The 142,037-nt window shown below is 50.3% G+C and overlaps 2 protein-coding genes across 4 annotated transcripts in view; both read right to left on the bottom strand.

Moving 5' to 3' along the window:
• Positions 1 to 12,721, bottom strand: part of SEMA3B (semaphorin 3B) — a 21,026-nt gene extending 8,305 nt beyond the window's left edge. Inside the window, exons 1-8 of one of the 2 annotated variants that reach the window (XM_036739457.1) lie at positions 12,317 to 12,721; positions 5,869 to 6,083; positions 4,311 to 4,468; positions 3,161 to 3,223; positions 2,596 to 2,715; positions 2,334 to 2,427; positions 1,834 to 1,953; positions 411 to 556 (exon numbers count right to left, since the gene is read on the bottom strand). In XM_036739457.1, the coding sequence (XP_036595352.1) occupies positions 411 to 556; positions 1,834 to 1,953; positions 2,334 to 2,427; positions 2,596 to 2,715; positions 3,161 to 3,223; positions 4,311 to 4,468; positions 5,869 to 5,962 (795 nt within the window). In that variant the 5' untranslated portion in view covers positions 5,963 to 6,083; positions 12,317 to 12,721. The remainder of the gene's footprint in view (positions 1 to 410; positions 557 to 1,833; positions 1,954 to 2,333; positions 2,428 to 2,595; positions 2,716 to 3,160; positions 3,224 to 4,310; positions 4,469 to 5,868; positions 6,084 to 12,316) is intronic. The other variant, XM_036739458.1, reaches the window with a different exon arrangement.
• Positions 12,722 to 36,983: 24,262 nt separating this feature from the next.
• GNAI2 (G protein subunit alpha i2) lies at positions 36,984 to 136,144 on the bottom strand. Of its 2 annotated transcripts, none has more exons than XM_036738408.1 (9): positions 135,913 to 136,144; positions 66,000 to 66,042; positions 64,301 to 64,442; positions 62,582 to 62,742; positions 49,743 to 49,871; positions 45,174 to 45,303; positions 44,120 to 44,273; positions 39,236 to 39,430; positions 36,984 to 38,397 (listed from the first exon to the last, which is right to left on the bottom strand). In XM_036738408.1, exons 1-8 carry the CDS (start codon positions 136,028 to 136,030, stop codon positions 39,240 to 39,242), a joined length of 1,068 nt encoding a protein of 355 aa, XP_036594303.1. In that variant the 5' UTR covers positions 136,031 to 136,144; the 3' UTR covers positions 36,984 to 38,397; positions 39,236 to 39,239. The 2 variants fall into 2 exon arrangements, with proteins under 2 accessions (XP_036594303.1, XP_036594302.1); XM_036738407.1 differs by having other exon boundaries at positions 39,211 to 39,430; positions 135,913 to 136,143.
• Positions 136,145 to 142,037: the final 5,893 nt, after the last annotated feature.

Genomic DNA, 142,037 nt, shown 5'->3' with positions numbered 1-142,037 from the left:
AATTTATGTGTTAGAGACAGCCAGGTGGCTCAGTGGGTAAAGCACTGGGCATGGATTCAGGACTAGCGGTGTGGCCCTGGGCAAGTCACTTAACCTCCGTTTGACTCAATTTCTTCTTCTACAAAATGGACAATTTAATTATGGCACCTACTTTCTGAGATTATTGTAAGGATCATATGAGATAACATTTGTAAAGCACTTTGCAAACCTTAAAACACTATCTATCTATCTATTTGCTAGCTGTCATTATTATCATGTGTGTAAGTATATATGGATGTGTGTTTCTTTGTGTGAGGGTGAATGGGGTGCATGCGTCTCTGAGAGTGACAGTGTGTCTCTTAGTGAGTGTGACTATGGGGTGTGTGTGTGTGCATGCGTGCGCGCACGGGCACACAGATAAAGGGACTCACTCTGCAGATCTGGCCAATGCGGGACACCGACACCCTGCCCAGGCCTGGGCTCCCCTCCACGGCCACCTCCCGGAAGAAGAAGTAGATTTTGTCATCGTCAGGATTCTCGCTCTCCGGGATCCAGAAAACCTTCACAAATTTGGGCTCTGGGCCCCAGGGAGGGGTCTGGTCAGTATCCTGGAGACTCCTCCCTCTCTTCTTCCCAGGGGATCCCCACCCCCCTACCCCCATCCCAGCCATCTCTACCCCCACTCCATGCTTTCTCCTTCCAACAGAGGAGGCTGTAAAGCAAGGATTGGACACTGGGGGGCAGCACTAGCCCAAGGCTCAGTCTGGCTCACTGATCCCCCGGCAGCCCAGACTACCAGTTCTCTTTCCAGTTTGGCTTCCCTCACCCCACACAAACCCTCTCCCTTCCTCCTTTCCTGAACGGGGATGTGTGTGTGTGCATGCATGTATTGGGAGCACACAGCTACATGCGTGCCTCTGTATATGCGTGTCCATTAACACTCGTGCTCATGTAGATGTAACCCTTTACAATTTAAGCAGCACTTCATTACAACACCTCTGAGAGGCGGAGTGAGGGGGGTGGGCTAGACAAGCTCTCAGGCCCCTTCCGGTTCTGACATTCGCTTCTGCGTTCTAAAGTCCGTTCCAGCTTGGACATCCTGCGCCTTAGCATTCCTCGCTCTATGGTCCCTCGGTCCCTCCCTCTGGGCTCTGACATTCTGCGTTCTGAGTCTGAAGGTCCCTCCCAGAGTCTTTGAGGGAGGCACAGTAGGGATCAGTGTTGTCCTTTTATAGTTGAGGGAAGGGAAGGGACTTGGCCAGGGTGACGCGGCTATAAAAAAAGGGCCAAACTGGCACTGGACCTCTGGTTTCCTGACTCCCACTGTAATAATAATAACTGATAATACCTAATATAACTGATAATATAATGATAAGAACTCCCATTTCCATAGCATTTTAAGGTTTGTAACCCTCTACGTTCACAGCCAATCTGTAAGGCAGGTCCTGCACCCATTTCTCAGACGAGGAAACTAAGGCCCAGGAGAAGGGGAGTGATCTGCCTAATACCAGATGGCTACTTAGTGGTAGGGCTATGATTTGAACATGGGCCTCGTGACTCTTGGTCTTCCGGGGCCCTTTCCACTCACTCTGCCTTTTAGAGCCCTCTCATGCTGGTTGCTCAAGACCCTTGCCATTGATTTTTTTTTCTTTTGGCCTGTTTCTTCTTTCACCACATGACTCATATGGAAATAGGTTTTACATTTGTGCACACCTCTAACCTCTATCAAATTGCTTACCATCTTAGAGAGAGGAAAGGGAGGGAGAAAATTTGGAACTCAATTTTTTTTAATGAATGTTAAAAATTGTCTTTACTTGTAATTGAAAAAAAAATAGAATTTAAAAAAACCCTTACCATTGAGCCATCGAGAATCATGTTGCTCTGTTCGGAGGTTGGGGCGCCGGCCAAGGCTTCGGAAGATCGTGAAGTCCCGGCCCATGAGGTCTGTGGCTACTCCGGAGTAAAGTTCCTGCCCTGGGTGTGGGAGAGTGGACAAGGGAAGATAATAGAGGGGACTCCATTGTTTGGGGGAGTTTGGAGAGGACCTGGGGCAATCTAGGACATCTACAGAAGCTTGGGGAGTGGCGCACAGGGGATGAGAGAAGCCTGGAAGTTTTAAGGGTCTGTGGGAGCCAGGCAGGGTCTCTGGGAGGTTATGGGGAATGAGCAGGGATGAAGGCTGCCACAAGGCCCAGGGAGTGTGTGTGGGATGACCTCAAGGGCTCCCAGGACAATTCAGGGGATAGCAGCCCAGCTTCATTCCTCCCTGGGCCCTTCTCCCTCCCCTAGCCAGTGTGAGGCAGGTGAGAGTGCTCCGTGGGGATTCTGGGAGACCTCAGGAGCTCAAGCCTTACCCACAAGTACAGAGGCTGCCCGGTGCTTGGGATCATAGGGGCTCTTCCCTTTTCCATCCTCGAGGCTGTTTAGATCCAGTTTCAGCATTGGCTCCTGGGAGTGGGCAGGGGGGAGATGGTTCAGAAGTGTCTCCTGACCTCTCCCCACTTTGGGAACATGTCCAAGGTGAGGGGTGAAGGAAAGCAGCCGCACCCTCAGACCAGAGTGTTCTCCAGCTTGTCCACCCCCTCTATCCCAACCCTTCCCAAACCTGATCCTCACCTCCATCCGGTACCCAACTTCCAGGAAGCCACAGACAGGATGGAAAGCCCCTGTCCCACAGACGTACAAGTGAGTTCGGTTGTAAGGTTGAAGCAGTTTCACGAAATTCACACACTCAGCCTGGATAGGAGGGGAAGACAGAAAGGATGTTGGGCCCGAGGTCTTCCTCTCCTCCAGCCTGCAGTCTCAAGGTGCACAAGTCTGAGTTCAGCCTCTCCCTGCCCCGCCACCCCCACTCCAGCTCATCAGTCACACTTCTAGACGGCCTTAATGTTTGGGATGAGCCCTCCCCCTCAGGACACCCCTGCCCTCTGAGACAGACAGGGTCATATAAAGAGTAGGTGACTTGAAATCACGTCTTCCAAAGGCAGGTTTTGGGTTTGCCCACACCTCTCCCCATGACTCCTCCAAGGGATGAGGGCGTCTGGGCAGACAGACCAGGGCATCCCCCTCCCGTGCCCGCCAGCTCAGTCTCCCTCTCTGGGCATCCCAGAAGACACTGAGACCCTTCTCTTCCTCGCCCCTCCTTATCTCCCCAAAGGGCCCGGGCCAACTGGGCACTCACACTGATGTCTTTGCCAGCCCAGTTACATTCCTCTCGCCACTCCACAGGCGCCGGCCAGGCCAGCTGAGCAGGGATGGGGGAGGGAGGGAAGAGAAACAGAGGGAGTCATCAGACGGGCTGGAGAAGGGTACCCTCTGTCTTCGAGCTGGAGCTTGGGGTGGAGTAGAACCTGTGGGAGAGTGTTCCTCCCTGGGTAGTGGTGGTATCTCTGAAGGGAGGGGATGTGTCTCCCAGAATATGAGACACTCTTTTCTTGGGGGGAGGAATCTGTTTTTCAGTAGTAGGTTAATATCTCTGCAGAGAATGTTTCTTCTGGGGGAGTGTCAATTGAGAGGGAGGGAGTTTCTCTGGAAGGGGGTACATCAGAGGGGCTGTGTCTGTGTTTGGGTAAGTTATCTTTGGAGGGGGATATCGTTGAAGAAATTGTATCTAGCTTGGGGGGGGGCATAGAAATCACTCACTGAGAGCAGAGAATGTGTGTCCTGAGGGGATACATCTTTGAGGGAAGTATCTCTGAGGAGAATGTCTCCCGAGTTTTTTGTGTGTGTTGGTGGGAGGGAGGGTTTCTTTGGGAGGAAGGAGGAAATGTCTCTCCTGTGGAGAAGTCTCTGTAGAGAACGTTCTTCCAGGGGCTTATCTTTGGAAGGGATATCTATAGGTGGAAAGAGAGACTGTCTCTCCCTGGAGGTATATCTGGGGTGGGGGGATGCTTTTTAGGAAGGACATCTATGGCAGGAAGGCAGGAATATCTCTCCTGGAAGATGTTTCTGAGGGAGAGGGTTGGCTTCTGAAAAAATATGACTTTAGGGAACCCTTTCCTCTGAATGTGGAGAAGCTCTCTGCTGTAGGGCAGGGTGGGGCAGGATCCTGAATCTATTGGGGTGATCCTAACTCGGTGATCCTATGCTCTTTCCCAGGGGATAGGTCTGGGGAAAATGTCTCTGCTATGGGGCTGTATCTCTTGGTGAGAGATGCCAACAGGAGGAAGGAGAAAATGTCTCTCTCAGGATATCTCTGGGAAAAATGTCTTTCTAGGGGAAAGTCTGTTGCGGGATCCTTGTCTCTAGGGGCAGAGAATGAGGCTGCCAGTGGTAGGGATGCATCTCCAGAGACAGACACTTCTCTGGAACATGACAATGTCTCTGGGTACCTTCTTGTCCTGTTTGCTGATGTTATCCAGGCTGAGGGAGGCCACATAGTTCTGGGCACCCACAAATAGCCTGCCACGCTCCTCGTCCAGCATTAGAGCCTCATAGCAGCAGGTACGGGGCAGGGAGAAGGTGCGAAGGCCATGCCGGGCCCTGAGCTCTGCCAGGGAACATGAGGGAGAATTTGAGGATAAAGGGAGAAGGTGACACACAGAGCAAGCATCGGGCCTATGGTGTCTGATGGTCCTACAAGGCCAGATTTCCTTTTTCCTGATAGCTCTGGAGCCTGGAAACTTGGACACCTGGGTTTTGAATCTAGCTTGGATGGCGGGAGCACCTTGCTTTTTGGATGGCCTCAGTTCCCATTCACTTAAGCCTCAGTCTCTCCTCACCCACTTGTCTTCCAGGCCTTTCTGTACCAAGGATCACAGATTCTGGGGTGGGGGTGGCATTAGGCAGAACCCCGCACATACATACACAACTATAGAGTCATGGGGGAAATGGCCTGTAATTGACTGCCAGGCCTTTGGTGGACAACAACTACCTCAGAAATAGCCTGGGGGGGGGGTGGCAGTTTGGGGCTGGCCTGAGGAACACTGAATCCATCCTTCTTCCAAGGAGATGGCCAGGAGTGTATTTCCTACCCCTTCCCTCTTCCCAAGGATGTATGTGTGGGGTGGTGTTGGGGGCCTCAGATCCCTGACCAGCTCATCCCTAGCACAGCTCACAGGCTGGGGTGCTGAGGCCTCCAGGGAAACTAGCCGCCAGACACTGCTGCCTAGCAACCTGTGGCCCGACCCCTGCTCAGGACTGGCTGCCTCATGAGTTCTCAGGGCCCTAGGAAATCCTGGGAAGAATAGAACACCCCTTCAGTCATCTGAAAGAGAGACACGGCCTTGCTGCTCCCATTTCTGTCCCTGAAATGGCCAGGGTGGGGGTTCAGAGTCAGGGCAGAGGCCAGCAAGAGTTAATGTGAGACCCCACAACAAAAGAGGGCCCCAGGGAGGGTCTCTCTTAGTGTAGACTCAAAGGGGGCTCTCAGTCCTACCCAGAGACACCCCCAAGCTGGGCAGAGGACCCTGCATCCCCCTCCCCCAGAAGCAGCTCTCTCTCACTATAGGCACTGGGAAGCCTCCCACTGAAGGACCCTCTATCAAAGGTCAAGGACTCTCTATCCCTCTTCCCCTTCCCCTGCTACACCTCCAGGTACACACACTCAAATATACAGATATGTGAACGCCAAGGCACCAACCCTGGCACACACAGTCTGTGAAACACACACATACACACACATACACATATACACACAGCTTTACAAGCAGTTACACCCATGCACGTGCACTTCCCTTCACACACGTATATACAATTATATATTCCCAGAACTTAGTTAGATGCAAGGTTGTATTTGCACACACAAAGAGAAAGTTACACAGTTATATTCACATTTTGCAATGCGCTTATACAGACATGCACTCACAGCCACGAACACAAGCAGTTACACATTGACACAGAAACACATCCTGGCCCAGACTTGCAATCCTCCTGTCAGGTGCACCCTACCTTGGAAGGAGAGTCGGAGGCGAGGGGGGCTGTTGGCTGGGCCCCCTTTGGCCCCCAGCACCAGGGCCCAGAACAGGGCCAGGGCCGGGAGCATGGTGATAGAGACTAGGCAGGTCTTGGCCCCTTGGGGTCCCAGGGAGGCAGAAACGGCAACCAACTCGGTGGGGGAGAAGCAGAAGCTCCCGGGGCTGAGCCTTGGACTCTGACCTCTGGATCTAGAAAAGAAGGAGAGAGTCAAGGAGGGAGGGAGGGAAGGAGGGTAAGAAAAAGGGAGGAACCAAAGGAGAGAGAAGACAGGGTGAGAGGGAGAAGGAGAATAAAGGGAGAAGAGAGGGAGAGAGACTGAGTGTGTGAGTCCCAGGGGATCAGATTACAGCCGGTTTGGGCGCTGGGGCAAATACAGCCACATTCCAGTTGGCTTAGCCCCTTCCTCTGAAGGACACACACACACACACACACACACACACACACACACACACACACACACACACACACAGAAACGGGCACACATGCCCCCACCAATATACTCCCATATACATATACAGGTAAGTAGATGTGCGTGCACTCACAGAGATGCATGTGTGTGAACCCACCCATATACTTGGGCTAGCTGGGAGCTCTGAGGAGCCAGGAGGCTCCTGGGATTGACCCCCAGACATTCTTTAGAGGTCATCCTAGTTTGGGGGGGCTACATCACACCCATTCAGCTACCTGGCTCCTTCATCCCTTCTGCCACAAATGGTACTTAACGCCAAGGAGAGAACGATGTGTCTTTCCACGTATGTTCATGTATGTGTCTTTCCACATATGTTCACGTGTGTGCGTAGGGGTTAGGGGAATGGCAGCCAGGGTGATGATGGGCCTGGACTCCCTTGATTACCACATGAAGACTAGGAAAGGAAGTGGGGGTGTCCACCTGGACAAAGGAAGACTTAGGGCGGAAGGACATGATAGCTGTCTCCAAATATTTGAAGAGGGATTAGATTTGCTCTGGTTAGTCCCCGGGGCTACAGCAAAGAGAAGTGGAAGCTGCCCAGGCAAATTTAGGCAACGATGTCAGGAAGCATCTTAAACTGAACAAAAGGGAGGTGGGTCACTGAGAGGAAGTGAGCTCCCCATCTCCAGAGGTTTTCCGGCACAGGCTGGATGGCCCTGTGTTGGGGAGGTTGTAGTGGGGACTGGGTTGGGTTAAATGGCCCCAAGGGTGCCAAAGTAAAAAATTCTGTGATTCTATGTGCCTTTAAGGGTATGTCTACGGACGAATAGAGGGGTGTGTGTGTGTGTGTGTGCGCGCGCGCGCGCGCGCGTGTGTGTACATGTGTTAGGGTACAGCTCTATATGGGCATATGTGTCTGAAGAGCCAGAGAAGGGGTGAGAGGGGGCCTACCCAGGAATCTCTGAGGAGCCCCATCTTCAAAGGGAGGTTGGGAACCTGGGATACGGGAGGTCTTTACCAAACCCATTTTCCAGAAAGAAAAACTAAGGCCTGCCAGGAACTGGAATAGAATGTCAGTGTCCAGGCTTTCAGGTTGGGCAGCGGAATTAGTCACTTTGCCTTCTGTTGGCCCCAAGTCTCCTGATTTCCCCCCTCCCCACCCCAGTCCATGACCCTGGCTGAGTCTTCCCTCCCTCTATCTCCAGTACTGCCCTATTCTCTCTAAAGGGGGCAGGGGAGGGGGGAGGTCAGTGTGTAGTCTCAAATAGTGTCTCTCTTATGTCACCAACCAGGTTCATAAGGGATTGGGACATTAAGTGGGGGGCAGTAGGAGTGTGTGTGTGTGTGTGTGTGTGTGTGTGTGTGTGTGTGTGTGAGATCATACAGACTCAGCACAGGGTTCTCACGTCCACAGTATGGGGGGCATGGGGGTTACTGAGCTATCCCCCTCATTGAGTCACCATCCCTTCAATGAGCTGTGCCCTTACCCTCACTGAACCTCATTCTTTTCCCTGTGACCATCCTCCCCCCACGCCAACACACTGAGTCCGTCATCCCTTCCCTCGTGCCCACCCCACAAAGCCTCTACTGCCCTCTCTGATCCCCATCAATGAGACACGAGAAACCAGAAATGTCTCAACAATTCCTTTGAAGCAAGAACTGCTCCCCCTCAGAGGCCCCCCACCCCTACCCTGCCAAGCTTAGTGGGGTAGGAAAAACCCAGGCTGGGAATCTGGATACCCGAGTCTAGGCCGGGCTTTTTCATGAACCATCTTGTGAGCCTTGGGTCTTCCCTTTCTCTGGGTCATAGCATCTACAGCTACAAGGACTCAGGGGAACCACCTGGTCCAGTCCCTTTCCCTTTTAGCATTGCCATTATTTAGATCCGGGTCTTCAGACCATCAGCCTGTTTCCCTTCCACACTAGGCACCCCCCAAACTTTATCCCTTGTATCACCAATGGGGTATGACTCCCACCCGTGAATAGGAATCTTCCCCATGGCAGAAGCACCTGTTTCTCCCCCAAACTTCCCTCCTACCCTCCCAGTATTTTCTGGGGGGGGAGTCACAGAACCAATGTGTACCTCAGCTCCCTGGCCTAACAAGAAGGTAGTGCCCCAGAAACACTGAGGCCTCTTCCTTCGGAGCCCTGGCCTTGGCCTGCCTTGCTTGGCAGCAAGCACCAAAACGAGGAGTAAATGCCAAGCTAGATAGGGGCCGGGGGAAGACGTGCGCTAGGCCCAAGGATGGTCCCTTCCTGGGCACACAGAGAAAGCTGTACGTGGCTTCCTCCTATCCCCCAAGAGCCTGTGTTTGTGGATGGCTTCACCAGCTTCCCAGTCATCCGGCTGGAAGCCCTGGCACCATCTTTGACCCTTTCATCCCCCTCACTCCTTGGAGTCAATCAGTCACAAGTTCTGCCATTTTTACTTTTGCAAAAGCTCCCCCCTTACTCTCTGCTTGGCCTTGGGGCTCTCAGTTCTTAAACTAAATAAACAGCTCACCACACTCCTCTCTGCAAGAACATTGAAGTAGCTCCCCATTGCCAAAGCAAAGCAAAAGTCCTGAGCCTGGCATTCAAGGCCCCACCTTTCCTGCTTTAGCTTGCACTACCTTCTTTCCCCTCCCCTTTATTGCCAGTTGTTCCCCAATCTTGTCCTGCTCTCCGACCTCACTCCCCAAGTTTGGAATGTTCCTAGGAACATGGATCTAGAACTGGGAGGGAGTTCTGAGGTCATTGAGTCCACCCCACCCATTTTACAGGCAAGGAAACTGAGGCCCAAAGAGGCTAAGTAAACACCGGAAGGTAGTAAAGGTACCTGTGACTCCCAGGTCAGTACCCTTTGCACTGTACCCTCATTCTGACATCAGTGACAAGGAAAACCTTTCTCCGCCTTCAGGGGAGGAATCTTGCTCCTATAGAGTGAGCCTGCCATGACCTCCCCTTCTCCACCCTGCTCCAGTCTCATAGCACTTTGCCCGATGTGCTATCAGGCAGGCACTTACCACCACCTCCCTCTTATCTTGTTCAGTTTTTTTGTTCTCTCCCTCATTAGACTGTAAGCTCCTTGAGAGCGGGGCCTGGGTCCAATCCCCCAAACTGCTTAATAGGTGTTTTTTTTAATCTAATTGAATCTCCACCCACTTCGCCAATGGGTATGACCCCCTCGAGAGGCTCCCCTCCCTGGGGGTGGGGTGCTGTGCCTGGCCTTAGATGCTCTTGCTAGGGGTATGGGGAGGAGTGATGAAGCAGCCTGGCCTAGTCTGAGCTCCGGAACACTGGGCACCTCCTGGGGACAGAACTGGCTGACAGAGTGAATGCCTCTTGCTAGGGCCCAGACTTCCATCTCTGCCTGCCTAGCTGGCCTGGGAAAGGGCTGGGGGGCGGGAGAAGAAGGGGAAGGGAACAGCCATTTCTAAAGCACCTCCTTTGTGCCAGGCACTGTGCTGAGTAAGCACTTTGTAAGAATATTTTCTCCTTTCTTCTTCACTACGACCGTTCGAGGTAGGCCGGCGATTGATCTACTCAGGGCCCCAGAGATGCTGCCCCTCCACCCCCTTCTCTAGCTTTCTCTGTCCTCCTCAGGAGAGAATATCATCTGGGAAGAACAGAATGTAAGTGCTAGAAGCACTACCTCCCACTTTACAGATGAGGAAACTGAGGCCCAAAGAGAAGTGGTAGAGTCTGGATTCAAATCCATACCTACGGAATGTTTTGACTCTAAGTCCTGAGTGGTTTCCATGTTCTCACTCCTAGGGCACTGAGGTCAACCAGGTGGTGCAGTGGACAGAGCACTGGGCCTGGAGTCCAGAAGACTCGAGTTCACATCTGGCCTCAGACTTACTAGCTGTGTGACCCTGGGCAAGTCACTTAACCCTGTTTGCCTCAGTTTCCTCATCTGTAAAATGAGCTGGAGAAGGAAATGGCAAACCACTCTAGTATCTTTGCCAAGAAAACCCCAAATGAGGTCATGAAGAGTCAGACTGAAAAGTGACAACACACACACACACACACACACACACACAGAGCATGACCTCCATGGTCAGAGAGGGTGATTGCCTTGCCTGTGGTCACACAGCTAGCAATTCAATTCCATTCAATAAACCCCTATTAAGGGCCTGCTACAGGCAAGGCCGGTGGATAAAAATACCAAAGAGGTGTTGGAGGCTGGAAGCCAGGTTTCTCCTGGTCTTTTCCCTGCAGCTGGGTCAAGGGTACAAGTGGATTAACTGAGCTGTGGTAGAGCCCATGGGACTGGGCTAATTCTTTTAAACCTAATCTATGGCTGTTTGGGGCTCTTAGCTTCCAGGCCCCCACCTCCACCCCACCCTGGGCCCCCTCAAGGCTCCAGGCTCCCTCAGAGATCAGGACATTTTAAGCTCTTTCCTAAGACTACTTTTACTCAGCTGCCTCCTCCAGGATTGGGGCCCCTATCCTGATGGGAGGCCAATCCCTCCCCTATTGCCACCCCCCAAAACAGCAGGGAGGGCTTCTTGTCTAGGGGAGGCAGGGGGGTTGAAGGACTCAAAGCTGTGGATGGCCCTAGGCCAAGCCTGTCCCCTTGAGACCTCAGTGCCTCCAGGGGGTCTGGAGGGACTGGACAGGGTGGGCTTGGGGAGCCAGGGCTACCGAAGGACAACAAGTTACATAGTGAAGTTTCCTGGGTGGGTGGATCTGGTGACAGGCAGGCTGCTGGGAGCTGACTGGGGAGGGCGGTCCTGGGCTTGGGAGGGAAGCTGGGTCACCCGACAGTCACCCTGGTGACGGGCGGGGCTGTGGCCTGGGCACTTCTCTGGAACATGGGTATGGATGCAGGGCACCCAGGGCAGGACAGGGCAGGGCAGCTCTGCCAGGGGGGCCTGACTCCAGGGAGGCAGGGACCCAAAGTTACAGCTCTGTGAGCTAAACCCCACCTCAATTTCCCCCCTCCCAAAAGCTAGCAGTATCTCCATTTTCATCTCAAACTACCACCCTCCACTCCTGCCAGCCTCCCCATTATGGAAGGAAAAGAGCCAATGATTTGGAGACAGAGGCCTGAGTTCAAATCTTACCCTGCTACTTATTACCTACTTGGCCTCAGTTTCTTCTTTTGAAATGAGATAGTTAGACTCAACTTCTAGGGTCCCTTCCAGCTCCCAGTCTAGGTTCCTATGACTCCCCTATTCAGCCTTCTGGCTTCTAATGCTCAGAATCCAGGGAGGCACAGACCCAGCCACTGCTTCTTCCCTCTCTGTTACAATCTTTCACAACTTTCTGCTTCCTTAACCCTTTCGTCCTCTATGCCCCTTCCCCTGGTTTACAGCCCCCTCCCCTTATACTTTTTCTCCTTGTTTTTCTTCTCCCTACAGCCCCCTTCTCCCATGGCTCCTTCTCTCCCTCCCAAACGTTTCACAAGCCCCTCTCCAACGCAAGGCCCCAATATTGTCCTCCCAGCCTTTACCTCCCCACAGCCCCCTCCTCCATCCATCACTCTTACAGCCTTCTTCCTTCATTTGAACCCCCTCCTCTCTCTGCATATGACCCTTCCCCTGGGTCACAGCCTTTACAATGCCATTACCCCTTTACAACCACATCTCCTCTTCCCACCTCCCCCTCTTCCCGCAATTCCGTGCTGGGGTAAGGATGTCCCAGGATGGTTGGCTTTGGGGTGGAGTGGGGGGAAGGGAAGGCCCAAGGTTGTGTGCTTGTGAGCTCCGGGTCACTGAGCCCAGCAGACGTAAATAAGGCTCCGGTGCACCTCCACCCCACCCCACTCCTGGCCTCTCCCATCCCTTTGGGCTCCCCTCCCCTCTGGCTCAACCAAGTTGGCCCTGCTGTCCTAGGGAGGACCCCGGAGGGACTGGGTACCAAGCCGGCCACCTGACGCCCCCCGCCCATCTCGGGACCCGCACGGGATAGGCACGGACTCGAGATAAGCAGGCGATGGGCACTGCCAGTCTCGGGGGTCCGGATTGCACTTTGGAATGAGGGGTTTCGAGAAGCCCTGCTCCCCCGGCTCCCGTTCCTCCTCACCTGCCAGCGCTCTTCTTGAAGCCCCCGATGGGGAGGGGCGGGGTCCACACCTCTGGCCCTGGCCCCAGCCCTTGCCCTGCTCGGACTCCGGCTCGGACTCTGACTCCGACTCCGGCTCCGACTCCAGCGCCTGTGGCGCCTCGGTAGGTAGGTCGCTTGGTGGCGGTGACAGGGCAGCCCAGAGGAGGCGGCCGGAGGCGGGGAGCAGGGAGGGGAGAGAGGGGTAGGGGAGTGGAGGAGGAGGAGAGGGGAGGGCGGGACCTCGAGCCCAGCTCTGGGGCGGGGGAGCGGGGGGGGGGGGGAGGTGCTCCCGGCAAACTCCGGCCAGGGCCAGAGCCACGAGGCCAGGGAACCGGGAAGGCGGCCCGTGCCGGAGGAGTGCGGCCGTGGGGAGGACACGCGCGCACACACACACACACACGCACACGCACACGTATGCAGCCAGCTACTCAGCCACTGACAGGCACAGGCCGATACACAAATCGACCTGAATCCTTGGACCCAAGCAGGGCGGGACGGGCGGACACAAGCACACACAATTAGAGCAACACACACAAGCGGGCTGTAGAGGACGGTACCCCGCATTGGGGAAATGTGGATCTGGGCTGGAACCCCAACTCGGCTGTTGACTGACTGCCTCACTACCTGCTGTGTGATCTCTAGAAAGCCCTTCCTCTCCCGGATTTGGAATCTCCCCTGCCGAGACTCTGACAGGTCCCTACCAGCTCTGAATCTTAAGGCATAACTACCCACGGACCTACAGATATCCACAGACACACAACCACACAACCACAAATGCACAACACTACACACAACCACAGGCCATGACTCCCACAAAACAACCTCACAAAACCTGCACCTGTGTCGAACTCTATAGTAGACATCGAAGCACAGTCCAGGCACATGCAGAGATGCACAAGGCGCCCAGCCATGCCCAAGGAGGCTCAGTGTATGCATGCACATATACAAAGCCTGTGCTGCCCACATCTAGATCTGTTGGAGGCCCTGATTCCACATATCTCATGCGCCCATAGACACTGAGCCTTCCCCAGAAGAAATCTGAAGACTATGGGCAGAGAACTGGGTAGAGGTGGGGAGGAAGGTCCCTTCCCAGGAGGAGCCCTTTGTCCTGGGCTACATTGGTAAACCGTTGTTTTTTTTTTTTTTAAACAACTGGCTCTCTGGGGGAGGGCCCAGACTAACATAAAACACGTTAAAGTTTTTGTTGTTGTTCAGTCATTTTAATCGAGTCCAACTCTTCCTGACCCCTTTTGGGGCTTTCTTGGCAAAAGATACCGGAGTGGTTTGCCATTTTCTTCTCCAGCTCATTTTACAGATTAGGAAACAGACAAACAGGGTTAAGTGACTTCCCCATGGTCATACAGCTAGAAAGTATCTTAAACTTTTTAGTTTAATCTGCTTTAATTAACATTTTCTCCATTATTTCTTAAGACTAGACAATCAACAGAACAGTAAATTAAGCCTTGATTTGTAGAGTCTGCTGATTTCTGAAGTGTAAATGCTCGCCCTGAAAATTTGACAATGGCCTTCAGGAGCTGGTCAGAGCTGGCTGCAGCACACTTTTGCCTGTGTCCCAAAAGCAAACCAAGAGGTTGATGCCATCTCCCATGCTGACTGGCCTTCATCGGCCTGCTCCCTCTAGCCTAGCCTAACGGCCTAGAGAGATTTGCTAACCCACTTGCACATGTGCAGACAATCCCCACAGCTTGGTGTGGTTGGGCTCTCCCAGACTGTCTCTTTCAGTGGCCCTCTGGGTGGCCATTTCCCCAGGGGGATCTTGTGTATGTGCCTTGGTCTTCGTTCTTAGCAAACTGCTAGACTCTCCCCAGGAAGGAGAGGAAGCTTGCGGATGGGGACCAGAGCAAGCTGGCGCTGGAAGAGAGGGCAGATAGGCCTGTGGCACTGGCCACATGCTCGTGCACACACAGGCCTGGGCAGGTATCTCCGTGCCTCAGGGGAGGTGAGGTGAGTGCTGACAGCATCATTCAGAGCGTGGGTAATGAAGGCCCTAGATCCCCCCCACAGGGAAGCGAGGAAGCCAGGATCGACTTCCCATGGACTCCTCCCTGCCCCAACACACACACACACACACACACACACACACACACACACACACACACCTCACATCAGGATTCTGACCTCACCCAACACCCCCAGGCCACCCACCATCCCTCCCATCCCTCTCCCCCCATTCTAGCCCCACCCTGGGCACTGGATGAGGAAGGAGGAAATGAGAAATTTGCTTCTGACTTCCTTGGTGCGTGTTGGGGATGGTCAACCTGAATGTGTGTACGTGTGTTTGTGAATTTGTGGGTAATGTGTGTGTATGTATGTCTGTGGAGGGGTACATAGTCATGCATCCAACATCAATAAGCCCTGGAAAAATCCTTCCCCCTCTCTGAGACTCAGTTTCCTCATCTACAAAGTGGAGCCAATACTTGAACTCCCTGGGCTGTTGTGGGGCGCTCCCTCTCCCAGTGGTGCTTAGGTGCTTAGCATAGCCCATCTAGGCTAGTATGAGAGGCAGAATCAAACTGGCATCTTGTGGGTACAGAGAGGAGAATAGATTTGGTGCTGAAAGGAACCTCAAGGGCCCTCTGGTCCCGTTTGAGGCCCAGAGAGATGAGATGATAATAGCTAACATTTAGATAGTACTTGGGCACCTAGGCGGTACAGTGGGTTGAGCACCGGGTCTGGAGTCAGGAAAACTCCTCTTCCTGAGTTCAAATCCTGCCTCAGGCACTCACTAGCTGTGTGACCCTGGGCAAGTCACTTCACCCTGTCTGCCTCAGTTTCCTCATCTATAAAATGAGCTGGAGAAGGAAATGGCAAACCACTCCAGTATCTTCACCAAGAAAACCCCAAACGGGATCATGAAGAGTCAGACACGACTGAAATGACTGAACAACAGAAATCCAGCACTTACTGCGTGTCAGACCCCTCGCTGAGCACTTTATAATTATTACCTCGGTTTGTCCTCACAGCGACCCCGGGAGGGAGCTGCTATTATTTGACAAATAAGGCAACTGAGGCAGACAGGTTAAGTGACTTGCCCCAGATCACCCGGTGGGCTAGTAAATGTCTGAGACTGGATTTGAACTCAGGTCTTCTGACTCCAGTCCCGGCACTCTATTCGCTACATACGCCACCTTGCCCAAGATTATACTGGTAGTAAATATGGGAGCTGGGATTCGAACCCAGGTTCTCTAACAGTGAAGCCAGCGCCCTCTCCGCTGCCCTGCTCTGTCTCCTTTCTTCCTGTTATTACTCTGCTATGGTTACGTCAGCGTCGGGATTCTTTTCATCAATTCCGTCGTCGACCCCTTAGCGAGGGGCACCTCTTCACGAGCTCCGTGTGGCCGGAGAAAGACCCCCAACGGCGGTCTGGGTTTTAGCCTCTGGCGGTGTCAGTATGATTGTTATTAGTAGTAATAGTAATAAAAATTGTAGTGCTAGTAGTAGTAACAGCAGTAGTGATAGTAGCAGTTGTGATAGTAGTAGTAGTAGTAGTGGCGGTGGTAGTAGTAGCTGCAGTACAGCAGCAATAGAAGAGGAGCCCTAGACTAGCCGTTGTTGAGGAAACAAAAGTAAAAGCTGAGTTCTCAGGCCGGCACAGTACAATACAATTTAAACAATGTGGATGAGCGTGCCAGCGTTAGTACAACGCACTATTGCATCAGAGGTGGGAGAGAGCACTCAGGTGGAGAAATCAGGGGAGGCTCCTTGGAGAAGGAGAGCATATGGATGTGGGCACACCCAGCGGTGTATTTGTCTGCACACACACAGTGGCCAGACATCATCTAACCACAATCTTCCCTCTTCTTGAGCTCTGTGATTCTTTCAGTTCCCATCCTGTGGGGTCTGAAGGGAAGAAGGAAAACCTGGGTTGGGACGCAGTGCTGGGGAGAATTGTTGCTAGGGGACTTTTCTTATAGGGGAGGGGAAAAGGCAAGGTTTGGCCCTCTTGGAGATGAATAGCCAGCTCTGGGCAGAGGATGCCTAGTAATTCCCAAGGGACACAGGAGGAGGGATATTCCATGGTTTTAGGAGCCAGTTTTCCTGGGAAGAAGCGTTAGAAGAATGGAATGGGGAAGGATGATAAGTGGCCTTTCCAGGGGACCATGCATTGGTGCTGAGCCAGAGGAGCAGAAAATGGCCTCAATTGTTCCAGGGAGAGGAGTTCAGCCATAGGGAACAGATAGCTCCTAGGACCCCAAAATGTAGGCCGTGCTGGCACCATAACATGTGTGTGCATATGTGGGCACTGTGTGTGCTCTGGAAGTGGGGAGGTCTATGAGTGCCATAGGCTGGGCTCTTAGCCGTTTCTAGTTCACCCTCCAGCTCTTGGTCTGGGTCCATCCTCATCGCTCATGGCTTCAGTTATTACCTCTACTCAGACGACACCCACATCCTAAATTGCTCTTCCCTGAACCCAGGACTCCCCCCTGCCCCATCACCTTTTGTCTGTTGAATATCTCTACCTGGATGTTCCACAGACATCTCAAACTCAACATATCCTAAAGAGAACAGATTAATATTCCCCCCACCCCAAACCTACCTCTCTTCCAAGTTCCCTTATGACAGTTGAGACCACTGCCCATTCTTCCAATGGTCCAGGTTTGCCCTGAGCCCATCTCCCTTCCTTGAGTCCATCCTCTGGCCCATGCCAGTATGCATGGCAGTCAGTTGCCAAGGCCTCTCTAATCCCACCTGCCCAGCATCTCTTTAATCTCTCCCTCAGCACCACCCAGTGTCAGACCCCTTTCACCTCTTGCCCTGACTATTGCAGTGACTAACCTCCTAATTGATTTCTCTGTTTCCAGTCTCCTCCCCTCTCCAATCCATCCTCCACACAGCTGCCTCCTGTCAGCAGAGGGCTGACCGTGGGACCCCCCTGCCTTGTTGCCCATAGAATAAAATGCAAATCAGCCTGATTTAAACTCCTTTATAGTCTGGCTCCCACTTAACTTTCCAGACATTTCATTTTAGTCTTCTTCACATTGTGGCCAAACTGGCAGACTTGCTTTTCCCCGGAACTCAATATCTCATCTCCCACCTCCAAACCTTTGTATAAACTGTCCCTTATGTCTAGAATGATGGTGTCAAACTCATACAGAAAGGGGGAGGGTCATTAATCTGTACATAAGGATCCTTGCAGATTGCATATTGACTTAGTTTTAAAATGTAATCTTATCTATGTTTTATTGTATCTTTATTTATTTGGTTAAATATTTCCCAATTACATTTTAATCTTGTTCAGCCCCACTTGGGAATGTTGTGGGAACCTGCCAGTGGCCTGTCTGACACGTCCATCTAGGATACGCTTCCCTCTTTCCCTTTTCCCTCTTAGAATGCTTGGCTTACTTCAAGGCCCAACTCTAACGACACTTGAACCGTCCCCAGAGCTGTTAGTGCCCTCCCGCTCCTCAAATTATCTCATATTTCCTTATCAGTTTATATGTTGTCAACCATGCTAGAATGTAAAGTCCTTGAGGGCAGGCACTGTTTTTTTTTAATTTTTATTTACATTCCCAGTAGGTGCTTAATGCACTTTAGTTGAATTGATTGAATTATTGAATCAGGTTGGGGGAGCCTCTGAGGGGAGGTCAGCTCTGAGTCCCATGTCCCAGGTGGGGGGGGGTGGCGGTGTAGACCACTGCAGTGATGGTGTTCCTGCTTCTCCCTTCTCTCAGCTGTCCTGCAGCTGCTGGCTCTGCCCAGCCCCAGGCAAACAGAATTCTTTGGCTGTTTCCAATTTTCCAGCATAGGCTGCCAAGATCAGCAAGTGCTTGTCCATCCACCCCTCCTTACTCAGGTTCCTGGCCCGTGCCTCAGGTCCCATGGGCAGCAGCACCAGCTGTGGGCCAGTCCCCAGGGGAGCAGGATCTGAGCCCGGGATCCAGAAGCTTAGGCTCTGGTTACTCTGACTCCCTACCTTCCCCCACTCCCTAGCACAGGGTCCCTGGGACACAAGATCTTGCGTCTGATTCTCCTATCCAGGGAGATAGGGCACGTCACTAAGGCCCTGATCCCATCCTGCCCTGGGCTCCCACCCTCAGGCCTTGTCTCTCAAATAGGACCCCCAAACTAGCCTGGGCCTGATCAATCTGTTGGGTTGAGGAGCTGGATAGGAAGGATTTTTATTTTGGGGTGGGTGACCTTGGGTAAGTCCCTCCTCCCTCTCCCGTAAAGTGAGGGAGCTGTGCTAAACAGTCCAGAAGTCTTTCCAGTTTTAAAAGTGTGATCCTGTAATCTTGTGAGATGAGGCCTCTTTAGGCGGTGTCTCTGGCTGGAGGTCTCCACCCTGCTCCCCCCCCCCCCCCCCAGTCACCAAGGCCAGGCCAGGCCAAGCCAGGCCGGGCTAGATTAGCAGGGCTGCAGATTTTCTTAGAAATGAGGGGGATGGGAGAGGAAGAAGGGAAAGGAAGTGGAGGAGAGACTTTCTAGCTGAAACCTGAAGTGGGGTCCCCAGCCCACCTACAACCTGGCCCAGCTGGCATTCAGCCTAGCACCCATCTATACACTGAGGTTAGGGCTATCCCCTGCCACCCCTCCAACTCTCCTAGATTCACAGATCCTTATGTATACACACAAAGACACATACAAATTCATCCACATGCACAGACAGACATGAACACATACCTTATCTACCCCATTATCCTGGGAGCACCATGGGGACAGAAGGAATATAATTTCTCCACCTTTTGGCTAAGATCAAGTGAATGCGCTATATCCTCGGTGCTGCCTCTGAGATAGGGAGTTCAAGTCCCATTAAACCCATTTCATCGATGAAGAAGTTGAGGTTTAGAGGTCACCAGGGTGACGGGAGGTCACAGAACGCTGTCATTTATCAAGTTCCGAGTGCTGGGGATCTGAAGAAAGGCCCTGTTTTCAAGGAGCCTCTAATGAATGGATTTTTTAAGATTTACAAATCACTTTACCTACAGCACCCCATTTGATCCTCATAATCGTCATGAGAGGTGGGTATCATCATTATTATTATTAATTACCCATTTTACAGATGAAGAAATTGAGAAGTTAAGTGACCGACCCAAGGTCATTCATTCTGAGTCTGGATTCTAACACTTTCTTCACTGTTCTACCTGGACCCTCCTATCTATACCTATAGATAGAGCCTACTCCCCGCCCCCCATCTAGTAGCATGGAGATGATGCTAAGCTTCTCCTGTCCCCTCCTCCACCCCAGCCTTTCCTAGGAATGGGTGTGGTGAGTCCCTGGGGTCCTGTATTTCTTCCCCCCCCACCCTTCCCAGAAGCTTTGAAGGCCAGAGTCCTTGAACTCCCCACTCCTAATCTTTCAAGCCCGATCAGGGGCACTGACTTGGTAAATGAACCATCTTCCCTCCCCATCTCTTAAACTGCCCGTGGATACAATGTATCTCTTCAATTGTTTCTCCTCTAGCTGCTAGTCACAGCCAGTGCCAAGGCCACTTCTGGAAAGGGGCCATCAGCCAAAAGGATTGGCGGGGTGAGGGACTGAGAGAATAGGAAGAGTTTGGGAGAGTCCAGAAAGAGAAAATAGTGTCTGTCTCCTACCTGTGCTCTCTAGTGTCTCCCACCAGCGGGAGAGCCCGTGGAGAAAAACACTGGAGCATGCCATCCCATGTCCTCGGCAGGGAAAGGGGAGAAGAGTCCTTCCCCCCAGTCTCTTAGGGACATTATTAGCCCCTCCCCCAATGTTAGGACTATCATATGTCCAGCAATTTCTGAGCCCTCCAACAAATTCTGAGATAGGACATGATGGCCTGCTGAAAGCTGGGACCCCTGGTTTCTTTTTCCAGCTTATCCCTTCTCAGCCTGGGTTTGTCAGCATTGGGCCTTTGCTTCACTTTCTGCAAAAAGGGAGCCAGCTGCTCTTGGGCCCTGAGCCTGGTCCCTGGGCACCGTGGCCTGGGAGGACCCTTGTTTGGGAAGCAGATTTTTTGAGGACCCCTGCTTTGCTCCCTAATGCCCAAGCTGGGCACAAGGCATAATTGTCACTATCCACTCTTACAATCTGTGCTGGGAGGCTGGGCTGGGTGTTGGCCGGTGCCTGTGCCCTTCCTCCCCCTTCTCCCCCGTAGGAATTCACTCTTAGCTCCTGCCCACACCTGCTTTAGCCATTAAGGTCAGAGACTCACAACACACCCCTCCCTGACCATATGGGAGGGAACACTGAAGAAAGGTGGCCATGGGCACCAGGCCTGGGGGATGGGGAAGATAGTTCTAGGACTCAGGAGAATGGGGAGGGGGAAGTTTACGGTTGAGGGGAGACAGAGGGGGTTAGTTAGGGGTAGAGGCACTGATAGAGGCCACAGGATATGTGGACACTCCCCTCCTTTTCCTCCCAGGTCCATTACTGAGGGCCTCCTTCCTCACAAATTCTGCTTGGAGGCAGCCTTGGAAGGTGACGGAGCCCCCACAAGGCCCCCAGACCTCAAGACCACTATTCCTTCTTGGCCTAAAATTGCTCCTCCCTCCCCTAGCACATATACACACTGGGTGCCGGGCTGTGGGCAAAGGTGACTGGCCCCTCAGAGACCTTCCAGATGCAGAAAGGAGGAGGGGGGAGTGGGGACAGCCCATCCCAGGTTTGCCCCTCCCCTGCCCATCCCTGGGCCTGCTTGGGCCCTCAGTCTAGGTCTCCGTGGTGATAGGATAGGGGAAGCAGGTTAGGAGGTCACAAAGCTGTGGGGGTGGGGGGAACTGTCCCTGCGGGGCCCCTTCACTCTCTCCTCCCCTGAGAAAGAGCAGCCCCGCCCCCTCAGTGTGGGCTCTCAGGGCTTTGGGGGGGTGGGGGGGAGCCTGACGTGACAGCCTTTCCCCGGAGGCCCCAGCGCAGCCACCACCCCCTGGCAGCCTCCTCCTGCACATTCCTCCCTGGGTGAGGTCAGCCCGCCCCCCTCCCTTGGAGGAGAGGGGAGGGAGCCCCGGGCCAGCCACATCACAACTTTCTCCCTGCTCCTGCTTTCTCCATCGGCCCAAGGCAGAGAAGAAGCCTGCCTGGGAGGAGGAGAAGCAAAGGGGGTGGGGGAGTGGGGGAGACCAGGGATGTGCTCTCAATCTCCACAGCAGGGAGCAGGAGATTAGAGGCCCAGACCCCTCCCCCTAAACATTAGGGGCATACGGGAAGCCCCAGAAACCCAGGACTCCCAGAGTTCCTCTATTGTAGAAATACTATGTTAATCTGCATACATTTGCATACATTTACATAAAGCTATGAAAACAATCTCTTAGAAACAGGATTTCTCTAAAAGGTGAGGGTGCGGGCAGCAACCCCCAAACTGGGGACATGTACCATATTGGGGGGCTTGAGCCCCTGGACTGGACCTCTCTGGGCCTGGTTCAGGAGAGGGTAAGAGATTGTGCTCGGCACCTGCCTCTTCCCACTGTGAAATTTCCCCCAGGAGTCAGAGGTTAAGAAGAAGGTCCTTTGCGTTCTGATTCTCAGCAGGCTACCAGCCTCCACCTCCACATATCTATTCTGTGGCCTGAGATGGAAGGGAGTGGGGGAGGGGAAGGCAGAAAGGAGACCCTAAGGATCTGGGGACATATGAGCCAATCCCCTGCATCTTCAGTGTGTGTGTGTGTGTGTGTGTGTGTGTGTGTGTGTGTGTCTGTCTGTCTGTCTGTCTGTGTGTCTGTGTGTCTGTCTGTAAGTAAAAGTAAGGTAGATGCTCAGTTCAGGCTCCTTTCCAATTTACAACCCAATGGGCCCTCAAAACTGTTCAGAAGAGAAAGCTTCTCCTGGTACTACCAGTCCCACCTTCTCCCCAACTCTCTGAACGTGGAGGGGGCAGCTCCAGAGTCTTTCCAAAACACTTGCCTTTACACTTCTTGTCCTTTAAGGGGAAACAGATAGTTGGCTCCTCTAGACCTCAGAGGGAACTGGATTTAGCACGTAGCCCCCCAACAAACACACTGTCCTCTATGACACCCCCTAACTCTCACCTCCAGTTAATCAGACCCATGAGATACAGCACCAGTCAGGACAGGACCTGATACCCCACCAAGATATCAGGAGTTCCCCGAAACAGCCTGGGGAAGGGTCCTGCCTGTTCCCTTCTTGATCCCCAAGGTTAGTGATACAAGCTGAGTGAGCTTCTGGGATATGAGTATACAAACGTATGACTGTACAGGCTTGCTGGTTGGAAGGACACGCCTTCATCACCTTTCACCTGGTCTAGGGCAGGAGACTCCTAATGGGTCGGTCCCAGTTCATTTCCTACAATTTCCAAATTGAAATTCCCAAAGGAATTCCTCAGCGTCTGGCCCTTTCCTCTGCCTCTCCAGAATCTTCAGCTGCTCCTTGTTACCTCTAGGGTAAGTCACAATATGCCTCCAGCCTCCTTTTCCACACATATTTCACATTACTCCTCTTCATATGCTCTATTCCAAATAAATTAGCTGGCCCCAAACTTCACACCTCATTTGCTGCCTCCAAATCTCTGCACAGGCTCTTCTGGAATGTTCTCTCCCTTAAAGTACTTTGCTTCTTTCAAGACAGCTCCCACTTGCTGATTTCCTTGATTCTTCAGCACTTTCTCTTTTCAATAGATCAATCAGCAAGCATCTATTAATTGCCTACTATATGCCAGGCCCGTTGCTAGGCAAGGGAGATGCAAACAGAAAGAATGAACCAACCATGCTCAAGGATCTTGCCTGCAATGTCTAGAATTCTCTCGTATTGGCATATTTACTTATCTGTATTTATGTATCCGTCCATGGCCTGGTTCTGTTTGAGTCTCTACAGTAGAGGGACTTTTTCTTTCTTTTTCTCTTTGTATCTTCAGACCCAGCAGTGCCTGGCACCTGGTAGGTGTTTAATTAATACATGCTTGTTGAAGTGAATGAGATCGTCTCTAACTGCCCGTCTGCCAGACTCTGACTGGGTCTGTGCCTGTATGTGCGTGATTGTAAATGGGGCTGTCTAGGCCTGGGTCTGTGTGACCATGACTCTGGATGTGATCTAGGGTGAGGCAGCCTTAGTGGGACAAGGGATTATCGCAAGGGAGAAGAGGAGGAGGGAGTGGGGTGAGTGGTGAAATCTGTGCCAGGGGCCAGGGATGGGGGCAGGGTTGGAGGGGTGGGCACTAGGAGTCTCCCTGGGGGTTTGGGGTTCTGAGCTCACACCCATTCCCCCACCTTGGTTCCCCGGGAGGGGGGAGGGATTAGGGTCAGGTGCCTTCTGGGCTAGGCTCCCAGTGCCCCATAATCCTAGGAACAGAGAGGAATAAGGGGGGGATGAAGAGTCCAACACCCCCTCCCAGATCTGACACTCATCCTTACTAATAATCTGCTCCTGAGGGTGGACAGAGAACCTCCCCCCTCCACCACTACCACCACCACACACACACCTGGGGCAATGCCAGGACCCAGTTCAGCTCCTCTCCCCATCTCCCTCCCCTTCATAAACCAATTCTGAGGCTTCATCCCAGGCCTGAAATGCTGCCATGGCTGGGGTGTGGCACTTCGGGGTCAAACAGAGGCTGGGTCCAACAAGGACAAACAGTGTACTATAGTAGGCTGAGGAATGGATTTGGGGTCCGGGGATGTGGGTATGAATCCTGGTCCTACTTTTTACTCTCTTTTTGGAAAATGAGGGTCTAGGACCAGATGACCTAAACCCTATGAAAATGCTACCTAATGGTGGGTGGGGAATTTTAACTCCTAGCCTCCTGCCTACCCAAATTTCTATGGCCCTTCCCTCATCTGTTATATTTATTAGAGGCAAAAGGCCTGAGGCTGCTTGGGTTCAAAGTGCTTGTCCCAAGACAGGCCAAGGGAACCCAAGTGTCTATGCTTCTAGCCTAAAGTTGTTAGATAGATCTGTGCCTCTGTTTCCCCAGTTCAAAAACCAAGTTAGTCTGTTGAAGTTGGGGTGCTAGGGTTTCAGGGGGTGTGTCGGAGCATGCCTGGAAGCCTCCTGGCTGTCCTGGAGCTCATAGGAGAGGGGATGGGTCAGGCCTAGAAATCATTAGGTTTACAAATCTAAAGGTAATCTAGTCCTGCTGTGAGATGTTTTTTACACATGAGGAAACTGAGCTCACAGAAGTTTCTGTGACCTTCCTCAAGGTCACATAGCTAGTCAATGACAGATATGGGATTTGAACTCTGGACCTCTGACTCCAGAGGTTCAAGCACAAACCTGGAGGGGACCAAGATATCCAAGAAATGGGTTACAGTGGTGGTATTGCTTGGGAGTGGGGCATGTCAACATGGGGATCTGATGACAGGGCCATTGGGTGCATCTGTTCTCCCCTATCATCACTGCTAAACCTGGGAAGGTTAGAACATGGGTCTTGAATTGCCCATCTAGTCTAAGCTCTGCCACTAACCTGGTACATGAACCTGGGCCTCAGTTTCTCCATTTGTATTCTTGGTTGGTAGTTGCCTCACCCAGAACCTACTTGTAAAATGATTAGACCCCCTCCTTTCTAGGCTGCTCCCCGTTGGGACATCTCTGTGGCTCTATATTTCATATATAGAATGAATCTTGAATGAATGAAGATATGAATCATATAATGAATGACTGCTTGTCTCCCCTTTGAAAAAGACCTTTAGTCTGATCTCCCCCACTCCTCCCCGCGACAATGTGAATTTCGTTGCCTGGGTCTGTCAGTTTCTTCCTCCTCAGTTCCGTTATCTGAGCTTAGGGTCTGGTGGGCCCTTTTGTGGGCTCCCAAGTCCCTGGACACTGTTAGTGCTCCGCCCTCCTGGGGATGTACAGCTGGTGGCTGCTTCAGGGAACCCTCTGTCTCCCATGGAAGGACATGGAAGAGAAGATGCTGGTGAGGAAAGAAGAAGCCTCATTTCATCTTCCCTCTCTCTGTCTCTCTCCAGCAGCTCCCCCCCCTCCCCTAAACAGGTTATAAATAACACAGAACTCCACTCCCACCACATCAGGGCTTTCTGGACTATTTTGGGGTCGGGTGGGGCTTCTGGGCACTGCTCCTGCCACACAGGGGGCAGGGAGGCCCAGCTCCCCACCCAGAGGCCCAGGCATCAAAGTAAGTTCTCCCTCAGAGAGGGAGCTCCGGGGTGCAGCAGATGGAACGCTGGGCCTGGAGGGAGACTCATCTTCCTGAGTTCAAATCCGGCCTCAGACATTTGCTAACTGTGTGACCGTGGGCAAGTCACTGAACCCTATTTGCCTCAGTTTTCTCATCTATAAAATGAGCTGGAGAAGGAAATGGCAAACCACTGCAGTATCTCTGCCAAGAAAACCCCAGATGGAGTCACAACAGAGCAGCAATTGACTTCTTACCCCTAGCCCGTGACTGCAGCCGCCATGGCTGCCACCCTTAGTAAGGGGGACTCTGAGTAGTCCGCAGGCCTGGTTCCTCTTTAGCTAAGGATAAGACCAAGACTTCTAAACCCTTCCATCCTGGTCCTGGCCACATCCCTCTCTTCTCCCTTCCCATAATTGACTCTCTGCACTCTCCCACAGTCTGTCTCCAAACCAGCAGTTTCTCCATCCTCTCAAACCTGGGTTCACTCCCTAGATGAAGATGGGGGGGAGGGGGAGTTAACCCCATGGACTCTTTGGGGAGGGGCCCGAATGACTTAATCTATGCCTGGAAAGTCATGAGACCCTTGCTGACCTCTCTTTGCAGCTGAGGCTCCCCCCCCACCCCCATTCCTAGAGCACCCTCTTCTTTGCCCCCACAATGGCTGGGAATTTCCCCTAGCCCCCAAGGAGGTAGATAAGGCCTTATTGAGTCAGCCCCCGCCTGCCCACTCGGGACAATGAAGGCCTTGTCTCCTAGAGTTCAGCGATGCTGAGATGGGGAGCTGACAGAGCCTGCCCCCCCCTCCTTATTTATGTCCTGATCCTGTGTTGGGGAGGGGGGAAGAGAGAAGGATGGGTGAATAACGAACAAAGCCTCAGCCTGGGTGGGTGGGGGGGAGCATTCAGCCTTACCACTTTGGCCCCTGTGGTGGGGCCTTTTTTGCCTAGAGGTGTGGGTTCATGGGCTTGGGATGGGGGGATGTGGGGGGTTGCCTTAAGGAATCACTTGTGTATCAGAGTTAGGACTCCATAGGTTCTGGAGAGCTGGCGAATCACATCAGACCCCAGGCACTCCTTCCTCCATCTCCCAGAAAGACCAGATACAGGGAGGTGGAGAATAAGGGATGTGGGGGGACAAAAGTCTGGAGATAGGGCATTGAGGGACAGAAGAAAAGAAGGCTGGAGGAAAAAGGAAGGAGATGGAAGACATAAGGATGCTGACCTGAGGTCAGAGGGATAAGAAATAGAAGGACAGGAAGACAGAGCCTGGAGCTTCAGGGACAGGAGAACAGAAACATGGGATGGGGGCAGAGGGATGAGAGACAGTATATAGGAAGGGCTGAAGGAGGAGGACCAGGTGTTCAGAGGGCAGAAATATTGAGGACAGAGGTATTGGGGGCAGGATAGGAGACAGTGGTGAGATAGGGACGGGGAGATGGGATGGGGGATGTGGGGGAAGAATTCCTCACTTTGGATCTCTCCTCGTTGAGCTGTCTGGGGGTGGGTGAGGGTGGGATGGGAGAGGGACAAGCTAACTCGGGGTTTGTCCCCTCTCTCCAGGAGCCCCACCTGGACTGGTCCTGCTTCTCACCCAGAGGAGGGTGTGGTGGGTTCAGGGTTGTCCAGGCCGTCATTGGCAGTGAAGCCAGCTAACTCAAAGAGGTCTCTATGTGCCGTTCCCCGGCAGCTCTGTCCCCGGAATAGCCCCTGGACAGAGGACAGAGGACACAAGGCCTTCCTGGATAGCCTCCCTGGCACAGATGCTTCCGTCTTCTGTGTTCTGTTCAGCTGGGACAGTGGACACAGGGAGAGGGCATTAAAAGGGCAGCTTCCCCACCCCACTCCAACTCTATTCAAAGAGAACCCTCTTGTCTCTCACTTACCAGTTCAGACAATGGAGAGGGAGACTTCCATGTCATCACTGGTCCATGTTCCAGGGGGAAGATGGGGAGAGGGAACCAGGTAGGGAGGGGGCCACAGATGCCCCCTCCCGAACTAGTGAGGAGGTAGCTGGGAGGCAAGACTCTGAAGTATCCCTAGGCTGGCAGCTGAGCATTGGGGAAACCCCATCTGCAGGAAAAGCCTCAGGAAGGGGGAGGGGGACCAGGGGTGTGTCTGCTTCCTTCCGAAGGGGGGAGGGGGCTCTCATCTCATGCCAACATCCTAGCCACAGAGGAGATGCCTGGGGGGCATGGAAATTGGAAGGAGAAAGAAGAGAGAGAAAGTAGAGGGGGTGTTAGAGGCATAGAGGCAGGGTAGGCCAGGGAGAGAGTGGCACAGGAGATTGGAGGGGGATGGGGAATGGGAAGCAGAGGGACGTGGGAACAGAGTGACAGGCCTGGGGAAAGGGACATAGGCTGAAGGAATGGTGGACAAGGGACACTAAGATGGAAAGATGAGGGGAGAGATAGAAGGACAAAAGGATGAGGGGTAGAGGAATCAAGGTAAAAGCTGGGTCGTACCTGTTTCCAGTCTCTTCTGACCATACTCCATCCTGCACTCGTGGCCACCTGGGCTGTTTTCATCACTGCCTACCTTTTCATCCTAATTTCATACTATTCCCTTTCAGGCATTCTGCATTCCAGCCAAACTAGACTTCTCCCCATCCTCCATTCTCATCCTGCTGTCTCCAGCCTCTGCGCATTTGCCCAAGCCGTGCCCCAAGCCTAGAGTGCACTCCTTCCTCCACCATCTTCTCCTTTTGAATGTCTTCTATTCTCTTAGACACAGCTCAGGTGCCACCTTCTCCAGGAAGCCTTCATTTGGACAGTAGTCTCTCCCAAAGCACTTTACTTGGGTCTTTGCCTCCATCCCATTCTGCCTTGTAGCATATGAGCTGGGGTATCTCATTCTCTTTCCTCCTTTCTCCTCCCCCATTAGAATACAAACTTCTAGGGGCAGCTAGGTGGTGGAGTGATAGAGCACCAGCCAGGAGGACCTGAGTTCAAATCCAGCCTCAGATACTTGACACACTTACTAGCTGTGTGACCTTAGGCAAGTCACTTAACCCCAATTGCCCTGCCTTCCTCCCTCCAAAAAAAAAAAAAAGAAAGAGAATATAAACTTCTCAAGAGCAGGGAATGTGACCTCTTCATTTGTAGATCCCTGGCAGGAGTATAGGACATTAGATTCTTAATATATGTTGAACTGAATTGAATTTCCTGGATCTCTCCTCACAGACCTAGCTGTGCCCTTCCTAAGACTCTCCATAACTGGGTCTGATGTAAGGGAAGCGTGAGGTAGGGGTCTTTTAGGGACCTATGGGAAAGGATGGGTTCAAGACTACTCATCCCACTTTCCCAAGAAGATGGGTGGATGGGGGAAGGAGCAGCAGGCTTGAGTCCCTCCCCCACCCCCACCACTTGGGTCATTGCCCAGTTCTGTCCTGGGCAGTAGGGATGAGACATGAGCCAGGAGCTCCAGCTCTTAGATAGCCTGTGTGCCGGGGCCAGTTATCAGGCCCTACTCCTCTCTATACCTCGGTTTCCTTCGCTGTACAATGAAGGGGTTTGGTCTTTAAAATTTCTTTTTATTTTGGCATTCTGTATTTTGACATTCTAGGTTCTGGGCTCCTTTCTAGTCCTCATATGCCGTGATCTCTATTCTTCACCTCTGTCATGCTTTCTTCTAAGGCCCCTTCTGGTTCCGACATTCTGTGTTCTAGGTCCTAGGTCCCTCTTCCAGACTCAGCATTCTCCACGGTCTAAGAGTGCCCTTGGTGGCTCTGGTTGTCCTGTGAATCTCTGATGGCCCCTGTCCCTGGGCTCACAAGGACATCTTCTATTTCCCTGCCTTACCGCAGGTATAAGGGGAGTATCCCTGAGGGCCCTCCAGGTGGAAGGGGGCACTTTGGAACTAGCAGCAAGCACTCTCATAGGTCTCCTTTGTCGGGTGACTTTGGGAAAGGGAGTGTCCTCAGCCTCAGCCTGACCCCAGCTGACCCCGGTCTGCCCTCCAACTGAGGCCAGACAATGACAGCCATTGTACCTTGGGCCCAGGGCCCTGGTCTGGGGGCAGCAGCGACTGAGCCCAGGGTGACGTCAGCCTCCCAAACCCTGTTCCCTCATTTAATGTCCACTCTGCTTATTCCGGGAAGATGGAGCCCAAAGTGGGGGGGGAGGGGCGGAGAGGAGGGAAGTTAAGTTGGGGGAGGGGGAGGAAGCTACCCCCCAGGCCTCAGTCATTGGGGGAGGGGGAAGGATCGATGGGGTAGAAAGGAGGAGGCAGGCAAGTTGTCCCAAGGCTGGCCAGGATAAGGTCACTCGGAGCCTGGGCAGCTGGGCCGAGCCTGCCCCCTTGTGGGGAAAGGCGTTCGGGCCGACTCAGAGCCCTTGCTGGGGAAGCTTGATTCCCAGATGGGAGCCCAGGGGAAGGGAGGAAAGGCCGAGGACGACCTTCCTTTCTCGGCAGGGCCCAGCCCTGTGTGCTTTATGGAAGGACTTTATGGAAGGCAATCTCTGCGGACATCTAGTAGCCTTGTGACCGTGGGTAAATTGATTCCTTCTCAGTACCTCGGTGCCCTTGTCTGTAAAATGGGACTGTTACACTAAGGATCTTACAAGATTGCTGGGAGGAAGGTGCTTACCTAAGCCTTAAAGTCCTTTGAAAGTGGGTTCTCATTAATACATAATAACCACAACGTAGAGGGATGATCTCAGAGAACCCAGAAGGGACATACAGAAGGGAGACATCAAGACGCCCTATGTATGCAGCCTGGAAAATGCATCGAGTTCTGAACTGAGAGTTGTGAGGTCTGGGTTCTAATCCTGCCTCAGCCATGGGCTCATCGAAGCATCTGGTGGGCTCGGTGGATAGAACCCTTGGACCTAGAGTCAGGAAGATATGAGTTCAAACCTGACCCCAGACACTAGCTACGTGACCACGAGCAAATCACTTAACTTCTGTCTGCCTCAGTTTCCTCACCTGTAAAGTGGGGATAAGAATAGCATCTACCTTTGCAGGGTTGTTTTGAGGATCAAATGAAGGCACCCTATGAATGCTTATTCCTAGTTTGTTAATTTGGGAGAGTCAGCCCGGGGTTTCCTTGTCTATCAAACAAGGGCCTTGACTTTAAACCATTGGAACCCGTCGCTTCTGGGCCTACGTTGTACCTTTGAAATCACCTTCCCTCTCTGGGCCTCAGTTTCCTCATCTGTAAAATCGGCGAGGGCTTTGGCCTGGCTGGCTGCGGTTCTGGCTCAAAAGCCGGGGAGTCGGGAAGTTCGTTGCTCTCCTGGCTGGGCTCCAGGCAAGGAAGGCTTTTTTTTCCTTTTCTACTTCCTGCCCTCCAGCTCAGCAGGTATAATCCTCCTCCCACACCTTGAAACAAGGAGCCTGCCCACAGCTCCCCTTTACCCACCACGCCCCTAACGAACTTTCCAGGCCCCCGATACTTCCTTCACGGGTGAGCCTGGCCAAGCCGCTTCTTCCCCTGAGACTTGATCTTCTCATTTGAAAAAAGTGAAGGACACTTATGGAATTTGGGGAGTGGGCCCCTTAGGGAACTTTGTGGGGGCAGGGAGAGAGACCAGGGATCCCCCGGAGCCTTGGGCCTGGAAGCTGAGCAGTGAGAGGTGGGTTATTGGGTAGGAAGCATTCTTGCTAAGGCAGCCCTCACCCCTTTCTCTTCCCAAGGGCTGCTGCTCTGGTCCTCAACCTGCTGTATAGCTCTGCAGGCCTCAGCAAGGGTTTAGGGTCCATCCAATTGCAACCCAGCAGCCTGGGGCTGAATGCCCATGAAAGAATATTGGTCTTGGAGTCAGGTGCTCAGGGTTTGAACCTTGACTCCAATGCCGTATGACTCAGGACAAGTCACTCAGTGTTCTTATCTGTGTGATGGGCATCCACGAAACCTGTAATATGTCACAGGGCCTCTGTGAGAAAAATGCTTTGTAGAGCCAAAATTCTAAAAAAAAAGGAATTGGGCAGATGAGGGCAGAAGAGAAGAGGAGAGGCTGAACCTAATTTGGGAACAGAAGTTGTTAGATGGCTGCCTCCCCAAACAGCCTAAAGGCAAGGGGCTCAGGGGTCTGAGGGGGGTTTCCATGGTTCAGTCTCTCCCCTTGGAGGGGAGATGTAAGGTCAAATGCTTCTGAGTCTAGAATTCTAGTATCCTATAACAGTTCCATGAAAGGAAGGCCTCTTAGGAGCCAGGGGACATTTCCAGCTGCTCATTTCTTGCCCACACCCTGCTGCTATGTCTCCATCATACTCTTTCCAGCCTGGTTCCAAGAGTGCCAAGTGCTCTGGGCTAGGGAAGACTTGGTGGGGCTACCGAAGCTGCACTCACACCCAGCTTGCTCCCCTGTTTTCTACTAACTGTAGGAAATCAGGCTGAGATTGAAATATATGTGTACGTATGTAGATATATGTGGACACACAAATACAAAACAGTTTGGCCACCTTGGCTGTATGAGAGAGGGTATTTAGTGTGCTGACCTGAGCTTTTCCAAAGGGCACTAATATCCCTTCCCACTTCCTGAGCTGTGGGCAGGTGTGGTGGCCTTAGGTTACAACCTGGAATTTGCTTTAAAAATAGTAATAAATGAACAAAACAGGAAAACCTCTGATCTCTGCTCTGAGCCCTGTCCGCACTTAGAGAAAACCCCTTCGACTGAGGAACCTCATTCACAGAGACAATTGACTTTGTATTGGCTTGATGGTTTTTTGAAGCATAGTAAGCTAACGGCAAATTAACCACAAATTCCCATATGATCCTTCTACCTTCCACCCTTTTTCTACCTAGAACATAAGCAGGAGGTGCAGGGAAGGAATTGCTGGTTCAGAATTTGCTGAGAGTGACCCAGCAAGCAAACAGTCCGACAAACCAAGGGATGGGAGGGTGGGGTGGGGGAGGGGAGCACCAGGGATGGGTGCTGCCTCTCACTGGTCCCATATTGGTTAGGAGGTGAGGATTTTCCAGGCCAGTTTGGTCTCTTCCCATGCTTCATCCCATTTTAATGGCCTCATACCACTCCAGGTCCCTGCCTTTGGACATCACCCATGGTCTCCAGAGTCCTTCAGAATCTGTTCCTACTCTTGTTTTGTTTCACCATGCTCAGGCTTCAGTGGCAGGGCCTGTGGGGTACATATGGGGTCAGGGCTGAAGGCACAAGTCTGCCTTGACCTACTGGGGATATCAGTCTCTGAGAAGCCTCTCCTACACTCCTGGTGAATGGAATTGCAGACTAGGACATCTAGTCTCTCTGTTCCAGCTATATAAAAGGACTAGGGAAAGGACTGGAACTCTTTCTCTAGGTGAAGGCCTAAAAACACCTAGAGGTTTAGGTCTGAACTTCACACCTGCATGTAAAAATCTAATCTTTCCTGTTACTGTATCTCAGTCTGATACCCCAGGTGATCCTTATAAACCCTGCCACCCAGGATAACCTCTTGGGCTCCACCCAATTTTGCACTGCCTGCCTTAATCCTACAGATAATTTTATAATCTGGGCCAAGTCATCAGCCGATAAGGAGCCACCACCCCAGGGTCCCACTGAAGCTTCATACCCTATCTGCCAGCAGGAGCACCCCCTACAGCAGAGTTGTAAGCATAGGCCTCATTATTCTCCCAAGTCTGACTTATATAAGACTTGACTGCATAGCCAATAATATTGTAGTTTTTTTTAATTTACATCTGAATTTTTGTTTCATTCATAAAAGATTACTTTAGGGCTGGCCTTGTGGAGTTATTAAAAGGGGGTGAAGTGCTTCTCTCCATAGTAGTGCTCGCTTTACAGTGGCACTCAGGGGCAAAGTCAGTGCTGGAACAGGGAGCAATCTCTGTAAACCTTTAAGGGTCCCCTGAGTTTTATGGCTCTTCTAGGCAGGTGCCAGAGGCACCTAGCTGCTCCGAATCTCTTTCAGTTTCTTTGTACCTGAGCAGATCATTTAGGCTAGTCTGGTCTAAAAGATGTCGATGTATCCCCAATAATAGTCTATAGCCTGTTCGGCTCATGCTTGCCCCCGTTCTGCTGAGATCCTAATTCTCTTTCCCAACTTCACATCACCTAAAAGTATTGTCCACTCACACGTAGAGTGGAATGTATTTTCTCACATGTACTTATCTTACTGAAATAAAAAAATGATTAAAAGTCCCAAAGGACAGTCTGAAATCTCCACTCCTCTCAGACTCCCTCTATTTTTTCTTTAAAAATACATTTAAAAATCCTTTTGTCTTTACATCACTGTTATTTCAATCTCGTTCTAAACTGAACCCTCCTTTGAAACAAAGGAAAACAAGCAAAAATCCAGTGCCAGTGAGTACTTTTGAATGTAGATAATATTCCCTTTTGGCACTAGGTGGCGCCATAGTGCATAGAGCCCTGGTCCTGGAGTCAAGAAGACTCTTCCAGTTCAAATCATCTGGACTCTTCCAGTTCAAATCATCTGGACTCTTCCAGTTCAAATCTGGACTCTTCCAGTTCAAATCTGGCCTCAGACACTTACTAGCTGTGTGACCCTGAGCAAGTCACTTCACCCTGTTTGCCTCAGTTTCCTCATCTGTAAAATGAGCTGGAGAAAGAATTTCGAATCATTCCAGACAGATGACAGAGATGAGAGAGGATGCAGGAGTGCGTGCGCGCGCGCGCACACACACACACATATGCACACATGAGAAGGGCTTTTGCAGAGAGTCATTAAACTAGCTGTATGACTAGACAAATCACTTCACCACCTCCCACTATCCCAGGACATATTTTTTTTTGGAGGGAGGAAGGCAGGGCAATTGGGGTTAAGTGACTTGCCCAAGGTCACACAGCTAGTAAGTGTGTCAAGTGTCTGAGGCCACATTTGAACTCGGGTCCTCTGGCCTCCAGGGCCGGTGCTCTACTCACTGTGCCACCTAGCTGCCCCCCAGGACATTCTTTAAGACTGCAACTTGGTATAGAAGAATGGCTTCTAGTAGCTCTCCATATCTCTGCTGTGAAGGAGGTAGCACATTTCATGATGTGTTCTCCAATATCTTTCTTAGTGGGAAGGGAGTTTCTGTATTGGAAGTTCCTTGCACTGATGAAATTTTCAAGTTTGGACCAATGATGAGGTGCATCTTCAGACCAGTATGGTGGTTCTTATGCTGAGGAGAACAGAGAACTGTGGTGGAGCGGGAAGCCCCCTGGATTTGGAGCTCCTAGAGGAAGAGGCAGAGCAGGTTAACGATAGAGCACTGGGCTTGGCATCTGAAGGATCAGAGTTCAAATCCTGTCTCATATACTATTAGCTATGTGACCCTAGAAAAGTCATTAAAACTTTTGGTGCCTTAGTTTCCTCATATGTAAAATATGGGAGTTGGATCCAGTGACCTCTGAGGTCCCTGTTCTAAATCTATGATCCTCTGGTCTGGATTTGAATCGGAGCCCTGTAACTAACTTGCTGCATGACCTTAGGGAGGCTTCCTCCCTCCCTCCCCGAGGCCTTAGCTCTTATAGGATGAGGAGTTGGGCTGGATTATCTCTAAAGTCCTTTTCACTTTAAATCCCTTTATTCTACTTTGCAAATACTTATATTTCCCGGATCTGAGATCTCATTAATGTGGATGATTCCTACAAAGGTCACACCTCCTTAGCCTGGGCATTCTTGTAAAGGGTGGGGAGGCATCAACTCAACCACAGTTCCAAAGAAGCATGAAGGCTACTCATCTGTTATAATAATAGTATACAGTCGGTAATCAACATTTATGAAGTGCCTACTATATGCCAGGCACTGTGCTAAGAGCTGGGGATACAAAAAGAGGCAAAAGACAGTCCCCGCCCTCAGGGAGTTTACAATCTAATGGGGGGAACAACAAGCAAAAAAAGGCCTGGATTCAAGTCTTGCTCTCCTCTCGTACCAGTTGTGTGACCCTGTGGCACTTCTTGGTGCCCTAAACAACTTTAAGTGGAAGACAGAAATTTTCTGCTCTGGGAATTCCTTATGCCAAGGACATCATAGTTCCAGCCCCTCTCTGTATGGATTTCGTATTGCTTAGCTATGTACCCGTTGCTAAGGTTACACAATGTCTTGCACATGGTGGGGCACTTGATAAATTGCTTGTACCCTCCCCTTCCTCACCTCCCCACCTCTCCCTTGTTCTCCCCTTCCCTTCCCAGCTGAACTTGATAAATGGTCGTCCGAATGAACTGGACATATGTAAGGGGCTTTGTAAACCTTAAAACACTACAGACACACCAGCGATTATTATTCAGTTGTAATCTTCCACGATCCCCAAGTTGAGCTAAAGCTCAGTGATTGGAGGCTGGTAAAGACCAAACCTCATTTCCAAAGAATTCACGATGAAATCGGTGACCCACCTCAGGACAAAGAGTGATGGATTGAGGGCGCATGGAGACATGGGAATTAGTTTTGCTTGTCTATACATGTTTGTAACAGGCTTTTGTTTTTCTTTCTCAATTGGGGGAGGGAGGAGCTGGGAGAAAGAAGGCAGATTTCTTTTTTTTTTGTTTGAAAACATTTTAATTAAAAAATAAGGGGTAAAAAAGAAAGGTAACTACAAAAAATAAAGCTATGTTGGCAATGGAAGGGGAGGTGGGAGGAATAAAAGGCAGGTTTTCATTGATTGAAGCAAAATTTCATTTTAAAAAGCTATTTTTCATTAACGAGAAAGACCAAAAGGAGAATAGGATCACTTCTTCGAGGTAGATGGGATGATAAGTGGCCATGGAGAAGGGAAAGAACTACTTGACTCTCTTTTACTTTGCTCTTTCTCATCTCTCTCTTCCCATTAAGGAGACGTGTTTGGACTGGAGAGGCCTAAACGTGTGGCTAAAAACGGAATTGATACTCAAGAGAAGTAGGGAGATTCTGAGCCCTTGATGGGTTCAAGTCAGAGGCTCAGAAAACGACATCCTTGGATCCTAAAAGAACTGGTGGATATGGTTGCCAAGCCCCTCAGCACCAGTGACTTCTGAGAGATCACGGAACAGCTGAGGTGTTCATTGGATTGCAGAACTGGAGCTGGAAGGCACCTCACTGTCTGAAAATGAAACAGGCTGCTTTGGGAGGGAGTGAACTCTACTATGTACTTATTATACTGAAAAATGAGCCAGAGAAGTGGCCACCAAACCCCAGTTTGGGCTTTGTGCCCAGGCAACTCCCTAATACTCTCCTCCCTTCTAAGTTCCTTACCAGATGATGGGACAGGGTGAGACCAAGAGCCAAGTGGTGGCATTGTGTGTTGCTTCAATATAGGTGATGAGAACAAAGTGAGACCAATAGCCAAGTTGGTGGCATTGTGTGTTGCTTCAATATAGGGACCTTTCTGTGCTGGCTACCTGTCACCTGATTCAGGCACAATGCTTTTGCGGATTCCCTCCCTGCTCCATTGTCCCTCACCCCCTAACTGTGAGTTTAATGTTCTGTCTTCTGAGAAGGGAGAATTGTTGTAGGGAAGCATGTGCTAATGCACTGGGAGGAGTATGATCGGGAAGGCCCAGCCCAGAGGCCAACTAGCCACCATACACCACCAGTGCTTGTCCAGATGTGGGAGCACCAGCACCCCTCACTGTACCAGGACAGGATGCCCTCCCAACCCTCCAGGCCAGTGCAGGAGAGTCCTGGGAACTTAAGCCAGAGGCTGGAGCCTGGAGAGACCCCTCAGCCACATCAGAGAAGACAAAAGAGTCAGACTCAGAACAGGTAGATTTTTTTCTTTCTACATTTTATTATTTCAAACCAGGTGAACAATTTGATAAAATGTGTGAAAAAAGCAAGGAGGCATCCGATGCTGTTGACTCTGGGGCCTGGGGCAGGGTTCAGGGGCTGACGATGAGGGATGAAGATGGGAGCCCTCATGGCAGTGGCCTTTCCTATCGTTAGAGCTAAGGAGCTACAGTTAATGGAGCTGATGGGAGAGCTGCCGAAATGGGACGGAGGCAGGGGTGAAGGGGAATGAGGCAGGGCTGGTGGGAGTGGGAGATGAGGAGAAGCCCCCGGTGACATTGGCAGTTGACCCAAGACTTAGCCCTTTGGAAACCTTTGTTTGGGGGGGGGTGGAGTTGGAATGGAGAATTCTTGGGGGGTGGGGAGGGATGGAGTTGGAATGAATTCTTGGAAGGGGTTGGAATGGAGAAGAAAAGGAAGAGGGGGAAGGAGATGAGGCTTCGGGTGGCTGGAGAGGCTGCTATCCCATCATCGGTGGGTATAGAATACAGGCAAAGCCCCCACAACAGCCCCCAGGGCCAGAGCAAGCAATGAGAGAGACAGATGTAAACAGACAGACAGCCAAGGCACGGGCTCCCCTGGAGGAGGTGATCCAGCACAGATCAGGACGACTCAGCCATTTAGTACACGACAGTTTTAAATAGTCTTCTCTAAAAAGGTCCCTAAAGTTCTGTTTTATATTTAAAAAAAACACACACACAAAAGGCCCAAGAAAAACAGAGAGGAGCTTTGGGACTTCTGGGCTAAGGAATGTTGTCATCAGTGTCACCGTCCTGCTCAGGGTAGGTTTGTGCTTTATCCTGGAAGGGCTCCCCAAGGCCCTGAGGGGGCTGGGCCAGCCTGGGAGGGAACAGGCACAGCTGTCCAGGGGCTTCCTGCGAATGCAGGGACCAGGGGGCCGTAAACATGGACCAGGGGCTGGGCTCGGGGGATGTCCTGGCAAGGCAGAGGTGCCAACAGTATTAGCCAGAGAAGTACAGGGTTTCCTTTACCACAAACCCAAGTTTCAGAAAGACTGACACCCCCCTCCCCCCAACACAGAATAAAATAGAAGAGAAACCAGGATGCGGCCCAGGGTGGAGCTGATGAAGGGACTGCTGGGGTGGGAGGGCTGGGGAGGGGGCAGGCTTAGGGGAGGCAGGAGGTCCCTCACAGCTGCTGGGCTAGGCTGGGCTGGGCCAAGAAGGCTCAGATCCAAACCTCAGGGGCCTCTGCCTTCCACTCTTCACCAAAGTCTCTTTGTTAGGTGGGGGAGAAACCAAAACATGGAAACAGAGGGAGAGGGGAGGAGACTGGGGAGAGAAGTTGAAGTCGCTATGATGGTGCATTCTTCCTTCCTTGGTCCTGTCTGCATCTTCCTCCTGCTCAAAGACTGAGCAGCTCAAGTGGTCCTGATGGGGGGAGAGAGAGAGAAGATCACTGGAGCCCTGGGGGGCAGGGCAGAGAGATCACTGGAGCCCTGGTGGGGGGAGACGGGGCAGGGTCACACAACCACAGTCCAGGAGGCTCTGCATTGTTCTCGGCCTTCAGGCTGGGTCACTGGTTCCCGGCTGCTCCATGCCACCTCCCTGCCTCCCACCAGGACGTTCCCACTGCAGTGTCTCTCTCAGCATCTCCTTCCCTCTGGCCTACCCAGCCCTCAGAACAATGACCCTGCCCATTCATCAAGGCCCTGGCTGCAGGCTTAGAAACTAGTCTGCAGTTGCCTGGTTACCAGGTTTTCTAAGGGCCAGGGGGTGGTGAGAAAGATGCTAGCAGCCCCTCCTCTAGCTGTGTCTACAGCCAACCCCCTGTTGCTAGGACCCCCCGGTGGAGGGAGAGCCCTGTCTGGACTTCAATTCCAGTCAGTGTTCCTGCATTACTCAGAGAACCTTGCACTTTTAAAATTGCCTTCAAACTGTATGTGTGTGTGTGTGTGTATGCGCATGTGTGTGTGTGTATGCGTGTGTGTGTGTGTGTGTGTGTGTGTGTGTTCGTGCGCGTGCTCGCAGGCGCATGCACGCTGATCTCTTCCTCAGACCAGGGGCTCCCTAAGAAGTTTACAGCCCTTGCCCCTGGCTTGTCCTCCCACCCGCTCTTTAGACAGAAGACTTCCTGAGGTCAGGGCTGTGCCTCCCCCAGAATGCTCAGCCCCAGCTATCCCTGCACTTCGAGGTCCTTGCCTCTCCACTCCCCCCTTCTGCCCCATCCTCCCTGGTTCTCACCTCCCGCCCGCAGGCCCTCGGCCACCTGCTCAGAAGAGGCCGCAGTCCTTCAGGTTGTTTTTAATGATGACGTCGGTGACGGCATCAAACACGAACTGCACGTTCTTGGTATCGGTGGCACATGTGAAGTGCGTGTAAATTTCCTTGGTGTCCTTCCTCTTGTTCAGGTCCTCGAATTTGCTCTGGATGTAGCTGGCAGCCTCATCATACTTGTTTGCCCCTGGGGAGAGATGGGGATATTGCAGTATGTGGTGAAGAAAAGTGCTGCAGCGGTGGGTAGTGGCTACCCCCTGCTACTAGCTCTGTGACTCCCAGGCCGGTCACTTCCCAGATCCAGTCCAAGTCCCAGTCCAAGCCCCACTGCCTCCTTAGCTCTCAGGGGCTAAGCTCTGTCTCCAGTTCACCAGGACCAGGTGCCAGAGACAACTCAGGGCATACCTCTGGTAGGGGCTCACCAAGGTACAGAGAATAAACTGAGAAAAACAATTCTGATAAGGAAAAAGGGGAATTGTCTAAAGAATCTGATGTGGATACAGAGGGAACTCCTCTGCCCACTGAGGACCTTAAAAGGACTTGTGCAGAATGTGTAAGCATGGGCAGGTAAAGAACGAATACAAAAACAAGGTTGCAGAAGACAGCTAAAGAGAATGACTTTCCAGTTGTACTGGGGAGAAGAGAAGGGTCATAGAAAGAACAAGGCGCTGCTCAGGCTGGATGGGACAATGGAGATGAATACCAAAGGGAACGTTCATGTTGTTACTGTTTTCTCTGCCTAGGAAAGTCATCTTTGGACAGAGAAAGAATGAACAAAAGTGGCTGATGGGAGACCGTCTGATGACTCTGGATGAGCCCGAGCCATCAGGTCTAGAGAATCGCTCTCTCTGGATATTGAGAAGACGGGCAGACGTGGTCACTGAATCACTGTCAGTGAACTTTGAAAGACCAAGGAGAAGATGAGAAGTGCTACGGAATCGGAGTGGAGCAAAGGCTGCTCCAAGGAGCCAGAAAGGGGGGAAAGTAGAATTTATCAATTGTATGTATAGATCCCTGATGCAATCTGAGAATGTGTTAGTTACTATGGGGATGGCCAGAGAATGGACATCTAGAAGTGGAGGCAGCGATCAATCACAAAGGGGTTTTCATGTGTGGGGATAAATGTAAATTTATGCTTGGGATCCAAAAATCAAACTCCCAAATCAAAGATGGCTTTTTTAACAGCAGGTCAAATTAGATGAACTTCATTTCCTTTTCTGACTCCATTTCTAGACCGATGCTGGTTACCTAGATTTCCACAGAGCATTTTACCAAAGTGGTCCAGACAAAGAGATTCGGGCTAGATGAAATTCCAGGGAGGCCAATTCTGACCTGCTGAATGGCCACGTCCAAAGAATAGTCATTCGTGGTCTGATGACACCTTGGAAGGCCTTCCGTAGGGGAGGGTCCTTGGGTCATGGCCTTGGCACCATCATCTTCTGGAACAAGCGCCAGACTTGGAGCCAGATCCAGCCTCTGAAACTCACTGGCTATGTGACCTCTGGCAAGGACTCCTGGCTTTTCTCAGCTCACTTTCTCCATCTGTAGAATGGAGATGTCACCTGTACAACTTACTGCACCTAAATTTCAATTCAATTTAATTCAGCAAACATTAGTAAGTGCCTGAAGTGTGTGAGGTCCTGGGAATACCAGGATGAAAACAAAAAATGGCCCCTCTGGTTGAGGAATTACATGCTCCTGGAGGTGGAAGATGGGGAGATGATAGGTGCACAGAGATGATGATGATGACGTAGCATTACAGCATTTATATAGAGCTTTAGAGTTTGCTGGGCACTTTACGTGTTACCTCGTTCGATGTTCATCACAGCCTGGTGGGGAAGGAGCTATTATTGTCCCCATTTTACAGATGGAAAAATTGAGGCTAGGGGAGGTTAAGTGACTTGCCCAGAGTCAAACAGTAAATGTCTGAGGCAGGATTTGAACTCAGGTCTTCCTGATTCTGGGTCCAGCGCTTAATCCACCCAGTGGCCTCAAAGTAATTTCAAGAGGGACAAAGCACTGATGGGCTGGAGAAGATCAGGTCAAAGTCTGAGTAAGACAAAGTAAGAGGCGGCACCTGGGCTGGCCCTTGAAGGGTGCTAGGGATCCTAAGAGGCAGAGGTTAGGAGGGAGGGCATTCCAAGCATGGGGACAGTCTATGCAAAGACCTGGAAGCTGGAGATCTCAGAGCCAGTCCAGGGAGCAGGTGGAAGACCAGGGTGGCTAGTGGGTATAGTGCTGGAAGGCGAGGACTGGAAAGTAAGCATGGAAGGTTACGTGGGAAGCAGACTGAAAGGGCTTTCAGTGTTAGGCTAGGGAGCTTGTGTTCTGTCCTAGGGACAGGAGGGAGCCACAGAGGATTCTTGAGAAGGGGAGTGAAATGGCCACATCAGTAATTTAGGAACATTCATTTGAGCTGTGTGGAAAATGGACTGGAGAGGAGAAAAACCAGAAGCAAGGAGACTAAACAAAAGGGGTTTTTTTTGGAGGGGGGAAGGCAGGGCAATTGGGGTTAAGTGACTTGCCCAAAGTCACACAGCTAGTAAGTGTGTCAAGCGTCTGAGGCAGCATTTGAACTCGGGTCCTCCTGACTCCAGGGCCGGTGCTCTAATCACTGCACCACCTAGCTGCCCCAGAAAGTTATTATAATAGTCCAGGTCCACCTGGAGAGATGGAGGCCTGAGAGCTTGAGACCTCAGGGAGAGGGAAGGGGATGGATGAATGAGATGCCATGGAGGTCATCGGTCGGTCAGTCAAGGATGTATTGAGTACCCACAGTAAGCCACACTCTATGCCAGGCCCTACGCCTGGGGTACAGAGAAGGGCAGAAACACACTCCTTGCCCTCAAGAAGCTCCCGAATGGGGGAGACAACATGCAAAGAATATTTCTATACAGTTAAAATGCCCGGTAGTGTCAGAGGCCTACAAGGGAGGGGAGAAGGGAAGCAGGCCAGGAGGGGCAGGTGAGGATGGAGAGTGCACCATGCATGGAGTCCGGCCACTTACAAGAGGGTGGAGAGAGCAATAAAGGTCAGGAGGAGCCCCCAGTATGATGTCTGTATAACCACAGCATCTTGGTGTTTTCCAGGAAAGGTCTTAAAGGCGGCTGAATGCAAGCCTCGCCCTGCTCTTCACTTCTATTTGGAAGGATGCATGCCATTGGCACATGTAACTTTGCAAACAGAAGAGAGAGGATACCTTAAGGTTTGCAAAGTATTTCACACGTATCATCTTGTGACACCCCTTGGAGAGTGGCTGTTATTGTTGGGCTGACTCTGTTGATGAGGTGAAAGGTTCTCAGCTAAGTGGAATGCACAGGGTCCCCCAGCAGACGGGATTCAGGCCCACCCAGCACTGTCTCCACTAGGCCGCCACATTGTGCACAGAGCAGCAGTCTCCCATTTTGCAGAGGAGGCAAACCGAGGTCATGTGGGTATTGAGCTGAGAAGCTACCCCGGGCTCCCACTGTTACGTACACCACGATGTGCCTACATGAGCCAGGGAGAAGCTGATTGGCTTTTCTCTTAAATGAACCGTGGGCAGAGAGCTGGACTTGGGAGGCAGGATTTGAGTTCAAGTCCTGCCTTAGACATTTACTAGCTGCGGTACCCTGGGTCCCTGAGCTCTCTCAGCCTCAGTTTCTTCAACACTAAAAGGATGGGGGTGGGCTTGATGATCTCCCAAGTCCTTTCCAGCTCAGGCTGGGGCCATGGCCCTGGGAAGCTGAGAGTCTCAGGGCAAGATTTCAGGGCGATACATTTGTATCCTTCTGTCCTGTGGCCAGTAAAGCTCTAGAAGAGGCACCAGGCCTGAGAGAGTGGGGCACTGGGCATAGAGATCCATGTGGCTGCACCACTCGGGAAGGTGGCAAGGAAGGGCAGAAGATGGGTGCAGGAGCCAGCACCAGGCCAAGGCCCCTTCCTTCCTGGGGTCTGGTTTTTTCCCCAAATATGTTTACAAAAGGAGCTCAGAGGAATGGGGGCCAAGACAGAATCACAGGTTTGGGGGCGGGAAGAGACTCAGAGGCCATCCAGTCACTTTGTTTTCTAGGTGCGGTGGCTGTTGCCAGTAAGGTTGGTGGCCCGAGGCCAGGGAAGCTGGCACACAATTCAGTCTTCCCCCCACCGGCCTCCCCACCTCTGCCCTCCCTTCTCTTCTAGTTACTGGTGGAAGCCTGGCTCATCCTCCCCAGTGTGGTGGGTCCTCTGTCAGAGGAGCTTCCTGAGGCCCCATCTGTCCCCTCTGGGGCAGTTTGTATGGCCAGGAGTGAGGGGAGCTTGGCCAGCTGTCATTCTCCTCTCCTCCAGCAGGGGTCCCCCTTGGACCACCGGAGAGCACTGTCTCCCTTCTCTTGCCCAGTGGTATCTAATGGGGTCTCGGCTCTTCCCCATGACCCATCCTACTGTCAGGGCTGACTTGCCTCCTATTCTCCCTCTCCTTGCAGGGCCTGGTTCCTTTTACCCTGGACAGGGGAACACTAGGGAGGGGACATCGGGAATGCCTGGCCTGAGCACTTGGAGCCTCGTCTTCAGAGCCCCGCCCTCTCTGGGCTCGAGTCCACTCTGGACACAGAGGAGGTATAAGGGCAATTAGGAAAAGTGCTCAGGGGGCCTTTAGGTCATTTGTTCTGACTGAGGAAGCAGAGGCCCTAAGGTCCCATAGGTGGTCACGTGCTCATGCTGCCTCCTTCACTGCCAGGGGCTGCAGAATAGAGAATCCCCCCTGTGCACCCCTGGCATGGCTGCTGGCCTGCGCACCTCTCCTCCACTCCCTCCAGAGACTCGGGGAAGCAGATGGAGAGGCCTCCCCAGCCCCCCGGGCACCTGGGGAAGCAGATGGCAACGTTCCTCCTCCCTTCCTCTAGCCAGGCCTCACCTGAGTACTCAGGAAAGCAGATGGTGAGGGGGCTGTGGGTGATCTTCTCTTCAAACAGGTCCTTCTTGTTGAGGAAGAGGATGATGGAGGTGTCTGTGAACCACTTGTTGTTACAAATGCTGTCGAAGAGCTTCATGCTCTCGTGCATGCGATTCTAGAGAAGGCAGAGCGGAGAGGGATGGTCAGCTGAGGGGGAGGAAGAAGCAGGGAATACTTTGGAGACCATGTCCTGGCCTCAGGCTCCAGCGTGGGAGGGAGGGAGCAAGATGTACCACAGTAGAGGCCACCCCATTCCACCTGCCACGGGCCAGAGCAGGGCCAGAAGAGGTCCCTTTCTGGTCACGGCCCCAGCCATAGCTAGGTAGTGGGCTGGGGGGTGTGTGTATAGAGGGATGGAGGGAGATCAGGACTGTCATATGGGACCAACACGCTGGGGTATCTGGGAAAACAGCTCAGTAAGTGGTGTCTGGGCACTGCCGCTGCCGCCCACCATGCCTAGGGGTCTCCTTGTTTGCTAGTTTGCCAGCTGAGCCCTTTCTAGGAGCCACTGGGATGAAGCAGGGAGGCAGCCGTGGGTGACTGGGAGACTGAGGCCCCTTTGTTATTAGAGATAAGCCGCTCAGCCTCTTAGAGAGGGGAGAAGACAGGAGAGGCCTGTGGGGAGAACATCTTGGCCTGACCCAAGGCAGAAGGCAATTCTCTATCTGCAAGGCCTTCTTCCTCCTCCTAAGACCCAGCCCAAGGTCCATCCATAGCTAGACATTCCCACCACGTTTTCTAAACTATCCTCCCCTCCCCCGTCCCCCAACTCCTTCTGTAATTAGACTTTTCTGCTAATTGTTAGTGGGAACGTTTCATCTAGAGACTGAGGGCTCCTTAGGGCAGAAGGAAGGGGTGGCTGTTTCCCCCACTCCTAGTCTCCTTACTCCTTCCTTTCCAATGGCCCTCCCCCTCTCCTCTACCCCACCACCTCCCATGAAGCTTTGGTGGGTACTGGGGAGGTCAATCCCATGTGCCTGAAGCCTCTGTGGGGAGCACTGGGGTGGCACCTTACCATCTCCTCATCTTCAGCCAGGACCAGGTCATAGGCGCTCAGTGCCACACAGAAGATGATGGCTGTCACACCCTCAAAACAGTGAATCCACTTCTTTCGCTCGGACCTCTGCCCGCCCACATCAAACATCCTGCAAACACCCAGGGCTCAAGTCAGTCCGTGGCTCCTGCTGGTGGAGCTGCCTCTCCTACCCCAGCCCCAGATTTGAGAAGGAAACTAGATTCCCTCTTGGCTCCCACCCTGCTTGGCCCTGGCCTTGAGCAAGTGTCTCCTAGAATCTCAGAGGGCATCTAGTCTGAGCAACCTGGGCCCTCAGCGAGTGGTGAGCCAGCCTCCGCCCCAGTATATCCAGGGATGAGATGCTGAGGAAATCCCAGGTGGCCCGGCCTCCTGCTGGACGGGTTCCAATGCTATGAAGTTTTCCTTACCTTGAGACCAAATGATCCTCTCTCTAGTGCTGCCCTCTGGGGCCAAGAGAACTAGTGGAATGTCACGGGCACTGAGAGTCCTTTTAGCTGCTTGAGGACAGCCCTGTCCCACCCCTTCACCCTGTGTGTGTATGTGTGTGTGTGTCTGAGGGCAGTCCTCACAACAGCCCTCTGAGGCTGGTAGCACAGGTATCATCACCCCCCTTTTAGAGAAGTCTCAGGAAAGGTCAATGACACATCTGTGGTCACAAGCTGGGTTCTGAGTGTCAAGTCCTCGCTCTGTTACAGGGGGGACACTGAGGCCAGGCTTAACCTGCTCAGATCCCTCTAAGTAATAAAGGAGTATATGAGTGGGATTAATTATGTTCAGCACCTCCTGATCCCAGAGGTAGGTGGGGATGGGAATTCTTGACTCCACTTCAGGACTGGGCGGAGCACGGTCCTACCATCAGACTGTAGATCAAGACAGCAGAACTGACTTGGGGCATCCCAAGCCTGCAGCTTTCCCACCTGCCCTTGGCTGCCCCAGGTCTCAGAGGGCTGTGGGTCCAAGGACCAGGGGTTGAGCTTCATTCTGAATTCTCATATGGGGCACAGTGGCCTACAGTGAATGAGCTCTCCCAGGTCTAGATGTGGTCCTTGCTGGTGAGTTCTGGCCAAGCCCTTCCTCTCTCTGGCCTTCACCAAACGAGGGCATTGGACTGATCAATCTTCAGATTCTCCCCCATACTCTGATCCCTTCTGGTCCTAAGCTGGATGAGGCTCTGTTAGTGCCTGAGGCAGCCCCGGCCTCAGCTCCTGCTGACCACCCACGTGGCTCCTGTGGCTCCCGCCTCTTCACAGTGACAGGTTCTCACAGCTGCCAGCCCACAGAGAAGCAGAGGACACATGGCCCCCAGGTATGAGGATTTCCTTTTCTCTGGGGCGGGGGGAGGGGGGAAGAGGGGGCTGCGCCTGCTAAGCACGACAACAGTGATGCTGACTCCTCTTTTAGACTGTAGCTCTTATAGGCTCACAAAGCCCCTGAGCGGATCTTGGAGGGAGGTTGTCCAAGGGCAATTATCCCCATTTTACAGATTTGAAGCTGAAGCTCCACCAGGTACAGTGCCTCTTGAGGCCATACCACCAGCAAGGACCTGAGCCAGAATTTAAAGCCAAGGTTCCAGGCTCCAAGTCTCTTATTCTCCCCCAAATGAGAGCAATCAATCATAGTCATACACTCTCCCTCATGCTCAGTAAACTGTAACATGCTGTTGGGAGTCCTCCCAGGCCTGGCCTTGCCCCTTCTCCCTGGTGGCAGGGCCCCAGCACACAGCTATGCCCAGCTCACCCTCCAACATGCCAGTGGCTAGGGCCAAGTTCCTTTCTCTTGGACAGGGAATTAGGGGTTCTGGTCCTGGCTCTGCCAGTGACTTACTATGTGGGCATGGGCAAGTTCTCTCACCTCTGGGGGCCTTAATTTCCTCATCTTAAAATGGAGGGGAAAACTGGACGATCTTTAAAGTTCCTCCCACCTCTGACATGGGATTTTCTAATGAGCATCATACTATTCTCTAATCATCAGCCACAGAGCTCTTTCTCTGGCTTCTCAATAGAGGAAGCGATGGGAAAATGAGTCTCAGATACCTTTGTTTGAGGGGTCCGACCCTCAGGGCAAGGGTGAGAGGACAGTCCCTCAGTCCTGCTGCTATTGGTCCCCCCTCCTTGGCAGGCTCAACTCTCTGGTCTCACCACTGACTCCTTCCAAGCCCCTGCCCGCCGAGGCAGGCTCCGAGAGGGCTGAACGAAGCAGCTACTTTACCGTGCTATTGCAGCTGTCTGTGTGGTGTTCCCTCAGAAGATTTTTTTGTAGTTATGAAAGTGTCCCCATAGTGAGTTTAGGAGGTGATGAGAGTTTGGAAAAATCCTCTTTTTTTTTCAGGGAAAAAAAAACGGAGGGAGAACCCTGTTGGAGCTGGGAGCGCTCCGAGAGATCATTTAATCCAATGCCCTCAATATGCAGATGTGGAAACTGAGGCCCAGGTATGGAAAGGGCACTGCCCAGTCACACAGAAGTGTGTGCCGGCTGGAGCCTGCTGCTGATGCTGTGACTCTCTGCCAGAACTGGGAGTGGGGGACCTGGCCAGGCCTCCTCCAGAGTTCCAGGGACAGAACCCTGGAAAATGGGCAGGCAGACCCTTTCTCTCAGGACATGGGTTTGAATCCTGTCATGGCTGCTCACTACCTGCGTGACTACGAGCAACAACAGCCTTCCTCACTCTGTAGCTCGGCTTCCCCACCTGTAAGACGAGGGAAGAATGGACTTGATGCCTAAAGTCTCTTCTAGAGCTAAGCCCTGATTCTATGATACTTCTCTAGGGGCACAACAAAGAATAGGCCCCAGCCCTCCTTTGGATATGTGTGTGCAAACGCCGAATAGAAAAAAGCATTTGGTCAATAGAAGCTCATGCCATCTTTCTCTATAACCCTGAAACCTGTGGGAAATGTTTGGCACAGGATGGAAAGGGGACCACAAGAGGGCTACAGGCCAGCATCCTGGGGCATCTGGACACACCAATTCGAGGATCTGGAGGCAGAGTCATCCAGTCCGGCTGAGCCGGGCAGGAGGCCGAGAACAGAGCAGCAGGCATTTGGAATCTTGGGATTATCTTCGTTTCTTCCCTCTCACATCCAGCTGGCTGCCAGCTCTGGATGACTCTGCCTTCACACTCTTCCCTTCTATTCTACAGCCTGGCCCTCGTCACTGCTCGTCTGGATGATTCCACAACCTCCCACCTCTGGTGCTTTGCTCAGGACCCTTCAAAGTCTCCCTAGGTGCTCTCCTGCCTGAGACTCAAGGCCCTCTACAATCCGGGGTGCCTCTGCTGATGTACCTCATAGTTCCCCTATGCTGCAGCGCAACTAGACAGTACCATGCTCCCAGGAAACTCGCCCTGTGCCTACAGGCCTTTATCAGATTGTCCTCATTCCTGGAATACTCTCCCTGGGCCACTGTGGAATCCTTATCCACTCTTTTTGAAAGCCTGACTCCAAAGCTAACTCCTCTAAGAAGGTAAGATCCCTCTGCTCCCCAGTGCAGGACCTCAGACAACAAGCATTTTGTTCGCACCCTTCTCTACACACACTTACATCACCATCTGGCTGTTTACCATGCTCTCAGATTATAAGCACCCTGAGGGCAGGGACTGTCTTATCTAGAGGCAGTATGGCTGAAGTGCTAGCCTTGGAGTCAGACACGGTATGTGACCTTGGGAGACTCAGCCTCTATTTCTTCGTCTGTAAAATGGGGATAATCACACCAGCCTTGTGGGATTGTTGTGAGGACCTAGGAGTTAATGTACACGTTGTGCTCTGCAAACCTTAAAGATCTAGGTAAAGAGCTAGACTTGTGACTTTAATAGCGCACAGCACTTAGATGGAGAAACTCCCTCTGCCCCTGCACACTGGCAACTGTCCACTAGGCCAGAAGTGTCAGAAGTGTGATTTGAACCTAGGTCACTGACTATGAGGACAGCCCTTATCTACCACATGGTTTATCTCTTAGATTACAAAGTTTTGTTTCTTCTCAATCCCTAACCTTGTGTTCTGAATGCAGTAGGTGCTTAATAAATGTTAACTGTCTTGTCCCGAGGTGAATCTTTTCATTTTTCTCTGTGCTGAGCAACACTCACCCAGCGGAGACAAGCAGCTCTCTGTCACTCATCTGCCCTGACAAAGAGGGAAGGGTGGGGATCGTAGAACTTGGTGAGGGTTTGAAGCCTGGAAGGCTGGAGGTAAGGCCATAGGCTAGGCAGGATCAGGAGTCTAAGAGCCTGGGGTCATCTTCTGGCTCTGTCACCGACCACCTGTGTGACCGTGGCAATCACTTAACCTCTCTAGGCTTCATTCTCCCCATCTGTAAAATGAGGAAGCTGGGCTTGACGGCCTCCTGTGTCCCTGTGTGCACTCCGTCTGTATTTCTATGATCCTTGCTTCTGGCCCTTCAGCACACACAGACCGAGACACCAGTTCTACGCAAGGGGTCTGCTGCTGCTGTCTTTTTGCTAAGATTTCAGTTAACATTTTTATATCATTCTTCTTCAGAGATGTTGGTTAAGAGCTTTCTTTTTTGCTTTATCCTTCCCTGGTTTTAGCCACTTACTTGAAGTGCAGATCCTTGAAGGTGAAATGAGTCTCCACAATGCCAGTGGTCTTCACTCGAGTTCTCAGCACATCCTGCTGAGTGGGGATGTAGTCAGACCGAGATATCCTTTCCAGGTCATTTAGATAGCTGGGTGGGGTGAAAAGAGGGACAGGGTCAGGAAGGAAAGACTTGAGGAAGTGCTGAGGCATTGAAGCCTGTCCAGAGACACAAGAGAAACCCAGCATTCAATCCACCTATTTGCCCCCTGCACCCCCAGGCCCCATACATGTATTCACCCGAACCCAAAGCCCCTCCTTCCCCTCACCAAACACACTGTTATTGTAGGTCACCAGTCTTACCTATCAAAATCCTCTGGTTTTTGCTTCAAACAACTAACCCCACCCCTGAAGTGAAAAGCCTGAGCATGGTTTTCAAAGCCCATTCACATCTCTGATCTTCTTGGATCCTGACCATGCCCTGAGAGGGAGATGGGGCAGAGGCTGTTACCACCAGCCCTTTTATACCCATCTTAAGCTGAGGAAAATGAGATCCAAAGGAGTTGACTCGACCTGCCCAACTGCTAGGGAAACGTTTGCTGAAAGAAGAATTTTTTTTTAATCTGGATCTGTGACTGTTATGTGGAAAACTCCTTCAGCAGACGCAGATGGGCAGCTCATTTGTCATTGACAGTGCCTGAACTGCTTGGGGCACTGATGGGCTTCAGGGACTTATGCAAGGTCACCCAGCTATTGTGTGTCAAAGGCAGGACTTGAATTCAAGTCCTCTAGACTTGAAGCCCAGTCTTCTATCAGCAAGATGCTGTTTGAGTAAGAGCAGTAACAGCTTGCATTTCCATAGTGCTTTAGGGCTGAAGGAGTACTGTCCTCACCACAGCCTAGCAAAGGAGGCAGCTTGACTATGATTATCCCCATTTTACAGAGTGGGAAGCTCTGGCTCAGAGAGGGATAGTGATTCGTCACAGTTTAGGAAGTGTAAGAATTGAGAAAACCTGCTCTTCTGACTCTAGGATCAGAGTTCTTTCTACTATCTCGTCCTGCCTCTCATGAATTGGTTTCACTTTCCTAGCCTCTCTTTGGGAGAGGGCCAACAGCAGGGACTCAGCCAAGGATGGCGTGCATGGGCCAAAGAGGATGGGAGCCAGGTAGTCCTTCTGCTCCGAGAGAAGCCAGGCTCCAGCTAGGTCTCTGCCATGTAATCTCTGGCATATAATTGGGTTAGAACAAACAGGCTGCCTCTGAGCCATTAGCTGGGCTAATCAGGGAATTCTCCAGGCTGTAATCTGGCAATTAGCAGCTCAGAGCTTCCCAGACACAGAATCTCTCCCCACCCCAGCCCCACCTTCTCCCAACAGCAGGGTGGGCTGATGCATGCTGGCCTTCCCAGGGAACTGACAGCCCCATCACAGTCGAGGAGCTGGGAGCCTCATGGGGAGGAGGTGGTGCCGACACCTGTTCCCTAGGGCCTCAGTTCCCTTTTACCCGATAATTAACAAAGCTCCTCTCTCATTAGTGGCAAAACACCTTACGGGCAACAGCTGCTGGGTGGAGGCTGTTCAGGAAGAAAGCCCGGCTGGAGCCCTTGATGTTCCAACCAGGCTGGCAAGCGCCTCTGATGAGTCCCTACTGTGTGCAGATGCCTGGAGTGGGGGCAGGGAGCCAAACAGGGGACAAAAGGCTAGTGAGACAGCAATGCAGGGCAAAGAGTCAGGACATCTGGAGGCCAGGCCTGGCTCTGCCACTCACTGTGTCACTTTGAGCAAGTCCTTTCCTCTGCCTCAGTTTCCCAATCTGTAAAATAGGTGGGTTGGATCTGATCATGTCAAAAGCTCCTTTCCAGCTCTGCATCCAATGAATTTCAAGAGCCCTCTGGGTCAGAAACACTAGCAACACTGTGGAGAGGCCTGGGAGGCTGGCCTGCCCACCATACATTAACGGGAAGGGCAGTTCTGATTCAAGCTCTAGTATCATGGGGTCTGTTGCTCCACCAAATGTCCCTGACCTCACCCTGGTCATGTGGCCCAAAGGAATCTCTTTGGGCATAACTCCTGGTCACTTGTCCTGTAGAGATGGGGCATGGAAGGTTTAGGGTTTAGGCCCACTCCCTAATACCCCCCAGCCTGCCATGTATGTGTGTGTGTGTGTGTGTGACACACACTTAATGTTACTGACATGGGCTCTTATTTCCTGTGCTCTGAAGTTTATAAACTGTCCCTGTTTGAGAGATGAGGTAATTAAGACTCAGAGAAAATGCCTTGCCTTGGGTTAACAAAGCTAGTCCCTGATAGCACCAGGACTTCAACCAGGCCCTCTGCTTCCAAACCTACCCAACTGAACATTCCAGGCCACTGGTCCCTCTGGGAAGCCTCTGTGACAACTGAATGTCCCAGGCCACCTTTCTACCCCCTTTGGAAACATGGAGTCTGAGGGGTGTGGGTAGAGGCTGGAGTTAAGGATGTCCTCATGCCCTCCCAGCAGTGTGATATGAAGACAGAAAGAAGCAGCCTTCCTCAGAGCCACAGGCACAGGGTATTGTGAGATCCATGAAAGGCTGTGTGTGTGTGTGTGTGTGTATCACTCTATTACGCAGGTGATTGGCCAACTAAATATGAAAGGGAGGCCAGTACAAGTCCTAGCCCTAGTCCCTGAAGGAAAAAAAGGGGCATCAGAGCATGAACAAAAGAACAAGACTTGGAAACGGAAGAAATGGGTTCAAATCCTGCCTCTTCTATTTACTAGCTGTGTGACCCTGGCAATCCATTTCCCCTCGCTAGGCCTCAGGTTCCTCATCTGTGAAATGGGGCTTACCATGCTCCGTTGTCCGAAAAAGTGTTCCAGAAATGTGAACTATTATCATTTGAAGGCAAAGATAGAATTGTATCTGGCTTTCACAAAGACGTCCTCCAGGGAAGAGGAAGTCCCTCGCTGGCTTTTGCTAGGGCACAGAATGCTGGGATGGCTGAGTAGAATAGGTGGGAGGAGACCTCAGTCACCCTCTCTAAGGGCAGTGGAAAGATTGGTTTGGAGTCAGAGGAGCTGGATTCAAGTCCCCCCTGTATTGACTTTGTGCCAGTCACTGAGCTTCTTTGAGGAGGTAGGACTGGATGGCCACCAGGGTCCAGCCCTTTCTGCTCTAACCCCCTATGACTCTCCTCTGGCCTGTGGGCCTAATCTAGCACAGCTGCTTGGAATCTGGGGGATGGACTTCATGACTTCTAGATCTCTAGAGAAGACAGAAGGGCAGAATGTGCCTACAGCCCCTGGGGGCTGGGCCTTGGCCAGATCAGCTCAAGGCTTCTGTTGCCAACAGGAGGAAGGGCTGGAGCATGACAGAACCCCAGCCTAGGGACTATTTGTGCTGGGCCCACCCACACTGTCCTGGGGCCCCAATTATGACCTGTGGATTTAATGACAAAGCTAAGCTTGGCCTGGCTCCATGGTGATGTGCATAAGCTTTAAGATAGATGGCTGTTGGCCTGTAGGGGGGAGTTCAGCAGCCTTCCTCTGGGTGCTTCACAAAGAAAGGCAGGAAGGGTGGGGTGGGGGCCGGCTTCTCCTCTCATAGCCTCCTTCCAACTCCTATCCCCTTCTCTCGTCCTGTCCCTTCTTCTCCTCTCCTTGGGGGCCACACCAGAGGCTCTCTAAGGTCCCTTCCACCGTCTGAAAGTTTATGACAGGAGCCCCACATCAGGGCTATACCTATGCCCCACTCAATGGCTTATCAGCTCAGCTTTCCCACTGGAATTGGGGAGGGGGAGAAAGAATGATTTTAGGCCTTGGCTGAGAGCTGTTAGGGGTGGGCTAGGGGGCTGGAGGCAGAGGGAAAGGGACAAGGGACTGGGCTTGGTGTGTCTAGAAACCTGCAGCTTGGCTGTCACCCCTACCCGATGACAAGGACAGAGGTGTTGTCTATGCTGGAGGCCAGGCCTGGAGGAAGAGGAAAGGGCCGTCCAGAGCTTCTGTTGCAACCAGGACATGGGATACAGAGCCAAGGAGGAGGGCCCATGGGGCTGACGCCAGCACTTAGGACAGATGGGAAGATGGAACAAGCAAAGATTGGGCCTCAGCCTTCCTCTTACCACCAGCATGAGAAAGAAAGAAGGGCATCAGGATGGAGCTGTCAAACCTCAGAGCCCCGGGTTCAGGGTTAGCTAAAACTTTGGGGTTTATAAAGCAGCTTCTTTCTGCACAAGCCGTGTGAGTTCTGACCCTAGTTTATGGATGAGTGGAGGTTTTGGGGCTAAAAGGAGCCCTAGGGGTGAGCCAGCTGAATCATTTAGGACACTGAGGCCTAGACAGATTAAGTGACTTAGATAAGAAAGAGGCAGGGGCAGAATTCACACTCAGGTCTTCCAAGACTCAGCTTTTGATGTACCTCAAGGCATCCCTGTCCTGCCTCAGCTAGCCCAGTAGGTCCTCTGATATGGAGGAAGGGAGGCCCTGCCATCTTCAGTAAGTCCTCTAGGCTAGCCTAGGAACAGCGAACCTTCTGTCAGGGCTGGGCCATTACCACCTCCCCACCATGCTTACTGACCACAGGCTCTCCAGATTCTAAGTTATTATAATGAGAGAATTTAAAACAGAAAAGCATCCTAAGCCATTTAGTTTAATTATCTCATTCATGGAAGGGGAAACTGAGGCCCTCAGTTTTCTCTAGGGCTTGGAATATGTTCTTTTTTTTTGGTGTCTCCTGGTGACTAATGAGGGAAAAATAGGGAAGAGCCAGCTGTGGTTTGGGTTCAGGGGCTCCCAGTATTGCTGTGCCCCTCTTCTAAGCCCCTAGGATCCCCTTCCTGAGGTCAAAGTCTTCCATGTGACCATCACAATGGCCCTCCTTGGGCCAAGGAAGACCGGGTCCACACACTCACACTGAGGAGATAAGGTGAGAGAGTGAGAGGGCTGCTTCCCAGTTCACACGAGCCAGGGAAGACCTCATCCATTCTCTGACCTTTCTTTAAGGAGGTTCCCCCCCAACAGCACCTCTGCAAATCAGAGAATCATAGCTTTAGAACTATAGAGATCATCATTTTAGATGGTGAAAGGGAGAGGCAAAGTGAGGGATGCGGAGACACGGGGGATAAAGAAGACCAGAATTTAGTTCCTGGCTCAGTCACTAACTAGCTTTGGGACCCTGGGCAAGTCACGTGATCCCTCTGGGCCTCCTCTGTAAATGGGGTAGTAACAATACCAACCTCCCAGGGCTGTTGCGATCACATTTGTAAAGCGCTTTGCAGACCTCAGAATCCAATATGAACACCAGCTAATATCATTACTGCTTTTAGTAATAAAATAACAGTGATGTGACTGGTTCAAAGTCACCCAGGTCACAAGGAGAAGAACCAAGACTGAAGCCCAGGTCCCTGGACCACGTGTTCTTTCTAGACACAACACTCTTTCCCCAGCCCTCTGTTGACTATAAACAGTCCCCAGGGCTGCCTGGTTGGGGGCACTGACCTCTGAAGGGCCCGCTCAGAAACAGGTGGCTTAGTGAGAAAAGAATGCCTTGTACCAGAGAAGGCCCCAAGGAGATCAGAGTCTCCAGGATGTTGAAGAGCCCCTGGGAAGCCCTTGGAACCCCCTCCTTCCACAAAGATACTGATTCCTTGACCGAGGAGCCCAAGGGCCAGAGCAGACCCCAAGCTTCTCCTCCTCAATAAGATGCTGAGGCACAATGATGTTCCACTCAGGGAAGCTCAGGCCCATGAGGCAGTGGCTGGGGACTGAGGTCAGGAATTCCTATGCAGGGACACCCAGCCATGGTGGGAGCTCAGTTTCCTGAGGCAGCCACCAGCAGAGAAAGTCCAAATTCCACCACTGGCCCAGATTGCTTCTAGTCATATCTGTGCTAACCATCTGGGGATTTCAGCATTCCCATGCAGTACAGCCTTGGCACCACACCCTTCCCAAACTCTCCTCAGTTCCACCGTCACGGTGACTTAATGGTTCCATTCACCCTGAGGTGGCCATCCACCCATCCACTGCCTGCTCCCATATTCCAGCCTGCTACAGATCGCTGAGAACAAGTCAGGAGACCAACTCTGCAAGTGGCTGGTGTGACCACGGGCAAGGCTCTTGCCCCACTGTGACCTCGGCCACTTCCCCTGTAAAATGGAGGCGGAGAGGGTTAGGGCGAATGCTCCATGGGCCCTTTCTTGTACTGAGTGTGTTCTAGGGCTGCAGGCTGAGGCAGGGCTTCAGTTGGCTGAGGGGGTGGGGCCCTCCACAGGCCAGAAAGCTCAGCAGAGCAGCTGGGCACAGGACTGAAAATCACAGGGCCCATTCTGACTTCTGAGTAGGACCCAGGCCAAGAAATTTCACTTCTCTGGGCCACAGCTTTCTCATTGTAAAATGTCAGGGGTTTTTATCCTACGGCCTGTGAACCTCTTTTTAAAAAAAAATATTCTGATAACTATATTTCAGTATAATAAAATATAATTTCATGCGTTTATAAAAACATCATTCTGAGAAGGGCCCATAGGTTTCCTCAGACTTTCACATGAAAGATGGAGAATTCTTGAAAGATCCCAATTCCCACTCAAGTTGGAAATGGCCCTTCAGCCCGGGAGTGCTGCTGCTCCCCATTCCCCATCAGCCCTGGGCTCACTACAGAGCAGTGAGGAGGAGCAGAGCTGCCCTGCTGCTACTTATCTGCTGGTCCTTACTCTCTGAGCACTTCCTGTGCTTCTATCCAAGGCAGGAGAGGGGGAGCTGGAGGACCAGTCTAAGCCTACACTCTCCCAGCATGGGTTTCTCTCTGCCCCGGCCATCTCTCCTGGGGCCCTGCCTCTGGGGTGATGCCACCTGGCCCACGGAGGTGACCTGTTAACTTGCTTCCATTATTTCCCAGCACTACTTGGTTCTCGAGCGGGATTAGGGTAAAAAACAGACTTTCAAATATTGCCACTGAGCTGAGGGAAGCAAAGTCCGTTCACAAGCAGAACTGAGAAGCCACCCCTTCAATCCACAGGGGAGGCCTGTTGGATTGGACCAGCTGCTTGGAACCCTAACTGGAAACAGGGTAATGCCTCACAGAGGGACACCTCCTTCAAACAGAGAGCAGAACAGGGCCCAAAACACAGCACAGAACACTACAGACAAACTGGATGGAAGAGGAAACTGAGTCACTTGCCCTATGCTAATCACATAGAGAGTTCATGTGGCGTAACTGGGAAGAACAGTAGCTGCAGAGTGAGAAGAACTGGCTAGGCTCAAATCCTAGTCCCGACATTTTGGGCCCCTAAACTAGTACAGTGCCTCCTTTTCTCTCCCTTTCCAAGCCCATTTGGTCAGGAAAAGAGCACTAGGCAGGGTTCCACTTCATGATCTCTCTCTCACAGCTGGAGATGCAGGTAAGTTGAGGAGGCTCAGAGAAATGGGGGAAATGGCTAGGGTCACACGGTATACTGGTGATGACCTACTTCAACTCTAACTAGCCCATGTTTGGTGCCCCTTGGGAAAAAGGCTTTAGGAGGGGGTTGGCTCCTGGTGCATGCAGGGTCTGCTTGGGGAAGTCGTCCAGCAGGTGAGATTTTCAGGAATAGCTGACTAGCTGGAGCTCAGGGAGAGTGTGCTGGCTTCCCCTGGCTTCCTCTGGGAAGAATACTGGAGGGTCCTCTTGGAGCAGGGCTTCTTAAACTGGAGGCCATGAACTGTTGTTTTGTTTTGATTTTTAACATCTTGCTAACTGTATTTCAGCACGATTGCTTTTCTTTGTAATTCTGTTTAGTTTAAGCATTTAAAATGGATTCTAAGAAGGGGTCCCTAGGCTTCCCCAGACCGCCCAAGGGGTTCATGACACAAAAGAGGTTGAAAAGTGCAGCCACCAGAAGTATCAGACCTTTCAGACCCCTCCCCAGGGGAGGGTAGCTCTCTGAAAACCAGCAAGGAAAGTGCCCTGACATGGCGCAAGGGAAAGAGAATGGACTCCCTTCTCTATTTTGCTTTAAGGTGGAAAGATGGTGGCTTGGGGGAAGAAGGGCTTCTCCCTACAGAGAAACAAGTCAATTATTCAACCTTTTGTGAAGGGGAAAAAAGCACAAGAGAATTCTCAAGAGCTTGGTCTGAGGCAGAATGGTGCAGTGGAGAGAGGTTCAAATCTTCCTTCTTTGGACCTCATCGGTAATTGGTTCTAAGGCCCTTCCCCTCTCAATCCATGACCCTGGGACCCAGGCCCAGCACATGGGCATGGCTGCTGGCTGCTCCTTAGAATCTGGCCTGAACAGGCTGCTCCCAATGCCACCATACTGCTTTATAGCATTCTTTTGCTTGGTATCCTGCAGCGGAAGACATGCATTCTGGCCCTAATCTCTCTACTACCTGCAGTGTGGACCTGACCAAAATCCCAGTCCCCTCATTGGCTTCGGTAACCTAAGTGGATGAGATGGTGTTTAAGCCCCATTTCAGCCTGGATACTTAATGACTCTGTGGCTCCCCACAGCCTAGAAGGTAAGCTTGTTTCAAGTCAACAAACCTTTTCCAAGTGTTGGCTAAGACTTAAGCCCCATGCTAGGCCCTAGGTTATGGCCAAATAGGTTAATCTGCCATTCAAGGCTCTCCATGTTCTGGGCTTGCAGCAGAAGATCTCAATGACCTGAGCTCCAGGTCAGCCTGGTGCGGACATAAATCTTCCCAGAAGTAAGCAGGGGGTGACTCTGGTGTCTTGTCCAGTTTCCTCCCAGATGTTACATTTAGAAAAGAGCTAAAGTTTCCAAACCACTGTCTGTGGCTGGAGTCCTCAGCTCCCAAAGACAAGGAGGAGTGTAAGAAGAAGTTGGCATGGGGCCAAAGGCAAGGGCTAAGGGGGGGGTATGGGCCAATGCTCCCCAGACTCTCAGTGCTACCTCCTGTTAGACCCCATCCTGAGGGCTCCCACAGAGACTCTGATCAGCCTCCTCCCCGGGGGCTGGTGGTGATATTCTTTTGCTGATTACAGTGTGTCTCCAAATTAATCTCAGTTTCTTGGGGATGACTGTTTATTTAATGCTGGGCCCAAGCAGCCCAAGAGGTTAGGGTTGGGGGTAGGCTTGGCAGGGGACCTGGCGAGGCACGGAAGGGCCAATAAACTCTCCTCAGGAACAGGAAGCTAAGCAGCCCCCATTCTGAAACCCCAGGAATGTGTGACAGTGTGAGCATCTGACACTAGCAAGGTGCTGGGAAGAGACCTGGCCCAGGAATCAGGAGCTCAGGTTCTACTCCCCGACTCAGCGTGGCCAAGTCCCTACCTCCTTCTGGGCCCCAGTGACTTCCTTTGCAAAAGGAAGGGGTTTGGACGAGGGTCCCTTCCAACTCTGACTGTCCCATGTTCATCTGGGTTGGGGAGAACAGCATGGCATGGTAGAAAAGTGCTAGGCAGTCAGGGGAGGGGATAATTCCACCTGTACTACCTGTTATCTCATGATGGCTGTAAGGAAGGGCCTTGGTCAACCTTAAAGCACTGGAGAAATGGGATCTGTACAGATGCCAGAGTATAAACTCCCTAAGGGTAGGGATCACATGTTATTGAGATTTACTGCCCCCCCCCCCCGCCCCCCCCGCCCCCCCCAGGAAAGGCCTTTACCCACAGCAGGACCCGATACATGCTGAACAACAGGTTTTGCAAAATCGAACATTTAGCTAGTGGAAGGGGCCTTCAGTGAGTGGGAGGGCAGGGTGTGGGCCTGAAGAATTTTCACACAAGTGTTTGGGCTCCCTCCTTCTTCTAGAGTTGTGATGTTTACTGGGAGGGGGAGAAATCAGACTTCTCGGATCAGCAGGGGATGGAGGGATTCAGTTACTCGGCTCTGTCCCTGAAATCCAAACATCACCAGCAGCCCTAAGAGACCCTAAACCCTGGAAAGAGCTGCTCCCAATCGAATGGCCAGGAGAGCATGTGACCACTGGAAATACATGCCTCCGAAGGGAGATCCAAAAAAGATTAGTGAGCAGGGTCATGACCCCAAGGCTGTCCTAGTCTGGCTCCAGGAAGAGCCCCCTGCAAGGGGTGATCTGATCCATCAAGGGAGGGGGCAGGGAAGACTCCCTCACACAAATCTCAGCAGGCTGTTTCACTGCCAGTCATTCTAGAATCTCTCTCCATTCCTCTGGGGTCCTTAGTCTTCAAGAACTTCCAATTAAAATGCAAATATCTGTGGAAGGGTTTAAGCCCTGTTAGCTAATTCCTTAGCTGATAGCAAAGCCAAGAGCTAAGCCTGATGGGACAGAGGAAGAGCAGTGGGCAAGACCACGGAAGCTAGATCAGGAGGAGCGCGTGTGATTTCCTGGGTGCCCTGGCCTACGTGACTCCCTCTCTCGGCTTCTTAACATGGGATTTAGGAACTTGTTCTTTTAAAAACTTTAAGAACCGTATTTCGGTAGAACTGGTTTTCGCTGTGATGCCAGCATCTTATTTTATGCACGTAAAGGCATTCTGGGAGGGGTCCTCAACACCAAAAAGGTGAGGCAGCCCTGGCCTAGAGGACCTTGATGGTCTGGGTCAGTTCTGCAGCACAGAATCCCATTGGTCTGAGCAGGGGCCAGAAAGGAAGCTTTTGGAGGGCATCAGGGCAACTCTACAGGGCCTGTTGGCAGCACAGGAAGGAGTTTCATTTTGGGTCGGCCCAAGTAGTTTTGTTCATCCAAACTTTAGGCCAGCTTCTGGAGGACACTGAGCATATGTCTAAGAGGGGCAGGCCTAGCTTTCCATTCATTTGTATGACTGGAAGCCGGGGGCATCACAAGCACACAAAGCACTGGGCCTAGAGTCAGGAAGAATAGAGTTCAAATTCCTCCACAGACACTCAGGAGCTTTGTGGCCTTGGGTGAGCCACTACACTGTTGCCTGCCTCCGTTTCCTCTACTGTAAAATGGGGATAACAGTAGCCCTTATGTCACAGGGTTGCTGGGAGGCTCAAATGAGAGATCTGTAAAACACTTAGCACAGTGCCAGGCACACAGGAGGTGCTTAATAAATGCTTGTCGTCGTCGTTGTCCCCCCCCCTCACAGTAGTGAGTGATTAAGGGAGCAGCGCCAGCCTGTCCCGCCCTGTCCCCATGCTGGCCTCCCCTGCACCCTTCAGGAGTCTGGGCCTGAGCTCTCGGGCAGGGCTCCCCCAGAGCCAGGCTGGCAGCCAGCTTTGGCAAGGTCCGTTCTGTACAGTCTATACTTCCCCAGAATTTGAGGGGTCAAGCCACCCCCAGGTTCATATCCCCTCAAAAACTGTGGGGTTTGTCTCTGTCTCCAATCCCTCTGAGCTGCCAGAGTCAGGTGTTCCTGTCAAAAGCCAAAGAGCTTTGTGCGTACGTCAGGCTTTGAGTTCGGGATTTGCTCCTGAGCTCCCGCCAAGTGCATCCAGGGAGCTGCTGGGCGAGTTCCCAGAGGGAGCAGGAGCCCAAACAGTCCCCGAATAAGTGAGCACATGTCATCTTCCCTCTTCAGCAGGGAGGTCAGACCCGGGGTGGGGGGCTTCCCAGGGAGAGACAGGGCACAGACCAGGGGCTGAATTCTACCTCCAGCACCAGGATTCAAACCCAAGCCCAGTTTCTCAGTGTGAGCCTCAGTTTCCTCAACTCACCCTTTATCTGGAAAATATGGACAACAGTGGGGGAAAAGCCCAGCCTGGCTTATCAAGTGGTTTGAAGAAAAGTGCTCTGTGAACCCGGAAATACCCTAGAAGAGGTTGGTTCCTGCTTCTTCCCTTCCCACATTTCTGGCCCTGCTCATATCACAACAGGCTGCGTGTGATCTTCCTGCAGCTCTCAGGGACCTAAGATTGTGCTGTTAAGAAACTCTCAACCCCCTGAGCAAATGAGATAATACTTGAAAAAAGCACTTAGCACAGTGCTGGGCACACTGTAGGCGTTAAATAAGTGCTTATTCCCTTCCTGTATTAGGTTCCTTCCACACGGGAGGTGGGAGTTTCTTATTCATCTTTCTCAGGCTTCATCTGGAGGACTGGAAAGCAGGTGTCTGGCCTCCCAAACCAATACTAGGGCCCAGAAGTGACCCGAGAGAGGGGCCTTTCTTTGGCTGGGCTGGAGGGGTCACAGGGCTATGTGCTGAGGGCTAGGAGGCTGGGGTCTATCCCTCACTCTATAGGGGATCTTGGGCCCCCAAATGGAAGGGATCACTACCTCCTCTACAGAATGTGTTATGGTGTAATAGAAAGAACCCTGGATTTGGGATCAGGATAGACCTGGGTTCAGGTTCCTGCTCTGACACGTCCCAGCTGTGTGACCTAGGACAAGTCACTTTACTTGTCTTGGTAGGAGCTTCTTAATCCGTAAGTAAGAATCCAAGAAGCTGCCCTCACAGTGCTGTCGTGGGGAAGAACTGGAACAGAAATGGGATTTTACATTGTCACCAGCCCATGAAATCTCAGAGCCTCATTTGTCCCTTTTTTACAGTACAGACCACATCTGGCCCCGTACGATAGTTTTCTGTGTCTGGCTTGTCCCTTTATTAGATTTTGTTTGGGTTCCATGAGCTTTAATTAGGCACTGTGTTTTAGCCACCGCCTCTCCTACAGTGTGGTTCAAGACCTGCCATGCAGCAAGGCCTCAGGGAATGTGAGTGACTGAGGGGAGATATAGAGGAGTTGGCCTGCCTAGCGCGCTTTCCTCCCAGGGATGAGAGGGTCTGTGCATGTCTGTGTGCCTGCATATGTGTGTATGTGTGTGAGATTTGGTCTGAGTCCTTGAGAATGCAGGCTCAAAGATTCCACCCTCTCCCACGCCCTGGATGTCTCTTCTCCACCCCACCCACCAGACCTGAGATGAAATCTGGGACAGGCTTACAGATAATCCAGAGTGTCCTGGGGCCTAGCCCCAGGCCCACCCCTCCCCAGGTGCCTGCAAAGTACTCACTAAGCGGCTGAATCGTTGAGCTGGTACTCCCGGGAGCGGCCAAAACAGGCCTGCACGCCATCATCTGACCACAGCCTCCGGATCACATTGGCCAGGTCATCAGGCATGATTCCCTGCTCCTCTGCAGTACAGGACAGGGCAAACAGCTGGCGGGCATCATCCTGGGGACAACACAGAGCACCAAGGTCAGGGAAGTTTCCTTCTGGCAGGGCCAGGGGACACCAAGCTCCCACCTTGGATCTTTCCTCTGTCTCTCAGTGGAGAGCTGAGAGACTTGGGCAGGGACTCATTGAAAAACAAGAGCCTGGAACCAGATGAGGCAATGACATCCCCTCTGTGGACCCCAATTTCCCTAGCTATAAAATGGAGCTTATAACCTAGGTCCCTCCCTCCCAAGGGTGCTATGGAGAAGGCGCCATATCACCTGGACAGCAGCAGAGAAATGGGAGCTATTTTTATTCGTGCCAGCTGTGGTAATGACCTGGTAGCTGACCTTGGGAAAGTCCCTTCATTTCTCTGGGCCTTAGTTTCTCTATTTGTACAAAGGAGTTCGAATCACAGGCCTTCCAAGTCACTAGGGAACTCTGGTCATCCCTTTAATCTGAAATTTCTCCAGAAGATCACCCTGTGATGACCAACAGTCCTCCAGAATCGACTTGAAAGCTCCCAGCGATGGGACACTCCCTGCCCGTGGTGACGGCTCACAGGTGGCTGGCCAGCTCTCCTTGCCAGGGATTCCTTTTTCTACTGAATCAGAATCTGCCTTCTCCGCCATCACCACCCACGACTCCATGTTGTGCCCTCTGAGGCCGAGCAGGAGGAGTCTTATCTCTCTTCCACAAAAGTGACAGCCCTTCAAACACCTGCAAACAGCTAGCTAGCGTTGCCCCACCCCCCACCCACCCAGTCTATGTTTCTCCAGGCTAAACATCCCCAGTTACTCCCACATATCTCAGATTTCGCTATCTTATCCTTAAGGGGAGAGGTGGCACGGTGTCACCAGTGGGAGAGAACCGCCCTGGGCTCCAGGAAGACCTGAGTTCAAGTCTGAGTCCTTGCACACACTCACTATGGGACCCTGGCCAAGTCACTTCCTAGGCTCTCTGTGCCTCAGAAAACTCTCTGAGCCTACAGGCAAGGGAGGCTGGGAGAGCTCTGGACAGTGTTGACATTGTAGGCCCTGTCCCTATCCCAGCTCAGCTACAGAGAGCATCAAGAGATGCTTTGTTAAACGCTGAGATCCAGGTACATAGTGTTTATGGCCTCCCCTTGATGGAGGGATGGGTGGGCTCATCTTCCCTGAAGGGCCTCAAGCAGGGTGAGATGCCTGCTTGTTGGGCATGTGAGACAGGTGTTCATGTAACCAGTGCCATCTGAGGTGCCTTCCAACACTGATACTATCACCTCTTCACCTGGCTGGGACAGATGCTCCCCAAGGAACCAGAAAGTGCTAAGTTTTGTGGCCTAACATCCTGTGCTCTGAGTGCCTCCCAGCGCTGATGTTCTAGGTTCTAATGTCCCTTCCAACTCCAAACATTCCATGTTCTATGGTCCCACCTAGCTGGGCCATTCTGTGTAAGTAAGGTCTCTCTCAGTTCTGACAGGCTAGTTTCTAAGGGCCTTTCCAGCTTCGAAATCCTGTGAAGACACATATGTACCCCCCTGGTGTAGCCAGCTAGCACCCAGCCCCAGGGGAGAAGACAGGACAGGAGGATGTACCGCTCTCGAAGGATCCCCGAAGTCAATCTGCAGGTTGCCCATAGCTTTGATAATGGCCATGATGGACTGGATGGTGTTGCTGTAGACCACAGCCTTGTATTGCCGGCACTCCTCCTCTGAGTAACCGTCCTCGTGAATGATCCTGCAGGGGGAAGGAAAAAGTCAGATTCCTGCCCTCTTGGCTGGACATGCCCCCCACCCAATCTTGACCCAGGCCTCCTTGTGCTGGGCCAGCTGCTGCTCTCACTGGCCTGCTCTGGGGGTTCTAGCCACTCCAAAGAGAAAGTCAGGCTGCTTCCTTCCTGGGGCAGCTCACTCTTGGGGCTGCAACTGATAGCCACTGGGCCAGGACAGATGTCAAACAATACAAATGATGACAAAAGAGAATACAAGAGGGAATATTTCTGCAGTACTTTAAGGCCTGCAAAATGCTTTTATAGATATGATTCCATGTGAGCCTCACAGCCACCTGGTGAGTTAGGTCCTGTGGGTGCTGTTACCTCAAAGGAACAAGACAGAGGGAAGAAAGTGAGGAAGCGCCTCAGGCCTCAGTTTCCTGAGAAAGTCAAGTCACCTGCAGTCACCAGCTCTGAGCTCTTTCCCAGTCTTTCTCTGAAATCTCTGATGGGCATTGTAGGATTTCTCCTCAAAGGACTTAGGCTCAAATGCTGGCTTTGCTACTTACTAACTCTATAACTTTGAACAGGTTATGACCCCTAGGCCTCAGTTTCTTCAATTGTAAAATGAGGCAGTTAGACTAGCTCCATCCTCCTAGGTCTGAGTTTTATGAACCTAGGTCCTGCTACTGCAGGGTTGTATGAGGGCATGATGCTGTCCAAAGAGCCTTGGCTTGGCAGTCAGGAAATGTGGGCTCTGGCCCTCACTCTAATAAAAGCTGGCTGTGACTCTGGACAAGTCACTGCCCCACACTGGGTCTCGGCTTCCTCCTCTCCCTTGCAGAGCTAAGGCCTGAGACCTCCATGGATTTTAGGGGTGGAACATGAGGAAATCTTGAGAAGACATTTCTATAGGGACGAGTTCCAGTCCAGGGGTCCCAGACTGAGGGACAGACCATTCAAGCAGGGGTGGCATTGCTCCTCGAGATCGGAGATCTTGGCTCTAAGTGGCCAGATGCTAAGCCTAGAATGTCGGATGTGGAAGGAATGGCCCTGGGGACATAGCATGACAGGCCAAGTGAAGAGACTTTAGAATGCAGGCCCCCCAGCTGGAGGGGCCCATATCATCCAAATCTCCTATTGTATTCAATCACTTATCCAGCAAGCATTTAGTTTACATAAAGGGAAACTGAGGTCCACAGGGAAATGACTTGCCCAAGTCAGCAAGAGTGTCAGAACCAGAACCCAGGTGACCTGTCCATTAGTGGCTAAACCAAGGATGTGGCTGCATGTAGCTTATGATCTGAGCAGTCCTGGGCTGCTGTGGGGTGGGCCTGGCCTGGTCACCTCTGAAGTCTGTCTGTTCCTTTCTCAGCTACGTGCAGAGGGAAGGCAGTTTCTAGGGGCTCCAGGAGGCACAGGAAGCCTGGGGCCAATGGTCGGGTTCCAAAATGGAGCTGACGTCATCCACCTCACTCTTACCTCCCGTACATACTGTCCATGTTTGCACTCCCCCGCCTCCCAAGTGCCTCCACTAACCAGCATAACACATAACGTGTGCACATCAGCCCTTAGTCACTTACTTCATCTGCTTTACAATTGTGCTCTTCCCGGATTCTCCAGCGCCTGGAAAAAAAGGAGGAGAGGTTGGTGATCAGGCAGAGGCGGGCCTACTGCCACCTGGGATGCAGGAGATGAGGGCAGGCTTCTCTGACATGATGCAGAAGGAGGGACGAGCCAGCTTTGGCACAGATACAAGGGATATGCTTGCAGGAGGCTTTTCCAAGTAGATGTTCTCCCTTACGAAGGGCTACGGAGGTCTCTCGGGTAAAAGTGTTCCCAGCCTTGCTTGCCCAAGTATGCCACTGACACAGCCTTGGGCACATGCCCCCAGCCTTTCCCTTTCTTCCACGACCTCCTCCCCAGGGCTTGTGCGGCTCAGCACAGGGACAGCTCTTTGGAAATTACCAAGCGGATGCTGGAAATGGGACTTGTTATTATCACCATTCTGTGCTACGGTATCCAAGAGTAAGGTCTTCCGTGGAAGAGGCCTCCCGGAAGGTGGAGCAGGCCTTGGGGGGGCTCAGTTCTGCTGTCATGTCCTCCCAAGCCTGAAGCAGTGTGGGATGGCTTTGGCCATGGGCTGTCTCTTTTGCCAAGCGTGGTGAGAATCATCTCCACGGAGCTGGCCCATCACATAACCATGAGAAGGGCTGCAACCTGCATTAGTGGAGGGGCCATCCACATGGGTGAAACTGCAGCTCCTTGATGTCTTAAAATACGATCTACCTAAACCGGAACGCTCATTGCTCCCTTAACAAATCTCATGTTTTCCTTAAGAAAAAAAAAATCCTTCTACGACGAACTTGACACGTTTACCTCTACAAAGAACAGAAAAGGACGACGTATACAATCATGACTCTCCATGCATCCAGACTTTTTTCACCTCACACTTTCAACATTGTTTCCTTCTTCCATCTGATCTGCCCACCTACCAAAGCTCTCCTTGATAAATCTTCCATGCCCTTCCCTGAATACCACCCCCGCCCCCGCCCCCAGCCCAGCCCAGCCCAGCCGGCTGTGACTAGGGCCCAGTAACTACCCTGGGCCTTCTGGGCCACTCTGCAGCTGAACCATAGGAATCAGAGCTGGCAGGGACCTTGCAGGTAATTTAGTCCAATCCCTTCAACTTCTACAGGGCAGGAAAGGGAAGTACAGAGAGGTGGAAGGAGACCTGCCCCAGTTCTGGCAGGTGGGGAGCAGCAGGAGAGGGATGTGATGATCTCTCCACTAGGCCAGACTGTCTCTCTCTTCTAGGCCCCCCGTTTCCCCTATCTAGACCACTTTCTTGACCCTCATCACATTTTGCTTTGCATTATAATTATGCACGTCCATGTCTCAATTTCCTCATCTGTAAAATGGGTCCTAAAGGTTCACTGCAGCATTCAATCTATAATTCTATGCCAGAGCCTAGGATTTCATTCTCTCAGTCAAGTGTCCTGCACACAGCAGGCCTTGGTGAAGGTACAGACAAGGTGGGATCAGTGGCACCCAGTGAAGCTTGGCTGGGACCATGACCCAGGGATTGAGGACTGTAGCACCCAGGGGAGGCATCCCACTCCCTCAGCAGGGGCCTACGCCCAGACCTGGAGTGCACTGGGCCCAGCTCTGCCCCCTGACTTCCCTGAGCACAATGGCAGGAACTTGGAGCTGAGGTGTGGCCGGGGTTGCCTGGCTTCCGGCCCCATTTCCCCTCATCACAGAGGGTGGGGACAGCCTTGCAGGCCTCTGAGGCTCCCTGGGAGGATGGCCCCATCTGGGGTCTTTTCCAGGAGCCCCCCATCTCCCCAGACCAGTCAGCAGGCAGAGCATCCCCAGCCTGGCTGTTACTCCTCCTGGGTGGCCTTGGACAAGCCTCCCCTTCCTTTGTACTCAAAACTGGAACAACAAAGGCAACTCCCTCCCGCCCTCCCTGGGACCTCCAGAGAGCTCTGAGCTTCCTGGATCCACAAGAGGAACTCTTATGTCCCTATTATCCCAAGGACTGGTGTGGTGGGAGAGTCTGGCCTGGTGGCTGGGAAAATGAAGATCGAGGGGGTGTGACCAGCCACACGTCACTCCACTCACCAGGACAGAGTCGCTTCCTTAACTGAGGGATAGAAGAGAGGGAGGAGGAGAAGGGAACAATGCTGGGATCTGATTTACTGGGTTATGGAAGGGACTTCAGAGTCGTCTACGCTGACCCCTCTAGTTTACAGACAAGCAGAATTAAGCCCTAGAGAAGCTGAGTGACTTTCCTAAGGGTCACATAAGGAATGAAGCCAGGATTTGAACCCAGAGCCTCTGAACCCAAATGCAGGGCTCTTTTAATTTATTGATTTTAAATATTAGGGCTTGGGGTCACATGAATTTCTTACATACAAGATGGCTCTCTCAAGTCCTTTCCAGAAGCCTGACATGCTATGCTAGGGGCTTTTTAACCTGAGGCACATGGAGTTGGGGCTTTGAATATTCTCTGTGATGCTCTGGACTTTATTTTACACATTTTAAAACACAATTCTTAGAGGGGGTATAGAGGCTTCCCTAGACTGCCAATGGAGACAGCCTCTATTCTGTGCTATGAGATCACTCCCAGCTCTGACCATCTACGTTGTCTATTCCTTGGCATCCAATTCCCTGCCTTTCGGAGGGGTGTGTGGCCCCCTCACAGCTTCCATCTCCTGCCTAGCTAGGGAAACCATCTGTGGGACTCAGGGCCCATCTGCAGTCTTGGGCCCCTGCCCTCTCTCTGAGCTCCAGCAAAGAGGCTTCCTGTGGATCTCAGGCCTGCAGGGAATTCAAGTCCCCCTACCGCAAAAATAATAACGTCCCATTTCTCTAGCACTACAAGGTTTAGAAAATGTTTTCCTCATATCCCTGGGAGGTAGGCTGTAGAGGTACTATTTTACAGATGTGGAAACTGAGGCACCAGCATGTGAAGTGCCTTGTAGCTGGATCTCCAGATTTCGCATCTTGGTCCTCTCCACTACAACATGACATTTTCTAGCTAGCTCTGGCAGAAGACCAGGTCTGGCCTTGAGGGTACTTCTCGCTGTAGAGGAGTGGATCTTGCAGATGCTAAGGGGCATCGAACCTTGAAGGAAAATCTTCAGGTTTTGTTCTGAGGTCTGTGAAAACAAGCATTGGGGTAGAAGGCCTGGAGCCTCCCACCCCTCTACTCTCCCCCGTGGAGTAAGTAATACCTGCCATTATGGCTCTTGCCAGTAACTTCTACCCATCTCAAGCCTTTGAAGGAGCCTGGCTTCTCCCACCTGCCACAGGCAGAAGGTGGAAAGATCGATCTATTCATCCGGTTGTCCAGGCCCCTCTGTGGGGGGAGACAGTGCCTAGGGGGCTCTAGGGTAATAAAGTTCATTTCAGGCCTTCTTCCCACCATGCCTTCCCTATTTCTAACCAGGTGTGGAGACCATCAGAGACCTTGCTCTATGAGCCAGAGGGCCCCCTCCCACCCCCCGCCTGTCAAACACCTTCTCCTCAGGACTGGAGCAATTACGGCTCAGCCTTTCCAAAGGCTGACGGTGGGGAGTCACGGTGCCCCCTGGGATCTGCCACAAGCACAAAGCATTGCGCACAGAGAAGATATCAAACAGGCCTCTACCATTTCACGTATGCCACGCTGTTCAGCTGGTAGGGCAGGGCAGCATAAGTCGATATTCTTGCTTCCGAGCAAAACTACCTGGTTCTGGAATTGAGACCTTGCCCCTCCTCTGGGACCTGCCAATTTCTACCTCTCACAGGAAGTCAGCAGCCCAATGGATCGATAAATCCAATTCACTTGTACTCTGAGGTTTTATAACAACACTTTCTATATAATAGGTAGTTAGCGTAAGTATGGTTATCCCTACTTACAGACAGGGAAACTGAGGCTCAGACAGGTTAAATGACTTGAACATGGTCACCTAGATAAGAAGCGTAGAGCTGATATTCAAACTTAGGTCTTCAGATTTCAAATTCCACCTTCCTACTTTGCTGGTCTCAAACAAAACCTGAGCGAGCTAAGCCTCTGATGGGGTTGGCAGCCTAACCCTGGCCATGCTAGAGATCTGGGCTCAGGCACAAGCGGCCCTCTGGGCAGCAGGGGCCTACATATCCTCGCCAGGTACAGCAGGGGCTGGGAGCTGAAGGGGATAAGGCTCCTGAGGGAGAGCCCCTAGCCAGTTCAGTCAAACTCATGCCATCCTCAGCAACCAGAGCCTCACTCATGAATGATGCAGTAAAATGCTTGTAAAACATTTGCAAACAAAATGCTCACTGAGTGCTAAGGCCCCGCCTTCCCAACAAGCCAGGTCTTCTGGTTTCCCATCTGACTTAGTAGGAGGGTTGGGGAGAGCCAGGAGCCTCCAGTCACTTTTTCTTTTTTTTCTCAGAACCCCAAAATCTGTTCCTGGGCATTGGTAATCCCAATTAATCCCAAGGAGTGGCCAACTGCGGGGCTTGGAGGAGTGGGTACTATGGAAGGTTCACTGAGTCTGGAGTCAGAAGACCTGCTTTGAATCCTGCTTCTGTTGCCCATGACCCAGGGACTCTGGGCACGGGCTTCTCCTTCCGCTTCAGTTTCCTGATCTATTCCGAGGTGGCTGTACTGGGTAAGCTCTGCAATCCTTCCAAGGCTAAATTCTAAGATTCTGTGGCTGCCCCAGGGTGGAACACAAGAAACCAGAGCTTTTCACAAATGGCACTGCCTAGATAATTGTATCTTGAAGCAGTGGTGGGTGGGGTGGAGTGGAGGACTGAAGTAGCCCAGTGGACAGAGACAGGACTGGGAGTATTCAGACCTTGTCATTTAGGGCTGGAAGGGACTTTATGGATCATCTAGTACAAAAACTGCACTTAACCAATGAGTAAACTGAGGCCCAGGGAATAAGGAACAGGTGGGGGTTAGTCAAGCCAGGATTTGAACCCAGGTGCCTCTCAAGCTCTCTCCCTCACTGCTTTTTCCTTCACACTGGGCTTCCCTCTCATGCCAGGAAGGGCTATCTTGCCTCTTGTAACAAGATAGGAAGACTATCTGTAGAGCCTTGTGGGCTCTGGGGGGAAAGGCCTAGTGTAACCCTGGTGCCATTACTGCTGCTGTCACCCCCAAACACCTCTTGCCCACCTCACAGTCTGATGTTCCAATTCTCTCCAAAGGCTGGCCCAGGGAGTGAGCAAGTCTGAGCCTGACTTCAATGATCATCCCTGGGAAAAGTCATCCCTGAGGAGGAGATCCAGGCCTGGCCTAGAGCTTCAGCAGGTGGGGAGTGGGTGGGGAGGTCCGCTGTATGATGCCTCCCTGGCAGGCCTGGGAACCCTTGGGATGGAGGAGGGGAGGGGAGAGGCAAAGGCAGAGCTGCCCTCCCACTGAGTGCCCTCCCACAGGCACAATCTGGGACCTGGGATTCATTCCTTGCCTCTCCTGGGGAGCAGACGAGGGGTCCCTTTAGGATGGCCTAAGGCCTAAGAGTTAGGGGGAGAGGGTGCTGACTGGGGCATGCGAACAATCTCCCAGACACTGGCCAGGCAGACAGAGGCAGTGTTCTTGCTGCTTTCCAGGGAAATGAGCAAGGAATCCCCACAATAGGGAAGGGTAGGATCAAGCTGCCTGGGGGAAGTGGGCGTTGGAATACGGGGACAGGCTGTGGACCTAAGCAGGGTGGCCCATCACTAACTACTAGAGTCCTGAAATCCCACCGCCTCCATACAGATCCAAAGAGCACATGTCCACACCCTCAGCCTCTATGTGAAGCCCACTGGTGTCTGTCCGGGGCTGCTGATACGTGCGGCTGCATCCTGGGCTCATTACCAAGCACCATTTGTTAGGTACCTATTCTGTGCCCACTACTAAGGCATGGGGCCAAGTGCTGGGGGACACAAAGAAGCCAGAGACAGGCCCAGCCCTCAAGGAGCTCCCAATGGAAGACAACAAACAAATGATGTGGGCTGTTAGAAAGCATGGGATCAGAGAGAGGATCATCAGTTAGGAGCCAGCAGGGACTTCGAAGGTCAGTGGATCCAATCCCCTCATTTCAAAGAGGAGAAAACTGAGGCCCCGCAGTTCAATAATCTACCCAGGGTCATGAAGAGTCTCAGGAGAGGAGTGAAGCCAGTCCTTCCTGATTCCAAGTCACACTGCCTCTCCTCTCTATTTCCTGCTGACACCTGTAGTCCTGCCCTGGACAGGTGGGCTGGAGGGGGACAGACCTATCTGTGGCATTTAAGACCTTCATGGGTTGTCAGTACTTCTGGCACAGCGAAATGGGGCCACCTGCCATTCCTCAGACACATCTCTGGCTCACCAGGAAATAGGCTTCCCTGTCAATATTCTATCTCATCCTTCAAGGCCAGATCAAATGCCCCCTCCGCCAAGAAGCCTTCTCTGGTCCGTTTTGTCATCTATTAGAAGATGGGGTTGGACTCCATGGCATCTGAGGTCCCTGACTATGCGCTGCCTGCTACTTGATGGCCTCCGTACCTCTAGAATCTGCCCTCTGTCCAAAGAGGCTCTTCAGAAGTGACCACTGGTGAGGCAAGTGGCTGCAGCTGAGCTCAGGAGTACTGGCTTATCATGTCTCAATGACTTCTTAAAGGGAGTTAAGGATTTAATAATGATGAGAATTCCCAGCCATGTACAGCCCTTCAGAAATCTCGAAGTGCTCTCACTCTGCCCAAGTCCCCTTGATTCTTATCTCCAGTGTGATTTTAGAGGACGGTGGCAGTAGCCTGTTCCTGGGACTACTGCGATAGATTCAGAATGGCCTTCTCTCCTTCACAGAGATGGATGAGCGAACGACCTAACTCACAGGTCCAACCGTGACTGTGCCTGCCTCCCTGCCTCAGCTCACACCTCCCCCCTCCCTCCCCCATTTGTGGAGATCCATTCTCTCCTTCAGTTCAGATACCACCTCCTCCCAGGAGGGAGAGTGCTTATTCCCCTCCTCAAATTTCTCCTAGCACACGACATTTATATAGCGCCTGCTAGGTGCCAGGTACTGTGCCGAGTGTTTACAAATACTGCCTCATTTAGTCCTCATCACAACCCTGGGAGGCAGGCGCCTTTATTATTCCCATCTTATAGATGCGGACACTGAGGCAACAGAGGTTAAATGATTTGTTCGGTTACGTAGCCAGTGAGTGTCAGAGGCTGGATTTGAACTCGGGTCTTCCTGACCTGCACCTGATAGTGTGCGTAGCGTTCTATCCACTGTGTCATCTAGTTGCCTTTACCTTTAAGATATTATTTCTTGTATCACGCTTGTGGCTGGGTCCCCTTCTATTAGCCTGTAAGCTCCTGGAGGTCAGAGGCTATGTCACTTTTCATCCCCTCCAGTGCTGAACACAGGGCCTTTAGTGGGTGCTTAATAAATGCTCATTGACTTGAATGCCATTCTCTGGTTCCTATCTGATAAAACAAACTCCTCAGGCTGGCGTTCGAGGCCTTCCATAATCCGGCTGCTACGACCTACCTTCCCAGCCTCATTTCATACTATTCATGTTCATAGCCCGCTCTGGTTTCCCACTCTCATCCTGCCCTTCGTGCATGCAGATTGCGCTCTCGGTGCTCAGGAAGTACTCCTCTATTTCTGCCAGCAAAGAGCCTCTTCCTTGAGGGTCCCCGTCCAAACACTGGGTGAGTAGTATTGCTTGTGACTACCTGTGTGACCCTGGACTAGTCACTGAACCAGGCCTCTGTTTCCTCCACTGGAAGGACTGGATTCAGTGGCCTCTAAGGCTCCCTTCCAGCTCTAAGCTCCCACTCACCCAGGGAAAGCGAGCCTTTCATGTTCTTACAGCTGGCTTTGGGCTGGGCCTAGTTTAGCAGCTTCTGCCTGGGCATTTGAGGCCAGGCCAGGGCCCTTCCATTTCTCCAGCACTGAGCCTAGGGCCCTAAACATAGCTGGAACCTAATGAATGTTTGCTAAACTACAAAGTGGCCCAAGCTTCCCTTTCTCCCGATAAGCCACTGCCCTCCCACAAGCTTTGGGCCACGCAAAGAGGGTGGGGGTGGAGTTACTCAGACAGGGCACAGCATCTGTCTGGATATAAAGCAGCTTGGCCCTAAAGTCAAATACCACCCAGAAATCTTGCCCTGGGTTCCAAAGAATCCCCTAAGCTAGGACTGCCCTCAACCCTACCTGCCTGAGATAACTGCCTTCAGCCTAAACTCGCAGACAGAACTCCCTTAAACCCAACCTCACTTCAACCCATCCTTGACAGAGACAACGCCTTTCAATCCATCAATTCAACCACGCTTTGCTTCTCCTTTGATGTTATCCTAGAGGTACAATAAACCCACGCTGTCACCCAAAAACCCAGTCACCCAGCCAACTGCTTCCCTCCTTACAGAAACTGGGAAAGGAAGACCCCAGGTTGACCTCCTGGCTTGACTTACTCCAGCCCCAAGGCCAATGACCTAGCCAAGGTACACAGTACTTTCTGCCTCACCCTTCCTGTCCTCTTCCTGCCCTGCCTGTGGGTCCCAGCAGCAGGGATTTTGGCCCAGGACACACAGATCCTCAGGAAACAGCTATCTCAGCCTCCAACTGAAATACTGAACAACAGACCCGTAGGACTGAGAGGAGCAAAGTTCTGAATTGGCATCTTGAGCATGTACATTTAAAGGGATGCCTGGGGTTTTCACATCCAATTCATTCCCAAATAGATCTCCCCCTTTTCCCCCAGGTAGTGGCAAAAACGGCAGCAGAACCTAGGCCTCCTGACTCCCAGTCCAGTGATTTGTTCATCCTCCAGGCGTGCCACAGACACAGTAAATAGAGTGCCATGTAGAAGGAACAGGGGCCAGTTTCCCAAGTCACAGAGCTAACAGGTGCCAGAGGTGGGATTCAAATCCTGATTCCAAATCCACTTATTTTTCCATGACACCATGAAGGAGGAAACTGCACCCCCAAGGCTAAATGAGTTCCCCAAGATCATACAATCAGCACTCAGTAGAGATACGATTACAGAGACTCTCTCTACTGCACCACTGTTAACAGACTTTGGGAAAGCACTTCGTAAATGGAAAAAAAATACCTACTGTTGATAGGGGTAGCTTCTTAATGAATGAGCTGACGTCTGTAAAGTGCTTTGTGAACGTTAACGGTTCTGGTTGGCTCATCGGATCATCCTCATTACCAGCACATACTTCTCCTCCCAGGGCCCAGCTCCCCATGCCCAGGAACAGCTGCCGGGGCTGGGGAGCACAGCCAGGGAACTAGGGACAGTCTCTGTTCCCCAAGGCCTGTGGCAAAGAGCACAGTGGTGATAATCAGGCTTAATGAATCTCTCCCAGGTGGGTGCCATCACATGGGGCCTAAGTGATGACAAGCATATTGGCTCCCTGGGCCCAACATGCCATTCTTCCATCATGGTGGTGGTGGTGGTGGTGAGACGGATTCAAACTGCCATGTTCTAAAGGAGAGGAGATGCCCTGGGATACCCAGGATCAGAGCAGTGATGGCCTGGGCAAAGCGCTGGCCATCACTCTGGAGAATGATCCAAGCCCATTCGTTCAGCCTCTATTTATAAAACACTTTCTGTGTGCAGAACCCAATGCTAGGCACTGAGGGAAAGAAGGAATGGAAAGGAGGAAAAACGTATAAGCACCTACTATGCTCAGTGCACTGTGCAAAGCGCTTTATAAATATCTCACCTGACCCTCACAACAGCCCTGGGAGGGAGGTGCTGTTAGCCTCATTTTACAGCTGGGTAAAATGAGGCAGACAGGTTAACTGATTCGCCCAGGGTTGCACAGCTGAGGTCACATTTGAACTCAGGTCTTCCTGACTCCAGGCCCAGCACCCTATTGTGCCACCTAGCTGCCTCTAAATAAGAAACTGAGATGATAAAAGACCGTCTCTACAAGATACAAACACCAGTAACTCTCACTCCCAAGAAGCACAACAGGGAGAGGTCCAAACAAAGCTCTCTGTAAAGTGATGGGGCCAGGAGAAGCGTCCTAGAGGAGGTGGCAGGTGTGACAGGCTTTCAAGGCCTGTGTAAGAATCCAGTTGGCAAAGGGGTGCAAGGCTCTCATATGAGCATGGAACACCATGAATGGCAGGTAGAGGACTCTGTCTCTTGGTAGACCATAGGGAGCCAGTGAACAGTTTTGAGTACGTGGGACAAAACCAGATCCATATACACCTAAGGAAGAAGAGCTTGGCAGGGGTAGGAAGGATGGGGTAGGGGTGGGGGTCAGGAAAGATGAACGGAGGGAACCCTATTGCGAAACTATGACAATAGTCCTAGGAGAGGGGAAACGGGAAGTGACAACCCAAATTGGCAGGAAGGGATGGATGGACTTAAGAAATGCTGCACAAGTGGCCAAATGCACATGTCCTTTCTCAAGGCTTCTGCCCAAGAGCTGGCTGGGCTGTCAAGCCTGGGAGATGGAATGAGGAAGATGGACTTATCAGAAGCCTGCCTCTCAAACAGGGCCGGGCAACTGCATACAATGGGACAGGGATACATGGAACAAGAAGAATGGGACTGAAGGCTGGCCAGAGGCAGGGCGGGGCACAGAACTAGGTCCATAGGGTTTCTAGGATTTAGAGCAGGAAGAGACTTTGGCCACATCTAGCACCAACCCCTCATTTTTTGGAGGTGGAAAACTGAGGCCCAGAAAGGTTAAGCCTGGCTTGTATGAAACAGAACAAAGATCCAACCTCAAGTTTCTGGATTTCCTCAAGTATTCTTTCCATTACACAGATCCTCTTCTTGGGAGCGAGTAGGTATAATGACCTGGTCCTAACACACCCAGTTCCCAAGCACAGGGTGCTTATTGGCAGCTCAGAGACTCCCATCAGGCCCAAATCACAGACATGGGCTCTCTGACTGAGGTCAGACAGCAGCGGCAACCCCCTGTTTACACCCAGCCTTCCCTCTTGTAGAAAAATGGACTCCAAATGTCTAATGATAGGGCTGCTGAGTCACATGCCTTGGGGAAGAGACGTTAGAGGGGGAGGCAGGAGGAGAAAAGCGAAGGATTGTGCTAAAATTAACCTGTCGTCAAAACACAAGTATTCATTTTGCTTAAGAAAAAAAAGTCAGTAGGGAAAAACGTACTGCAGAGGGCCACGGAGCTGACACAGCCAGCCCCCTGCCAGGGATATGGGGAGGATCCACAGTATGTGTGTGTGTGTGTGTGTGTGTGTGTGTGCATGTGAGTGTGTGTGTGTGCATGCGTGCGTGTTGGCAGGGTGGTTAGTGTTGATAAGACAAGCTGGGGAGATCACGTACCCAGATCAGAGACTTCTTAAGCTGGAAAGAACCTTGAGGTCATCTGGTCAACAGTGACTTGAAATCACATCACGTGAGAAACCGCTAAGAACTGAGGATGTTTACCCTGGAGAAGACTCATGGGGGTCATGACTGCTGCCTTCAAGTATCTTAAGGGGCTAATGGGGCAGACTTGATCTGTACAGCCCCAGGATGGAACAGGGAGCTTTTGGGGGAGAGGAGATAGAGGGAAGCAGATTTGGGCTTAATGTAGGAAGGCCTTCCTAACAAATGGAGTTGTTCTAAAACGGGAAAACATGCGTTGGCAAGTAATGAGAACCCTGTCATTTAAAAGTGTTCCAATGGAAGCTGAATTGTTGAAAAGTTTCTTTTTTTAAGAGGGATGATACAGAATCCCAGGATACAGGACTGGGATCTTGGAGGGCATCCAGTCCTAACCCCCCCCCCCCCCATTCCATTATACAAATAGGGAAACTGAGATCCAAAGAAGTTAAATGAGCCTTTGGCTCAAAGGAAGAAGGCCTGGGATTCTGGCTCAGCTGTTTATTAGCTGTGTGACCCTGGGGAAATCACTGAACCTCTCTGACCCTGATCTTTCACTGCATTGCCTACCACATCTGGCTGTTGTAAACTGTAAATTGTTGCAGAAATATGATTTATTATTCTTCAGTCACCAGTTGGACTCATAAAGAACCTCATAAAGTCTCTTCCAAGTCTAACGGTCCATACCTCCCCCACCTTAGGCAGGAATCCCTTGGCTCTTGGAGAGGCAGCTCTACTCAGACCAGCCGAAGCATCTCCCTACTTGAAGTTAAAGGCAAGCCCAGAGAGCCAACTATGTGGCAGGTCTGGGGACCCTGGGGAGTGAGGGTTTAGTGAGGAGTTAAAACTTTGAGAACTTTTCCTTATCACTGGGGATGTGTAACAACTCTGGCATCATACCCCAAATATTTGATGAAAGACTACAATGCTTTTTTTATTTGGATAAAAAGCTTGCTGTTTCATGATTTCATTTACAGGTTGTTAGGTTTTTAACATTTTAACTTTTATTTAAAAGTTGTCAGAAGTGATGCATGGGGGTTAAAACAGTTGGCCATTGCTGCTTGCCCTTCCCCAGGCCTGGTCTTCAGAGTGGTGTGGAAGATGCCCCTTCCTAACTCTACCTGACAGGAAGGGAGCTAACCTAGGGGCTCCTGGGATGAGGAAGCCCCCAGGAGAAAAGCCTCCTGGAACCATTGGATAATCTGGCACTAGCTATTGTTATCAGGGTACGGAAATGGCCATGACTCTGCCTGCCCCCACCCTGGGTTTCATCCTGGCTCCTTCTTATACTGGGCCCAGCTTCTACAAAGCTATAACTGCCCAGGCCTGACTCACCCTCCCACCCTACATTCTCTGGGGGACTGGCCTCAGAAATTGCCACGTGGCCCCCACGTGGGGACATAAGAGTAGGTAGGGAGTGGTTTAAGACTACTGAAACCCTTGGGGCCAAACAGTGGCCCTTTAAATGCTAGCTAATTTGAGTTTCTGGGAATCAGAGGGAGGTTCTGTGGTTGTTCCTAGTTATTGGTGTGTGCAGAGAGGAACACATGAATTTGTAAGTCCAGTCATTCATCAGCAAGGAACTAGGCCTCTTTTGTCTGGAGAAGATAGGACTGGGGGTATGTGGGGGTGGGGGTGGGGGTGGGAGCACAATTGTTAGCTCAAGCACTTGAAGCAGAAAAGTGTGATCTATCTTACTCAGCTTGGCCCTGGGGGCAAAGCTAGGAGCAATGGGGAGGGTGATGGTGCAGTTATAGAGAGGCAGATTTTGGCTTTCTCTAAGGAAAATCTTCCTCACCATAAGAGCCATCCCAAAGTGGAATGGATGCTCTAGCCCCAGGCAAGATGGGGAGATAAACTCACTGCACAGATATCTCCAAGCAGAGGATTGATGATAACTACTGGGAAATTGCCCAAGCCCAATCTGAGGCTAGATGCTCTGAGATTTTACAAATCTGTGGAGGCAAGACATGTACTTGGCATAGCCATCATTCACTCTGGCTTGCCCCCAAGCAGGCTCCAGGGGGTGGGAGGCCAAGGTCAGGGCTCTCTCCTTCCCCTCACCCAGATGCACCTGAGAATCCAACTTCAAAACAAGGAGGGGAGAGCCAAGGAAGCAGCTGTGAGAGAATCCACAGGCCCCCAAGATCAGGTGGCAGAAGGAGCGAGCTGCCTCAAGTGAGGCTGACCCCAGGCCTGCCCAGACACTGTCCAAGCATCTCTGGGTATTAGCCCTGAGGACGAGCAGCAAGCTGGTGTTTTCAGAGGCTTTCTAGCCCCAGAGCCCCCTCCTTGTTTATCCAGTTTCCTGAGAGGGAGGCAGCAGGGGTCACTCGCTCCATCCCCACCCCATTAAATCTGAGCATCATGCCTAATGCTGGCCTCCAGCCCGGGGGCGAGAAGAGATGAGCCTGCCACATGGCCAAACCACGAGGCAGGCCACATTCTTGTGGACAGCACAGCTTCCAGAAAGGCTAAGCAGGGATAAGGGAGGGAGGGGCTCAGAGCTGCTCTTACCCAGGAAGAATAAAGACCACTGTTACTGTGGATTCATAGAAAAGGGGAGGGATTTGGTAGTATTGGAAAGACAGAGAGGACAAACAGGGAATAAGAGACACAGAAACTCACTCAGTGCCTTCTCACCAAACCTTAGGAGTTACAGAGTGTGAGATGAGGAAATTGAGGCACAAAGCAGGGAAGGGACCTGCTCAAAGTCACAGTTAGTGGCAAAAATGGGATGAGAGCCCAGGCCTCCTGACCCCTAGTGCAGTGATCCATTCACACCTGGCTTTATTCCTGAGGGGAGCCAGGCCGATGGGGGAAGTGCCACACCCAGTGATGGCCTGGGGCCCAGCACACTGGCACGGGTGGGTACATGGACTGAGGGAGATCTCTCTGTTGTCTCTTTAAAGCCAGCCCTCGGGGCAGCTGGGTGGCACAGTGAGTAGAGCACCAGCCCTGGAGTCAGGAGTTCAAATCCGGCCTCAGACACTTGACACACCTACTAGCTGTGTGACCTTGGGCAAGCCACTTAACCCCAATTGCCCTGCCTTCCCCACTCCAAAAAAAAAAAAAAAATAAAGCCAGCCCTCTCCATGTTACCCACCTAAAGCTGGCTCACACAGGGAGGCCCAACCTCCCAGGTCTCTTGACTCTCCACTAGGGTGACCTGAAGGGGGCCTGGCAGGATGTGAAGGACTTTCTCCTCGTGAGGAATGAATTTCTTCACCACAAGTTCCCTGATTGCCCAGTGGGCGGGAGGCCCTGTGCTGAGGCTGAGGGAAAGACAGAGATGAATAAGGCCCGGTCACTATCCTCGGGGAGCTTCGGAGCTGGTAGAAGGCACAGACAGAGATACGTCTAACCAGGCAGAGTATTATAAAGAACATTAGAAACGCTGAGGCGCACACGCAGCAGTACATGGGAGTCTGGGCAGAGAAATAACACTTCTACCTAGAAGGATTAGGTACGGCTATCTGGAGACCACAGTGGAGAGTTATGGGCCTAAGATGAGGCCTCTCTTTCGAGCTGTTTTCCTGTGTGATCATTGGCAAATCATTCAACAGCTCTGGGCCTCAGTTTCCTCCTCTGTTAAAATAAATCTTGATAGTCTCTAAAGGTCCTTTCTGGCTCTCCATCCTACAGTTCTCTCAGGGCCGCCTCCCCTCCCCTCCCCTCTCTGGCTCTTCGAGCACAGATGAAGTGGATTGGTGTCTGTCTCTGTCTCCTTGCCACAGAACTTGCAGTCAACATCTGCCAGCTCTGGTATATGCTCTTTAATTATAGATGCCAGTTGGGCTATGTGTCCTTCAATTCTCAGTCTACTGCCAAAGAGAGATGGGCCCCTGTGCCAACTACCTCCCCACTCCCCAAGCTGGTGTTCTAGACCTTCCCTTCCAAAGCCATAGTGCATCCGCACTCTTGGACCCAGGCAGAGGGCAGGCACCTGGCACCAGACTCGACTGACTGAAGCCTGAGATGGGCAATTCCCTCATGCCTTGACCCTCCATTTGCAGATGGCAATTCTTGGGCCCTGAACCTAAGAAGAAAAGCCTCAGCAGGACAGTGCACTGCAGAGCAGCTGGGCTCAGGACGGTAGAAGAAACCTCCAAAGGCTTGCTTTGGGGCTACGGGAGATCTCCCTCCTAGGACGGTAGTGGCTGTGGCAAACGAGAAAGTGGAGCTATTGTTACTAGCACTCACTCTGGGAAGGGGAGGCTTCAGAAACAAGAGGAGAGAACTCTTGAAGAGTGAAGGAGGAAAGAAGGTGTCCATATGGGCCTAGAAGGAAGGACTAGGTTCTTAGAGCATGGGGCACCATCGAGGAGGTCAGACGCCTTCTGAGAGGTGTTGCCATTCATCTGAGCTCCGGCATGAGCCGAGTCACCACGGCAGACGCTCTCTGGCTACTGCTGATGATGCCGGCCAAACTGGCAAAGCATTCCTCTGCGAACCACACCACGGCTTCCAGTTGAGCATTTCCCAGTCCCAAGAACACTGTGCTGCAGTTCAGCTGGTCCTAACCAGGAACATTAATAACATTGGCTCACAAAGCACCTTCCTCACTATACCCTTAAGAGTGAGGTGGGACAAGTTGTATTTACCCCATTTTCCAGATGGGGAAACTGAAGCTCAGGGAGCTTAAATGATTTGGCCCAGGGTCCTTAACTTGGGGTTTACTGGCTAGATTCTCTCTCTCTCTCTCTCTCTCTCTCTCTCTCTCTCTCTCTCTCCCTCCTTCCCTCCCTCCCTCCCTCCCTCCCTCCTTCCTTCCTTCCTTCCTTCCTTCCTTCCTTCCTTCCTTCCTTCCATCCGAGATAGTAAATAATGTTGTCATTGGCAGATCATCAAATATCTCCCAGGGAAAAATGTTAAAAGGTGCTAAGCCAAAGGAATAAGGTTGGAAAGAGGAGGCTGCCAGGCTGGCCGTTGAGCCATTTCCTGGTGAATGACTGGAGGAATTTGACGTTTATCAGCTCATGCACATTCAGCGATTTCAGGGGGCAAGCCAACCTCTTCCATGTTCTTACCCCAAAGAAATGCCAACGCCCAAGCTCTGCTTCATCAGCAGCCCTCGGGACCCCTCCATAGCTCAGGATCATTCCCTCTTCCCATTTGCTAGGCCTGGCTTCTGGAATGGGTCATTTGTTCAAAGTGTACAAGGTCTGAGGAAGTACACCTGGCTGCCCAGGCCCCATCCAGGCCAGTCTCTCTACTGCTTTTTAATGGGGTGTGGGGGTGGTTGGGTAGGAAGTAATTAACGGCCAAACTCCAATCAGTCAATGAACCCACTGCTTGCTTAGCTGTTCAACAGACAGGCAAAGTGAAACATGAGCAGTGATTTCTCATCTCTTCTCTCAAGAAAGATACATACTTTCCCCAACCCCTCAGAATGGAAAAGCCACAGTATAATTAACTTTCTCTTCATTACAGCTTGGAACACATTTTTCCAAAGGCAGGAAGAACCTCTCACAGTCAGAATTCTCAAGAAGGCTAGGCCCGTAACCGAGAGAAAGGATCAGAGAGGCTCCATGAGGTTGCCAGGTACAGAATGATAAGCTCAGAAAACTCATCTCTTCTGATAAGCTCAAAGACTTCTCCCTTCCTGGCATTCTTACGAGACATGGAGCAGGTATAATTCCAAGTCATAGATGGGGTAACTGAGGCATGCCAGGATAAGGCTCTGCTAGATGTGGGACCAGAAACCCCATTTCTCACCAGCTGGGGTCCTCGGAACACCACCTGGCTTTAAGCTGGGCAGTTTACTGTGCTGAATGCAGAGACATAACTCACAAGGTAGGGCAGGGCTCAGAGGGCCAGACTGCCACAGGTCCTGGAATTGGGGCAGGAATAAGCCAGTCAGCCTAGGAGAATGCAATGTGGCTGGGGTCCCTCTCTCAAAATGCAGAGATAACTTGGGCAAGAAGGTAACTGGGTAAAGGTTGGGCCCAATGCCAATAGCACATCTATAGGCAGGTAAATCCAGAGCTGCAGGTTGTAAAACGGGCTGGCAACACCCTTGCAGACTGCTCCTGCCCCTCTAGCCTTAGATACTGGCAGACCAGAGAACTAACATCAGTAGATAGCTAAGATGACCCTGGAGAGTGATTGGAAATATGGACATCAGAAGAGGACTCATTAAGGAAGGATGAATTCACTTCCAGGGTTGTAAGCAAATAAGGCCTGTCTCTAAGTACCTTTCTGGAAGACAGGAGGCCTCACCCTAAAGCCACCTTCTGCCCCCACCTGAACATTTCTGGGCCTTGCTCCTCTCTCTCTGCCCCTGTATCGCCGTTTCTGTGTTCTTACAGATAAGAAGGTTACAGACTTTAGAGATCATTTGATCAGTTTACAGAAAAGGCCCAGCGAGGTTTAGTGCTCAGAGTGTGTTGCCTGCTACCCTAGCAGTCAATACCAGACTGCCTCTGGTCTGTGGGCCTCACTGACTGTAAACTCTCTGAATGTTCTGTTCCTCACTCCTCTTTTCATTCCCAGGGCCATGCATGAAGGCAGCACTTAGCAAACATTCCTTGAACTGAAATTAAGCAAAAGGCTGGTCACTCCAAATTGAGAAATCTTTGCCACTGATGGGATCTCTCCAATAAGGATTATGTTCTCATCTGTGTGAGATCCTGGCTCCCAGCTGCCCCTGACCCAATGCGTACTACAGAGCCATACCTTAATGTTCGATGGGTCCCTGAATTCCAACAGGAAGAGTGTTCTGCACTCAGATTTCCCAGCCCTGTTGCGTAAGTCACCGAGGCCTCAGCCCAGGCACCCACTCCTGGCTCAGCTGGGCAGGAGAAAGGGAAGTTATACAGAAGATGATCTGCCTCTCTCTCTGCCCAGCTCTTGCTCCACTCAGGGAAATTGGCAAGTCATACCCTGCTGTGGCTCTGGGCAGATACACAAAGACTGGGCCAGCAGCGACAGCTTCCTTCTAGGTCCCTTCCAGGTGAGGGTTAGGAAGGTCTCTATGGTCAACGGGAAGGACCAAGATCTGGCTCTGAGGGCCCAGGCAGCAGGACACACAGCAGGTGAAAGTCAGCTCCTTCCCAGGGCAAAGAGCTTTGACTCAGCATCCAGTTGCAAGGAGTCAGGCTGAGGAACTCTACCAGGCCTCCCCATTCCACTGCTTGAGCCAGTCGGAAGGTCACGGGCTCCAGCAGAGTGTAGAAGCAACACTGGATTTTGAGTCAGAGGACTTGAGTTCCAATTCTGGTTCTGCTTGTGGGACCTGGGATAAGTTACAGCCTCCATGGGCCTCAGCTTCCTTATCTATAAAATAAGGGGACTAGAATAGATGGCCTCTAATGTCCTGTCCCCAACTCTAAATCTATAATCCTGGGATTACAGGGATGCTCTGCTTAATTCAATCTTCTGGTCAAGTGAAAGCTGCTATGGATACAACACAAGGTTATTAAGCTTCCTAATAGGACTGCACTGCATCATAGATCTGAGCTCAGAGATGATTTGAAATCACTCCCCCTCCCAATTCTACAGAGGCAGGAAACAGGCTCAGAGAGCTGAGAGGACGTGCCTAGGGTCACAGTCAGGGTCTCTTGACTCCATGGCCAATACGCTCCACCACTCCTCGAGGCAGCCCTCTAAGCAAGCTGACCTCCCAGGCTGAGTGAGGCCAGCCATGGGCAGCTTCTGATGGCCCCAAGGGCATTCCCGGATCCCCACGCTTGTGTGCTGGGAGAACCCTGGCTCTGACGGGCATCACTAGGCTACCATCTGCTCTCCTTCCTTCCTAGAGAGGAAAGGAGATGCTTGGACAAGGATGCTCAAGTAGAACGTGTCCTGATGGCTCTGTCAGGTTCTTCCATTCCTAAACCAAGGGCTTGAAACTCAGCAGCCAGCAATCCTGGGGGCGAGGAGGAAAGGCTGGGGGAGAGACTGTGACAGATGGACACTTCCCACAAAGAACAGGAGTCCTAAACAACACTCCCTGGGGCCCCTGAAGTGCTAGGCTGCTTCCAGGCCTTCCCAACTGCAAGCTGCCACCTCTTCCCAGCTCTAGCAAAGCCCATTAGCCAGAGGTGATGGTTTCTCAAGAGCTGTAAAAACAGGAGCATCTGCTGGGCCTGGCTCGGGAGCGGTAATTACCACAAGGCTGCTCTTCATTACTGCATCTGGTCCCCACTCTTGCTCTCTACCTGCCTCCCTCCAGTGACAGGCTAAATTAACCCCATAGTTACCATACTACTCTGCTCGGCCTCAGCCTCTTGAGCTGAAAAGGAAGAACTCAGACAGAACAAGAACAGGGCTGAAGAACCAGGGGACAGAGCTGCTGGGAAGTGGATGAACAGGCCCTAGAGGGCAGGCCTCCTTGATGTTGGGGCTGCTCAGGCTGGCTCATTGGTACTAATTATCACCTCTGATTCTCCTCAGGACTGAGGAGGGCATAGGGACTTAGCCTGTTCCACAGTCTCAGAATCAGACAATCCAAGAGTCAGAAGGAACCTCAGAGGCCTAACAGGCCAAGCCAGACCTAAAGAGGAATCATCTTTCCCCCTAGTTTGGCTTGAAGACCATGTGGTATAATGGAAAGTACTAGGAGCAAGGAGGCTCTGGGCACAAGCCCCAGCTCTGACAGTTACCAGTTATATGACTGTGGGCCTTAAGCTTCCTCATCTGTGAAATGGGGCTACCCACAGCCAGGCCAGGGCCTCTGCTGTCCCTCTGTACTGTTGACAGGCTGCCAAAATGCTTTACTGTCTTTCTTCTCCCACGAAGGAGCCTCAGCCTTTTTCTGCTGAGAGATTCCCTAAGTCACAGAGTAACAGAATGGCCTTTCCCATTCACAGAACCTCTGGCCATGGGAAGGGAGAGAGGGAAGGACCAGGACAAGGGGCAGAAGCCAGGCTTTCCCAGGCAGGGAAATCACCGTTGCTGAGGTTTCGAAGTAAGGAAAAGGCTTGACATTCCTCTTTCCCTTGCCCCTCCCCCAGCCTTGAGGCAGGCCAGGGATATCACCTTTACTCCTAAACCTCATTCTGACCTCTATTATTTGTGTCCTGGAATTTAGATCTGGGAGGGACCCTGGAGAGACCCTACTCCAATCCCTCCACTTTACAGGTGAGAAAAAGTGAGGCCCAGAGTGAGGAAGTGACTATCTAAGAATATGTAGAGAGTCAGCCCCAGAAGTGGGATTTGAATCCAGGTCCTCTGGCTTCAGAGTTAAGTCCTCCTCATTTTACTTTTTAGGCTAGTTCTCGGGCTTAGCAGAGGTCTCTGTGGTACAGAAAACCCAACCCTTTGCTCTGTTCTCCAAAACTCCTTAATGTTGAGAATGAACAGCTGTTAAGCTCGTTACCCTGCGCAGGGAAGAGGGCCGGGGACACTTGGAAACAACTGGCTGTGCATGGTGGAGCCCTAGCAGGTGTGGCCCCTGGAGCTTCTGGGATGAACAGTAACTGCTGCCTGACTTAGGCTAATAGGATGAGTCTGTGAACCCAATCCTTGCCAAGGAGGAGAAGCCTGAGTGCTGCCCAATGAGAAGGCCCGTTTTCTCACTGTCCTGCTGGCTCGAAACCACCGTTTGAGACAAATTATTTTAAAGACCCGCTTCCAGGAAGGAAAATGTTGCTAACCAGCCACCAGCCCTGCCCTCCCTGAGCCAGCAAAGCCACAAGAAAACATTCCTCAAGACGAAAAACCTTGGCTAGTCCGGAAGCCGTCAGGGGAGAGCCAGGAATGGAGTCACCAGAAGAGGAACAAGGTCATTTGGAGAAGTTCTCAAAATTTAAAATCCCAACGTCCAGGAGACCGAGACATGAAGGCTTCACTAGCAACACAACACACCATTGGGCCCACCTCTTCAGGAAGTAAGGGAATGTTTAAGGAATGTGGTCCCTGGAAGCTAGGCCACTTGGTCCACAACCATATGCCTTAGGGGAAAGAGTTACCTCACTGGAGAAACACAGAAACAAAACAAAGGGGCATTACCTTAGGATCATGGGATCACAGATTCAGAGCCAAAAGGGGCCCTAAATGTCATCTAGGCCACTGCTCTCTCCCCCCTCCCTGCCATTTTACAGGTAAAGAAGATGAGGTCCAGCAAGTTGTTTTGTCTAGGGGTGGGGAACCTGCGGCCTCAAGGCCACATGTGGCTCTCTAGGTTCTCAAGTGTAGCCCTTTGGTTCAATCCAAACTTCACCAAACAAATCCCCTTAATAAAAGGATTTGTTCTGTAAAACTCAGTCAAAAGGCCACACCCAAGGACCTAGACAGACCTCTTGTCCAAGAATACAGAAAAAAAGGAGCAGAGATAGGATTAGAACTAAACTCCAATCCAGTGCTCTTCCCATTGTATTAAAGGCCTAGCCCAGGTAGTGAGAGGCAGGTAGGCAGGATGCTGTCAAGGAGGAGAGGCCTTAGACTTGGGAGTCAGGCCAAGGCTGCCTCAGACTCTAACTAGGAGTATGCATGACCCTGAGCACATAACACTTAACCTGAGTCTCAGTTTCTTTATCTCTAAAATGGGGCTAATACCCATGGAACCTACCTCACAAGACTGATGTGAGGTTCAAATGAAATCCTGTATGCAAAGAGGGAGACTTTAAAGAATTATAGAAATGTCTATGAGGTTGATGATTAGTCCATATGGTCTTCTCTAGGTCTGGCTTAGAAGGGAAAGGCTAGATCCCAGGCTCCAGGGTTCAGCAGGACAGCTGTATTTCTTGGCACTGCTCTGGTCTCAAGAGACTCAGTGAAGCTGGCCATCTTCAGTCTCTGGCCCCTTCCCACCCCCATCATCCTAGAAGGGGTCTCTTTCAAAGGATTATTTACTTATTGGTTGGTCTCTTCTTGCCCTTCACCCTGAAAAGAGGCCATCTCCCATACCCTGAGTGGCTCCTCCCCAGACCCTCCCAACCAAACTGCTTTGGCCTCCATGAAGATTCTACAGATACCCAGAGTGCAAAGTGATGCCGGCCACGGAACAGAGGGCTTCAAGTGTGCCCACGTTCTACTCTCCCTCCCTTGGACCAAACTGATTTGTGTGGGTGTAAGCTTCCTTGAGGACAGGAATCAGATCCTTTTTTAGTTTTGCAACCTTGAGTCCAGCATAAAAATGTCCTTGGTTTTTGAAAACTGGAAACTAAAAGAATGCCCACCTATTAGAGAATGATAATTTTAAAACTTATGTCACATGAATGTAATGGAATATTATTGTGACACAAGAAAATGGTGAAATGGACAGTTTTAGAGGCAACTCAGAAGACTTATATGAACTGATGAAGAGTGAAGGGAGCAGAACCCAGAGAACAATTTATGTAATGACAACATTATGAAGAAAAACAACTTTGAAAGATTATAGAAGATGTAATAAGTCACAAAGATGAAGATGCTGCCCACATCCTGAGAGAGAAATGAAGGATTTAAAATGTCAAATAGGATATACATTTTTGGAACTGGCCAGTGTGGGAATTTATTTTTGTATGACTGTGTATTTGGTATGAGAGCTCTCTCTTTCTTTTAAAAATTGTTAATGGGTTAAGGGGATGTGGGAGGGAAAGAAAAAAAAGCTTATAAAAAATAAATAAGACAAAAAGGGTTGGGTTTTTTTTTTTTTAATTAAAGAGCTTCATTCTAGCTGGAAACTAAGATAAAAAACCACACCCCATATTCTTCCCTGCCTTAAGATCTAGTAACAAATCATATTTATATAGTATTTTAAAATGTGTACTTTCCCCACAACCGCTCTGTGGGGTAGATATTACAAACATTATTATCCCCATTTTACAGATAAGGAAATGGGGCCAGCACCCTTCCTTCAAAGCCTGGATGCAAAAGCAATTTGTTTGGTCTGATCTACTATAATACTGGCCAACTACTGACAGCCTCCTAAAATATGATCTCTTTGAAAACACACACACACACACCCAGAAATATAACACCAATAATAGGATGCACTTCTGTTTTAAACGAACCTGACTTTGAGGAAAAGTGAAATCTATATTTTACCCACATGGTAAGCTAAAAGTGTCCACTGTAGGTAAACAAACAGGAACCAGATTACCCACTGCGGGAGAGCCAGGTCAGGACCAAGTATCCTGCCAGCCTCACTCAAGGGAGCTCTCTTGATGACACCCACCCCACCTCCCCCAGCTGTGGGGGAGCCTTTTACTGTGTGCATGAAGGTCACTGGGTACAAGAGAGGGGGCCTAAGCTGAGGACCTGCTCAAGGTTATCCACAGTCTTGGTTTGGCTGAAAAGTTAATTTTCCTTCTCCAACCTGCACCTTTCTTAGTCATATCTGAACCTCAACACCTAGGTACTTATTCCCTAGTGACAAGTGGCTTCTGAGGTGCCTCCTCAACACTGGGCCAGCCCGTGTCCTGCAGTCCTGGAGCTGCCCCAGTCTGTTCTTGGATCAAGACAACCTGAACTCTTTTATGCTTGCGGACTGTCAAGCTTTTGCCCAAACAGTGGTTACTGCAAACCCTTTGAAATGGCTCTCCAACATGCTGCCATATCTCAAGTCTGACAAACTGCTGTCTTTGTTCTAACTTTCCTCTCTAGCCTCTCCCTGACCCTGTTCCTTAGCACTTGATAGGAAAAGAGATTCACCTTCCTCTAATGCCTAGGATGCAAGTCTGCCTTCACTCTCTCACACAAGTGTGTCTCTAGCTCATTTATCCTAGACAGAAGAATCAGTCGAGATTGGTGATGAGAATCACATTCCTCTGGGCTCCACTGGTTTTCCTTGAGGCAGGTTCAACAATCTGCATCCCTCCTGGGCCCAGACTCCTGGATTCTAAACCTGGACCTCTTTCTATTCCTAAGCCTTTTTCCTGCCTTTGGCCCATGAAAGGGAGACCAGGATGAGGAAGGAGGGTTTATCAGAGACATTCCCTACTAGAATCCCCACTAGGGGAAGAAATAGGCCCAGCAGATGCCACATACTGTGGAAAATGACATTTTTTAAAAGTTTCATTGATGCTTTTAAAAATCCCTCCCTAGAGATATACAAAGAAAAAATAGCATAGAGGGAAATACAATTAGTTATAATAACTGTAAATGTGAATAGAGTGAACTCACCCATAAAATGGAAGCAGATAGTAGAATGGATTAAAAACCAGAATTCTACAATATAATAGTAAGAAACACATTTGAAGCAGAGAGATACACACATGGTAAAGGTAAGGGGCTGGAGTAGGATCTATCATACTTCAGCTGAAGCAAGGAAAACAGTGGTAGCAATATGATCTCAGACAAAGCAAAAGCAAAAACAGATCTAATTAAAAGAGATAAAGAATGAAACTATATCTTGCTGACAGGTACCATAAACAATGAAGTCATCTCAATACTAAACATATATGCACCAAATGGTATAGCATCTAAGTTTTTAAAGGAGAAGTTGAATGAGTTACAGAAGAAAATAGATAATAAAACTATACTACTGGGGGACCTCAACATTCCCTTCTCAGAACTAGATAAATCTAACCAAAAAATAAACAAGAAAGAAGTTAAGGAAGTGAATAAAATTCTGGAAAAGTTAAATAAGCTAGATCTCTGGAGAAAAGTGAACAGGAATAGAAAGGAATATCTTTTTTCTCATTAGTACACAGCATCTACAAAGAAACTGACCATGTATTAGTATATAAAAACCCCACAACCAAATGCAGAAAAGCAGAAATGGTAAATGAATCCTTTTCAGATCATAATACAATAAAAATTACATTCAGTAATGGAAAAGGGGTACATTAAAAATTAATTGGAAATTAAATGACCTAATCCTAAAAAACAAATGGGTCAAAGAAAAAAATCATAGAAACAATCAATTATTTCATTAAAGAAAATGACAACAATGAGACAACATACCAAAATTTATGGAATGCAGCCAAAGCAGTATGTAGGGGGAAATTTATATCTCTAATTGCTTATATCAATAAAATAGAGAAAAAGTAGTTAAATGAATTGGGTATGCAACTAAAAAAAAACTAGAAAAATAACCAATTAAAAATCACCTATTAAATACCCACTTGCATATTCTGAAAATCAAAGGAGAGATCAATAAAAATGAAAATAAGAAAACCATTGAACTAACAAATAAAACTAGAAGTGATTTTATTAAAAAAAAAACCAATAAAATAGCTAAACCATTGGTTGATTTGATTAAAAAAAGAAGAAAACCAAATTAGTAGTATCAAAAATGAAAAGGATGAATTCACCATCAATGAAGAAGAAATTGAGACAACTGTTGGGAGCTATTTTGTCTAATTATATGCCAATAAATTTGACAATCTAAATGAAATAGGTGAATATCTACAAAAATATAAATTACTCAGATTAACAGAAGAAGAAATAAAATACCAAAATAACCCAGTCTCAGAAATTGAATAAGCCATCAACGAACTTCTTAATAAAAAATCTCCAGGACCAGATGGATTCACAAGCAAATTCTGCCAAACATTTAAAGAACAATTAATCCCAATACTATATAGGCTATTCAGAAAAACAAGCAAAGAAGAATTCCTACCAAATTCCTTTTACCGCACAAATATGGTGCTGATACCCAAACCAGGAAGAGCCAAAACAGAGAAATAAAATTATAGACAATTTCCCTAATGAATATTGATGTAAAAATTTTAAATAAAATACTAGCAAGGAGATTATGGCAATATATCATAAGGATCATACACTATGACCAGGTGGGATTGATAATAAGAATGCAGGCTGGTTCAATATTAGGGAAAGTATCAACATAACTGACCGTATCAATAACAAAACCAACAGAAATCATATGATTATTTCAACAGATGCAGAAAAAGCCTTTGACAAAATACAGTACCCATTCCTATTAAAAACACCAGAGAGCATAGGAATAAATGGAGTTTACCTTAAAATGATAAATAATATTTATCTAAAACCATCAGCAAGCATTATCTGTAACGGGGAGAAGCTAGAAGCTTTCCCAATGCAATCAGAGGTGAACCAATGATGCCCTACGTACTGCTTTGGCTGCATCCCATAAATTTTGGTATGCTGTCTCATTGTTGTCATTTTCTTTAATGAAATAATTGATTGTTAGCTATAGCAATAAGAGAAGAAAAAGAAATTAAGGGAATTAGAATAGGCAATGAGGAAGTAAAACAATCACTCTTTGCAGATATGTTATATTTAGAAAATCCTAGAGGATCGACTGAAAAAACTACTTGAAATTATAAACAGCTTTGGCAAAGTTGCAGTATACAAAATAATGCCCCCCCCAAATCATCAGCATTTCTATATATTACCAACAAAGTCCAGCAGCAAGAGATAGAAAGAGAAATTCCATTTAAAATAATTGTAGACAATATAAAATACTTGGGAGTCTACTTGCCAAGACATACCCAGAACTATATGAATATAACTATAAAAAATACTTTACACACAAATAAAGCCAGATTTAAACATCTGAAAAATATTAATTGCTCATGGCTAGGCTGAGCCAATATAATAAAAATGACAATTGTACCTAAATTAATCTATTTATTAAGTGCCATACCAATCAAACTATCAAAAAGTTATTTTGTAGAGCTAGAAAAAATAATAACAAAATTCATCTGGAAGAACCAAAGCTCAAGGGTATCAAGAGAATCAATGAGAAAAAAAAGTGAAAGAAAGTGGTCTAGCTATACTAGATCTCAAACTGTATTATAAAGTGGTAATTATCAAAACAATCTGGTACCAGTTTAGAGAGAGAGTGTGGATCAGTGGAATTGATTAGGTACAAACTACATCATAGTAAATGACCATGGTAATCTAGTATATGATAAACCCCCAAATCCAAACTTTTGGAGGAAAAACTCATTTGACAAAAACTGCGGGGAAAACTGGAAAAGAGCATGGCAGAAACTAGGTATAGACCAGTATCCCACACTGTATACCAAGATAAGGTCAAAATGGGTACACGATTTACACATAAAGGGTGATACCATAAGCAAATTAGGAGAACATGGAATAGTTTATCTGTCAGACTTATGGATAAGGGAAGAATTTAGAACCAAAGAAGATATAGAGAGCGTTACAAAATGTAAAATAAGATAATTTTTACTATATAAAATTAGAAAGGTTTTGTATAAACAAAAGCAAATGCAATCAAAATTTTAAGGAAAGAAGAAAACTGGGAAACAAATCTTTGTTAACAACTATCTCTGATAGAGGCCTCATTTCTCAAATATATAGAGAACTGAGTCAAATTGATAAAAAATACAAGTCATTTTCCAATTGATAAGTGGTCAAAGGATATTAATAGGCAGTTTTCAGGTAAAGAAATCAAAGCTATCTACAGTCATAAGAAAAATGCTCTAAACCACTATTGATCAGAGAAATGCAAATTAAACAACTCTGAGGTACCACCTCATACCTGTCAGAATGGCTATTCTGACAAAAAAGGAAAACGTTGGATGTTGGAGGGGATGTGGGAAAACTGGGATGCTGATGTACTGTTGTGAGTTGTGAACTGATCCAACCATTCTGGAGAGCAATTTGGAACTATGCCCAAAGGGCTATAAAACTGTGCAGACCCTTTGATCCAGCAATACCATTGCTAGGCCTGTATCCCACAGACAGCCAAAAAAAGAGGAAAGGACCTATTTGTACAAAAAATATTTTACAGCAGCTCCTTTTGTGGTGGCTAAGAATTGGAAATCAAAGGGATGCCCATCAATTGGGGAATGGCTGAACAACCTGTGGCATATGATTGTAAAGGAAAATTATTGTGCTTTAAGAAATGAGAAGCAGGATGATTTCAGAAAAACCTGAAAGACTTACATGAACTGATGCACGGTAAAGTGAACAGAACCAGGAGAACACTGTACACAGTAAGAGCAATACTGTTTGATGAAGAACTGTGAATGACTTCGCTATTCTGAGCAATACAACAACCCAAGACAATCCCGAAGGACCAATGATGAAGCATACTATCTGCCTTCAGAGAAAAAGCTGATATTGACTGAATACAGACTGAAGCACACTATTTTTCACTTTCTTTCTTTCATTTTTTCTTTTATTCAAGTCTTCTTGTACAATATGACCAATATGGAAATGTTTTACAAAACTGCACATGTATAACCTATATCTGATTGCTTACCATCTCAGGGAAGGGAGAGGGGGGAATAGAATTTGAAACTCAAAACTTTAAATAAAAATATTTTTAAAATTGGGAAAAAAAATCCCTCTCTCCCTCCCATAGAATCCTCCTTCATAACAAAGAATTCAGTTAAGCCAAACAAACCAACGCACTGGCCACGTCTGACAGGGTATGTAGGCCTCATTCTGCACCTACAGTTTGCCACCTGTCTGCCAAGAGGAGGGAAGTATGTTTCTCATCCTTAGGCCTCTACAGTCAAGACTAGTTCCTACACAGATCAAAGTCAGGCTGTCTTTGAGGGTTGGGAAGCTGGGAAGCATGCAGACCCATTTAATGTTCCTCCAGTCCCAGGGATAAGGCCACTCAAGCATGGCTCTGTACACCAACTTAGCTCAGTAGAAATCGACTTTCAGCTAATGTCCCAGAGATGCTATCACAGAATCACTTCGCATTCCCACAGAATGAGGCCTGGTCACCAGCTTACCAGCCTCATTTAATTTCAACTCTTGTCTAAGTTGGGCGAGTGTGATCCATTTTCTTCATTCTGACCTCCGCCCCAAAGTGGCAAAAACCCCATTTGTCCAGAGGGCCCCAGGAAAGCCAGGGCAAAGGATTATGTGGTCTATCCAGAACTTCTATCTCCATTATCACATCTGCTCCCAGCAGCCTGATAAGGCAGGTAGAACAAGGATTATTGTCTTACCCCAGAAACGTTAAGTGATTTGCCTAAGGCCACATAGCTAGTCCAAGGCTTTTTTAAATTAAGGGCACCCCTACTGCTTCTGGGGACAGCCTGCCCCTTCCCCTTCCGATCTCATTTTGTGCAGCTTTCTTATCCAGCCCTCCTGGGTCTAGCCACCCCTCCTCCACCTGTGGCTCAAAATGCCCCCTGACCTATTTACTGAATGCTCCTTAACTTTCAGCAACTCAACATCACTCAATCCTCCTCTTCCTTACTCAGTGATGAAGGGCAGGACTCATCGAGGTCACTGGAGAATAAGGAGGCCGAGGCACAAGTGGGCCCAGCCTACCAAATGCCAGCTTGAATAAAAGGGGTCAAGTTCTATTAATCAACCAAAGACAATGCAGTATGGAGTAAAGCGCCCTGGACCTGGAGTCAAGAAAACGCGTTTGGAGTTCTGGACAAACTTAGGCAAGTCCATTCCCCACTCTGGGCCTCAGTTTCCTCATATGTAAAATGGGAACACGGGGCAATTATGATGACCAAATGAGGAATAATGAACAAAAAAGTCTCTTGGAACACTGGACATCAGTGTACAGATATCAAGATGACAGAAATCCCAGCACAGCTATCATGTATCCAGGCCCTGTCCCCTGGCCTTCTGCTGTCTTCGGGTATTTGAAAGTCTTCGGTGGAAGAGGGATATGATTTACTCTGCTTGGCCCCAGGGGGAAGAACTCATAAGCATGGGTAAAGGTTGTAAGGAAGTGAATTTTAGTCTGATCTAAGGAAAAGCTTCCTAACAACCATAGGTGTTCAAAAGTAGAACTGGCTGCGTCTGGGAGTCCCCCTCACTGAAGGTCTTCGAGCAAAGGATGGACGACACTTGTTGGTAGGTTGTAGAAGGGGCTCTGGAGCGGGTACAGGTTGGACTAGTTGGACTCTGGGATCCTTTCCAGCTCTAAGATTCCAGGACCCAGCAGCTTGGGTGGGTCCTGTCCAACTGGCCCAACGTTGGGAGAGAGGGACTCTTATCTGCCAGCAGTCAGAAAAGCAGGGTTCAGAGACCCACTGAATAAGGTTCCCTCCAAGCCAGGGTCACAAAATCCTTTACGCCTAAGCACAAAGCAAGTGAGCTTGGGACAGCTTCTGTCCAACATTTCTTCCCTGTGGAATACTTGGAGATGGAGACAGAGATGAGGCATCGAGCCAGTCCCTCGCCATGGACCAGCTCCTCTCCCCAGAAACATACTCAAGACTGGGCAAAGGCCAGAAGCCATCTATCTGTCAAAGGAAGAGGGTGTCACCAGACAAGCTTGCTCCATCCTGAGCAGTCAGTCTGATGGAGTGGAACCTAGGCCCCAGCAAGTCAGAGTGCCAGCTCTCAAGCACAGCATGTGACTGAGGGCAAGACCTTTCCCCTTGGGGTCACCATTTTCTCAAAAACAAGGGGACTGAACAGTTCCTTCACCTCTACAGTTGCCTTCTGCCTGCTCTGTAGACATCTATTAATAGTCCTGCTTTCTCCTGCAGCAGAATATAAGCTCCTTGAGGGCAAGGCCTAGGTCTGCTTTTTCTTTGTATACCCAGAACTGAAATACTTGTTGATTGGCGGATTAGCAAAGGGATCTCAAGAGTCATCTAGTTATAGGATCATACATTTAGAGCTGGTAGGGTGACATAGTGGATAGGGAGCCTGCTGCAGAGCTGGGAAGACCTGGGTTCAAGTCCTGCCTTTCACAAATATTGGTTGGGTAAGTCACTTCTCAGGTTTGAGTAAGACTCCTCTTGGTACCTGCCCCAGGCCACTCTCTACAACCCACCTGGCAGAATAGGAAATAATCTGTATTGGCAGAGGAAGTGCCGTCCCATATTCCATATTCAGACATTTTTGTTAAAAAAAAAAGGCGAGAGACTTTCAGTTCAACTTCATTTTATAGGTAAAAAAAAAAAAAAAAGCTGAGGTATATAGAAGGGAAGTCAAGAGACCTGAGCTTGAGTCTCAATTGACATGAAGGAAGGTCATTTGTCTAAGAAGTGATTGGAGCCTTCTCGAGCCACAACGTCCCCCCTACAACTTCCCTTATGGTTAGGGTCCCTACCAAGAACGACGCGTCCATGATGATAAGATTGTAAAGGATCATATCTCTCAGGGCCAAGATCCGTTTTGGGGGCAGCTTTCCAGAAACACACCCTAGGTTCAAAGACTGGCTTGATTACAAGTGGGAGACTGCCAAGGAGGAGCGGCGGGTGCTGTGCTGGGAAGACTCTGACATTCTGGAGTATGAGTCCTGACCCTGACACTTACTAGCTGGGTGAGATCTTGGACTCAGTTTTCTCTTCTGCGAAATAGGGATAATAATCCTTGTACCACCCGCCTTGTACAAAGAGCTATGACCACTGTTAGGCCTTGAAGCAGAAAGGCACGAGATTCACTAACAACTCATTTCAAATCGCTACTGGGCAGAAAAGGAGGGTGGGCACACATCTGCTGCTGACCAGCTGTGTGACTCCCTGCTGGAGCCCTGTTTCCTCACCGTAAGGTAAGTGGCTGACCACAAGGTAGCAACACTATCACCCAGTGTCCCCCTGAGTGGCCTAGGGGATGGTCCCATACCAGGGAATCACCCTGAGCTTCATGACCAGCTCAGATCATTCAATTCTCTAGGAAGGTTCCTGCATAACCAAAGAGCATCAGCAGGGCCACCATCCCAGCAGCCACCTCTGCCTCTGCGCCCTGCGATAACATGAGCAGTTCTGGGCATAGCTCATGCCCAACCACTTCCTTCCTTCCCTTCATGCTTTTCACGATGCGTCACTCAATCCTTGGTCTCTGCCCTCGATCCCTGAGGGATCCCTGAACTCCTGGTTGACCTCAGTGGGTCTCATCTGCAGCATGCAAACCATGTGAGCCCAGCTTTGGGTGAAGAGGAAGAGAAGAGCATGCGACAGACTGCATTAAATGCATTCCTTAAGCCCAAGGCTTTTGTACCTTCAGGGAGAGCAAATGGAAAGCAGGGCTGTGACTTCTGCTGGGTCCTCCCTCCTCCTTCTACTACTGCAGCCCATCCCCCTCAGATGCAAACAGATTCTCAGCCCCGATTCCCTCCCCCTCATCCCCCTCTGATTCGGACTGATTCATCATCGTGACTAAAGGGACCCTGAACTGCTGAAGGCTCTGCTGCTACTGTGCAAGCTCGGCCAGGCCTTCCTACTAAGTGGAGTGAGTTGGAGGACTGGCCTTGCGATTGTAACTGACAACCACTGCAGACAACTGTGGAGTGCTTTCAAGTCTGGAAAACACTTTACACATATTATTAATTCCATTTACCCTGTGGCATAGATTCTACAAGAATCACATCGCTCATTTTACAGATGAGGAAACTGAGGTCCATCGAGGTCCACTGACTTGCTCAAGGTCTCACAGCTTCTATGTGATTTTTAAGTAATGGGATTTGAACCCAGGTCCCTCAGACCCCAAGTCAAATGCTCTATCACAGCACCATGGAGATGGCCTGTGTGTCTGTCACTAGAGGACCACTTTCATTAAGGAGGGGAGCTTATCACCAGAGGGCTGGGCCCGAGACAATAATGTGGCCACAGCGACTCACCATCTCCTAAGATCTAGAGGAGCTATGATCTGTGCCAACAGAGAGGGTACTACCGATGAAGAGGTTAAGGATTCTGGAAGTACTCAATGGTGAGGAAGGATTTCAGGGCTGGAAGGGAGCTTGGAGGTCTCCTAGGCTAGCCAGGCTAGAAGGCCCAGGCTTGGAATCTCCTGCTGATTGTCCTTGAACAAGCCACCTCCCCTCCGTTTTCGAAGCTTTAAAAATGAGAAAGTGGACTCAATCAGGGGCCCTTAAACTGGAGTCTTCGAGCTTGTTGTTTGGGTTTAAGTGACTTGCCCAAGGTCACACAGCTAGTAAGTGTGTCAAGTGTCTGAGGCTGGATTTGGACTCGTGGTCCTGACTCCAGGACTGGTGCTCTACACACTGCACTTTTTTTTTTCCAAAGCATTTTGGGAACTGTATTTCAATATAATGGGTTTCCTTTGTAATGCCATATACTGAGTTTGTGCATTTAAAAACACGATTCTGAGAAGGTGCCCACAGGCTTCACCAGACACTGCTGAAGTAGTCCCTCATAACAAAAAGATTAAAAACCCCTGTTCTAGATAGGATTGCTATACAATCATAATTTGCATTTGTGTGATGGTTTACACAGCACTTTCCTACTGATGAAGAAACTGCGACTCAGCTTGGTTTTCCTTGACTTACTCATGGAGACACAGCTAACAAATGTGTCTCAGGCAGGATGCAAGCTCAGGACTCTGCCTATTGCTTTCCTAAATCTTCTGACTCTCAACAAGTGGTCATTCTGACTCCATTTACAAACCTCCAGGTTGGCAAGGAAAGGGGAAGGAGAACAGCAGTGCCTCGAGGCATGCTACCAGCTCCCTCTGGGCTCCCAGCCTGGGAAATTAACCAATGCAGGAGAAATGGGACAGTGAAACTCTGGAGACACACCCCCTCTCCCCACAGAGTCCCCCACTTCCCCAGCTGAGGAAAATCCCAACAAGGAAATGGCCCCTCCTTATTCCCCAAGCTCCCATACAGAGATGCCAGTCTTCGAGTAGAGATGGGCCCCACTCAGGAGCAGGACAATGGAAAGGAAATCCACCAGGTGGCTTCTGGCTGGCTCAGCCACAGAGGTCGATGTTCAGGATGGGGAAACTCCTAGCCCAGAACAAAAGCAATTTCTGACTAGAGCAGATGGAGGTAGCGCCCCTGCCCCCATCCCCAAGGTCCTTACTTTCCTTCCTCCAGGTGGGAGGGGAGAAGGCAATGGTGCTAATTTTACCCACTGACATCACAATCTCTTAGCAGAGAAAAGCCCCTTCCCTTCCCTTCCTTCTGCAGCCCCGATTTACTCTCCATCTCCATCCTCCCTGAGACCTTGGGCAAAGAGACCCATGGGGAAGGCCCCCATTAGGGCAGGTGAGGAGGGAAAAATGTAGCTCCTCAGGAGCAAAGCCTTTCGATGCCTACCGTGATCCCACTGCCTGGCATTGGTACAGGGCTTTCTCACCCTTCTTTCATGAACTTGATGCTAATCCAAACTGGACTGCTCTCTGCCACCACACAAACACACTATGCTTTTAAACCTAGGAGGCCGTGCTCAGGCCTTGTAGGAGCCAAGCACTCAGGCCAGGTGTGTCCTCCTGATCCTTGTTCACCTGCAAGATGTCACCTTCTCAGGTGCCGATAATGCCATTTCCTCTCAAACCAGTGGCTGCCATCTCTGATGCCCATAATGTGTTATGGTACATTAGGTATATGCATGTGCCTAAGCCCTCTCCTAGACTGCCCCAGAAGGGCAGGGGACAATGTCTTAGCTAAAATTTGGATCTCCCCTAGCACCTGATGGAAACAAATATTCTGTTGAAGGAAGGAAGGAAAAAAGGAATAAATGAAGGAAGGAAGAGTGAGTCAGTGGCAAAGCTGGGCCTAGAACCCCAGCGAACCCTGGAATCCTTGACTCCCAGGGCTAGGAATTGCTGCTCTCTCCCTTGGTGCTATCCAGATCCCATCTACACACTGAGGGCTGTTTGCAGGACTTTCCTTCCCTTAGCTCAATCTCAAGGCCCCCACAACTGGTACCATGCAGTAAAGGGTAATGATAGACAGGAAAGAAAGATAGTGGAGGGAAAAGCCATGGACTGGCTGGTTAGAAGCAATGCAGAGTGGGGACAAGCAAGGGTTCACGGTAGTGCTTTACACGAAAAGCAATCCCATGGCAAGGAGGGAGAAGTATTATCCCTGCCCCCAGAAAGGGCCCAGCACTCTGGACACTAACTGGGAGACAGTTAGTTATCTCTTCCCTACGTTCAACCCCAGGGAGGGCTTCCAGAAGTACTGGTGATCTTTGACCTCACTCTCCCCCCTCCCCAGGCAAGGCCCAACCCCTGCCTAGGCTAATCTCCAAGTTTTCATCCCTGTACTAGGGAAGAAAAGGGGAAAAAATAAAAATAAATCTGTGCCCCACCCCCCACCCTGCCATGTCTCACTCACCCAAGCCCAAGCCCAAGACCAGTCCAAGCTCCTGGTATTCTGCCAGGAGCTGTCTTAATTCACTGGCTCATCAACCAGTAGGCTTTGAGCTTCCAATGTGGCTCAGAGACCACCTGGCAGCCCAGCTCCCCCATAAGCTTCCCAGCCATGGTTAGGGCTGAAGAAACCTGGGATGCCAAGACAAGATAGAGGCCCAGGGGCTTTCGTTCTCAAAGGTTCCAAAAGGCTCTTATAACTGGACAAGGGCCTAGGCTGCAGTGTAGATCTGAGAAACAGAGAACCATCTTTCAGCCCTCTATACTTATTTGACCAGGCTGGGGGAAGGTGGAAGAGAGTGTTAGACCTTGCTTGCCAGCTGGACCTAGCTTTATAAAAGCAACCTCCTCTACCCATCACTGTCTTAGTAATTCTGCCCAATACAAAGGTTCTATACCCTGGTGCCAACTACAGAATGTCAGAGCTCAGGGACTCTAAGAGATCATTTCAAAGATGTTCAGAGGAACAGAACAAGGCAGGGCTTTGCCAAGGGTCACCAATAGTGAGTAGCAGAGCCAGGAAGCAAACCAAGCTCAGTGTTATTTCAGTAATGGCAGGTCTACACTGGTTTAAACACTGAGAGCAAACCAGCCAATTCTCGTATGACAGACCCCTAGCCCATCTCTGACTTAGCAGAGAAGTCCTGGGGTCCCCCGACAGGTCATTCAGCTAACGTCAGAGGACAGATGTCAATCCAGGTCTTCAAGATGTCAAAGTCCAGCTCTCTTTTTACCGGCCCAAGCTATCTCTTTGTCCTCTGATCCCTTCCCCACCATAGCCCTTCAGAGAACTGTATACAACAATCATTCCTTTCCCACCGGCTTACCCTCAAATCCTTATCTCCTTCAAGCTCAACACCCCAGGTCCAGGAGACATAGTCAAAGGACTTAGAGCCAAAAGGCAGGATAATCAGTTCATCCATCTCAACTGCATCATTTTACAGCTGAGGAAACTGAGGCCCAGAGAGACTTAACAACTTGTCTTTGCCTGATCCTAACATAACATGGCTTCCTCTCTCCTTCACCATCCTCGCTCTCTCTTCCTGTCTCTGATCTGCCTAGGGGTGGCTCTGCAATCCCTCAGGAAAGACTCAAATAACGCCAGTATTTGAAGGAGTATCGGAGAACACTGGTCTCAACCAATAACTGAGCAATAATCCCTTCACAACATCCCTAATAAGGGGTTATCCAGATTCCAAGTGAAGGCCTCTGGTGATGGGGGCTTACTGCCTCCACAGGCAGTCATTCCACTTTTGGAGAGCTGTAATTGTTAACAAGTTTTTCCTCTCACTGAGCTGAAATCTGCCTTTTTTGTGAATTCCATTCGTCTACTGCTTTTAGTTCGACCCTCTGGGCCTAAGCTGAACAAAACTAATCCCTCTCCTACATGACAAGCCTTCAAATACTTGAAGATGACTGGCAGATGACTCCCCTCAAATGGTAGGGTTTGGTCTCTAGTCTTTTCCCCCTACTGCCCATCTTCTGGACATGGTCTAACTTAGGATCAGAAACTTAAAGCAGAAAGAGACCTTAGAAGCCATCTACTCCAAAGTCTCGATTTTCCAGATGAAAGATCTGAAGCCCAGAGACAGGAAGGGATTTGCCCAAGGCTTGTCCTTCTTGGGACATGGCAGTCAGAACTGACCCTGATGCTCCAGCTGTGGTCTAACCCAGGGCTGTTCCTGCCCTCATGCTGTCCCAATGCACCCCAAACCACTAGTGCCAGTAAGCAAGGTTCTGGTCATCAGTAAACTCCTCCCCCTGTAGCCTCTTCACCCACAAAGCCTCCTCCCCCCCCTGCCCCAACTCCTTCGCTGGGGCTCCTGGGATCAGATGGCAGGAATGCCTCTCCCCAACTGAGCAGGAATGCCGGCCTTTTCCAGAGGAACATGGGCGTGGTGACACAGAGGGCTGGGAATCAGGAGACTGCATTTCTAATTGCATTTCCAGAGTCTGGCGGGGTGACTTCAAGAGGACATAAACTCAGCTCCTCAGCTACCTCTCCTCTGCCAAAATGAGCTTGCTCCCCTAGTCTTCTTCAAGCTCCATAAATTAGAGTCATACACTCCAAGCCGGAAAGACCTTGGACTGGCCAGTCTCAACTTCCTCCTTTTGCAGACGAGGAAACTGAGGCCTTTGGGAGGACGAATGCTTTGCCCATGGCCCCCCACTACTTAGTGCCACAGGCCGGCCTCAAACTTCCATCTCCCAACTTGAAGCCCAGTGTTTTCTCCAAGGCACCTCTCCAGAGATTTGGGACCATAGCACCTGCACAAAGTTTGACTCTATGCAGCCCTATCATGGTACACTGAGCTCTACCCCACTTCCTACCCACAATGCACTGGAGGGAGATCACTTACTCATCACGGGATGGAGGGCCCTGAGCAGAACAGAGAAAGAGCCCAGCGGCTGCCTTGGGCAAGAGCATTGTAGGCATCAGGATTCCAGGTCTGTCTCCAGCACTGATCACAGGATCATAGATTTAGGGCTGGACCTCAGAGGTCATCTCATCCATCTTCCAGACAGGGAAGCTAAGGACTAGGGAGCACTTAAGAGCCTTTATCAAAATGACATGGGTAGGCAGGGAGCTGTGATTTGAACCTAGGTCCTTGATTCCCAATACAGACCTCTTTTCCCTTCGTCATTGTCTCTCATCTCTGCTTTGATCTAAGTTATTGATAAGAATATTAAACAGTCAATGTCCTATGTTTATCCCTTCCTCCTCCCAAGAGGAGGCAAGTCAATAAAATAAAGGAAACCAGCTTACAGGTACTCTGAGATTCTTTTGAAAGTGACTACTCCATCCCACTTTTCTAAGGCTGAGTGGACAGGTTGGTATGACTTCAGGAAGAAGCTTCGCTGTCCCAATTGTGGGATCATAAGCAGTCAGGACAGATGGTAGGCTGAGTCTTGAAGGAAGGGCAGGATTTAAGGTGATGGTGAGGAAGGGGGCAGACACTAGAGTAAAGTGACTAGGGGCAGCCAGGGGTGAAGAGGTTCAGACACTCCTTACCCTCCCCTAACTGCACAGCACTCTCTTGTGCCCCCTGGGGACCACCATCATCCTTCAACTATAGGGCAGTTTACAGGAAGTGATCCCTCTAAGACCTCACCAGGCCCACACTACAGCAATGCTGTCAGACTAGCTGCATCTATCTGGATAGTATCAGCTTCCATCGGATCTCATCAGAGCATAGAACTGTGACCCAGAATTCTTTTCCTAAGTTCCAAGGAGGAGACTAGAGACCCAAGAAGGAGAGACTGAGGAATCTAGAAGGCCCATGATTGTTAGCAGCACACAGATGGCTTGTCTGCCTCTGCCCTAAGGGCTGAATGGCCTCTGTTCACCGCCACACCCCCAAAGCCAGCAGCCCATCCACAGTGCTGGCTTCATCAGTACTATGACAGCGGGGGCAGAGTGGGTGATCAGAAAGACAGCAGATATTGCTAATAACTCCAGAGGATACCACCTCTTTCTCACTGAATCTTCCCGTGGACACCAGAAAAGCAGGGAGGGCTGTAGTCTCTAGGCTGGTGCCTCCTACACTGGCACTTAAGAAGGAGCCTAAGGGCTGAAAGCATGTGGACAAGAGAACAAGACAGCTGGATGAGAAGGTGCGAGCAGTGTCGTTCAGGCCGGCCAGGCCAGTTATCTGGGCAGCTTTCCCGATCAGCCCCCCTGGGTCAGGGGAAAAGCCCATGGCTGGGCTAGAAAGATGCCCAAGTTCTTAAGCACGAAGAATCCTGAGCAGTGAGCTGGATAGCGATGACTGAGTGGCGGTCCAGGCCCCTCTGTGTCAGCCATCACAGGAGCCTGATAATGAAGGCTCTCCAAACAGATGCCATATGGCTCTCCACTCCAATGAGCCCAAGTGAGGCAAGAATCACTGCCCAGGGGCATTATTTTCTTGAGAAGCAGCAGTAGGGCTCCGACAGTGGGAGAGCTTGGGAAAGGTGGATGGGGGGGGAGGCAGGGGAGGAGAGACGGGGCCTGGAGGGAACCTAAGAGGAGCTCAACCCTGGTGCTAGTTTCCCACCCAAGCAGGTGCTGTTTGGCCCTCTGTGTGTGCGCAGGAGCACTGGCAGGAGCCAGATATGATGAGGCAGAAAAGAGCCCTGGACCAGAAGTCCATTTACTCATTCACTCACTCAAATCTTGGCTCAGCCTAATTAACGAGCTGTGTGGTCTCAGGCCAATCTCTTCCCCTCCTAAGCCTCAGTTTCCCCATCTCTAAAGAGAAGCCTGGCCTAAACAATTGATAAAATCCCTCCTAGCTCTGTCATTTTATGATTCCCATGCTGCCCTGTGATAAGATCTTTGCAGCAGCCATTGTTCAACCTCCGGCACTTAAGCCACAGGGGAAAAGGAAAAAAAAACCCTCCAACCACAACAAATCCGTTGCTCTGGTTTTTTAAGGCAGAAATTGGCACTTAAGGAATTGGTTGTGAGGGAAGGAGATGGGGAATTTCAGGAGCTAAATGGCCCCGGGGAAATGAGAGCTCTTTGGCAATATGGGCTGTCTTTCGGACAGGCTGGGCCCTGGGCCAGTGGCCCAGAATCCAAGAGAATCTGCTAAGATCTTCTGCCTTCCTTTGGCATCGCTGAGATCTTTCATCTCTTTCCCCAGCTCACCAGAGATGGTGGGAAGGAACTGAAAATGGGGAGGCGGAAGAGGGGGAGCTATTGTCTAGATAGGATCTCAGAAGCTGCCGTCAGCTGCTTCCGGGGAGGGGCAGAAAGAGGAATGGGGACAGGAAGCCTGAAAGAGGGGCCTGGAGAAACCACCAACTCTCAGTCAAGGGACTCCCTTCTCAAATGCACAGAACAATTAAACTCAGTAAATGTTTCCTGCTGTTGACAATATGCAGGGCCCTGGGCTCAGACCGAGAGGGCAACAGGTGGAGAAGGCCCAGGCTCCATCCTCAATCTCCTGGGCCTCCCAGCCTGGTAATGCCTACACAAGTAGTTAATGAACTAAACCATCCAGACTGACCAAAAGCCACCGCTGCCTACATCCCCGACTCCTGATCTAACCCCTTTCTCTGGGGCTTCCGAAGACATGGCAGCTTAGTGGAGGTGGAGGTGGTGGTGGTGGGTGATGGGGGTGCAATCTGAACGGCAGCTCCAGAGGGGATTCCTGTAGTAGCAGAGAGGTTCCCTAAGTTCTCCAGCACTTCTGAAATTCTGTGAATGAGTCATTCAGTAAGCACTTAGTGAATACCTACTATGTAGGTGCTGAGGTGGGTGCAGATAGAGACAGAAAATGAAGTAACATATGCAGAGCACCCTGCAAATTTCAAAAAGCAACAGAACAAGGTATTATTGCTATCATTATTAAACAGTCTCTGCCCTCAGGCAGCTTGGGTTGAGATGAGAGCCAAACCCCACACAGGGTCCACATTTGGTTCTCCTGACCAAGCCAGGGGGCTGGCTTGCTTCCTCACTACCCTGGCTCAGCTGGCTCAGCTCCATTTGTCACCCTAGCCTGAAGACACTATAAAGAGATTCTACCTACCTCTCAAAGATCAGAGAGCAGGCTTGACATTCACTTGCTGGATGACCACAGACAAGAATCACTTAACCTGCGCTTGAGTTTCCTCATCTGTGAAATGTGGATATTACATCTACGGGGATTCCCAAAGTCTCAGTGTGGTTCTAAGCGATTAAAGCTTCAAGTTCTTCTTACTCCCCTGGGGGCAGGCCTAGTGGGGGTGGTAGTAGTGAAGAAAACCTTGTGCAAATGTTAAAGCCCTCACCTTGGATGGGAAGTGATTTCTCATTAAAACACTGCAAGTCCTTATGGATGCCTTTCCCTGGAGAGGGGGCAGCTCTCCAGAGCTTCTCACTTGCTTTCACAAGCATGGACATCTGTGTTGCACAGAAAGAATCCTCCTGCCCCTGGTGTGTAGGCCTATCACCCCGGTCTAGGCTGGCAGCCGTGCATGGTGCCCCCTGAGGCAGGCTGATGTCAGTGGAAAGGACAGGAATTAGTCAGAAGACTGGGTCCGAACTCCAGATCTGCCCCATCCCAGACGGTCATTTCTTCACACGTAAAAGGGGTTTGGGCTACATGGTTCCACATGTAGATATTCTGGCTGTCTTGGTTTCCAGGACCCCGAGAACGATTTAAAGAGGCGTCAGGGGCAACCACCAAGTCATCCTTGCAGGCTTCACGGCAGATGGAGGTGCTGTGGTACTGGCTGGGAAAATGCTGCCATTTGGGTTCTTTTTGCTGTTGTTTCAGTCACGTCTGATGATTTGTGACCCCATGCAGGGTTTTCTCAGCAGAGACACTGGAGTGGTTTGCCATTTCCTTCTCCCAGCTTATTTTACAGATGAGGAAACTGAGGTAAACAGGGTTAAGTGACTTGCCCAGGTTCACACAGCTAGTATGTGTCTGAGATCCCATTTGAACTCAGGTCTTCCCAATGCCAGGCCCAGCATTCTATTCACCTAGCTGCCCTTTTTTATCTTGGGTTCTTTATCCCTGCCTAAAGCTGATGGATACAGAGTAACAACACATCCAACAAGTATTGCCCTCCCTTCTGGACATCCCCAAGTGCTCTCACCTGGGAACCTCAAACCAGTATGAGCACTATTCACAGTCATGGGACTCATTATCTATTGGTGGGGGAGAGAGAGGGAAGAGGAAGGAGAGAGCCCAATCAGGGCCTCATCGGGGGCGTAACCCAAGAGTTCTAGTGTGGGTTAAGATCCTCTGTCACAACTGACCCAACCATTCTGGAGAACAATTTGGAACGATGCCTAAAGGGCTATCAAGCTGTGCATACTCTTTGATCCAGCAATACCACTACTAGGGCTGTACCCCAGAAAGATCATGGAAATGGGAAAAGGACCTATTTGTACAAAACTATTTACAGCAGCTCTTTTTGTGGTGGCCAAGAATTAGAAATTGAGGGGATGCCCATCAATTGGGGAATGGTCAAACAAGCTGTGGTATATGAATGTCATGAAATACTACTGTTCCATAAGAAATGGTGAGCAGGAGGATTTCAGAAAAACCCAGAAAGATTTACATAAACTGATGCTGAGTGAAACGAGCAGAACCAGGAGAACATTGTACGTAGTAACAGTAACTGTGCAATGACCAAATTTGATAGACTTAGCTCTTCTTAGCAATGCAAGGACCTAAGACAATTCCAAAAGTCTCATGATGGAAAATGCTATCTACATCCACAGAAAGAATAAGGGAATCTGAATGCAGATCGAAGCATACTATTTTCTTTCTTTTTTATGTTTCTTCTTTCTCTTCTCTTTTTTTCCTTTGGTTCTAATTCTTCTTTACAACATGACTAACATAGAAATAAATTAATTTGATTGTACATGTATACCCTATATCAGATTTTATGCTGTCTTGGGAAGAGAGAAAATTTAAAACTCAAAATCTTAAAGAAGCAAGAATGCTGAAAACTAAAAATAAATTACATATATGTGTATATGTATATATATGTGTGTGTGTGTGTACATATACACACACACATATATATATACACACACACACACACACACACACACACACACACACGATCCTCAGTCACAGATCCTGTAAGACTCCCAGACAGGAGTCCTCCACCTCTATGGACCCAAAATAATTTCCCAGCCCCAAAGCTGTCACAGATGCTGGAGGTGGCAGTAGCTACTACTAAGGACCCTCCCCATTGCAACTGACCTCTGACCCCAGTCCCAGGAGAAAGAAGACTTTGAAATCAGAATAAACAGTGCCTAGCACCTTCAGAAACCAGCACCTGGTTGGAGGTGGGAGGAGGAAGGAGACCTTACCCCTGGCACTCATCAGCCAACAAGGACTTACTGAGTACCAGGTACCAGGGGCCCCCAAGGCTGAGGTCAGACAGCAGACGTCTCAGGGGGCTTCTGCTGAAGCTAGAAAGGAACACGGTGCAATGGCAGCCAATGCCTTGGCCTGAGGCTCAGGAAAGCTGTACTTTTTCGAGTCTTTACCACTACCCAACTGGGTACCTGTAGGAAAGGCCCTTCCCCTCTCCAGGCCTCAGGTCCCCCCTCTGTAAAACGAGAGGAATGCAGATGATGGCTAAGGTTCCTTCCAGCTCAGATCTGCCATGTGTGGCTGAGACTGGAAAGCAATCTTGCAGAAATTATTCTTCGACAACATCTTACGCTATGTTCCACAATAATTTAAAAATGGATACATGACCTTGCTATGAAATATTATGACTTAAAAACAATCAGAAGAGAATCAGATCCAAAACCTCTCACCGCTAGGGGTAGGATGTATTCTAAAGCAAACAAGGGATGTAAGTGTTACAGTACAGAAGATAAACTGGCTTATTTTGATTCCGTGAAATGGAAAAGCTTCTGCACAATCAAAATGAATGCATCTAGGTTCAAAAGGGAAGTGGTCAAATGGGCAAAGATCTTTGTATCAAATTTCTCCGATAAGAACTTAGTATCCAAGACAACACTAGCAGATAAGCAACCAAGTCATTCCCCAATAGATAAGTAGTGAAAGGATATGACCAGCTCTCAAAAGAAGAAATGCAACCTATGAATAATTGTACGAAAGAATGCTCTACCCCACTAACAATAAAGAGAAAGACACATCAAAACTGGCCAGAAGTTTCACTTTGACTCCAGCAAAGATGACCAAAGATGGGAGTAGCCAATGTTGGTGGGAATGTGTGAAGACGATGGTGGTGCCCCAGGGGCCGTTGGTGAAGTTGTGAATCGGTAGAACCATCTTGGAAGGCAGTTTTAATTTTGGAAATAAAGTAACTAATATCCTTTGACCCAGAGATTCCAGTATTAGCTGTATACCTCAAGGAGGTCATTGATAAGAACAAAATCCACATTCTACACCAAAATATAGCAGCATTTTTTTGTGGTAGTACAACAACTACAACGTAAATGGAAAGAACAGTCATAAAACAACCGCAAGTGAACATTACAGAACGACAGAACAAGCCAGGCCCCAAAGAAGAAACAGGAGAAGGCACCTCCCTCCTTTGCAGAAGCGGGAAGGCCATGGGTGGGGAAGATTTACTGCATCTATTATCAGACTATTCTGATCCATTGATGAGTTTTTGGTTCTCTTCTTCCTCTTTTTCTTTAAAAAATATTCTTTGTGATATGGGCTAGCTCCCTAGCAGGGGGAGAAATTGAGAAGTAATCAAAACAAAAGATATCCCCCTAATTTTATTTTTTCAAAAAGTTTCTCCCCACTCTAACCTTCTTTGTTCTATTTTCCAAGGTCCTTTTCATTTCTGATGTTCTCAGAGGCTATGGTTTGTCCCACTTCTGATACTCCACAAGTTCTTTCTGAACTTTGGTAACTGCTAGAGAGGGAACAGTTTGATAAGCAAATAGATTTCTTTGGGTCAAGTCCCCATTTCTATTGTCTCCCCCAATCATTTGCTTGTTTAAACTGAAGCCTCCTTCATTTATGATGCCCCCAGAGAGATAGCAGCTAAATTTGACCAGACCATTGGGTAGGCAGGAGCCTATACTTAGTCAATTATTTCCAAGGAAGAAAGCTACCTCCCAGGAAGTGCCAGGGTCCCACTTCAGCTAACAAAGGGTTGTCTTTCCCTCAGAGTTACAACCAGGGCTCAAAGAATTAGCCAAGGGCTCTGCTCCAGCCAGAGATGTTGGTCCAGGTTACAGAGCTCACCTAAGAGGGGCTTTTGCAGTCAGTTTTCAAATTTGTTTGTTTCTCTCAGCAAGAACCACCCCTGACCTCCCCAGCCCTTGAGATTAGGAATTTGTCAAAGCTAGGCTATAAGTGGCCAGTTGCAAGGGAAAGCTGGACCTGTAGGCTGGAACGGAGAACAGGATACCTGAAAACAGGCCAATCAGTCAGGAGACTCTTACTTTAGTTTTAGCTCTTCTAGGAACTTGAATGACTTGAGGCAAATACTTGTTTCCAGCTCTATAGAATGAAGACCCTGGACTAGTTAACCACTAAAGATCTCTCCTACTTTGATTTTCTTTGGTTTGAACTCAGTCTTCTGTAAAGGAAATGTCTGTAGGCCAATAAGGAGAAAAGCTGGTGTTGGGGTCTTTGCAGGGTCTAAGCCCTGTGGCTGCCCACATCACACCCCAGGCTTCCCAGAGCCCCTCTTGGACCAGTGGAAGGAAGCAATTAGTCTCCCTAACCAGCTCGTGGGGCAGCCCAGCCCAAGGCCCTTAGCCTAGGAAGCCCAAGACCTAAAGTTGCCCTCTCCTCTTCTCAGACAAGGAGCCTTAATGAATTCCCAATATAACTCTCTGGCACCCTGTCAAAGGAAATGGGGCCACCATTTCCGAATATTCATCACTTCATACTCAAGAAATCACCATGATGATCAGGGCCCCATGCATTGTTCCACACAACAGTCGGTGGGGAGCTTCCTGCCTTCGGTTCAAGGCCACTACTTGCTTTGTTTGTGTCTGTTTCTCTGGTTCCTTCACAGCTGAAGGAAGTGGACACTGTCCTGGAAGGGAGCTCCCCAACTGGGCCCTGGCAGACAGTCTCAAGAAAGACTAGGATCCTTCAGTGCCCCAACCTAACAGGAACAACTACTCACATTTGTGTCTCCAGTGTTTTCAGTTCTACAAACGACACAACTCTATGAAGTAGGCGGTGTATTACCCCATTCTGCAGGCCCAGAGAGGTGCCATGACTGGCCTAGGGTCCTGAGGCTAGTCTGGTATCATGCCTGGGGTCTGCAGGTGGTGAGGTGGCACTAGTCTCTGGGGTCCTGGGCAAGTCACCCAGCCCGCCTCTGTTTCCTCATCTGTAAAGTGTGGATAAGAAGAGCACTGACCTCTGAGGTTGCTGTGAGGACAGAATGAAATGTCTGTAAAGTGCTTAGCAAAACTTAAGGCGCTCTATAAATGTGAGCTATTAATATCACTATCACCTTTAGCATTATTAATTACCCAGATCTTTATGGGCTCTCCTCCCATTCCTTGGGCTCTGACCCATTCCTACGGGGCTCTGCTACACTCCCTCTCATAGGCAACATTTGTTCTGGGGGAGGGGAGCAAGGAAGGGAGAGGCCCCATGGCTCCCTTTAGGGCAGAGGCAAAGAGGGAGGCACCCAACACAGACCCTTCCTGACAGGATTTCAGCATCTTCTACAACTCAGACCTCTTCCCTAGAAATGGCTGCACCAAGAAAGGGGTAAAGAATGGGGCTTCCAAATGGGCAAGGAATGTTGTTCTCTATCTAACAGGAAGAGGGCACAATGTCCCCCTCCTCCAGAATCCGAAAGCACCCCCCCCCCCCAAACAAAACTATATATACATCTAGCAGTCTCAACTGTTTCCAAGCCAGCCTCCTCTTGGCGACTTTACTTCCTGTGAGGGGCAGGTGGGCAGGCAGCCATCAGGCCTCCTTGGAGAAACAGGGCAGCCAGAGCTGGGAGTTTCCAGTTGCTAGAGCATCCTCAGAGACAAAAATCAAGGGCCAGGGAGAGAGTCTAACCTGAGAGGCCCTAGGCCTACTCCAAGGCAATGGAGAGGGAACCCAGCAGGACCCAGTACAATGAGCAGGGACTCCTCACTCCAGCCTTCTGAGCCACCTTGGTTGGGTTGGTTCACCCAGCTGGTCACTGGAGAAGGAGTTAGGGAAGCCAATGGCTCCTTTGCACTGGGCCAAGCAGGGCTCTGAGAAGCCTGGCAGTCATGGCAGACAGAGGGCTTGACTCCCCCATGAGGATTGTACTGCTATCTCCTGTTCACTTTCTCCCCTCATTTTCAGAAGCACCCTCCACGAGGGCATTTATTGAGCCCAAAGGGGCCAGGCTGCTTTATGGTATTAGCTACGGCACAGTATATTGAGCTTGTATGGTTCCTTCTCAACTCAATGACATGGAAGGCAAGGGGAGTGTGCAGGGAAGGAAGCAAAGGGAAGGTCAATTTCCAAATATCCAAAGTGAGAAGGATGTTTAGACTAGACCACCTCTAAGGGCCCTCCCAACTTTAAACCTTATGATCGTATGAGGCAGACCCACAGTACAGCAGGGAGACCAAGATGGAGAAAAAGGGGAAGGTGAGGAAGCTCAGTGAGCAGCAGAGGCAGATATCTGGGAGGATGGTGCCCAATGTTATCAGTCCTCTACAATGTGGTTTCCCCAGTCAAGACTGGGGGCAGGAAGAGAACAAATTCTCCATTCCACTGGGCCAAGAAAGCCCAGTGTGGGAATAGGTGTTTAATAAACATGGAATTGATCAGAAGATAAATGATTAATAAAGGTTGATTCATATTGGGGCACTGACTTGAAGAAAAATGACCAAGAGAGAGATGAATTCCAGAAAGGGTGGGTGGCCTTAAGACTGTTCTGGGTCTAGTAGGCTCCTTCCTGGCAAAGAGACAACCTACTCCTTTGCCCCAATCTGTGATTTCAAAGACTCTGATTTTTGTGGACTACTGTTAAAGTGATCTTCCTTAAGTGCAGATGTGACTTCCTTATTACCCTTCTCAATAAACGCCAATGGCTCCCTATTGCCTTTAGGTGAAAATATAAGTTCCTCTATTAAGCTTTTTAAAGGGTCAGCTTGGGTGGTATAATGGATAGTGCTCGGCCTGGAAGCAGGAAGACTCATCTTCCTGAGTTCATATCTGACCTCAAACACTTATGAGCTGTGTGACCCTGGGCAAGTCATTTAACCCTGTTTGCCTCAGTTTCCTCATTCATAAAGTAAGCTGCAGAAGGAAATGGCAAACCACTCCGATATCTTTGCCAAGAAAACTCCAAATGGGATCAGAAAGAGTCTAAAAACAACTGAATTTAGCTTTTAAATTAGGCCCTTAATGACCTAGCCCCAACCCAGATTTCCCACATTATTATATATTATTCTCCTTTCTTGGACTCTATAGTCTAACCAAACTGGCCACCTTGTGGTTCTTCACAAAATATACTCTATCCTCTATCTCTGAGCCTCAATGCTAGGAATGTACCCACCATAAGGTCTCCGTCTCTTAGAATCACTTGTTTCCATCAAAATTTTGCTCAAGAGATATCTTCTAAATATAGCCTTTTCTGAACCACCCTCCCCCACTCCCCAGTGGCTGCTGTCCTTCCCACAAAACTTTATATATATATGTGTATATATATATATATATACATATATATATATTCTTAGTGTTTCCCCCAAAAGAATACCAGGTCCTTGAGGGCAGGAACTTTTTCTATTTGTCTTTGAATCCCTAGTGTAGCAGCCAATGGATAGAGGCTTGTGGATTGATCAGTCTCTCCCTTTCCCCAGAACGTCAGTGTCTGGGAGGGTTTGAGTCTTTGATCTTGGTGGGAGGGTAAGAGGCTAGCTCAGAGAAGGATCCGGATCTTAGAGGACAATAGTCTTGAAATCCTGGCTGGCCCAACCCCCTTCCCATTCTTTCTTCCCCTTTTGGGAGTCTTCTCTCTCCAGCGCCTTCCTTATTTTCCCTTCCTTAACCCGTCATGTCTGAGCTCAGTTCACCACAGCTTGAGGTGTCATTTCATTTCCTCATTAAAAGCAAGCTCTGGCTCCCTGGACTACAGGGACCCTTAGAACAGAGACATCAGGGACAATCTAGTGCATTGGGTCAAACTCTAAAAGAAACAGGGCCTGTTAAATTGACCTTAAAGATCCTGTGGGCACATACTGACCTGTGGTCCCTATCTGGCCTTGCATTTGACACGTCTGCTCTAATCCAAATCCATAATCTTCGAAATGGGGAAACTGATGGCCTGGGGGTGGGCAGAAGGGAAGGGACCAGCTCAAGGTCACACAGCAAATTAACCGCAGAGCGAGGACTACAACCAGAGTCCCCTGACCCTCAGGCCTTTTTCTGCCACTTTTAGATATGAGGCCTAGCACAGGTCAACGGCAGCAGCTGTCAAGCGGCCTGGATCTGCAATGTTTGGGACCAGTGTCTACGTTCATCTACTCCTCTCCTGGGGGCAGTGGAAAAGAGCCTGGATTTGGGGTCAGGAAACTTAAGCTTGAGTTCCAGTTCTCATGCTGATGAGCTATGTGGGTATGGCTAGCCACTGGGCCTCAGTTTTCTGCCCTGTAAAATGAACTATTCCTAGCAGTACCTCTGATGGCAGCAAAGAACTGAACACAAAAGCAGACGTCTGCCGAGTGGGGAGTAGCTAACCAAACTGGGCTTGTGGTGTGTGCACGTAATGGATGATTAGTAGGCCATATGAAACAAGGGATATGAAGAATGCAGACCCAGAAAAACTAGGCACGATGACTATAATGTAAAAAGAGAGACTGATGACAAAACAAATGCAGCTAAAGCCTGGGTAATTATAGGGACTGATCTTGGCCTCAGAGAACAACACCTCCAATTCTCCTCAGAGGCAGGGGACTGCGGGTAGAGAATACTGCATATACAAATAGACACTATTTGCATACTGATTCGTTTTTGCTGACCTTATTTTTTTCCAAGTTTCTGAACTTATTTATTATTTTTGTAAAAATCTGTTAGGACAGTCTTGGGGGAAGTGGAGGAGGGATATATTCTGCAATGTAAAACCAAAAGCTATCAATAAAGGTAAAGTTTTCAAATCTTACAGTGACAGAGCAATGAGGAGATGTGATTACTTAGAACAACTGTCTGTCTCTACCCCCAGTGCCTGGCAGAACACAGCAGGTGCTTAATAAATGCATAATGACCCTGACCAGCCCTGTTCACTTCTGGGATTCATTCAGGGAAGGTGTGTAGACTTTCTCCCCACTCTTAGCAGGTGATAGGTCATCCCACGGTCTCTCAGCATCGGCCCCGCCCTCCAGGCTGAGAGCATGCAGTTCAAAACCACTGGCCAACCCTGCCCCGGAAGCAACAGCAGCAGAGTTTAGTAAGAAAAAGGAAACCTCTACAGGGGGCCCAGGAGCCTTGATGAAAACCAGCCCAAGCCTCCACACCTGCAGCAAGGGCTGGGAGCAGCTTTGTGACAGAGGGAGAGTTGGGGGGCCTGGGGCAATACATTGGGGGAAGCAAATCTGACAGGCCTGGCCTCTTAGGCAGTGAAGACAATTTCGGAAAACTGGGCTGCTTCCTCTGAATGGGGCTTGAAGCAACACCAGGAACTGGGGATGGGGTGGGAGGCCCCTGAGAGTATTTCTCTGAATGGTTAGGTCAAGCAGCCCGGGCAGCCGTAGATTCTAGCAGCGGTGACCAGGGTCCACCAAAAGCCACTAGAACCTGGGGGGGGAGGGGCGGGGAATGGTACATGGTTGCTCAGTGAACAAGGAGTCAGAAGACCTGGTTTCAAATCCCATTTCATACCTATGTGACCTTGGACAAGTCACTGCCTCTAATCTGAGCCTTAGTTTCCACACTAGAAAAATGAGATGGTAGAGCTAAGCAAGCTCTAAGATGTCTTTCATTTCTAAAACCTCACCATCTTTTCTTCCTACCTGGGCCCTAGGTGCCTGTGGAAAGGGCTTGGACCCAGTTATGTCCAAGCAGATGCCAGGCCCAGGCTGCCAGGCCCAACTAAGCCTAACTGGGAAACCAGCAAGCCTCTGGCTCCCAGCAGTCTGCCTGTCATGGGCCTCTTTCTCTGCCACGGCTTTTCAACGGGGCTCAACTGCAGACGGCGTGACGGAGGAGAACGTGTGCTGAACTGGGAGTCAGGAGACTGGGTTCAAAACTGCTGCCGCTTACTCATCATGTGATCCCGGGCCCTTCATCTCCTGTTTCAGAGCTGAGCTCAGTTCACAAATCTACAAGATGGGGGCAAAATACTGAGGCTGCCTGTGTCACAGGGCTGCTGTGAGTGAGGCTCCAGGGAGACATCAGCAATGACAGCAAATGTCTTTGCCAGCCTAAGGTGCTTATAGATCAGTTACTGCGGATACCTCCTCTCTGTGCCCAGTAAGGTCACTCACTCGAACTTAAGACAGACAGTCTCCACTGATGGAGGGAGAGAGCTTCCATACCAAGAGCTCCATCACAGGTCCAGACAGGAAATTTTTTCTTTTTTTAAATAACCTCAGAGAATTGTTGTGGGGATAGGCCTTGGTAAACCTTAAAAAAGTAATAGAAATTTGCATATGCATGTAAAAATCCTGACTCACATCTAAACACAAACTATTATTACTGCTGGGCTTTCCTTACTTCTAAGAATTATCTGGTGTATTCACCCTCTCCATCCCTCTCCCCTCAGTTCCATGAGCAGGGAACAGGGCATGAACTGCTTAGTCAAAGGGGCCTCCCAGCTTAGCCTGCCTTACCCTCAGGAGGCCAATGCAACTCCCTGCTGTGTGACCTTGGAAGGAAGGAAGGAGGAATTCGAGAATTCCTGGGAAATGTCCAGAGAGCAGAGCTCAGGAGCTCCAGGCAGGTGGGCAGGCCGGCCAGGGCCAATGTCAGCACAGTCTCAGGCCAGTGCCAGTAACTAGGAACGCTTCCAAGCCAGAGGTGAGAACCTATGATGCCAGCAGGGTCTGGCTCCCCCCGCCCCCAGCACTTCAGGATCTCCAAGGGTACCTGGGAGAAAATGGGAATGGAGGCAAGGCATGGGGGAGTCCAAGCCTCAGCTTCAGCCAACAACAAAGGCAGGATATAGGACTACACTCGAAATAGTTGGGTGAAAAGGACCATCCAGGCCAAATGACTGATATTACAGATGGGGAAACAGAGGCCCATGGCCTGGAAGCGACTTGAAATTCCACACAGAGTGGCAGTGCCAGAGACAGGACTAGGAAGCTGGGTGGCCCTCCTGCCTCAGTCCAGGGAAGCTTGCAATAAATAAAGCCCAGCTCAAATGCCATTCTCAGCAACTCAGTCCATGCCAGCTTGGGCTTTGGAGCCTCATCCAATAATCTGAACACTCTGCTGGTCTCGGGCCTGGAGGAGAGTGGGGTGGGAGGAGGGACTGTTGTCATCTGCAGAGGTGCTGGGATCCCATCTGTTAGCAGGGTTTTCAAGGGCTGGCCTTCAGGCAGCCAGGGCAAGGGGGAGGGACTGAGGCTCAGATGCATCAAGCAGGCAAGGTGGACACAGGCCTTCCCAAGGCCTCTGGCTGCCTTCTGGCAACTCACTCATCATTGATGTCCCCTCCCCACAGGATCACATCTTCCCTGGGCACACAGGAAACGGATGTCTCAGAGCAGCCCCAGCCACCTGCCCGCACTGAGTGAAGGTCTTCTCTGGGCTTCAGCAAGGGGGATGGCAAAAGTCGTGCCCGATGCCAGGCATCACAAGAGAATCTTTGTTGTCTCCCCGTTTGTCTGGGCTCCCACTGACCAGGGGACAAGAGAGCCAGACCACAGCTGGGTGATCTCTCCCCTCCCCCCTCCCCCCCACTAATGCAAATGAACTGAGGATTTAAGGATACCTTCATCAGTCCATCAAGCATGGGGCTGGGAACCAGAAGGCTTGGGTTCTAATCACGTATCCCCATCTAGATTGCCGCATGACTTTTTTTTTTCCTTTTTTGGAGGGGGAAGGCAGGGCAATTGGGATTAAGCGACTTGTCCAAGGTCACACAACTAGTAAGGTGTGTCAAGTGTCTGAGGCTGTATTTGAACTCAGGTCCTCCTGACTCCAGGGCCAGTGCTCTATGCCCCAACGTATGACTTTCTACAAATCTTTGACCTCCTCTGGGCCTTCTACAGCGCTCTGTTGTAAAGCGAGCAAGGAGGTTGAACTAAATGATTTCTAAGGCCCTTCTCCAGGTCTAACGGTTTATGGATCAAGATTCCAGCATTCTTTGCTAACCCCACATGCACTCAGGCCTGTGATGGAGAAGGCAGAGATACCTGAGCCTTCACAGGGCCCATACAGAAAGAAAGGCAGGAGGCCAAAATGTACATTCTGGAACAATTGAAGCATATTTAAACGAACTAGCACAAAGTATTAAATACACAAGAGGCAAGGGAGAGAGAGGACACTAGGAGCTCCTGGAGCCAGGGAAGGCTTCCTGGCAGAGGCCTGGAGTTGGGAGTCACTGGCTTCCTAACAACCCAGGGAGACAGACCGCACAGGGCATCACTATACTCATCTCCCCGACACGCACGGCCATGCAGCCGTCCATAGTTAGAGGCAGTGAGCCATAAGAAGCAGGGCCAGGAGAAATTCAGAAGCATTCGAGGGCTTCTCTGAACTGATACAGTGAACTGGGTAGAACCATATTTAAGACTAGAGCAACAGAAACGGGTACACACTACCACTCTCACCCCTCCTCCAAGAAGCTGACTGCCGTGGAAGGAGAGCAGCCCAGAAGCACAGACCTCCCCCTCTTCTGTGCAGAGGCAGGTAACTGAGGGTGTGGAATATTATTACAAATACTGTCAGACTCATGATGTAGAGAGACTGGCTTTGCTGAACTGGTTTATTCCATTTTTTTTAAACCAAAAAAGGGGGGGCGGGAGAGAGATGTTCAGAAATGAAGGTAATATATAATAACCAATATTTTTAAGAGTTAGCGATGTGATTCAAAGGCCGATTTCTCCAGTCTCAAGCCCAGTATTTTTTGCACTACACCACAATGCATAGCTTTAACTAAGGCAGAGGCTGAAATGAGTGTGGTATATTGGATGGAGGCGGGGGAAGAGGGGAAAGGAGGGGAGAAGAGGGACTGGGAGGGGAGGGGATGGGTCTGAATCCATCAACGGGAGTAGAATCTGACTCATTCAGCCATGGGAGCTAAGAGGCATATTCGAGCTGGAGGGAGAGAGGAGCTTAGAGATCCTTGAAGTACAACCTCCCCAGGCGGCCCCCACCCCCATCTTACAGATGGGAAACCTGAAGCCCAGAGAGAAGGGGATTTAGCTGTTATAGCAGAGCCTGAACCAGAACCCAGGTCTCCTCATTTCTAGCCAGGGCCTTTTTACAAGATGGAAAATTATCCTTTACTAAGTGCCCCCCTCGAAGATGGGGGTCAGGGGTCAGGTTGATAAAGCCTCTTAAACATTCTGCCTTGAATTATGGTCAGATTATTTGCCCTTGCTAGGAGGCCTCAAAGAGAGACCAGTCCCATCCTTCCAGCCAGGGGCTTGTCAGGCCCCAGCTATTGCTGTCCTTGCGTGGAGGCTTCTCAGAATGGTGCCCTTCCTCCTAGAACAACAGAAACAGGGGAATCACTGAGACTGAATCAGAGACCAAGGACCAGCGTTGGGATCAACATCCTGGTGCCGGCACCCCAGTAGGAGCAGAGCTAAAGCCCGAGCCGGGCTGGGGAATGTGCAGAGGGTGGCCCTGGGGGTGGGGTGGCGGGGAAGCTGTGGGACCAAGCTCCAGAGGCCCAAAGTGAGGAATGGGGGCCAAGGATTCCTTGGACATGCTGCAGAACACTCTGAATTGTGTGGCCATGACCAAGTTACCCTTCTCCTCTCCTGAGTCTAATCTTTAAAATGCGGGTAATATTTGAGTACCGCCGATCTCAGAGGGTTATTACAGGGAAAGCACTTTGGAAGCCCCAAGAACCAGAGATGTGGGAATTATCATTACTGCTATGGTTGGCTGTCCAGGAAGGATCCTGGCTGGGCCCCAGCAGCCCCAGGCACATCTTCCCACCCCTGCTCACAAAGCCCAAGCAGACAAAGGCGGCTGGCATGCCCGTCTTCCCCCCTTCTTTAGCCTCCCCTCCCTGAAAAGTGAGGCCAGACATCGACTAGGCTCCCCGGTAGACAAAGCCCTATTAAGGGGGAGGGGAAGAAAGGCTTCTTTCTGGCCGAGCATCTCAATGCCTGTTGCTAGCCTGGACCCATTCAAGTTCTAATGAGCTGGCTGCCCAGGGAGGGAGGAGTAGGGAGGGGTGCCTGGGCCCAGGCCTGGCTTTCCGCTTAAGGGGCCAGCACCCATTCAAGGAGTCAGACTTACTGTTCCAGGGGCCACACACTGAGCCCAGGATGCACCCTATGACTACTCTGGCCATCCGGATCAACAGGAAGGACAGGTGGTATGTGGAGGTCCTTCCCAGACATATTTCACAGCAACTAAAATGTGACCTAAATAGAGGCATGTTGAACACCCAGAGCCCTCCCAAACCCAACAAAGATCTCACCCGTTAACATACCCGCCAAGGCACTCCTGTTTAGGACCAACCTGGCTTATCCCTATGCCACCCCCTCCCCCAGTGCCCAGGATCCTTCCATCTTCACCTAACATAGTCTGGGTGCATTTTCAGGACTCAAATCCCAGAGAGGCAGCTTACTGCACTGGAAAAGAAGCCAGGGTTCAACCCCCAGTTCTGCTCTTTGCCAACTCTGGCCAAGTGACTTCCCCTCCAGATTCCCAGCTACAGGCTTTGGCCCCCAAAACCCCATGATTCTACTGATAAAGCCATGTAAGCCTGGGGAAGTCCCTTGTTCTGCTAGTCTCAGCTTCCTCATCTGTAAATCACTAGGGTTGGACTAGATAATCTCTCAGGTCCTCTTGGGCAGGGATGCTCCTGCTGGGGCCCTCTCTAGCTGGCCCAGCGAGCAGTCACCCCACCCCAGGAGCCCAAGGTCTCTGGAGAAAAGGAGCTGGGTTGCCTTCTGAGCTTACAAATGGCCCTTGACAAATTTATTGGTGAATATCACTGGGACAAAAATCAGGCTGGCAATGGCACAGCACATTTATAGCCCACTTAGGGCATCATTACAGCCAGTAATTCTGCTTCCATGGCACCATTTCCCCAGATAACAGGCGGGCGGTTCCCACTTGAGGGCCGGCCTCCTCCAGGGATCCCCAGCTGTCCTTGGTGAGCAATGCAGCAGCATCCTGAACCCAGTATGCCTGAGCTGGCGCCAGCCCCCAGCCCATAGCCCTGCAGGCCCAGGCTCCATTTCCAGGGAGTAGATGGGCAGCCTGCCGTTATCAGTTCTCATCTCACATCTCCGATCCATGACCACAGGATCCAAGTTACAGTGTGTTAGAGATCATCTAATGAATCCTTCATTTTATAAAGAAGGAAAATGAAGCCCACCAGGGGTAAGTGACTTGATTAAAGTCATACAGACAGCAAAAAACAGAAGTGGGAGCTGGAAGGGCCTTCAGAGGGTGGCCATCTAACCCAACCCACACTGACATGGGAATCCCACTACGGGAGACACTGTGGAAAAGGCACCAAGGGCCTGGGTTTCAATCCTGGCTCTGCCACTTACTGTAACCTGTATGACTCTTGACATGCCACTCTCTTCCCTCTGAGCCCCAACTTCTCCCTCCATAGAGTTAGGAGGGGTTGAGCCACATTATTTTTATGGTCCCTTCCAGCACTAAAGCCTATAAGAGGGGAGGTAAAAACACATAAATAATACTGATACAAGAAAGAGTAAAAAGGAGAGAACCAAGTCAAATGCTACAACGCTGGTGAAGGTGAGAATCACTATCCTGTAGCCAATCTTCAAGGCCCTTCTCGAGGCTCACCCTTCGCAGAAACCCCCCTGGGCCTCCACACTACACAGAGCCGTGGTAGTTCCTAAATCCATACCTCAAAGTAACATCTCTCAAGAGATTATCTCTTGTTTTTAGTTATGGGAGTTTGAGAGAGGGGGAAGGAGGGGAAAGGCGGGATGTTAGTCTTGTCTTTCCAGCTCAATCCCTAGGGCAGGGTCGTCTTCTTTCTTACACAACCCTAACCTCATATATACCATACCCCTGTATGGGAAAAAGGGAATTTACAATCTGCTTTGAGAGTAGTTACTACCTGTTGTGACCTTAGCCAAAACTTCTCTGGGCCTCAAGTTTCCTAGACTGGAAGGCTAAAACTTCAATAATTCATCTAGGAGTTTGAGAAGCATCCTGTCTTGGTAGCACAGGGCCAGGCCCAAACCCTATTTGCACATGAGGAGGCCTCATCAGACTTGTAGAATTAAGAGCTGGAGAGTGACTTGTGTGTCAATGCTGTCTGGTATCAAGTATGGCAGTAGGGCCTCTCCAGTATCTCTAAGCCTTGGGAATTTGGTGGGTGGAGAGGGGGGCCCCAGAGGAGAGCTTGGCTTGTACCCAGCAGCAGTGGGAGTCTGCAAAGCCGGCTTCTCACCTCGTTGTGTCACCCTGGGTAAGTCCCTTTCCTTCTTTTGGTTTCAGCCTGGGGGGCTAGACTAGGCATCTCTAAGGGCCTTGAGAACTGTTTTATTTTTAGAACCTAGAAAGTTAAGATGGAAGGCACCCCAGAGACCATTTAGGAGTCCAAACCATCATTTTACAGGTGAGGAAATTGAACCCCAGGTCACACAACTAGTCAGGGGGGTGAAGGATGGAGAGGGGTCAACCCCAGGGCCTCTGAGCCACCTACCCTACTATTCAGGCCCTCCCAGAAGCCCAGGCTCAGGGGGCCAGCTGTGGCCTGAGCAGAAACATTAAGGATTCCATGCCTACTGTGAGCAGGGTCCTCTCGTCTCTAGTGGGGCTACAAGACGGAAGAAGACAAAATCCCCGAGCTGGGGGGGGGGGCACCTATTTCCCCAACGAAAAGGAGCCGCCTTCCAGTTTCAAGACAGCTCAGCCCTTTCTTCTCTTTCCTGCCTCAGGCTGCAAAGGGGGACAAAGAGGAACAGAGGATAACCCCGCCAGGAGCTTAGCAACCTCCACTCCTCTCCCTCCCCCTCCCCCAGCCAAAGCTACCCGCAGGGAAGAAAAACACACAGTAGGGGCAGGAGTACCCCCCTCGCAGCCACACAACAGCCCGAGGCTCTTCCCCTCCCCCAAAGTCGTAGGCACCCCCCCCCCCACCCCGGCAACCAGGTTGAGGTTATTGAAATGCAAACTAGCAGGCACAGGCAGCCAGCGTTATATTTGCATCTTCAATACTACAATCCCTCCCCACCCAGGGTAGAGAAAGAGGGCCTCTCGACTCCAGGGCCCATGGATTTCAGGGGTCAAGTGCCGATCCCAAGCGGCCAGATGAATCCAGAGTTCAGAGCCAAAGGACGGATGTCTTCCAGCAGGGTCCTGGCCCTTCTATTCGTCTTCTCTTAATAATAATGATGATGAAGACGGTGATAGCTAACACGTGTATACCACCTACTATGTGCCAGGTGCTTTATAGAAATCAACTCATCTGGTCCTCACAAGGATCCTGGAAGGTGGGTACTATTATCATCCCTATTTTACAGACGAGGAAACTGAGGCAGACAGTGGTGAATGATGATGTGCCTGTGAAGAGGGCCCTCGCCTCTCTAGTGGTGGTCAAAGATGAAACCCTAGCGAGTGACTAGATAAATACTAGTTGGCGTCAGCAGGCTGGATTTGAACTCCGGTCTTCCTGAGTCCAGGTCCAGTGCTCAATCCTGGAGCCACCTCGCTGCTTTCAGAAGTAGAAGGGGAAAGAAAAGCTGCCAGGCCTCTTCGGGCATCTTTATAAGATCTAGCTTCTCTCCACCAATCCTGCCCTCGGGAAAGAGCTTGAGTTAGGAGACAAAGTGGTATACTGGAGTGTAAGGATCTGGGTTCAAATCTCAGCACTGACACTTACTACCTCTGTGTAACTCTGGGCTAGGCTTTCTACCTTTCTGAGCCTCATTTTCCTCATCTGTAAAGTGAAGAAGATGGGACAAGACGCCCTGTCAGCCCCTTCCATCTCTAATCTCTAACTCTCTCCAAACTCTGTCGTCCTAAAGTCCCTTTGGGGCTGACATTCTATAACCAAAGTCTCTTCCAGCTCAGCCTGGAAGTCTGAGACTCTGAGTCTAATGGCAGAAGATACCATACTTCCTGTGCTCCATCACCAACAAACATGTAGGCAGATGCTACAGGTAACCACCCACATTCCTCCCATGGGCCAATTCAAGTAAATCAATTCAATACACATTCAAAAAGCACCTACTGCATGCACTGCCTATCCTGTCAACAGGTTCAGGAGGGAGAGGCAGAGTTGGAGGGCATGGGATCAATCACTCTGTCACAGAAGCTGCCTGGCACTGCCAACTCAATTTTCTTCCAGGATTCACTCTGCCAATGAGGAGGACCAGACCCAGCCCTGGCTCTCCACTCTCTTCTTCAATTAATCCATCAAAAAACATTTATGAAGCCCCTGCTACGTTGACCCTACTAGGCCTCTGGGATAGAAAGACAAATAAGAAACAGTCTGGCACTCAAGGAGCCTACATTCTAGATGGGGGAGGGGGGAGAAAAAGTACGTCTAAATAGAGGCATACAGAGAACACTTACGAGGTGCCCCCAGTCGGTGTAGATGAGGTAAGGCCTAGGTAGAAGGCGGCCCTGAGCTGAGTCTTAAAGGAAACGCAGAATTTTGTGGGCAGAGCGAGGCTTGGAATGGGAGGGCTGAATATGAAAAAGGCCAGTCTGACGGAGGAGTAAGGCTGGAGAGGTAGGTTGGGACCAAGCTGAAACGCCAAAGAGCTGAGTTTATGTTTGCTCCTAGAAGTAGTGCTGAGGGTGGTAGTAGTAGTAACGATAACAACAGCTAACATTTGTGTGGCCCTTTAAGGTTTTCAAAGCGTGTGTGTGTGTGTGTGTGTGTGTGTGTGTGTGTGTGTATGTGTGTGTGTGTGTAAGTATATATGTACGTACGCACACACACACCTTCTCAGTTGACACAACAATCCTATGACTGTTATCTTCACTTTACAGAGAAGGAAACCGAGGCAGGCAGATGGCAGTTAAGGGACTTGCCCAGAAGATCCATAGTCACTGAACGTCAGAAACAAGATCTTCCTGACTCCCAGGTCAGCTCTCTGTGTACTAGGGCTTGTACCTACTAGGTTTATCAAGGAGGAGGGACATGGTCAGACAGGTGGTTTGGAAAATCACTTGGTCTGCATGGAAGACAGAGAGAAGCAAAGAGGCCTTAGAGAGCAGAGAGAAAGGAGGACTGTATCCCTGACACTGTGGCCCTGCTTCTCAGAAGATCCTAGAAGCTGCCACCCGTGTGACCCTGGACAAGTCACTTCCCCATTCTTGGTGCCATTTGGTTTCCTCCTCTCTAGAATGAGGTGGTTCAACTAGATGGTCCCTTCTAGCTCTGAATCCTAGGAGGGCAGATGGAATACTCTGAGGGGCAGCACCCTTCTTCCACAAGGTGACCAAATCCTGGGGGAGGGAGAGCCCCCAATACTCTGTGGGGCTAAGTTAGCCCATGCAAGGGATTCTGGGAATATCAGCTTGAGCAGAGAAATCACAGTGAAGGGACCTGGAGAAAACTGAAGGAAAGTTGTGAAATAGAGTCACTTTTCAAGCCCAGGCCTGGGCTTTACTAAGTCTCCTCCCCAAATGTTCAGGACCCAAAGGCCTTTCCTGCCTTCATCTAAAAATAACTCAGGGCACTGGGTGAATCGGGGGGTGATAAAGGAAGTCCACAAGAGTGGAGCTGGAGGACTAGAACAATCTGAGGCAGATGGGGGAGAAAGGGGAATAGAAGCGGGGAGGGCTGTGTGCCCTGCCACAGAGAGCCCAGGCTCCAGAAACCATAATCCTCCCAGGCACTGGGGCTATCATATCTTTGGTTCCCTTCCCTTCCCCCCTACCCCTCGATGCCTTCCCCCAGCCCTCCCCTTCTGCTGATTCACAACTGGGAGAGTGATAGAGATGATGCCAGAAGTCAGTGGCCCCAGAGGGTGGCACTGATGCCTAGAAAGCAGAGCTTGCTTGTAGGATGTCCATAAGATTTGAGGCTGGAAGGGCCCTTTGAGATCCACGCTTCATTCTATCAGAGAGGAACCTTAAGAGAGGAAGGCTGGTAAACAGCACTTGGGATTTTAACCCTGGAGTGAACTCCAAATCCAGGCCAAGAGGCTCCCTCCCCACATTCTGCTGTTCTGTCTTCACAATGATCCAGTGACAGAGTCGGGCAGTTGTACCCTTCATTTTACAGACAGTGCCAGGTCACTGTGGTAAGGTCAGCTCCAGGACTTCAACGCTGGCCTCCTGATAAAAAAATCCAATGCTCTCTCCATCGTGCTCAGGGAGGGTTCAAAAAGGAAGGGGGACAGAAAAATGGGCAGGATCACAGCTTCTGGGATCATGAACTTCCCACCCCACCTACATACCCCTAAACTTGGCACATCACCACCCTCCATGGCACTCTACCTCCGATTGACCTGGAGAACCATCTGCCACGGGCTCCCTCCACATAGTGAGCACTATTTAGGGAACGGCTGATGAGGAGAAGAACTCACATTTCTATAGAGCTCTGAGGTTTACAAACCACTTTTCTCACACCATACATTATTGTCCCCAGTTACAGACGAGGACATTCAGAAGTCAAGGTACTTGTCCCCTGTCGTACCACTAGTAAGTGATGGAGAGTCTCTTGCCCTGCAGACAATCTCCCACCAAAATCAAACCAGCAGCAAAACGGAATGGACAAACCAATGGATTTGAAATCTGATGATCTGAGTTCAAATTCTGTTTCTTCTTGTATGTCTTTGGTCAAGTCCCTACCAAACAGTGGGCCTTAGTCTCCTCCTCTCTAAAGTATGGGGCCTGGACTGGCTAGATGCCTAAGGTACATTCATTCCCATTCTAAATCTTATATTCTTAGGACTTCTGATTCCTATACCCATATGCATCCAGAGAACAACTTCCCAAATCCAACCAGGCCAGATCCCTTCCCCTACAAGCTTGGAATCCAAATGGAGGAGGGTCAAACTCCACAGCAAGGATGGATGGTATACACTCTTTGGGTTCCTAGCACCAGAAGCCTGAGCGTAGCTCCTCCCCAACAGTTGCCTCTGGGAATCACTGCCCTGAGCCCCCAACCCAGGAGACAGCCAAGGCAAGGGCTGGACAGGATTTTCTGGGCCCTAGGGATGGCTTTGAGAGCAAGGATCCCTGAGAAAGCAACTACTGCAGTTGAATGAGCACTGAATTAGGAGCCAGAGCACCTGGTTCAAATTCAGATGCTGGTATTTTTGTTGTAACCTTGGCCAAGTGACAATCTCTCTGGGCTTCAGCTCTAAAACAACCACATTGAGGGAGATGGTTTTTGGGTCTCTTTCCAGCTCTAAATCTTATGACCCATTTGCACTGATGAAAGAGCTGGGCTCTCTTCGGACCCTCACAGGTAGCCTTCTGTCCCTGTATCAAAACTATACCAAGTATGGACCTGGACTCCCCCAATTATTTTGGGTGGGAGCTGTCAGCTTTGATAGAACTTGTTCGGCAGAAATGGAGGTAAGGAGAGAACCAGACTCATGCATGCCAGCCTACCAGGTACTTCCTAAAAATGGGCACTGGAATGGCCAACGTTATTAGCTACAGACCTTGCACACCAACTTAACCCAACTGAGCCTATTGTTTTGGGGGCTGGCTGCTCGCCAAAAGAGCTTTACAAAATTAAAAGAATTTTTTTTTAAAACCCACGGAGCCAACAATGAACAAAGATGTCTTTCCCATCCTGGCTAACTCTTCAGAGAGCTATTAGAATGCTGAGCTTGCTCAGGCACAATGCATATCAATAATAACCCGCCATGATTATAGGAGGGACCGTTATTGTCACACAAACCTCAAACGTGCCCAACACAAACGGATGCCGAGGCCAAGCCAGTGCACTTGAGTTTATAGTGAGACAACAGCAGAACTATGCAGATGGCATCTGGGCCCATTTTAGGGGCTGCCTCATCTGGGTTAGTACCAGCACATCGTGTGACCCTAAGTATATTACTCAATCTCGATGGGCTTCCCTGTCCCCTGGAAAACGGAAGGCAGAATGCGAACTCTCCCTTCTAGTGAGCTCTGAGGTCCACAGTGGGCACCTGCCTCTCCCCCACCTATGTAATGGGGATCTAATGAGGATAGAGGGGCTGTCCCAGGCACCTCTGAGAAAGCATTCCTTGTTGAGGGGGGCTGTATGGGCAAGCTTGAGTAAGCTGGTGCAAGTAGTTCTTCCTATTAAGCCTGGCTCACCTATCACAGCACAGACTTCACCCACACATCTGCACCCCCATCTGTTCTGAGAGGAGTCCACCTTTGATTTACCTCATCCACGGCAGCCCATAGCTGTAGTACCCAGACTGAAGCTTATGAGGGGACTCTCCCTTAACACACAAGGGTATCACAAGAAGCAGATGCCCTCCATGGTATTCCAGTGACAGGGAACTGCCCTGTGGATGGCTCCCACACACACTCCAGTCTGGCGTGTGCCGGGCCACCAGTTCGGGCCACCCTGAACTCCCCATGGCAGGGCTGTGCTTTTGCAGAATTAGAGTGGACGACCCTTCCAGGGCTGTCCCTTCCCTTTCTCATCCCCGGGGGACACAAGTCCCCTGCTTACTTCTACCCGCCACCTCGGTACTATTTTCTCTCACTGTTATGGTACAATTCCTGATTCAAAACATTAACCCTAACCTTGTTATATTGTATTTCAATAATGTGCCCTAGACCAGCCAATACCCACCCTCAGGGCTGACCTTGAACCCAAGAAAAAGGTTACTTCCTACGGTCCTGTTTGAGAACTCAGTCAAAAAAGGGAACAGGGAAACAACAATCACTATTATAATCATTTTCCAGATAAAAGAAGTATATAATCACAGACGCAGTCACACACAGTGTCCGAGTTGGAAGAGACCTTAGAATAAAGAACGCAGAATGCCAAAAAGCAAAGGGTTATTTGGGCCTAGATTATTCAGAGCCAGAAGAGAGGCAGATGGCCTATCTCCCACATTTTATAGATTAGGAAGCTGAGGCCTGGGGCGGGGGGGGGGGGGGGGGGGGGGGGGCAGGGGAGGGACACGCAGTGACTTATCCAAAGCCAGAGCCACGGCAAAGTCAGGACCAGAAGAATCCAGATCTCCCCATTCCCAGTCAAATAGCCCTTCCATTGCACCATGGAAACCTTACCTCGTTCCCTGGCCACCACTTGATCCTGCACTGCCTGGCCCTGCCCATACACAGTGGTTTGCCATCCCTCCTAGATGCCTCCAAGAGTCCTCCCATAATTTCTGGTTTCCTGGGAGAGAGAATACTAACGAGATGACCCACCTGTGGCTCCCTTCTCTTTCTCATTCCTGGGGGACATGTGCCCCCTTCTGACCTCCAGCTATCAGCCAGACCTGCAGTACGGCCCCTCCAATCAGCTCGGGCGAAGGTTTGCCCAGTACTGGACGATAAAATCAAGCACCCGCTGCCCTCCTGCCTAAGATGTGAAGGGCACACCTGTGCTTCCTGCCTACCACACACTCGGCCTCTAGAGGCCTGGCTTCCCCTTGACTTCCAGGGGCAGACGTGGGCAGATCTCTCTCTAATTATCATGGAAATAAGGTTAGTTTTCTCAAAAATAATTTTGTTAGGGGCTTAGGGAAGGAAAAAATCAAGGGGCTTTGATCGGTGTCAGGATGCTCACTAGCTATGCAACTCTGGGCAATTCCTTCTGTAGGCCTCAGTGTTCTTGTCTGTTTAAAAAAAAAAAAAGCAACGGTTGGGGGAAGGTCCCCTTCCACCTCTAAGTGAAGGGGAAGGGAGAGGAGATAATAACACATGTTTATTAAGCACCTTCTATGTGCCAGGCACTGTGCTAAGGGATTATCTCATTTCATCTAAATCTATGATACTGTAATTAATAACGATAGCTCACATTTATATTGTGCCTACTATGTACCACTGTGCTAGGCGCTTTACAAATATCTCGTTTGATCCTCTCCACAATCCCAAAAGGTAGGTGTACTGTTATCATGCCCATTTTACGCATGTGGACAGCGGTTAAGTGGCTTGCCCGGGGTCACAGAGCTAGTGAGTGTCTGAGGTCACACTGGAACTCCCCTCTTCCAGACTCCAGATCAGGGGCTCTATCCATTGAGCCACCTGGCTGATTACTCATGGCCCTCCAGGTTTCATCTCCTTCTTCCTCCTTCCCCAATCAACAAATCCAAACTCTCCAAACAAGCAAACGGGAGGGAGGGAAGCCTGATCAAGTCTTGGAGATAGAGGCCTGGTGTGCGGCCCCCAGACTTCCTTTCTTAAAGGCCGGCTGCTTTAGCTCAGCTTGGTTCTGAAGGGGAGAAGCCTTGAGGACTTTGGCTAGGGCTCTTCTGGGGTCCTGTTTCTGTATTCCTGTCCAGCACCTCAGCATCAGCTACTCATGTGTCTGCCTTGTACCAAATTAGACTGGAAGCCCCTTGAGAGCAAAGGCTGTGTTACTTCATCTTCCTCTCCCAGAGGAAGGGCACAGACAGGGCCTTACATGACACATGTTTAATACATGGTTACAGAAGGGAACACGCCGACAACCCAGCAGAAGCTGCCTTCTCTTTTGCAAAGGGCACTGGTCTCCAGGTCAGGGGTCCTGGACTCAAATCCTAGTGGCTAACACTGTGATGACCTCCTCAGTAAAACAGGATACTTTCACCACCTACCCAGGACCAGAACGTGGGTAGATTATAAACACCCTGAAGGCAGGGAATAGTATCCCCAACACCTGGTAGAGTGCCTAGCACATAGGAGGTTCTTAATAAATATTTGCTGACACTGAGAGAGAAAAGTAGGGCATAGTGGCAAACACCGGAGACTCAGGGCAGACCTGAGCGCTGATCCCAGAGACATCATTTACTAGCTGGGTGACCACAGACCTTAGACTCAGTTTCCTCACCTGTAAAATGGGGTTAATAATCCTTGCACCAGCTACCTCACAGGGTTGCCGTAGGGAAAGCACTTTGTAAACGTTAAAAGCTCTAGAGGAATGACAGTTCTTATCAATGTGCCTGAAAAAGTGTACCCACGGGAGGATCCATCAGAGAGGGTGCTCTGAGCCCCAAAGGCAGACACATAGGCTAGAAAGTGGCTGGCACTGCCAGGAAGAGAGGGAAAGAAAGGGACAAGAGCCACAGAAATGGGTAAAGGAGAAAGCTGTGGAAAAGGCTTCTCAGGACAGAGGATACGTTGAGCTCTGTGCTGGGCTCTTTTCCTTCCTCTGGGCTTTCCCCCCTCCCCCGCCCCCACCAGGGCCAAAATCTACTAGGAGCTGGACAAGGAAGGTCTTCTCTGACTGGTCCAGCTGCTTCCTCACTCCCCCCCCCAAAACCAGTCAGGGGGAAACTGCCGAGTAAGATTCCCAGTACCAGCCCTCCAACAATAAAATCTTTCAGCAGGGTAAGGGCTCTTCAGCCTTTGGGGAGCCAACATAGGCATACAGGCAGATCCCTTCCATCAAAGCCACCTTAAAAACCAACTCTACGAATGACACTCTGGAGACATCAAAATCCAGATCAGGTTTCTGCTAGCCCAGAGGTCACGTCCAAACCTGAGGGCCAAGCAGCTTACAAAGAGACAGGCTGCCAAGAAAACCGCCCCATGCTGCCCCACACTCTGCTATCACATTCTCGGCTGCCTGTTTCCTCCTGCCAACCAGGAAGCTGTCACTCTCTCAGAAACTTTGAGAACCCAAGAGCCATAAAAGCAGTCCTCTCTGCCCTGGACACATGGCTGGACACAGGACAGCATGTTAGGACAAGAGTAAAGAGGCGTTGAAAGGAGGGTGGGAGACAGAGCTGGGCTCTGCAAGCCCTTATCTTTCATTCAGTTGCCATCTTGAATAAGTCTGCTCATCCCAAAGTCTCCCTGGTCAGTCATTCTCTGTGGAAGCCACAGGAGATGCCACGATCCTTAAACCCGCAAGTCCAATGAATGGCTTTGCTGGAGGTGAGCATAAGGCTGTAATTACCCTAAAACTGATGCATGTGCCCAGAAATTACCACCTCTAATAGCACCTCTAATTAGTCATCCAGAAAAGAGGACGGGTGCTGCCAGCTTGCAGCTCTCCCATCTTCCCCTGTGAAAAACAGTCTCATTTTACAACCATCTGAAGGGGAGCCCAAAGCCATTTCTGGCTTCAAACTAGGGGAATAAGATATCTCAAGACTTCAGCACTATTTACACTTGAACAGCTGCTATTAAAAAAAAAAGAAGAAAAAATCCAGTTTATTCTTGCTTAAAAAATCTCAGAGGGGGCAGATCAGAAGGTAGCCCAGCCCAGCATTGTGAGCTCAGAATCCCCAGGTTAGTCTTCAAACCTCTCCTCCTCCTAACCCAAGGCCCTGCTGTCCCTACCCTCTCTCCTTCTCAAAAAGGAAGGCTAGGCAAGAGCCATGCTATTTGGGGGTGTAAGGGAGAATGGGTCTCAAAGAGGAATGAAGTCATCTTGAAGAAAACAGCACTCCATACCAGGGAAAGCTTCAAGCTGAGACAAGGACAATATTCCACCTGCCACTTATAGCTTGAGGTGAGCCCATCTCAAGGGGAAGGCCAAAGTGAATGTGGAGAAAGGCTTACACAGCTTGGGACCAGCCCACACTGAGCTTCCACCCACCTCTCAGGAACACGACCAGGCACAGGAAGCAGCTTCTAACCGTGCAGAGAGCTGCTGTGCTGTGCCCTGCCCTCCCGTAAACAGCTGGCCTCAGCCTTCTCCGGAGCACACACACAGTACTGGGTACATCCATTTCCTCCCCTCTCCACGTCAGAACATTTCATCAGTGATAAGAAACACCAGAAACACCGCACAAACCAGCTTCTCGGTTAGTCCGGGATACAAGGTGGAGAATCCCTCCCCCACCGCCATCCCCACCCCCACCTCGATTTTGCCCCACACAGGATCCTCAGATGGTTTCCTAGTGCCCAAGGCCTAGGCCTCCCTGGGTTGGGGCTATTTCTTTCCATAGTTCCCAAGAGGCAGATGCCAGTCTCCCAGGATCGCCAATTCGTCCATCCCCACCAGGCGTTTGTTTTCCCAGCCCTTCAGGCAAACCCCAGAGGAGTGGCCTAGGCTCGGCCCAGCCGCTTTGTTTTTCTCCCTCCGGGCTTCTTTTTTTGGGCGGTGGGGTGAAGATGGGGGTGGGGGTGGGGAGAGGTGCCAGCTAGCACAGCACCACCAGACTTCCTTAACTCTAGGATAAAGAATGGCCTTCCCCCTCAGCTGCAGACCCCCCTGGAGCCCCGGGGAGCCTGGTTTACAGGATCCAAGCCCCCCACCCCCCGCCAGCCCTGGGCATTGCTAGGACGCACAGCCGCCCGGGGCCCCGCTGGGCTCTCTCTCCAGCCACCCCGCCTATCCCGCGGACTGTGAAAAGGGGAAGTCGAAGCAGTCTCCAGTTCCCGGACAGCAACATGTCCGTCCCTCCCCACCCCCTTCCCCTTCCCCCAGCGCCACCATTTTCCCCAGGGGCTGGAAGCAGATTTCAAAAAAAAAAAAAAAAAGTCGAAATCCCCTTTTCCAAGGATCCAAACAAACTCCCCCGCCCCCTGACCCAGGCACTGGGGGTGGGGGTGGGGCTGTCGGGGGGCGAGAGCGCACCCCAGGGCGCCAAGAGGAGGTCCAGCTCCCCATCCCCCAGCTCAGAGGGAGGGCGGGGGTGGGGGGGGGAACGACACTTCGAAACTCCAAAGCTCAAAGTAAGCGGAACGAGGCCCGGGAGGCGGAGGCAGCCCCAGCCCCAGCCCCCTCGGCCCGGCAGCTTTCCCCCTCCCCACCACCAAGAGGAACTTCTCTATTTCCCCCCGCAACACACACACACCCCGCCCTCCTCTCCAGTCCAGGGCGTTTCCGTAACTTGGGGGGGGGTCGGAAAAAGCCTTTGATTCTCCCAGCTTTCCCTCCACCCCCGGGGCTTGGGAAATCCACCCACACCTCGCGCCCAGGAGGCAGCCACCCGACTCTACATCTCTGCCCCAGGGGTGGGGTGGGGTTGGGTGGGGAGATAGCGGAAAGACTGGGCCGAGCCGGGGACCGCAGGCTGACTAGCTGGAGACACTAGGGGGTATGGGGGGGCAATCTAGATGCGAGTGGTATTGGGGGGGCAGTGTGACGTGGAAAGCCTGGGGGAGGGGGATAAGTGAAACCTGAGGATAGGCAAAAGGCAGGTGGGGTGGAGTGGGGGGCGTCCCCTAAGGGGGCAAAAGGGAAGTCAGAGGGATTCTGGAGAGGGAAGAAGGGGCTGTTAGGATTTCAAGGAGCCCAGGCCAATGAGCTGGGGGGGGCAAGTTTAAGAAGATTCCCCCCCCCTCCCAAAATAGAGCAGGGATTCCAAGGGGCCAAAAAAATGTGAATATATGAGGGTCAGTTCGGGGAGCCTTGAGCAGGGTAACAGAAGGCTTGGGGGCAGTGGACTGGGGATGGAGGGATTTTGGAGGTATTACGAGGAGGCCAGGGACTTGGGAAAAACTGGAGTGCAAAAATGGAATTTGGAGAGGGGACGGTGAAATTGGGGAACAGCAAGAGGGAATGGGGATGTGGTGGAGGCAGAGATGCAGAGGGTGGGTTTGTGATTGCAGAGAGGAAAGTACTCGTTTTGGAGGGCCTTATAAGGCTCGGGGTATTAGGGTTTAGGGGTGTAAATAGGAAGACAAGGATTTGGAGCCAGAAATGAATTTATGAGTGTGGATCAGATGCCAGGGGCTTGCCGACATAGATGGGGTAAAGATGGTGGGATACTGGAGGTTTGGGGTCTAAATGAGGGAGGGATAGCAGGATTTGGGGGTGGGTCTGGACGCCTGGGTTTGGGGACTTGGGTTGGGAGTATCGGCAGGAGATGCACCACAGGTATGAGGGCAGGTCGGGGTTTGGCAGGGTTTTGGGGGAGGTAAAAGCAAAGACGGTGGAGGTTTTGAGGGACCAGAATCACCACTGGCTTGGGAACCCAAGAGTTTGAGGGGCTCCAAGGTGGGGGCTGGCAGGTTGGGGGGCAGGGGCTGACAAGGTGGGCTTGGGGACCCCACGGGCTGAGAGAGCAGACCTCCGACAGTCAATAAAACAGTGATTGGCGTCTCCTACGTGCCAGGCAGCGGGCTAAGCACAGCCTGCCTGTTCTCGACGAGACTGGAGGATGTGGGGGAGCGGGGAGGGACTGGGGGGCTCGGAGCCCGGGGGTCGTGGGGGAGGCGGGATAGGGGGGCGCCGGGGGCGGGCCCAGGACCCATCCGGGAATCGGGCCCGCAGCCTCACCGAGGAGCAGCAGCTTCACCTCCCGCGCCGCCTTCTCGCCGTCCTCCCGCAGGTTCTTGTCGATCATCTTGGAGCGCTCGGCCGCCGCCTTGTCCTCGGCGCTCACGGTGCACCCCATCCCGCCGGCCCGGCCCAGCCTGGCCCCGGCCCGGCCCCGTACCGTCCCGTCCCGCCTCCGCGCGCTCTGCCCGGACCCCGCGGACCGCGCTCGTGTGGGGAGCTCCCAGCAACTGCGGGCGGCGCCGGCTCCTCCGCAGCGGCCGCGACGGCGGGGTGGAGTGGGGCGGGCCCGGAGCGGGCTCGGAGGCGGGGATTGGCCTGGGGGCGGGTCCAGAGCACGGGAGAAGAGGCGGAGATTGGATTGAGGAATGAGTGACGTAAATGGGAGGCGGGGAAGGAACGGAAGGGGCGATCGCAGGTGGGGATTGGATTGAGGGCGGGCCGGGACGAAATCAGAGACGGGGATTGGGAGGGAGGCGGGATCAGAGGCGGGGAATAGTCGGGGTGGGTCTGTGGGCGGAGCTAGAGCGGGTGGGGCGGCAGCACGGGGCCGGGGATTGGGGCAGATTTAATCCTTAGCTGTGAAATGGGAGTGTGAAATGGGAGTGGGGGGAGTCCCCACTAACTGAGCCTAGGGCTGGGGGCGTGGTTTAATATAATAATAATAATAATAATAACTGACATCTACCTGTCACTGTAGGTGTACAGAACTTTTTATCGTCTTCTCATTTGACACTCCCAACCACCCTAAGGAGTTAGTAGAGCTGGTTGGTCTTAGAAGGAAACTGAGTCTCAGTACGGGCTTCCACGTACCCAGCTTCTTCCTGATTCCAAAATATTCTTTAATGGACGAAAGTATACTTTCAGATCACGATTTTCCGCAGAGGGTTTCTGTTCCTTCCCCAAAGCACCTCCAAAAGGGGTGGGGAACTCCTCCCCTCCTCCCCTCCCCCATTCACAAGAGCATTCAGGAAATAACCTGACAAATCCACTTCCACTGAAGTGTGGGTGTCTGGCTCGGAGCCTCGAGTGTTAAGAAACGGGGTTGCGTGAGGGAAGAAGGAAGGGGTGACTTCTTGGGTTCTCTGAGGTCATCCCATGTGGTAAAGAGCTCTTGACTGGGACTCAAGACACCTGGCTTCCCCTACCAGGGTGACCCCGGGCAGAGATGCCCTCTCTTTAGGATAAAGGCCTTGGTGTTTAAAGCTCCTCCCAGATCTGAGGTTGTCGACTCCTTGAGGGTGGGGACCCTGTCCGGTCACTTAACCTCTGCCGGACTCAGTTTCCTCAACTGCAAAATGGAGATAACTAATACCACCTCCTTCCCAGGGTTGTCGAGAGGATTCAATGTAAAGTAATTTGTAGACCTTAAAGTGATATATTTATATATAAACATATAAATATGGATATGTTTATATATAAAGTGATATACAAATAGTATATTTATATATAAAGTGATGTACAAATACAGATATATATGAAGTGATATAAAAATATGGATATATTTCTATATGAAGTGATATATAAATATGGATATATTTATGTACAAAATTATGTGTGTGTGTATATACTAGTTCTTATTAAGCCTGCCTGGGAGAACTGTAAGGAGGAGCAGAGATTTAGCCCTCAGCTAACTATGGAGTTCACAGTAGTATCTGAGGTCCCAAACAAAGAACCAAGACCAAGAGGCCAGGGGTAATTAAAAAAAAATTTCAACTCCAGGCTGGGAGTACAAGGAGGAAAAAAAATGCCCTCAGTAGGGTTTACAGGTTACTAGGGGTTCCACAATGCTCTAGGAAGATTAGGGGGAAAAGAACGTTTTTCAGCTTGGAGAGGACCGATGAAGGCGTCTGGAGGAGGGGCACCTAAGCTGGACCTTGAGGAACAAAAAGGACTTTAGTGGGCTTAGATGGGAGTGTGAAGGGCCGTGGGAATCCTGAGACTCAGAGCTCAGATAAGGAATGGAGTAGTGGTCACGGAAGGCTTCCTATGAGACTCAAGGTGATGGAGGCCTCAAAGGATTCGTATAGACTGGGAGGAAGGGGAGAGGGGCTAGCAACTGGGGAAGTGAGACAAGTGGAAGGTGTCCAAGGCAGATATAATTATTATAATAATAGCTTTTTATACTTCAAAGACTCAAGTGCATTTGTGACCTCATCGACGTGGAAATTCCCTCCTGTGATGCAGAGTGCTCCCCATCCATGCTTGCCTAAACCTAGGAGACCCTTGTACATGTTCTTTCTAGAGTTCAACATGGAAACCATCACCCCCAGTGATACAAGGACCTTTCTAACGTTCTCCTAAAGGCACAAAAATACACATGAGGCACAAAAAACTGCCGATCTGTCTTCCCTGGCAGCCTGACTATACCATTTTGGTACATCTTCTGCTGTTTCTCCTTTGTAATGTCTTGTTTGTAATGTCAGTCAGTGAAGAAGCATTTAGTAAGTTAGAAGGGGAACTAGGCCTGGCTGGCCTAGGCCCATCTCCAGGGAAATAAGCATTTATGAAATATCTATTATATGTCATATATTATATATATCTATTATGTGTGCTAAACACTTTACAAATAATATCTCTGACCCTCACAACCCTATATTTTTCCCATTTGACAGATGAGAGAACCAAGGCAGACAAGAGTTTGTCCAGGGTCACACCGCTAGTATCTGAGGGCAGATTTGGACTTAGGGTCTCCTGACTTCTGGTCTGGAGTTCTATCCACCATATCACCTAAGCCACAGGAATGGGAGAAGGGGGCCAGCATGGGGGGGGGTGCTATCCCAGGATGGGAAGGCCCTGCAGGCCAGTGTAGCTAGATTACAGAGTGCATGGAGGGAGTAAAGTATAAGAAAACTGGAAGGGTAGGAAGGGGCCAGGTCGTAAAGGTCCTTAAAGGCCAAATAGAGGATTTTATGTGATCCTTTCAGTAATGGGGGCTACAGCTAAGTGGCACAGTGGATAGAGTGCCAGGCCTGGAGTCAAGAAGCTCAATCTTCCTGACTTCAAATCTGGCCTCAGGCACTTCTAGCTCTGTGACCCTGGGCAAGTCACTTAACACTCTTTGCCTCAGTTTCCTCATCTGTAAAAATGAGAAGGAAATGGCAAACCACTCCAATATCTTTGCCAAGAAAACCCCAAATGGGGTCACGAAGAGTCGGACACAACTGAAAACAACTGAACAGCAACAAATCAGTAATAGGGAGTCACTGGAACTCATTGAGCAGAGGGATGACATCATCAGACCTTCGCTTTAGAAAAACTGTCTTGATAGCTGAGTGGAGGCTGGATTGTCAGGCGAGGGACCTGAGGCAGGGAGACCACATAGAAGACTATTACAGGATTCCAGGGGAGACCTGATGAAGGCCTGACCAAGTCTGCAGCTAGATGAGTGGGCAGAAGGGGAAATATGGGAGAGGTATTGTGAAGATAGAAATGAGAAGATTTGGCACTGGATTCGATAGGGGGAATGAGTGGGGGTCCTGAGTCCGGGTGACAGAAAGGATACCTTTGTCAGTTAACAGAGACATTTGGAAGGTGAGAGTGTTTGGGGGGGGGGGGAGAGATAATGCGTTTCATTTTGCTCCTACCCACCCACCCATCCCTCCGTCCCCCTTTGGGTGAGCTTCAATTTCAATCTTCAGAGACTGCAGTAATGTTCTATGGCTTGCAGCTATATAATAACACCAGAAGAATGGTGGCATTAAAAATATGGGCCTTTGTTTCAGAGAGTAGCTTGGGCTCATTAAAGAAACGCTGTAATTCCTCAAAGGCGCTCAATCTAGCCTGTTACCCTACAGTGGGTTTCTGGGGCCCAACTTATTTTCCACTTTCGTCATGTGTCCAAGACACACATATACACGCGCACACACACACACACACACACACACACACGTATGAATGAACTCTATAGGTTGTCCATCCAACTGTATATCATAGCTTAGCCTCTAGACATTTTAAAAAATGTTTTAGGGACAGCTAGGTGGTGCAGTGAGCAGAGCACTGGCTCTGGAGTCAGTAGGGCCTGAGTTTAAATCCAGTCTCTGACACTTGACACACTTACTAGCTGTGTGACCTTGGGCAAGTCACTTAACCATAATTGCCCTGCCTTCCCCCCTCCAAAAAAAATATTTTATTTCCTTCCTTCCTTCCCTCCCTCCCTCTTTCTTCCTTCCTTCTTTCCTCCTCCTCCTCTTTCTCCTCCCCCTCCTCCTCCTTCCTCTTCCTCTTCTCTCTCTCTCTCACAATTTTGTCACTGACCAATGACCTTGCCCCCCACCCTCACCCAATAGAAACTTCCATTGTAACCAATAAGTACAGTCAAGCAAAATAAGCTAAAACATTGGCTGTGTATGCCTCATTCCACACCTGTTGTCCACCACATATCTCTTTGCTAAGGACAATGGACGTTATTCACTCACTTTTTTTGAACCCAAAACCATTTTGGGTGATCACTGATCTCATTTAGGAAACTCTGTAATAGTCTATAAACAGCTGCATCTGAAGCACCTGACCTGTTGCTGTTGACCCTAATTGGGGTTTTCCTGGCAAAGATACTGGAGTGGTTTGCCATTTCTTATGTTCTTGTTCTATAGGGAATCCCTCTTCCATTTGGATTCTGGCCTGGATAGCCTCCATGAGAGTGGCTAACATCTTTGGCAAGAATGTCTTCTTATTTTGTGCCTCACTTAATATTATGAATGCAAGGGTCTTCCAACAAGCTTGTTATATAGCTTTACCACCAGCCCTGGCACATAGTAAATGTTTAATAAGTGTTTAATCTATTTATTGATAAGAGTTTTTAAAAACAGCATTTTATTCCCCATATCAAAATTTTATATCAATAAATGATAAAGACAGTTGGTTCTTATATTCTAAACATCTTTCTGTTAATTGTGTGATGGTAAAACTGTGTTCAGTGCAGCTAGGTGGTACAGTGGACAGAATTCTGGGCCTAGAGTCAGGAATACCTGAGTTCAAATCCAGCCTCAGACCATTACTAGCTGTGTGACCCTGGGTAAGTCACTGAACCCTCTTTGCTTCCATTTCCTCATTTGTAAAATGAGCTGGAGAAGGAAATAGCAAAACCATTCTAGTATCTTTGCCAAGAAAATCCCAAATGCGGTCAGGAAGAGTCATACACGACTGAACAACCACACCAAGATTAAAGCTGTGTACTGGTATGGAATATCACCTGTGAAACCCTGCCTGCCACTTTCTAATATCCTTATCAAGGATGTGTTTAATGTATGCCAAGATTATTCTTATAAATATTGTATATGATCAATCAACCAAAGGGGCAGCTAGGTGGTACAGTAGATAGAGTGCCAGCCCTGGAGTCAAGAGGACTCATCTTCCTGAGGACAAATTTGGCCTCAGACACTTACTACCTGAGTGACCCTGGGCAAGTCACTTAACCCTGTTTGCCTCAGTTTCCCCATCTGCAAAATGAGCTGGAGAAGAAATGGCAAACCACTCCAGTATCTTTGCCAGGAAAACCCCAAATGGGGTCAACAGCAACAACAACAAAGCAGACCAGTATGACTGGAGCATAAAGTGCATGGAGCAAAGTCGTATATAAGAAGATGGGAAAGTAGGCATATGGGTGGGTGATCATTGTTGTTTGCTCGTTTTATTTTTTGTTTTTTGGCAGTGATAAAGTCTGAATTTTTTTTTTGTTCTACAACTGTATTTTCTCCTTCTTCAGACACCTGGCTAATTGATGTCAGTGCTCTCGAAATTCTATTGCCTGCAGCATCAACCTCCTCTAATTCTAGTTGGTCTTGTCCAGCTGCTTTTCGTATCTTTGGTTTTACTTGTTTGCTTTGTTTTGTTTTGTTTTTAGTACCATTTCTATTTTCTTTATAAGCACATCCTGGACTGAGTCCAAATGTGGCAATTCCCCTGCTCTTAATGGTAAAAGGAATTTGTTTTTAAAATCTTTTCAGATCTTTTCCAGTGCGTTTGTTGTCGATTTTCCAGTCTCATCCTTAAATGCCCTCTGCATGACTTTGCCAAACTTTCTTTAAACTGACTCTTCTTTCCACTGCTTCTAAGAGATAATATTACTCATTGTCTCCTACCATTTTTCTCCATAACATTTTATATTCTAAGTCAGTGCTGCCCTT

The sequence above is a fragment of the Trichosurus vulpecula genome, chromosome 9, assembly GCF_011100635.1.
Source record: "Trichosurus vulpecula isolate mTriVul1 chromosome 9, mTriVul1.pri, whole genome shotgun sequence".
NCBI lineage: Eukaryota > Metazoa > Chordata > Mammalia > Diprotodontia > Phalangeridae > Trichosurus > Trichosurus vulpecula.
Note: the sequence above shows the minus strand (reverse complement) of the source record. Positions and strands in the feature narration are given on the sequence as shown.

What these genes read in the sequence shown, in the direction of transcription:
- GNAI2 (XM_036738408.1), bottom strand. Translation starts at nt 136,030, where the DNA reads ATGGGGTGCACCGTGAGCGCCGAGGACAAGGCGGCGGCCGAGCGCTCC. An exon ending in ACAATTGTAAAGCAGATGAA is followed by an intron (nt 64,443 to 65,999) that starts GTAAGTGACTAA and finishes TTCCCCCTGCAG; the next exon opens with GATCATTCACGAGGACGGTT. An exon ending in TCGGGGATCCTTCGAGAGCG is followed by an intron (nt 62,743 to 64,300) that starts GTACATCCTCCT and finishes TGTTGTCCCCAG; the next exon opens with GATGATGCCCGCCAGCTGTT.